General features: G+C 38.3%; 4 protein-coding genes across 5 annotated transcripts in view; 2 read left to right on the top strand and 2 right to left on the bottom strand.

Annotated features, from left to right (window-relative positions):
* The first annotated feature begins 3,207 nt into the window (after window positions 1-3,207).
* LOC140238361 (leucine-rich repeat serine/threonine-protein kinase 2-like) lies at window positions 3,208-79,581 on the top strand. Its single transcript, XM_072318297.1, has 25 exons — window positions 3,208-3,332; window positions 7,876-7,947; window positions 8,155-8,237; window positions 8,845-8,972; window positions 9,598-9,707; window positions 10,775-10,848; window positions 11,911-11,974; window positions 12,377-12,445; window positions 53,409-53,576; window positions 54,611-54,709; window positions 55,293-55,421; window positions 56,519-56,626; window positions 57,280-57,384; window positions 58,093-58,194; window positions 59,206-59,322; window positions 59,901-60,079; window positions 61,657-61,735; window positions 62,365-62,552; window positions 63,405-63,539; window positions 64,311-64,498; window positions 64,996-65,073; window positions 66,515-66,636; window positions 74,413-74,508; window positions 78,440-78,463; window positions 79,509-79,581. Exons 1-23 carry the CDS (start codon window positions 3,255-3,257, stop codon window positions 74,503-74,505), a joined length of 2,568 nt encoding a protein of 855 aa, XP_072174398.1. The 5' UTR covers window positions 3,208-3,254; the 3' UTR covers window positions 74,506-74,508; window positions 78,440-78,463; window positions 79,509-79,581.
* LOC140246169 (uncharacterized) lies at window positions 13,075-34,651 on the top strand. 2 transcript variants are annotated; one of them, XM_072325608.1, is made up of 18 exons: window positions 13,075-13,277; window positions 15,376-15,429; window positions 15,892-15,948; window positions 17,834-17,881; window positions 18,160-18,195; window positions 20,248-20,304; window positions 20,713-20,751; window positions 21,315-21,371; window positions 22,362-22,466; window positions 22,900-23,194; window positions 23,914-24,190; window positions 24,844-25,080; window positions 26,418-26,494; window positions 26,875-26,982; window positions 29,430-29,638; window positions 30,134-30,202; window positions 31,585-31,680; window positions 34,402-34,651. In XM_072325608.1, exons 1-18 carry the CDS (start codon window positions 13,075-13,077, stop codon window positions 34,649-34,651), a joined length of 2,274 nt encoding a protein of 757 aa, XP_072181709.1. The 2 variants fall into 2 exon arrangements, with proteins under 2 accessions (XP_072181709.1, XP_072181708.1); XM_072325607.1 differs by lacking the exon at window positions 13,075-13,277 and adding an exon at window positions 14,287-14,711.
* On the bottom strand, window positions 33,551-40,863 carry LOC140246170 (uncharacterized). Its single transcript, XM_072325609.1, has 5 exons — window positions 40,575-40,863; window positions 39,038-39,463; window positions 38,206-38,436; window positions 36,986-37,253; window positions 33,551-34,621 (listed from the first exon to the last, which is right to left on the bottom strand). Coding segments are annotated over exons 1-5 (1,023 nt in total). The 5' UTR covers window positions 40,671-40,863; the 3' UTR covers window positions 33,551-34,619.
* Window positions 79,582-116,111: 36,530 nt separating the features above from the next.
* LOC140246168 (DNA replication licensing factor mcm2-like) overlaps window positions 116,112-121,896 on the bottom strand; it is a 15,613-nt gene continuing 9,828 nt past the window's right edge. The window contains exons 12-17 of the mRNA XM_072325606.1: window positions 121,529-121,693; window positions 120,623-120,781; window positions 119,864-120,016; window positions 119,220-119,402; window positions 118,565-118,720; window positions 116,112-118,235 (exon numbers count right to left, since the gene is read on the bottom strand). Coding sequence (XP_072181707.1) covers window positions 118,125-118,235; window positions 118,565-118,720; window positions 119,220-119,402; window positions 119,864-120,016; window positions 120,623-120,781; window positions 121,529-121,693 — 927 coding nt within the window. The 3' untranslated portion in view covers window positions 116,112-118,124. The remainder of the gene's footprint in view (window positions 118,236-118,564; window positions 118,721-119,219; window positions 119,403-119,863; window positions 120,017-120,622; window positions 120,782-121,528; window positions 121,694-121,896) is intronic.

Here is a 121,896-nt window from a genome sequence, read left to right as displayed (position 1 = left end):
TATGTGATTACATGGAAACTGCTTTTAGGAATGAAAAGTCCTTTATATTCAAGTCAAAATACATCTAGAAAATGGATGATCAGAATACATGTACATTTATATGTATGTGATATGCAAGGTGCGCACAACAACCTGCTAGTGTATGCAATTCATTACGCACTTGTTAATGGCTGCACAAATATAGATGCCAGCAAATATTTTCAATCATTTTCTGTTGCTCTACAATGCTGAAGTTCTACAACAGGTGATGTAAGAAATGATAGGGCTTCAAAATTAAGTGAGCATAAATTATTTTTTCATGCCAAAGATTATGGGGGAAAAAATATTACTGACATGGAATTGATGAATTCGAGAGTTGACCTGTTGAGAAAGCGGCAAATAAATCAAGGACAAAGCTTTGCATTTCTTTTCCTGTTCAGAAAACTGTCATGTGACACACTTAATATGCACTTACAAGTAAAGACTAGAGATTGTAATTTGTCATCACTGACAAATTAAGGTGATCCGATTTCTTTTTTAATCAATGATTCGAGTCCTGATAGTGCAAAGTCTCAGCTACAACATACTAAAATCTGAGAGAAATTCACCGAAGCATAAGTAAGATAGTGCTCGATAAAGAGAGTCATGTCAATTTTCACATCTAAAAAATTCCCTCCCATAGAGATAACACGTCATAGCGAAAATAGAAAAAGAAGTACATTTGAAGTTTGACCCCACTTTGCACAGACAAGATGGCATCTGAGCAAAAAGTGGCTTTTTTATGAAATGATCCCTGTAACATGGTCTTTACGTGTGCAAAATATGGGAAAGATAGGACATGTATTCACCAAGATACAGGATGAAACATCTATGACCTTTGACCCTAATTTACATACCCAAGATGGCGTCTGATCAAGTCGTTGTTATTTTATAAAATAATGTTCGTGACATGAACTAAACATGTGCAAAATATGGTGGTGATAGAGTATGTTTTTCTTGAGTTATTGCACATAACGTTGCAAAAAGAAAGAAATATTTCAATACATCGAAGATAAACTTTAATTTCAAGTAAGTTTTTTTACGTGATCCCGACATCGTATGAAAAGACAAAGGGCACACTTAAGATAGCCCAAAGTCTCAGCTACAACATATTAAAATCTGGGAAAAATTCACCAAAGCATAAGTGAGCTAGTGCTCGAAAAAGATAGTCATGTCAATTTTCACTTCCAGAAAAACTGCTCTCCCATAGAGATAACACGTAAACTGGTCAAATTTTACAAGGATACTTTCAATCCATTTTTACGAGGTGATGACGTCATCTAATCAAAACTTTGTAATTATAAATGTGAAAGAACATTAAATAAGCTACAACATACTGAAAGTTAGGTGAAAATCGGCGAAGGATAAGAGAGATACGCTCGAGTGAACTTGAATTTTGATGACGTCATTTTGAAAATTTACTTTTTTTACTTTTTAAAGAAATTTGATATCTTTTAATCATTTTTTCAGTATCGCCAACCCATGAAATGATATGTACAACTTATCAGCTTTCAAAATATGTCAAGAAAATGGGGGGTCACCGTCCATCCTGACGAGTAAAATCGGATTTAAATTTGGCGGTTTTTTGGCATTGTTGCATTGTATATCGCCATTGACGCGCGCGCGGAATTTCAACTTTGACGGGCCCGTATGACGTCATATTGAGTCGGATTGACTCGAAACTTGGTAGAAACATTCCTTGACATTTCAGACATCCGATACATGTGAAAAAACGGGAAATTTCTATTGCATATGAGCTGTGCGTGCGTATATGCGCGCGCGCGTACGCGTCCGTCGATTTTTTCTGAAATACTCCAAATGACCTGAAACGTGTGCAAAACAATTTTGAGCTCGATTGGAGCATGTTAAAATTTCAACGCGCGCGTACGCGCTCGTTTGCTATAAACGTGACTAAATTTTATGAAATATATCAATAGAGCTTGACTTGAACTATATGATATGTATATTTCATTGAGAAATTCCATTCCATTAATGAGATACGAATGTGAACGTGATTTCAGATAATGACGTCATAGTGACGTCATGGTTGACTGATCACAGTGATACATTAGATCTGTCGTCCTTATGACGTGATACATATATGGTATCAGTTTAGAAGTGATAGGTGAATGACTTTTTGAGTTAACCGCTGCACAACATTTGAGGAGAAAGAAATAAGAAGAAGAAAGAATCCGTACAGATACAATAGGTGATCCGAGAGGATACTCGGATCACCTAATAAAGAATAAAGATGTCCAACTACATGTACTGGTATATATGTGGATTGAGGGAATGCGGCAGTATTAGTACAACACATCAGTGAAGTTTGAGGAAACTAGGACAATCCTTGCAGAAGTTGTGAAATCGACAATTTTTGTGCCACCATCGCTGGCTGTGAAGACTACAACATTTTGTGACATCATGCATGGACATCGATATGAAGAAAATATAAAGAAAATTCAACATTCTATTTTTACTTTTCTAGCATAATGAAGGGCACTTGACTCAACTCATTCAGAAAGCAAGGGGAAAATTTTACCCTATTTATTTATTATATGTCATTGCCTTTGTTGAGTATATGCAGACATCTGGGTTCTATATGCTTCATCTATGATATTTGATATTCTGATGTGGTATCTGCATGAAACATAATGTATTCTTTGATTCATTCTCTGTATAAAGTGATGTGGGGATTTGTGTAATTTATGTCCATATGTTTTATGAATTTTGATGGTGTATTTGGCCAACCCTGCAGCATAATGTAAAGAAAACAAACAAATTAATTCATCGATTAACAGATCTTCCTATACAGTTTACAACAAATAATTGGTATTCCATGTATGTATGCATTATATGCCGTATAATTATAATGTATTTTTATTTGGGCCTTGCTGCAGTTGGATCATCTAATGATATTTGTACAGTTTCATGCAGAGTTAATCCTTGTCATCAAATATGTTCAGGGGATGTGGAACGAGTGCTTTGGGGAAATATTGAAATGAATTATCAACATGTTGTGCAAGAAGGATTATATAACCTCTCATATAAGTCACATCTTCAGTTGTATACACCATCTCTGCAGGTATGATTGTGTTTTTCCTTAATATTATGTTAAAGGGCATATATCGCTCGATCTGTGTGTACCACAGGAGAGTTATTCTAACAGCCAATATACAATGTATTTCTCTTTACTAACTTGGTTCACGCAAACAGATGTCCTCCATCGTCTCTACGCGATGCTGTACATTCCCATCGGTCTGTGGTCGCGAATGATCCTCCGCCTCTTACTTTTCTCCAAACACATGATGAATGGAGTGAGGAAAAAACTTCTACTTTATCATTATTATTGGTTTGTTGTTGTGTTTTTTTTTTTTGTTTTTTTTTTTTGGGGGGGGGGAGGGTGTCCTCATTGTGTATTCACATCGATGGAAGCCCTCAATTGCAAAGCCCATGGAGAAAACACACAGTTAATGGGACATGTGAAACATTGAAACAGAACATTATACCTGTGAACTTTTTACTTGCAGTGAGGCTTGTTGTGCGAGTATTATCTATTTCATACAAGTCACTGTCATAATATTGTACTAGATGAGAAATGTAATGTCTATTGTCTCCATAGTTTATTACAGAATGAGACTCAGAAAAGCATTCAAGACATGTAATCACAAGCAGATATCAAGTGGATGTTGAGATGACATTGAAATTGAGCAGTGGAATTGTCACTGATATCAGACAAGAGAACTGAAAGGTGAAAGAAGTTATAAGATTGTAAAGTTGCACACACATTTTTCAGAAAGAGTGGCATTCGTAGCAAACACAAATGCGATTTAGATTTATGTGGTGTAGATGTGGTTTTTTGCAGATTTCCCAGTGCCTAACATGCAAAAATTCACTTTCAATCATTGTTTTTTTTTTCCTTCAGGGAAGTGATTCAACCACAAGATATTTTACACTTTTGCATTAAAGAAAATAGCTTTGTAACATTTGTGCTACGTTAAATTATTGACACATTAAAAAACAATATTTAGGTGTGATGTGGTGATAGAATTGCTATATGGTGGCATTACATTATCTGATTTGCATACTGAAGTGAAAGTTGTGACTAATTGTTGAAGATATTTCAAAGGCAAGAATTTCTCTTGTCTCATTCCTTGTGTGATTTCAATGACCTCACTGCTCTGTTTAGCTTTTTATTAAAGTTAACTTAATTAAAGCTGAACATGGAGCGGACTTCCCCTCAATTAATCTAAACTCTATAAAGATCAGCATTTACAATTTGCAGTGTGAAAAACAAGTTATGGTTGTGATAACAATACCTTGGTTTGTTTTTCCTTATGAGTTACCACTGACAAAGTTGCATAACATACCCTGATGTTAACTGACTTATTCTATAACTCAGAAAAATATCTGTGCAGTGGCACCATATTGTAGGCAAGCCCTGGATATTTTTTTGAGCAGTTTAGAGCAGCATTCTTTGATGATGCACAGTAACATTCAAGAAAACATCCATCCATTAGCAGACAAATTCGTGACACATCTTTAAAACGTTGCTTGTTCCTACATGAACATAGCGTACATACATGTACTATAAAAGTGGAAATTTTGGCGGTGTTGAAATTCTTGTGCATTTTGTGCCGCCAGAAACTAGCATGAAAATGAAAGCACACAAATATTTTTGCCTGCAATATGTTCCAATAGTTCGTGTCTTGACTTCACAGAATTAAAAACACATGAAACTCATCTTATCCGGCCAAGAGTGAAAAATTACTCACACGAAAATATCCACTTTTACAGTACAAGTTGTGTGTGCCATCTGTCAGGATTAGAGACGTACAGCTGTATGTGCATAAAGATACATGTAATAGAGTAATTTTGTTTTTTTCCTGGTTGGATAAAGACATAACCACCCTGTGGGGTCCCTTACATATCATCCACCCCTAAGCTGAAGATTGGGCTTATGAATGCTTCTCTTTTTCTTCTTGGACATGGTTGTGAATTAATCCTTTAATGTGTCATTCTGGTGCAATCCTTCATGGTGTTATCTCTGGTGTAGCTTGATGCTCCTACTTTATCTGCTGACTTGTAACCAGCTGGTGTTACATGTACCTTATATTCACTGAGAGACACTGCCAATTCAGTTTTTGCTCTGTATAGTGTCGAGGAGTTAGTACACCATTCATACACCCCAACCATTTTTTTTTTAGAGAACTTTTTGTTCTTTTTTGGTTCTTTTAATTGGTACAAGTACATTCCCTCTTGTGCTTTAGTCACTTAGTGTGTGGACCTACATACACCAGACAGTATCCTGAAATACAATGTACTTCCCATGATTTGACCATCGGTATCTTGACCCTACTATTCAAAAGTGCTGGTGTAGGCAAAGTGTGACGAAAAAAAAATGTTAGTGTACAAGTCTCCTTACCCCCGCAGTATGTTTATACAGTACTTGATAATCCGAATGTGTGATCATATTAATTTCACTGTATTGCTCATAGGAACTCTTCTTACTAAACTCTGAGATGCTGAGCACTGACACCTAGCTCTAACACTAACCTTTACGCTAACACTAACACCAATGTTAACACTTGCTTAACCCCTTGTCTTGCTGCTAACCAGGAGGAGGATGATGCAGACACCATTCCCATGTGGCACATGCCTGTCCTAACCACGCAGTCATCCGTTTCCAACCAGGTCAGAGTTCAGCCCTTTGTAGGTTTAGTCTCGTGGTACAGACCTTAATGTGCTCCGGGACGGAAACCCAACTCCCAAAAAGGGATTTTTATTAAATGAAAAAAGAGATAAATAGATAAAAACATAAAGAAGTTAGGTGTTGTTTTCGACATGAAGGGATGATCTTGAGACAGAGACCATCACACAGGAAAGTTGTGGTCATCAGTCGTCCAGTTATGAGGTTGACTAGGTGTCTCCAGTCAAGGTAAACTTCAGATCACTCTCCTGAATTGATAATTTTTTAGGAGCCAGGTGATATTATCTCACTGATCTAATGATGTTGTACATGTACGCCCTGAGAAAAATGTGCTGTGAATCAGACTTTCAGTCTTGATTGCAGTTCCAGTGAATATTCAATTCAATCCAGTTCATAACAAGTGGGCCTCTGTTCATCCATATAGTAGAGGAGAGATGGAGATAAAAAAAAAAATAGAAAGTCACCACTTCATGTCTTATGTAGACAATTGTGAGTGACCAATTAAGAGGTGAATAATCTAGATGGTTTACTAAATAATATAAAAGAAAAACAGCTGTGAAGGTAATTCTCTGCATGTAGCTCAAGCTTTCAGTCTCTCATCAGTTTCCAGTGTGTTTTCACGTCAGATTTCTAAAGACAGCTAGATAGGAGAAAACAGTTTACATGTTCCAAGTTAGATGAGCAGGAAAATTGGAGGTACACGTATAGACTAGTATAGTCTGTCTTCATGAAAATGAAGAATCTCACAATGAAGCGATGGTTAAATTGCGGGCGAGACACAATTGTAATCACATTCTGTGTCATAAATCAAATCTTTCTTTACTTCATAGTGTTAACTGCAGGTTAATACGCAGTGTATTAAGAACTTTTGTGCTTTGACAGTATTACTTGTCCACACAGGAACATTTGTGTGTATATGCGTTAATCAGCGATATATCCAGTTTTTTCCTGCTGTGCATACAAAGTGTAGTTCATTTATGTGTGTGCATTTTAATACCCAAATAATATCAGCATTATTCTTTTCACAGTAACTAATAACCACTTCAAAATCTGACCCCGTCTGTCCTATCAAAAATACAGCATTATGGGGTTGTTTTTTTTTTTGTCTTAATCTTGCAGCAGATGCATAAAGTCAATACATGCACTAATAGGAAATGTTTTATGTAATGCAGTTATGATATTGCGTGGGTATGCTGACTTACAAATGCATATGATATCTGAATAATTAACCTTGGTTTCAAGAATGTAAACAACTAATTGTTTTGATCTGGTATTGTATGGCTTCTTATTAACATGTACTTGGGAGCATGTTGTGCTGTAACTGAATATGAAACATGGTGCAACTAATACTAACTTTAACAAAGCTGTGTTTGAGTGTGAGATTAAAGCAACAAGTCATAGTTTCTAGAAATCATTTACATTGCCTCTGTAGTGATTATAGCATATGTGTAATAAGAGTTTCTAAATGACAAGTAATGGTAGTGTGGATCAAATGGGAAGAGAACTTACCTATGTAAAATCACATTTATGAATATTAGGCAACTGTAAACATTCTGTATGTTGATGGGAGCATGTAAGATGAGATGGATCACATTTATGAGGCAAATCATTTTACTTGACTAGATGCTGTTGAGTATTTCAATCTATGAAAGTTGGAATGTAATATAAACCCGTCAATACATAAGCATACCATAATTGATTGGCAGCCTCAACATGGTATTTTGGAAGAGGCTTTACCGAAAATTCAACAATAAGTGTGACTTGTGTTTGTTCATGTACAGTGTTACTGATACTCCTGATAGGATTGTAGAAACAGTGAATTGTTTAAAATCCACTTTTGGGACATACAGTAGAATGAGGGACCAAAATAATAGAGATGAACTTTGAAAAGGCATGGAAAATGTATTTTCTTTAATGCAAGGAACCATGTTGGATCTAATCGTCAAATGTATTTGTTTATCCAATCTATGAGAAAATAAAATGAAAGTAGGTTTACCTGGAATATTGATCTACATGTATTCATTCTGTACTGGAACATACAGTTACCTGTAGTAGCTGGTAAAGAATTTCTTGATTTGTTTATCAGAGTTCAGTGGAGTAAAGAGTAACAATTTCATCTGAGTAATCTCTTGTGGTTCTCATGTTTTCAGTTTCAGGTGCGACACGGGGGAGAACCACACACACAGTTTTGGAGAGAAGGGATCTATGTCAGTTGGTCAGAGGTGATAACATCCATTTTGTTTTCTTCATCTTTCACTCTATGCTATGTTACATATTATGCTCTGGCATTGTTTGACAAAGCATAATACATTTCAAAGCTACTTACATCGTATTGTAACTCCACAGCCTGCTGGGAATCTTTCTCATTTGTATATGATTATTTATTTTGAATGATTGGGAATGCATGGTCCTCTGTTTACCATTTTCAGGAAGCTTTCTTCTTGATTGAACCACTGGAAAAAGAGCAAGATACTCTGAAGATTACAGTCCCAAAGACAAGACTCGGCTACAGGTAAACACGTAGATGCCAACTCTAGCAACAAGTTGGTTTTCTGTATGTGTCTCATGGAAGTTCTGTCACCAGAAGCAACACATGAAGATTTTTCTAGATTTAAACCAGAGAAGTTTAGTCCAGCGCAAATGAATAAGGAAATGAAGAAATGATGATGATGATGATGATGATAATCGTGGTGGTGGTGGTGTTGGTGGTGGTGGTGGTGATGGTGATGATGATGATGATGATGGTGGTGGTAATGGTGGTTGTGGTGGAAATAGTGTTGATGATGATGATGGTGATGATGATAATCAAGAGGATGATAATGATGATGATGTTAAAGATTATAATGATTACCAAGATGATGGTACATGTGACAATGATATTGATATTTACTTAGATGATTTTGTTGGAGGAGATGATAAAGATGATGGAGATGATGCTAATGACAGTTCATACTTGCCAGTAATTGCCAAAGTCAGAGTGTATATATAAAGGTAGTGTTAATGGTGACCATGAGGATGTCAATGAAAAGGATGACATAGACATTGATGATTATGGTGATGTGTATAATGATTATCAAGTTATAGTTTCCAGTGATTCCTCATTCCAATAATCTGTGCAGGTTACTTGGCTTGGTGTGTGATCACCTTGACGACCTCATTGAGGAATGGTTTCCTGGTCTCTGTGAGTTTGACCCGATGGACGGACGGACACTGCTCCAAAAACTGGTGCCCTGCATCTTGTGCAATGGTAAGAGCTTGATACCACTTAAAGAGGCAGCGGAACCATGGGGACTGGGGGCTGCAGGGGGGTAACATTGACCCCTGACTCCCACAGCCCCCCTCCAACCCTGAAAAACCCTTCGCGGCTCGTGACATTCCATCATCCAATTACCTATTTTTTGCTTTGTTTGCCGATATGGCAGGCATGCCTGAGTGCTTTCTTCGCAAATTCGCACAGGTGTTTGAAAACTTGTTGGCAACGAGATCCAGCACTGGAAAGGACTTGTGGCTTTATTTTTTTTTATAGTTTATTTCATGTTTGAGCATTAATCAATTAATACGGATTCAATACAAGATATACAAAGAAATCATAAACTAAGAGGAAAATTACAGTAGCTGTTCATGGAATTACTCGTGTAATCCATCTTTGAGAGTAAAATTTGTACTCTTTCATGGTGAGATAAATGCAGTTGCTAGGATGAGACTGCACAAGCAGCAAGGTATGTGTGTATTTTAATTACTTACTTGATGGTGTGTTGTGCATGTAGGCCTATGCATATGTGTATAGCGTGACAGCAGATCTGTTGCCCATGCACAAACATTTGTAGCTTCATTGGGCATCACAATACATGGTACACTTGTTTGTTTCCTAGTTGACCCACCATATCGCCATTCCATCGACGATCTAATGAAGCAGTCAGAAGTGAGCGACACTGCCACCTGCCCCAACCACCCTGCCAAGAAGGTCCCAATCCACATCCTGGTGAGTTTCTCATCATACTGTATACGCCATTTGTTTTAATAGTGAGTGTAAATTTTCGCGCATCAGCACTTCCCAACGACTTTGCGAGTGGTTCAATTTGCGATTGTGGAGCATTGTGCTGAACGGAGAAATGTATGATTACATTAATAATAAATATCATTTATAAAGCGCTTATTACTAAAGTTTCTAAGCATATACATGCATGTCCACATTCATATCCGGATCAGAGTCAATATTTTTGCCTGTCTTTAAATTCACGAATAGCACCTGACTCTCGAAGTTTGTGAAATAATAACCTCACGAAATATTCGGGTTATACAGTATTCCTCTCCAGGATGGAAGTTGTTTTTCTACACTTGCTTCATGTTTGGTCTTGAATTCAGTGCAATACAATTTTTGTCCCTTCTCCTCTGCGGTCTTCTGTTGAAAATGCATGGAAATCTGATATACATCCTTCAGCCGTCCTTTGCGGTCTGCATATACTGTGTACATTGAAATATTCACGACATTTCGCAAGTCGGGTGCTATTCGCGAATTTAAAAACACACGAAAATATTAACTCTTATTGACATGAATGTGATGTGCACGCATACATTTCTGTGATCAGTACTGTACTCTACAATCGCAAATTTAATCACTTGCCATATTGACGGGAAGGCCCGATTCATGAAAATTTAGGCTGGCTAAATATTTGACATATACAGTACCAGTAGTCTCCTTGATTTCCCGTAAAATCTGAACACACACACACACACACACACACACACACACACACATTGATTTGTAGGGAACTGTATTGGTTTCTCCTATTGTATTTGCACCCCATGACCATGGATGGGATAAAAACTATCATTGTATTCATCAGTTTTCTGTACGCCACAAATGAATCTAATGTGAGTACACACAAGTACACATATACGCTGTACACAAACAAGCATGCAAATTGTGTTACTTGTACATGGTTACATCATTTACATGGCTACATGCTAAATTTGACAAACAAGTATGACATGTGTGAATCAAAAGTATTGAGAATCAAATCAAATTTTTGAACATGTATACAACAGGCTCCTGATGTGATGCTAGCGGATCTCGAGGATAAGTTCCTGATCGACCCAGTGAAGCTGAATTTCCGCCAAAGGTAAATGTGCTTTAGCTTAACCAATAAAATCGTGCAATTTCCACTTACATCTGAATCATCTGAAGTTTACATTGTATATTACAAATATCCATGGACCAAGCAATAAGGTACTGTAAAAGTGGATATTTTCGCGCGACTAATTTTTCGCGCTTGGCCGGGTCAGAAGAGTTTCGCGTGTTTTTAATTCCGCAGAATCTAGACATCACGCACAGGAACATATGGCAAGCGAAAATATTCGCGGGATTTTATTTTCGCGCTAGTTTCTGGTTGCGCGAAATGCGCGAAAATTTCAACACCGCGAAAATTTCCACTTTTACAGTACTTAACACTATGTTATCCTTAATATTAAAGAGAGTTAGGCTTTCATTGCAGTTATCTGTACAAGTAGATATTTTCATGTGATTAAGTTTTTGTGCTCGCCCAGGTAAGATGAATTTTGTGTGCTTTTAAGTCCATGGAATCAGGACATTAATCACTGGAACGTATAGCATGGAAAAATATTCACATACTTTTATTTTTCATGCTAGCTTCTGGTTGAGCGAAATGCGTGAAAATTTTCACATCACAAAAAGTGCCACTTTTGCAGTATATTTCAAGTGTAGCTGTTGGAGAAACAAAAGAGATTATAAAGCACTGTGAGCAGCAATTGTCACGTGACTCTGTTGATGAGGCCTCAGACTCTCAATTGTGAGGCCCCCTGGTTCAAAGTCCCCCTTACATCAGCAGATGTGCCCCGAGGCAAGATACTTTATCCTCATTATCTCGTAGTCTTTCAGTGGGGACTTGGAAACCATTAGTCTCATGGCATTCTGGTCATAAGCGTTGAGCTGCTTCGCTAGTGACCACGTAAAATAAGTCCAAACACAAACATCACTAGGCTCTGATTATATGGTATACATTGTCCATTGATTATGCATATTTTTAACCCGTTTGGGACAAACTGATTTTGCTATAATACGCATTTTCCCTAGACACCTGCCCAGGTATACTCGGGACCAGTCTTCAACATGTTATGGAAATGTAAATGCAAAATACACATTGTATGTCTGCCTTGTTCCACAGGCAGGAAATGGTGCTTGGAGAAGGAAGCTTTGGATCTGTGTACAGGGCAACGTACCGTGACAAGGTAACATTCAAAACTTTTCTTCAGTGTTGAGATTAATCCCACCAAGCTTTGTTACTTTGGTTATTATATACATGTTGTATCTAGTAGCAATGGACTATAATGTAATTTGTGGGGTTTTGTGGCAACATTAGTTTATATGGCTTCATATTCTATGGAGCAGATGGCCTTCTGTGGTAATATGCATGATTGAGTTTTCTTCTTAAGACATTGTTCAACAATACAATAATTCTTTCATTTGAGTAATTTTCACTGGAATTAACGTCTGTAAAGTCAATGTTGCCATTCATTTCCTGACTGTAGCTCTGGGCACAACGGTGTTCACATCCAGCGAATTATCATGAAAGCCTCATAACTTGTTTCCTTCCTTCCCCACTCCACTCTGCTCCTATCTCACTGGACCAGGCTGTTGCTGTTAAGGTCTTCAGTCATGCCGGAGGAGACAGCCATCCTCATAGACTTCTGCGACAGGAGGTTTGTATAAATTCACCGTTAGTTCATCATCTGCTCACAGGAGGATTACCTATTTTCAGTTAAAGTGCCAGTTTACCTTTGGGGACGATGATTCAATCACGATTTGAATTACGACATCTGATGTGCATGTATTGTATCATTATGTCACAAAACACACTATCATGCAAAAATTGCGCCGTAAAACCATCAAAATTTGAAATAATCACGATGTTTCTGGTCGATCAGGCTGTCGCGTAACGGTACACGGTTTTCGAGCCCGACGCATGAATATTTCCATCGGCCGTTGCTCTGTTGCGCAGTGGGCTACGCTCGGCGAGATGCGAGGGTGATCAGCCGCCGTGAGTTCCTAACCCACGGTTCCACACGAACGTTCCCGTTGATCTCGTGATGAGTGCAACTCATCCCTCCCCGCACGGTCATTCCTGACCAGTACGTACACTGTATGTAATGTACAGTGTACGTACTATGCATAGCGCGTACGGACTGCTGTGGTGTTTCACTGATCGCTACCTAGCTAGCTGTCCGTTTCGCGACTGCTGAGCTGCTGCGTCGATGGTTTCACCGGATGTTTTGATCGCGCGGTTTTTCCCTACAACATAACAGCTGCTGGACACGCACTGTACTCAAATATGGACGGAAAAAAGACGACGACGAAGAGACCTCGTGTCTCCTCGTTAGAAAAAAAAAGAAAGTCTAAAGAAAGGCAAAGAAGGTATAGACAACACAGCAATGTCATATCAGTTTCATCAAACACTGCCAACACGCTACGGGCGATCGGAAAAGAGAATGCAGTACGGAGCCTGCACGGGGTCATATCCCTTCTTATTTTGAGGTGAGTAACCTTTACTAGTAATAAGCCCGGGCCCTAATTAGTGTCTGTGATCTACCCCGTCTGGTGACGTGACTGGTAGTGGTATCAGTGCAGTAGTAATTTTTACGTAGGCTCTACTAGAGCCTCTAGTATCTAGTAGACTAGCTGGATCATGGATGGACACTGTCACGTAAAGTTTACACTAAAAACTCTAACATTCTCACAGTACTGTATTTGTCAAGTCATTATTTATTGCACACTAATGACATGTATGATTTGATGATGTAGCTTACTGTAAGTACTACAAGACATCGATGCCATGCATCGCATCGCTAATTTCTATCATGTTTCTCTAACGTTAGACACCTATATGAACCATGCTAACTATTATAAACAACAACCAACTTTTAGAGAACTGTGAAAGTAACAAGGTTATAGATCCACTGTGCAAATACAGCTCCGACCCTCTGTAGATTAGATACACAAGTTATAAAGGTTACAGGCAGGCGGATATTTGCAGTCATTTTTGTTCTCAGTGACGGTGTGCAGTAAAATTTACTATCTATTGTCATTTTGATTCTAACGTTAGAAAATCTAACAGTTTAGTATCCAGTCCTACAGTAGCATAGAATCTAACATTGTTACTAGTGTTACTGTTAGTTGGTATGTACCTACCTGCCTAAAAAGCCATAACTAACTTTTCCATATTACTTGGGGCCTACCATTAATCTAATAAATTTTACATAATATTTCAGCCTGTAGTGTATGATAGGCCGAGATTGCTACCATAATACCAGGCCGGGCCTATATCGCTTGTGTAGGCGTGGCAGTATTGCATCCAAATCCGACCAAGACCCCATATTTTGGTAAATGAAACATAGAAATTGCAGTCGGGCCAGGCAGGTTGACAGCTAACATTAGATATCTAACTCTGTTACACCCATAGCCCTACATATTTTTTTAGAGGTTCTACATTTGGATTCTACGTAAATCTGACAACAAATTGACAACTGGGCCAATGTACCGTACCTGCTGCGCTACGCTGTTGAGTGTAGCACTGTTACTTGGTGAAAAAGTCTGTGACATCATTCACAAAAATAGCAACGTATAAACTACTACGTAGGCCTACAGTAGATTGTACTTCCACTTGGGTTTGAACCGGAGCAGCTACAGATGGACGTTAAAACAAATATATGTTTATTGAGCAAGATCTGTTTAAATCTTGCTGGATCAGTTTATGTGATTACGTAGGGGTGAGTTTCTTTCCATGCTTTGATTGTACAAGGAAAGAATTAATTTCTGTGGACTTCTAGTCTGGATGATGGTAGATTGAACTGAAGATAGGAATGTCCATCTGCCTCTACAATTTGTATGCTTCTCGTCTTGCTCTTTATAGTCTTATAGTGCCTTCTATCCAAGAAAGTTCAGAAGTTGAGTGATGCTACATTCTCTACGGTAGGTAATGGTAACAAAACGTGCAGCTGGTCTTTTTATAAGAATAGATCTAGACCTAGCTGTAGTTTTATAAAAATCAAATTTACAGAGGTTATGTAACGCTATAATCTAATGTCCTCATGAATTCACATGACATGACTTGTCATACACAAGACATTCAACTTTCAAGGTAAGCTGGACTCTACACAGAGAATCTGCATTTAGACCTATAACTGTAATTGTTTTGTTTTAATTTCCCCGGCAAAGAAAGAGGTAATATTTCTTCAGTGCTTGTTTGTTTCTGTGTGAGCATAACTCACAATATTTTGGATAGATTGAGATGAAGCTTTCAGGAAAAATGGATAATGACACACAGACCAGATGATTCAGTTTTGCTTGTGATGCAGGACTTTTTATGGATATTTGAAGGCTTGCAGTATACAGTCAATGAATACTTACACGAGCGCACTATTTGTGCTGTGCTCGGGCAATGCACCATATGGCTGGAAGCTGATGATGCAAACAGTTGACCCTATAATGGGAAATTGCAAGCATGCATGTGGGTGGAAACTAGCTGCTGCTTTGGCAGAGGTCTGTGCTCTTTGAGTGCTTTTCTAGTTTACTATGCCATTTTTAGAATGTCATGGATCCATTAGGACACATCTTATTTTTCTTTTCATTTTAGATACCAACAAATGTCATCCTCACCAGGCCCAGGAGAGGCACAGTACCAGAATAAGTGAGCACTACTTCATTGTCACATGTTATATAGAAAGGCTAAAAGGTGTTTTTCAAGTTGTTGTACATGTAGTTTCTCTTACAGATACTGTATGTTTCTCTTTTTCTTCTGTTTACATACTATTTGCAAGACTTCCTGATGTTCCCCACCCCAACACACACACACACATAATTGCAAACTTTAAAATGTCATAACTTCATGATTTTTCATCTGATTACACTTACAGTTAAAATTTTTACCATTGATCTTGTAAGATGAAACTTTTTTTTTTTTAATCAGACTAACTTATAATTGGACTGGATTTTTCCTTTAACTTGTCAAACATTGATTCCTACAATTCATGAAGAGTAAACTCGCACAAAATGGGGTCATGCAGAGTGTTTGTGGATATTCTCACCATCATTCAATGAAGCTCCTTGCCTTTCTGAAAAGGTCTTGAAATTGCAAACATGTTTCTTGCAGGTATCCTCAGACATCTACTCCAAAAGGAGCTAAGGGCACTCCATCATCTGCCAAGAGGTGGGTTTGCATGTTCAACTCCATTACTGAATATGTTGTAATTTTCGCGTACAGATTTTTTTGGGAGGTCACATACTTTTTTGCGAGATGTTGTTTCGCGAATTGCTACCTACGGCAATTTAAAAATACTATTACTCTAGCTTCTGGCGACATTTTTGCATGTTGTTAAATCCGTGATCCAACTGTGATTCGCGAAAATCTTGAAAATGAAACCCTTCCAAAAATAACAGCTTATACAGTATTTCTTTCTGCAAACAAGATTTTGACTGAAACAAAGAGCAAAGGAACCATAGGGCCATCTTCACAAAAATGATTAACTTTTGACCTATTTTATGTGCATATCAACAGCTGGATGTCTGTTGGCACATACAATCTGTAAATCATATTTATGCAAAAGAAATTTGCATTTCTAGCCACAGTTTAAATTTAAACCACCTCTGTAAACATGAGCCTATGGAACGTTGCAGACAGTTATGTGTTGTGTGAGTAATGCAGCAGCACAATTTATTTCCAGATAAAGGCCTGTCCTTGAATACATGATACCATTTGTCTCTTTTCCATGTGCAAAAAATGCCTTGAAAGGTATAGATTGATTAGCCTCTTTTCAAGTGAATTTGTGTTTACGTGTGTTTGTGTGTGTATTGTTTGTATGGATTTGAAAATTCACACTTGGGGAAGAAACAGTTTTTGCCCCCGTAAACGTGAAGGCTCACATGGATTTTAGAAGGGCAACAGTAGAATAATTACTTTTGTGAGCCCTAGCCCATGTACTTTTTCCTTGTTCCCTGTGTTGCATGTCAATTTTGTCATTTTGTGTGATTGCATGTTGTACTGTACAAAATTGTATGTTACTGTTATTGCCATTTTCATTTGGCTGAATTGATAATAATAATGATTTGTGGTATGTTTGCTACCTCACTGGTTTCATGTGGGGTAATTGACACATTACTGATAATTCTTTCAGTCATGTCACCAATAAATCAGACTTATGCTGGAGAAAATTATGTCATCAAGAACGTAAATCAGAACATTTCTTATTATGTATATACTTTTTCTTTCGCGTACAGATATTTTCGCAAATGAGGAGGTCACAGACATTTTCACAAGATGTTTTTGCAAATTGGCACAGAGGCCCACAAATACGCACTACTATGGTGTCATTTTTGCGTTTTATTAAATTTGCAGTCCACCTGAGATTCGCGAAAATTCAACCCTTGCAAAAAATAACAGCTCAGTATTTAGAATGGAAATCAGATTTGTAATAGGGAACATGTGTGAGCTTTATTGTGTGTCAAGTCTGCATCACAGATGTAGATGGTAATCTCATGAGTCAGACCCATGTAACAATCACACATCATTCAACTTACTGTTTCAGGTCAATTTTGGTGATGTACAATTCTTGTTATCATGGAAACACATGACTTGTCTGCATGCAAAGTGTATTTGTAGATTGAATACATGGGTAGCAATTTTAATTCTAAACAGTACTCTGGTATGCCCAATATGAAATCACACTTAGGTAGCAATGGGTTTGCATTTCCCTCCTTTAAATGCAATCTGTGGTAGGGTTTAGTGGTTCCGTAGCTTTGAAGGGGGAGTGGGGGGGGGGGGGGGAGGGCGCTCTGAGAGCTGTAGACTTGGAAGAAGGGGCAAAAGGCTCATAGTACATTTTGTGAAGTGCATGGTATTCAGATCTGTGAATAACTGCAGTTTTAATCATGCCACGAGTATGGATATTCTGTTCCTGTCAGAGAGTTTTTTTTTTTTTCAATATTATTTTGATTTGATATGTGTAGTTTGCAAACATGAATTTCTTGTGACAAACATTTCATATGGCTGAAGTCAGTAATTTCCCATGTATGTTCTATTTTGTTTCCATTAACAGCTTGCCCTTTTTCAGTTCTCCCTTCGTGCCCGGCATCAAGCGTTTCAGGTAAGTGCCTTTATAGAAAAGATTGCTGTGTATTATCATGCCATAAGGTGTTCAGTTAGGCCAGTTTGCAATACGGTACATCATTTTCTTTGTTTTGTTCTTTCGATACCTGCTCCTGATGTAATTTGCAATGATGGTTGGGCATTTACTGTGCTACATGTTCTTCTACATTCATATTACTGACATTTGAAAAATTTGTTGATGCTACAGATCTATGGCAATGTATGTATGGTACATGTATGTTGAGGGTTTATTTTTTCCCCTTTCCCCCACTCTAGTAAACTACCTGACACTGAAGAGCCAGACTGGGACAGGTAATGTATTTTCTTTTTAATATATTGTCATATCATTAGTGCATGGAACACATTGTAAAAAATTTGAATAATTCTTTGTCATCAATGTCAGGTTTTTATCAAATACTTGATAACAGGCTGCTAAGATGTACATATGTGAAAATACCAACATAAATGAAAATACAGCTCCTTTTTTGTTTGAAATAGAGCAAAGTGAATTTCTGAATTTGAATAATCAGGATGATAAACAAATTGGAGACTTTTGTGAAAATGAAATGGAATAAATGAATGAATAGATAAAAACGCATCATGCACACACATAACCACGTACAGTGGACTCCTGTTATAACAAAGTCCTTGGTACCAAATTTTTTCTTTCATTATATTGAAATTTTGTTATAAGCGGACAAATGAACAGTAAGGAACAAAGAGCTGATAATTTTGCGACCTGGAGTTACTTTGTTGTAACCAGAATGTCGTCGTGATTGTGTCCGTTATAACAGCAGTGCACTTTTAGAGCATATTTATCATTTTCATGAACAGATACTCATTATCGTCTCATTTTCTTCCCCTTTCTTTTCTTTTAACTTGACATACTTTCCAATTTCGATGTTACAGTTTTTAGAAAGGAACTGTTGGCCATAGGATTTATTTTTCTACCTCCACTAAAAGTGGTGCCGGAGGCATTTTGTTTTTGGGTTGTCCGTCCCCATTCATTTATGCGATAACTTGAGTAATGTTTCAATGGAATTTTACCAAACTTGGTCCAAGTATAAAGTATGATGGGGCAATTAGTTAAGTATTTTTTAGTGAAAATGGCAGAGGTCAAAAGGTCAAGGTCAAATGCTAAAAATGTTGTTTAAAATTACTATTCCTCCAGCTTCTGGTGACATATTTGCATGTTGTTAAATCTGTGATCCAACTGTGATTTGCGAAAATCGCGAAAATGAAATCCTTGCAAAAATAACAGCTTATACAGTATTTCTTTCTGCAAACAAGGATTTGACTGATACAAAGAGCAAAGGAACCCTATGGCCATATTCACAAAAATGATTTCGCAAACTTTCACAGAGGCCTACAAAATGCGCACTACAAATCTTGTACTACCTTAGCGTATGGTGACATTTTTGCATGTTGTTAAATTTGCAGTCCACCTGAGATTCACGAAAATAACAGCTTATATAGTATTTTGCATGGAAATCAGATTTGTAATAGGGAACATGTGTGAGCTTTGGTGTGTTCCAAATCTACATCGCAGATGTAGCTGATATCATCATCAATCAGACACATGTAACAATCACACATCTTTGAACTTACTGCTTCAGGTCGATTTTGGTGCTGTTTCTCCATATCTACACTGTATGCAATGCCCAAAGGTATATTCTTGAAACGTAGTGTAGACATGTACAAGTGTACTACTGTGTAAAGATTCTCCAGAGAGTTTCCTGTCATAAGGTCAAAGGTCAGGTCAGGTCAGGTGAAAATGTTAATATTTCACTTTTCTTGCTAATGGTTCAATGTGTCTTCATTGAACGTGGTACACATGCATGCACTGACTGGTAGGTATTATCTATGGAATTTAGGGGTCATGGGTCAATAATCAGGGGGTCAAAGGTCAAGGTCAACTCCTCAAAATTTCAATATTTATTTTGTAATGTAAGTATACTTTTTCATCATGCCTTAGAAATTACTTGGTGCATAAACTCTATATAAGGGTCAGTCAAAAGTCAAGTAAAAATCCTCAATTCCCCAAATACAAATAGGAGTGTACATGCATTCTAAGAAAATTATAGCAAACCTAGTTCAAGGAAAGTGAACATTCAAGACATTTCTGACAAACCTGCCATTTCATTATTTTGCCAGCTATGTGAAACTGTCGTCACACATTGTGAAGACATTGTACTGCAACTGTATACACTGTTTGGGAGAATTAATTATTATGACGGAGGCATACCATTGTTTATTTCTTACTTCTTCCAATGAATTAGTATTTTAATGTAACATATATATGTCATCTTCCCCATCACCCATAACTATGGCATTACTCTAATTATGATCTAATTGTGGTTGTAGCATGTCTGGAGTGGAGGAATTGACTGGCATGGACATTGAACCCGAGACTGCAAATAGGTAAGTACAGGTAGTCAAAATTTACACTTGTCACTGCACACTTACGGTTGTATTTATACAAATCATATTTATAACAAAAAGAAAATGGACATAATAAATGTGAAAATGCGACACCAGTCTCAAACATTTCAACAAGAAGTTCTTGAAAGAATTATATAATTTTATATTATGGTATAATTTCAGTGCTTTTGGTATGGTACCCACAGTTTAGACTAAATAATGGTATAATCTAGCATCCATAGCAACATAACTGCCTCGCAATGTAGTCCTCTTGTGGAAGATAGTATAATAATAACATATGATACTAGTAACTGAATGTTAATTACATCCAATAAGCTTAGTACATTCAGTCATTTCAGCCAGGTACCTACAACTTACCCGCCCTTTTGTCTTTTTTTTTGTGAGCAGCACGACACCACCAACACAGTCATTGGAACCTGACATTGGGTATGTACATCTATTTTATGTTGCAGACATCACCGTAACGGCTATGTTTACACTGAATGAAAGTGCCTTCACATGTTGATTTCAAAAATACTTGTTCTCCAATGAAGTGACCTTGCTGGTGACTACTTTTGCAATCATTTGAAAAGTATTTCTTCAAATACCAGTAGTGTTATCATCAGTATTTTATATTGTTTGAGAATTTAAGTTTGTTCAGTTGTTTAATTGCTGTCTACTAGTACCTAGTATATGTACCTCAGCTTCGCTTCAGGCAGGGTTACGGTTTTCACGTCACTTGGGGCCCATGATTTTAACTGTGCCCCTCATAGCAGTCATTATTTGTATACTGTGACATTTCATCTGTGACATAGATGAGATAATACACATAATGAATTCAAATACAATTAAATTTTGTAATTTTGCCGTTTTGACTGATCTCCTTGATCTCTTCAAGCCATTGATTTATTCACTATCGACGCATTCAAACATGTTCTCAGTTTAAATCACCTGTTATTTTGTGATATCTTTTAATTTCTCTCTCTTCATTACATCGTTTACACTATCAGCTCAGAGAACCGTGATTTAACACAATCAACTGGAAAGGAAGCTCAAGAACAAGCCAAGTAAGGTTTTGGATGTACTGTTTGAATGTATCGTTCTTTATTTTTCCTTCTTTGTTTGATGGCACATTTTTACCATTGAAGGCGGAAGCTCGTACTCTGATTTATCAGACTATCTTTTATTTGGACTAATTCATCTTTAATCATCCAAACACAAAGTGACAATCCAGTTAAATGTCACACTCGAGCTCACCTATTTTTGTTTTCAGTTTTTGTTTCTGTTTTAGCAAAAAAAAAAAAAAAAAGAGCCCAAAGAAATGTCCATTCTTCCTCAAGTATATTTGTAATAGATTGCACAAGAACATGAATGCCCTTTCCGTTATATGGTAACCTGGATAATTCTTTGCATACCACTTCTTGAACAAAGTATATTCCATTCTCAATAGACACATATTTCTTTAACAACAACAACAACCAAAAAAAAAAAATGTGGAAATTTATGTAGGGTCAGGAGACAAATGGAAGGTGGTCTTATGATCTCACAAAATGTTAGACTTGTTATTATCATATTTATTTTTAGATTGGAATTTGTTTATTTTTTTCCTGTTATGTTCAGAAACACTTTTAAAAAAGGATACCTCCCCTTGAAATTTCATGCAATGAACAATGTACCACCATACAATGTATTACATCATTAATCGAACAGGCCTTATTACATATTTGAAGACGACTATGTTTATGCACATAATAAACTTTAATTTGCTGATTTGACATATTCAGTCTCATTCCTGGCCTCAAAATCCATTTGTCAACCTGAAATTTCTTCTCAGATGTCCTGGCAGGCCACTTGAAAAACAAACAACAAAAGAGGCAAGCCCTGGCATGATCTAATAAATTGGTGCATGAAAGTATTTGTGATATTTTGTGATACAGAGTCAAGTCAAGTCAATTATTGCAAGTGGTTTTGTAAGTTGACTAAAAGTTTGAATTGATTTGAAATTTACCATACTATATGCGGAATCAACTATTTATTTTTTTCTCTTTTTTTCATAGCATAAGTGTGGAAGCACTGGAAATTGGGGACTACTTATATCCCCAAGAACAGATCTCGGACCATGACAGCACATCTTCATGGCTTCCAGAAGACTTTCATGACATGTAATTCTATTTCAAATATTTCTCTAATAGCTCACATAAGTCTTATTCAGAAGTTGTGTGTTCATCTGCCAGTTTTATATGTCTGTCTGTGTAAACACTGAAGATGTATTTAGCCATTATAAACCCTACTTTTGGTGCACATCACTCAAGGTGTAATGCACAAACTGTAGGGACAGTTTACAGTGGACAATATTCAGCAAGTGGATGTTCATCTTACAAGCAAAGATGCAAGGTTGCTTTTTCATCATAAACCAAGACATGTCTTCATAAAACAGTTCAAATGTTACAAAGTGTTATAATCGACTGTTTAACAGCATGCAGTATGTATTAAAGTGTCTTGTGTTGATAATTGGAGATTGCAGAATACTCACTTTATTAAGAATGGATGTTATCATGAGAATTGGTATATTTGGCTTTCACATCATTCTACTAGACCACCAGCCCAAGCAGACTGCATGGGCATTGTGGAAGAAGTCTTTGGCGATGCAGATGATGGGGGAGAAGATGAGGAAGATGAGGAAGAGGAGGAAAAAGAAGCGGAGGCAACAAGATCTGGAATGCACAAAAAGTTGGATTCCGCTGAGGAAGCGCAGCAATGTCAGATGTACTTGGTGACAGCCTCCATCATCAAAGAGCTGGCAGCTGCAGCAAGGCCAGCGTGCAAAGTCTGCGGTGGCAGAACAGATGTCACAGTTCATCCTGTCGGCACATCGGGTCATATCGAATGGGTATATTGTGCAAAACAAAAACTCATTTTTTTTTATACAAGTACTTTTATTAGTTTAAAGTTCAACCTAACAGCACCTTCTCTTGACACATTTTTAAAAAAGGGCTTCATAAAAAAACTATGATATCACGTAGTGTCAAGACCAGACTGTACATCAAGATCAACACCCTAGATAAATATTGAAGGTATCAGTGTGCTGTGGTCATATGGTGAAATCCCTTCATTTTAGCCATGTCAGGCATTTGCAAAGAATTTATCAGTGTATATGCTACCACATTTGTATATGAGCACTGAAGGAATGTTGTCATAATGTGCATTAAATGAATGCATATTGCAAAACAATAAAGAAAATGGGGGTAATGACCTTTGTCACTTCCGGGAATAAATTGTGCAGTTGGTTGCCTTTTAAAAATTGCAGATAGGTGATAATTATTCATATATGTAAAAATGATAAGTATGTTCATGTATGTGATATACAGACACAGACACACACTCACACACAAATAGATATTGGAGAACTATTCTAAAGCATCAGACTGTCTAACACCACGTTGACTTCCTTTGGTGGCAATTGTAGACAGATTTTACTGTTGGCATTATAGTATCCTTAAACACATTTAATGTCTATATATGAGAATAGCAAAAGAAAAAAAAATATTTATATTTTTTTGATACTGTGTGTGTGAATAAATGTTTGGTCTTTAATTCTACTTGATGCAGGCTTGTAGACATGGCCACATCGACAAATATTGTCTACAAGAGACATTAAATAGAACTCACGTCGGAGACCTGAAGTTGGGGGCTGCCATCCTGCTTTCTGGAAATAACTACCAGAAAGTTAAATTCATGGCCGACATCCTGGGATGGCACATCCTTAGCCGAAGAGTGTTCTATGCCATCCAGCATCACTACATATGCCCTGAAGTTGAGTCCACTTTTGGGGGGATGTTGCAGAAGAATATTCATGATGTGCAAGGCCAGGAAGTTGTGGTGTGCGGTAAGGATATGCATGATGTTATTGCTGGTGCACTTTTCACAAATGCTTTTCAATTATCAGATGATAGCTTTTATGTGAACTGATTCACATCGATGTTGATAAAGTAACATAAGCCAGTATGTGTGTCATAATAAAATGGGTCAAAGGTGGAGAGAAAAAGGCTCCGAGCCCAAGAGCATGTACTTGCTCTCAGAACAATTTAACCATCCACAATGAAAACTGGTTAAAGGAATAAAAGCACTTCATACATTTGTGGTTATGTTAAACTTTCAATCATGCCTGGTGTCATTTTTGTAATTTTTGTAATTTTTAAATTTTTCTGCCATTCATGTGAAACTGTTGTCTCACATTATCTGTTGACCCGGTAGGAGAGCCATGTAGTATAGCTGAGGCATATTAGCCACTTTAGTGACATTTCTAGTTTGTTTTCAATAGTGTTTTTGCATGTGTAACACTGGTAAATGAAATATAATCTTTATTTCACTTCCTTGTATATGAGGCCCTTGAAATATAAACATGCATGTAGGTTTAGGTCGCTTTAGTGAATACTATGAAAAGGCACCTGGCAAAGTTTAACAGCAAAATTCAAATATCTCACACAGTCCAGCTAAACCTCAAGACCTTCTTTGCTTAATATACTCTTTTGACTGCAGGTGATGCGAGGAATGACTCGCCGGGATTCAGTGCCCAGTACTGCACTTACACTACTCTCGACCATTCTACGAAAAGCATCCTAGATGTCCAGTTTGTGGATAAACGGGAAACAGGGGATAAATCCCCCAACATGGAAACTCTGGCCCTTGTTCGAGCAATCGAAACAGTATCCGGCAAGGGCGTGAAGATCGCAGAAGTGATCACTGACGCCCATCCAGTGATCACAGCACTGCTTAGTAAGCATATTCTGTTTAAAAATGAAGTAAAGCTGGCTTTTGAAGTTTTCAGAAGCAGCCTTGCATTACCTTATTTAAATGTTACAACATGGAATGCATAGATAGTGCATATTTGCATACAGTCAACCCTGCCTAGTTGTAAGTTGATTGGAGTGGAGAAATAGCTTTGACTTAGAGAAAAATAAATTTGTGCAATGTTAATTTAATCAATACAATACATGAGAATGGGACTTGAAAAGATGATGTACATAGCCAATTATTTTATGTTTGTGTGTTTTGGTTATGAAAGTTTTTAACTTACCTGGGCTATTTAGCGAGCTTGAATTCCTGGGGGGGGGGGGCCTTCAGATCTCGGCCGTTGAATCCGTGATCGCCGCAAAATTTTGCATGAACATAAAGCCAGATGTAATCTACAAGACTGCTTAGTTAAATTTTCAAAAAAATGTGCATTTTTTATTTTAAATCAATTAATTTATGCAAATATATGCAAAAAAACTAATTTCGTCTGTAATTGGCTTATAAAAGCTTATGGAATGCTGATTTTTGGGGTAAATATTTTTAGTGACATTCCAAACTTTGTGAGAAAAAGAATTTCAGTATCATAATTAATTTCTTACGTTTTTTATTGTTTTGTCAAGTTTTTAATGTATTTCTTTGTTTTTAAAAACTTTTATTTGTGTTATTTTTTCAGCAGAAAATGTCACACACATTTTTTGAAGCATAATTATTCTAAAATAAATTGATTTCAGCCATTAGAATTAAAACATGAATCTTTATATGAATTAATTGAAAAAACAATTTGTATTGACTTTGTATACAAAATCACGTTTTCGAGCAAGTTTGGGGTTGACGAAAATTTTTTAAAGGGGTGTGGCTTCGGAACGGTATGCCTGGGCGCAACAAATTTGGTCTCAAAAGTTGCGCGAAACTTGAAAGTAAAAAGTCAGTGAACGGCGCGGTCAAAAACATTTTGCGCCGGAATGGTTGCAGAATTCATTGACCCCCCCCCCCCCCAAGTAATGTAGAATGAGGGGAAAAGACAAACATGATGTATGTGATGCCTTTGACTGCATTTTACATTAGAAATCAATTTTGGAGCAAAAGTTATTACTTTACATGTAATTGAAGGAAGAAAATTAATTTACAGGTTGAAAAGTGGATTCTGCCTGGATGTTGCATGCATCCGACTTTGTGTCCCAGTGTTTGCCTTGTAATGTAATAATGTTCTGCACATTTGTGTCCGTAGAAAAAAGACACAGTTGATCAGCAGGACAATTCTATCACAAGACTTCACAGATTTCAATTGTTGTTTTCATCTCACCTTTTTTTCTTGACAGAGAGGGAATACCCAGAGATCCTTCACAGCTGGGATGTTTGGCACGGGGCCAAAAACATCGGGAAGAAAGTGGCCAAGGTATCTGATCAACATTTTTTTTGGCAGTTTAGTATAATCACTGTTACAGATTTTGGTATTGAAGTCTGCATTGCCGGGCCTCAAAATCTGTATATTTATCTGTATATTGCTGCATGAAAAGTTGAAAATTGAAAGAAGAAAGATGAATAACATGGTTTGTTTGTGTTTCCAAATCTTTCCTTAGCACACAGTCTTTTTTTATTGTAGTCTTGATCCATCCAAATGTATGTCTTCCAGTTATGTTCACAAATTTCTACCAGTGATGCTTATTATGATATCAGTTTTGAAGTATAAATTCATGTTTCTGCATTATAGTTGTAGATTTGAAATATTTGTGATTTTTTGTTCCTTTTTTTTTTTCTTTCTTTTATTTTCATCAGGCATCTAGCACTGTGAGAAATCAAGCTTTGAAGTACTGGGTGAAGCACATCACCAATCATTTCTGGTTTTGTGCAGAGACATGTGGCGGCGACATTGACCTCTTTTTTGTATGTATGGAATATTTATCTATGAATTTATTAATCATTAGTTTATTAATTATCATTATTTCATGTATTATTATCTATTCATGTATTTGACTTCACATTATGTATTTACAGTACATTTTAAAGACGATAGTCTGCAAAAGTCAGTGATACTTACCTTTTGATTAATTTCATCTTTCACTACACTACTGAATGCCAAACACCATTTTGATCTTGAAAATGTTAATTTTTAGAGGGAAAAGGTGAAATTAAACTTTTATTCCTTTTTTTTTTCAGTTAGGTCAAGTGATATCTTAGGTAACCATGACATTAAATTTTGTGTGTATAAATCTTTGTTCGCTGCTGATATATTAGCTTTGCTGTGAATCATGTCATCAATGTATCATATTTATGTGCAAGCAAGGAGATGTTACAGAGATGGGGTGGCAACTCTTCGTAGTTCATGCAAACATATGTATGGGTTCAAGGCGTTACAATGGGATGTCTAGCATTCATTCCACTACACTTTGAAGTCATGCGCTGCACTGCTCTAGTTGCAAGGCAAAGTTTGGAGATGAAGAGTGCATTTCACCTTTTGTTGAATTACAAGCTTTATTTCAACCTAAAATTTTAAATGAAATATGCGAATTGATGTAGACTACTTCAAGAAAGAGTTCAATATAATTAATATGTATTTCTAGTATCTTTGGAATGCGCAAATTGAAATGAAATGATAGGCCCTCTTTAAAACCAAATATTTTTTTATGCCTCCGCCACGAAGTGGTGCCGGAGGCATTATGTTTTCGGGTTGTCGGCCGTCCGCCCTTCTGTCCGTCCGTAATGAGTTTTGTGGACGAGGTAACTATCAGCACATTTTGAGGTATCCTGATGAAACTTGGCATGTATGTGTATTAGGGATTGAAGTTGTGCCTACCAACTTTTTGGTGGGCATGCACATGCTCAAGGTCAAAGGTCAAGGTCAAATACATAAAATTTCACTATTTCTATCATATCTGTGCAATGCCTGAGGATAATTGCTTGAAACTTAGTGTATACATGTATTACCCGATTAAGATTCTCTGGTGAAAGTTTGGGTCATGAGGTCAAAAGGTCTGAAGGTCAAGTAAAGATATTAAAACTTCACCTTTTTTCTGTGTACCTTTGAAATCGTTCAAGGTATCTTCATGGAGCATAGTATATATATGATACATGTACTGACTGTTAGTGATTATCTAGAGAATTTAGGGTTCATGGGGTCAAAGGTCAGGGGTCAAATGTCAAGGGCAACACTTCATACTTTTACTATTTCCCTCATGTTTATGCAATGCCAGCAGGATTATTATTTTTTTCACTTTATGTATGCATGTATAACCTAATAGAGATTCACTGGAAAGTTTTTTTCTGTGTCTTTTGTTTTTGCCTCGAAGGTCAAAACGTCAAAGATCGAAAGTGCTGAACTAACTTTTTCCTCCATATCTTGGAAATTTCTCAAGTTATCTTGAAACGTACTTCATATTTATGCATGTTCTTACTGATAGTAATTATCTTATGAATTTCAGATGGTAACAATGTACTTTTCAATACAGAAATTGCGCTTTTTCTCTATACCTTAAAAATTACTCAGTGCATAAACGTATGAATGGGTCAAAGTCAAGATGAAGTCCTTAAATCCTGAATACATGCTCTCCTATTCATCCAATTAAACCTAGGTCAAGGAAGGTGAACATTCAACACATTTGTGACAAACTTGTCATTTTAATATGTTGCCAATTTTGTGAAAATGTAATCACACATTGTCCACATGTATTATCTAGACCTATTACAAGAATCATGCATTATGGCGGAGGCATACCAGTCGCCATAGCGACATTTCTAGTCTATAATGCACTTATTTCTGCATGTTAGGTTTCTTCCATTTAATTCGGTATATTTTGATCTTTCAAATAAAGTACTTCGCTAAAGCATGTTCCAGCCTGCTTTTAAACTTGTTGCTGTTAGAATTATCAGTTTTACACTGCATTTTGATTTGCTGCTCTAATTGATGGTACACAAATTCATTGTAGACATCACATTTAAAGAGAGCGAATTCCAGTAGGGGCAAGTATTTCTTGATGTAAGAGCGCTATAGTCCCGATTATTTGCAGTAGTTGTCTCTCCTTCTTTAGCACCTCCCTGGTGCAACCCCACATAATGATCTTCCAGTGGTACTTTTTGCCAAAAAAAAAAAAAAAAAACATATTTAGAAATTATTTGTAACTGTGAAACTATTTTTTTCCTCCCTGCATCAGTTCGATTAATTGAAATTTGTCTGAATTAAATTGCATACATGTATGTTTTTACCTCGTTACATGTTCACAGTAATGTGAAGACACAAAATGTAGCTTTGGGACATACGACAAGTCCTTGGCACTTTCTTGGTTACATTTATAAAGTAAGAGCTTCTTTTGTGTGTCTTATAATGTGATTTCCAGAACAAGTGGAGAGGAATTGTGCATCATGTGTGCAACACGCATGAATGGTTGCTGACAGGGGGATACGGGGGCCAGCCACGGTGTGAACACGGGGATTTGCCGGAGAGGCAGGAATGGCTGTCACCTGGGACGCCACCCCACGATGCACTTGTTCGCATTGTGTTAGACAAAAAGTTCATCAACACCCTCGTGAAGTTTGTGAACTTCAGGTAAATGTTCCCTCTTCATAATATAGCCATCCTTCGTTTAGTCTACCGAATATGATGCATAGTTCCAATGGCTTCCCTTCTTTTGATGGTGGTCTGGGAAGAGTCATTGAGATATTTAGTTATCCTGCATGTATTTTGTCATTTTCATGTAGACATTTGTGCATGCCTTCACGTCTTGTATTTATGTTCCATTGTTAGTAAGTGCATGTACATAGATATGTAAATAAACAGAGAGGTTGTTGTGTGCTTTCTTTCTATTCACCTTTATGAAATGATGTGTCTCAGTTGTAAGGCACACTCAACGACAGCATCTGGCACAAAACAGCAATTGTAGAAGAGATTCAGATGGTCGTACTGAGTAAAAAATAAAAATGATAAGTACCTCCTGCATAACCTAGTATTAGCATAATGCTGTTTAGTGCCAAGGAAATGTCAATTTATCTGGCATTTTTTGACTTTTGGTTTGTTTGTTTTTTTACCTCTCGTGCATTTCAGGCACACTGGTGAACTGGAATCACTGCATAACCACATATTGATGTACTGTGCGAAGAGGTACTCCTTTGGGTAAGGATAATTTGCCAGCATTTACAAACGAGTTTTATGTTTGTTTGTATGTTTTATTTTGGTTTTGTTGTTGTTTTATCTTTGGATAGATGAAAAAAATGCTTTGTAACAAAACTCTACTCTATAGCTCTTAAAACTGATTTCTCCGTAATAAAGCAAAATTTGGCTCAATTAGCTTTACAGTTGTATGTCATTATTTTCATGTTAATGATTATGAAGAATTAGACACATAATCAATGCTGAGAAATATTCAAAATGAAAGTTTTCTCAATTGCAGGCCACAATCTGTGTGAGGAAATATGTTGAATTATCCTCAATTTATTGATGATAGCCATTATGTAAAGTTTTGATGTATATTTATTCATGAAATTAGACTATGGAGCAATGTAATTAACCCTATTTCCACTTGGGGGGAGGGGGGGGGGGCAATTTGCCCCCAACCCCGACATTTCGCATGATTATTTCGCAACGAGCAATGGTCTTGCCACCACATTTTAGGACTTTATTCTTTCAAGTATCACGGAACCTTTGAGACCAAATTTGTTGCTCCCGGCCATACCGTTTTGAAGCCACGCCCCTTTGAAAAAAATTTGTTGACCCCCAAAATTGCTCAAAAACATGATTTTGTGGACAAATCCAATGTAAATTTTGTTTTTTCAATCAATTCATGTAAAAATAGATACATTTACTTTCAATGGCTGATGATTTATTTTAGCTTGATAATGTTCTATAAAGTTTCTGCGGCAAATTTTGACGCTAAAAAACAAAGCGAAATACATAAGAAATTCAATACACATTACAATACATTAAAAAAGTATGAAGCCGAAATTTTTGTTCAATATTATTGTTGAGGAAATTGAAAAAAAAAAAATATGTTTACCAAAAATTAGAAGTCTTGGAGCTGTAGTGTTAGACTTCTAGGCGAACAATTATTCTTGTATAAATTAGCATGAATCAAGTAATATAAAATACATGGATTAGAATTTGAAAAATATAACTATATAATCTGTTAGATGACATTGACCTCTACCTCACGCGATCCACGACAGAGATCCGAAGAAGGGGGGCCAAAAAGCCCCCGATGGTTTCAAGTCCCAAGAAAAACCTTGTGGGATTAGGGTTTATGAATATTGATTTGACTACCGGTATATTAATATGAATCAAAATTGATATCAAGATATCACTACATCAACATGAGGCATGCACATTTGCCCAAGGGGTCATGACCTCCTAATCATTTTCTGCTCATGCACTTCTTTGTGCTTGTTTGCATGAAGGTGGATGGCAGCTGTGCGGAAAAAAAAAATAGCACTCACTAAATATCCAGGAGTAAGTACACTTGTGTAAAACATTTAGATGTTAAACATTTCATTGATGTGCAGGTACGCTGCTTACAGAGCCCGTAATCTGTTGGCCATGATTGATTATCAAGAACACAAGGACAGACCTATGGCTCTTGACAAGGAGGGAGCGCCAAAGTAAGCTACTTCGTATTTCCACAATTAAAGGGTATTACAGTGTATTCCATGATGTTGCTTTTTTTACATTTTTGATATTGTTTCCAAGATGTATTGCTACATGAGAACATGTGTAACAATCATCAGATTTATATGTGTTTACTGTTAACATAAGTATAAAGGTCAAGTATGAAATGTAAATAGAAAATTTGTTATTCAACTGAAACTCTTATATTCATTTGAAAAGGTAATGATAGTCCCTAAATAAGATTGAACACTGCACTCCTGCATAAAACATGAAATGTATAAGGGGTATAGTATTTAGGAATCGGCATGTGGTAGAATGGGTGGTCTGTTGCAAATCTTGCATCACAACCTCCTACAGTTTTGAAGCAATTTAAGGGTAACTTGGGGGTACATGATGACATTGAAGTGTACATGTAGATGTTTAAGACATTTTTGTGTGTGTGTGTGTGTGTGTGTGTGTGTGTTTATAGCATGAAGCCTTGCTATAGTATCTGCAATTTTCCCAAAACATCGTGGAGAGAAGTGCTTCTTCAGTATTTAAGCAATTTATTTCAAATTAGGTATGTATACTCAACTATTGTTCAGTTATGCAAGACACCCTCCCTGTTCGTACCCGACAAGGCCTTACCATGGTACCTGCATATTTATTGTGGAATGAACTACTTCAACAATTGAACATTTGAAAAATTAAACAAATTAAACAATTACATGCATGCATGCATACACATACTCACATACACACAGGCACTGATTAAATATTTTTTCATAGAAGCCGACCATCTGGAGTGAGGGTATTAAAGGGACTGTACAGTACTGGCTGAGGTTAGGATTCAGCTTATGTTTTGTGAGATATTCAGAAACATCTTTGAACTGTTAAAGAGCATACAATTCAAAGGGATTCAAAACATCATTTGATGAAAATCAGTTTTGATATAATTGAGATGTCTAAAAAATGATGTGGCATGGCAATTTTATTAGGAATTGTCTTTTTTATATATATATCAGCCATTTAAAGGCCGATTTTTATCAACCAAATGTTGAATGCTTCTTGAAATGACATGCTCTTTTACAGTTTGTAAGATATTTCTCATTATATCGTCCCCCCCCCCCCCAAAAAAAAAAAAAACAGTGATGAACCTGAATCGTCAGCTCAACCAGTACTGTACAGTCGCATTAATCACCTTCAGTGATAGTTATAGGTAGACTTGAGTATGCTACAAATGTTGGCAATTAAGAATAGCATACGTCTACTGCAAGCCTAAATATGATTTTAAGCAGATTGATTAATCAAATTCTGGGACTATGATTTTATGTTCTGGTAAATATCAGGCTATTCTTTTGATAAACAAACAAAATATCATTGATATTTCATTATTTGGCCTTTAGGGTGTACATAAACATAAAGATATAAGTCCAGCGTCATATGCATGAATTCTCATAGAGTGTATATAGAAACTGTGAAGCAAAGTTATCACTTATTGAAATGTTATAATTGGTCGTATTGTGGTAAAGCCCAGTTGAAGCCGAAAATCAACCCACCATCATTACAGTATCCTCTCTCTCACTGTGCACATGCCGTATTGTGTTAAAATCAAAGATCTTGATATTTGGTATCTGTATAAGTATCGAAGATAATATGATATGTTGGAATATCCATTGCAGATTGTATCAAATGGACACTGTGTAAAAATGGAGACATCAATTTAAATATCCCACAAGGTTTGCTCTGCAGTGTCTCAGGTTTACACCTACTTGGTTATGTTATCCACAGGTCTGACATCACATAAACAGGAAACTCAAAAAAATTTGATTATATCATAAATAAACAAAATGTAAACACATTCTATAGTCAGTTCTGTCCTTTTTAAAACAAGTCTGACAGCGACATCTTTTATTGTTTCACTTTTCTCTGGAAAATAGGCTCACAACTCACAAAAGTTAACCAAAATGAATTTTAACATATGTTTTAAAATGATATATAGCTTTCGTTAATAACCAGAAACTTTCTAGAACCCATTCAAATATTGATTAAAATAAAAGAGAGTTATATGAGCAGTTTCATAAGCGTGAAAAAAAGTATATGGTCACTCACATGTTGTGTGTAGAATTGGCAATCAGAATTACAGCCAAAGAAGAATTTGTCAAAAGAAAATACCTAGAAAACACTGCTCATTTGTCAGTGTTGATCATTTTTATAAGCCACCTAATTTCTGTCTGCAGATTTACTGTCACAGATGGGACAAACATTGACAATCTGAGTCTGTCTGCCAAAATGACTAATTTGGTCCAATACACAAAATCCTAATCTACAATTTTCTGTTGATTTTTATGCTGGGTGGTCACAAATCATACCTCAAGGAGACAAGTTTGCTTATAGTTTTGTAAACATAGCCAGTATGCTTGTTTAAATGGTTATGTTATGTACCTGAAATGCAGTTCAAAAATGTTTTCAATAGCAAGCTTTGATATCAGCATGGTAAACTCATGGAACATTTTACATGGTTGGTGTCTGGATTTACTTTCTGTTTTGTGCACTGGCAATGGAAAATGGTGTTGAAGAAAACATTTTGCATTCAAAACTGAAGTATAAAGAAAAAAACAACACCATACAGAAAAGTAATTGTCAAATACTATGCCAATCTGCTTGGATTTACATCTACAACTCTACCATTTGTCAACTTACTACTTGTTTATGTTTTTTATTAAAACAAAAAGGGTGAGGGCCAAATGGTCAAAACATGCTGGAGACTGGGTGCTCTTCAAAGTTCGGGCTCCGAAGAATTACAACTACCTTCCAGGTCTCATGACCCGAATTCTGCAGAGAAGACTAAGTGACAGCAAGCCAGTTCACCGTGCTGCAGATCCTCTCCCAACAGATCCGCGGAAAATCAGGGAGAGTCTTGCCAGGCATCCACAACCATCTATGGAAGAACTCCTGCAGAAAAGAAAAAGTCGGTTTACGTGAAGAATCTTGTCTGTCAGCAGGATGCTCAATAACAGAGTTTCAACAGGCATTACACTTTGTGTTGTCCGTCCAATTTGTCCTTCTGTCCATATGTCTGTCTATCTCTCCGTTCATAATCGATTTTATGAACAGAGTAACTTTAGAACCATCTGAGGTATCTACGTGAAAATTAGCATTTGTACAATGTACAGTATGTATGAATGGACAGAGTTGTGCCTGTCAAATTTTGGTTGCTCATACTCGGGATCAGGGTCCAATCCTCAAAAGGTCACTATTTCCCACATCTATGCAGTGTGTGTATATTTTCTTGAATCTTTACTAAATAAAGATTCCCATGGGAAGTTCTGGGGCATATTCTGTCTGATAGTAATGCTCTTAGAAATGTTGGGGTCATGGAGTCAAAGGTCTACAATTCTACAACTCATTGCTGATAATGAACCTTTTTTCTCCACAGCAGGTATTACTCAATGCATGAATTGAGTGATAAACAGTAATTATAACTTATAATACCAATATATGAATAGCATGATACAGGTTCAAAGCATTTCAACTATTTCAAGACAATACAGAGAAGCAAAAATATTACCTGAACAAAACAATTAAAGGGAAAAGAGCAAAACGAACAAACAACAGTGACTTCAAACTTTCCATGTCATCAACTAGCTGCGCAGTAGAAATAAGGTCTTACTTTGGAACAAAGAGGTTTCAAACTTTTTTTTTGTTCTGTTTTGTTTCATTTCACATGGGTTGTTTGTTTTTAAATTGATCTGTTTTATCTGCTGACGGTAATGAATTTAGATATATATGCATTCCAACACATTGATTCTGTAAGGAAAGATTGTGGTCATGGGGTCAAAGATAAAGGAAAAATGTTGAAATGGCACAATTTTCCCATATTGACAAAGAAACCTCAAAATATTGCAATGACTATTGATGTTCCTAGTTGAAGGTGATTTGAAGAAATGCAGGTCATGCAATCAGAGGGCAAGGGTCAATGATCAAGTGAAAATGGTCAGATACCTCAATGACTTCTCTCTTTACCAATGTAGCCATCCATCCTATTCACACCTAGTTGAAGGAAAGTAAGCCTTCAACTTATTTGTGGCAAACATGTTATCTTTTTTTATTTGTGTTGTTTTTGCCAGTTAGGTGTTGTGTCACATTGTCAAGTCATACTCCAAACCTACTGGGATAAACCATGTTTTATTGTGGAGGCATACCCGCTGACAGACAGCTGTAGTTGCATTTCTAGCTACCACTCGCCTAGTCAGGAGTGTACATTGTCATAATTTGTTGCCAGTGTTGTGAAACTGCTGTTTCACATTGCCAAGACATATACTCTAGACCTATTGAGAGAAACGATGCACTGCACTGGGGTAATACCAGTTGACACAATGACATTTCTTGTCACCGTTTACCTAGTCAGGCATCTAGATTGTCAAATTGTTGCTCAAAACTTGCTTGATCATTAATTTTACTTGTTATTGCACCTGACTGAAACATTGCCCTACATCAAAATAAATAAGCACTAAATTGATAAGTATTGTAGTTGTAGCCATCACGGACAGAATAGAACGACATAGAATTCGAAGCTACGATATCTCTAAACAGCCATCTTATCCAGTAGACCATTGATCGATGAGCTGCCTCCTAGCAGTCAGAGTTGATTCTGATCCTCGTAGCATGCAGCATATTATTCAAATTCATGAATATTTTGCCTCAAACTGTTTTTGTTGCAACAGGTTGACAAAACGCCCAACATTGACTTCTCATTTTCTCCAAAACCATTGCCCCAGGGCCATAGGCAAGAGCTTGTGTAGCACCCTGCTTTCAGTGATTTGAATGGACGTAAGAAACTACAATTGTACTTCCATGGTTCCTACATGGTAGAGTACTGAAGGTATTATTATGCTGTGGTACACACGTGAATAGAGTCTGGAATTTCATTTAAATATATTGTTTTGTAAGTGGAAGTAATGTTGCACCAATGGCAACTGTTTTTTTTTTTTCTTGCTAGAGCATTGTGTATCTAATCTAGTACCATAATTCATGAAGAAAATCAATTGATTTTAATTGATCTGTTGCAAATTGTAAAAATGTAAGAAATATTTTTCTGAAGCTCAGCACCTCTAATGATGCCCAGAGTTACAACAGTATGTATGTACTATTTATGCACTATGCATGAATATTTTGCGTAGAATACCAGGTACCAAAAGTATTGGAATTTTACAACAACCATGAAATATAAACAGTCACCAGATCATGTTAAAATTGTCAATATATTGGAGTACCATTTGTATTATTTCATGCAAGTAAGGAAGGTCATATGCTTACACAAGAATGCCTCAAGAAATCCAATGTAGTGGCTGTTTGGGTCGGGGTATCGTTGTCGTGTTTTCGTCACTACGCAACTGGGAATCACTACCCTGTTTTTGGCGCCAAGGTGGCCATGCTGCCATAAAACATAGGCTCTGTATGCTGTCCACCTCATGCGGTTGTGTTCCGCCCCTGGAGCCTGATTGTCATCCTCCCTGTTGCGCACGTCCCTCCAGAGGCGGCGCATGAGGTGGAGCAGAAACGGATCTAAAATGGCTCGGAAGTGCTGAAAAACAACAAGATGAGATGATCATGATAAGATTAGAAACATTGCTGCGATTGCAATGTTGTCAATATTTGTCTGATTGATTGAGAATTCATAGATAATGCAACAAGTGTTTGTGTAGTGTTAATCTTTCTTTGTTATTTCCTTGCTTTAGTTTGTCATATGTGAGTGGAAAGTTGCAGAATGTACATTTCTACTAGCTCAGTTTTATGTTGCAATTTTACTGGATGAAATGTCTGTTGATGGTATGACTTTTCAAATATTATATAATACTGGGCAGTAATGTCTTCGGTATTTTGTACACCAAGAAATACAGTGGTTCTTCTAAAGTCACACCTTGTGTAGTGTGTCATCAGAGAAAAGGTGAATCGTCTACATGGTAGTTTACTATTGCATGTTTACATTTCTCTGCTTTCTGCAAAACCATAAACTACTACGTATTCTGTTTTATGAAGTGCTTTAAAAAGAAATAGTACAACACAAAGTCCCATGCTGATCGATGAAGGAACTGCGCAGTATTAAAGCATACAAAAATGTTCTTTATTTTTCCAAACAGTTCATGTACTTAGTTGATGTACACTCGTTGTATTACTTCTTTGAATATGAAAAAACAAGTGAATCCCATAGATTTTCATTCAGTTACAATGAAGCATTTTTCATCAGAAAATTTAGTACATTTCGACCTGATTTTGCATCAAACATTATGTGCTAATGGCCAGAAAACATTGGTGCACAAGGTGAAGTTATTTTTTGATTAGCAGTGCATGTCATTGCTTTACTTTGTCGATGGTTGATATTATGAATTAAAAAGAGTATCAAAAGTTCATTGGAATAAAAAGTGTACATATATGTGATTTTTCATCAAAACAATCAATTGTATTGTAATCTTGTGCTGTTGGGAGATAACTTCTTGTGTAGAAATCCCAGATACTTGTATTAATTTATGACTCACCTCACTTCTGGAAATACACTTGTTAGGTGGTAGCCCACAACACACCATTTCAATGTCCCTGGGCATGGGTCGACAGTGATGGCATATGCACCATGCAGGCGACTGGTTGTCTGGCTCTGGGTCAGGCTGAGGAGGAGCTTTCAAGAGGTCCAGCAGCATACCACTGTGCCTCTCAGCTACACTCAGAAGTAGCTGCTGGACTTCCTGAAGATCCATACCGAGAATGAGCTCCTGCAGAAGTAAAGGAAGCAATGCTAGCTCAAATACACCTACATGTACCATACACACACACTGTACATGTATTTGTTTTCCATGTAGAAGGCTGCATAAGTATGCTAATTACTTCTAGACTGTTTCTTACAAGATAAGATTCATAAAAATTCAGTCATGCAATTATTTCCCATAACACGTTTGCACAACTGCTTACAACTTGTAGCATGTACACAATTTGAAGACTGTACAGTTGGTGGATATGAGAAGGTATAAGAACAGATAGATATTGATAACTACAAACAAGTAGAATTTTGTAGCAGTTTGAGGCCGTAGAGTACATTTCCTGGCTTTAGAAATCTACACCTTGTATAGTACAAAGAATGATTTCAAAATTATTTCACTTCTCTTCATCTGTTTATTATACCTATTTTACATGGAGATGAATACTGCATTTCATGTGTAAACAGAAAAAAAAAAACAGGAAAAAGGAAACATATTTGAGAACAAAACGAGAAGTTTAGTGATGTAAGCTTGCTTCAAATTAGTATGTGTGTCAGGATAACAATAAATCCAGATTGCAAACTCTGAGAAAAACATCTACAGTGTGTAGCGCTCTCACCCGAAGCTCCTCCAGTCGCTCTTCACGGCGTTCTGCGACGTGTGTTTGCAGTTGCCGCCCTAAGATGCCTCCCTCCCGGGCAGTTGGTCGCGTCCTTTTACGTGGACCGCCTCCAGCTTCCTCCGTTGCTGCTCGCTTCGAGCCTCGCTTCGAGTCTTGCTTAGAGCCTCGCTTAGAGCCTTTCTTCGAGCCTTGTTTCGAGCCTTTCTTCGAGCCTTGTTTCGAGCCTTTCTTCGAGCCTTGTTTCGAGCCTTGTTTCGAGCCTTTCTTCGAGCCTTTCTTCGAGCCTTGTTTCGAGCCTGTCTTCGAGCCTCGTTTCGAGCCTGACTTTGAATCTGGCTTTGAGCCCTTCTTTGAGCCCCTCTTTGAGCCCGGCTTCGAGGCCGCATCCCCTGTACACGTACTCGTCGACGGAATGTCTTGAGGCTAAACATAATGATGGGAAAGGGGCACAACATTCAATTTGTTGCGTTACGCTTGAAGTAACAGCAGGTACATCGTATCACTTTTTATTGCTGCAGGTTTACCCACATTGTTTGTTGTTTTTTGGCTGATCAAAGAATTTTCGAACTATCGAAGTTGTCTTTCAGTAAAAAGTCATACAATTACTGTACGCCTTTGTCAAAAGACGTAGTGTAGATGCGAGTTGATATAATTATTCATTAATATTTTTTTTGAATTTTTTTCACTTTGCTTAGTGCTTTTTTTTCTGATGTTGTTCATCAAATAATAAGATATTTGTCGGAAGCATTATTTGACAATAATACTAATAGATGCAATCGTGATTAGATCTTAAACGTTAGGTACTAGTATCCTTATGTCGAGTCAACATATACTCTTCAAGATCAAATGGTAGCCAACTAGAAAAGCTGAGAATGCACTGGAGAGTGCAAACCTCTGCCAAGCCCAAGCAGTTACTTTCCACCCATGATCTTGCTCTTCCCAAAGAGATTTTTCTCCTCTCTACCACCACTGGGGAAAAGCTCTTTGGGCTCTTCCATAGAGATCAGTGATTTCCATCGATAAGTCTACATGCTGAAAAATTGCCCGATTTCCTAATATAGAAGCTTTTTTTTTTCTTTTTTTTTTTTTGCGTCATAAACGCTCAGAGGTACAGGTACTACTACTAGGGCTAGAGAACACCACTTATAGTGCGCGCGTGCAAACCTCAACCCAAATACGCTCAGCCTGAACTCCCAAGTTCATTGGCCTAACGTTATAGGCTAGACTACCACTAACCAGTCAAAATATCAAAAATCCTTCATGAATCCCCCCCCCCCCCCATTCTTGGATCACTACCAAAAGTTAATAATTTGTTACACTGTACTTGTTTGCTTTCCTGCAAGTTTCATTCCAATCCGTTAACTACTTTTTGAGTTATTTTGCATACGGACAAACTGACAAACAAACCAACGGTAGCGAAAATAACCTCCTCCCTTGGCGGAGGCAAAAGTGCAATAAGCATTGTGCTCACAAATTGATCGAGTAATCACGCATCCTAGATAGTATCGTATGTACAAAGCGGATTGTTACCTACCGATTGATGTTCATCTCCTTCATCACGAAGGTAATACGGCAGCACGGGTATTTCGTCGTCACTGGAGCTGTCCATAAATGACGGATGTTGAAACATTATGTGATGATGATTGTAGAAAAAAAAAAAACAATTAGAATCTACGAAGCACTAAAGGAATTTCAAGCTTTCCGTCCTTCAAAAATCTTCGTCAGGAGAAAATGGTCTTAGCTGTTGGCGTGCACAGAATCTTTTGAACCTTTGCTTTTCCACACACGTCCTGGATTAGTTTACTGAAGAAGGCCCTATTGTTTTTTTGGTGATGCGCTCCTAATCCAATTAGTGTTTCGTTGTGGAAAGCAGTTTCAGTTGACGCACGCATCCCGTAAAGACAAGACTTGAAGGTCAATGTCACGCATTATTTACAGTATTTGTATGCAATCCAGGGTGTTCCACACTAGGGTTTTTTCCATGTCGCTGCGAAATGCTAAGTTTTTGCACGGCATCCTTCAAAACGTGCGACATTCCTCTCAATCACCCTCATGAACACGAGACACATTAGCACTCCTTTTTTTTTTTTCCTCATTTTCCTTTTCTTATTTTCTTTTTCTTATTTTCTTTTTTTTTTTTACCACACCATTCACCATTCACCACACCATTCACCCCATCATAATACTCGCTGAACACAACCAGGGCCCTGTTTCATAAAGCTGTTCGAAAAGTGTTTTTTTTTTAAATCATAGTCGGAATAACGGGGGTGTCCGGAGAAATTTATGACTGAGAGTGACCACCACGGCCCTGTTTCATAAAGTTGTTCGTAAAGTTACAACAACTTACGAGCGACTGGTGATCAGTTCTTGTGCTGAATTATTGAAATTCTGATAAATATACTGTACTAGTAAAAAGTTGTAACAGAACTGATCACCAGTCGCTCGTAAGTTGTTGTAACTTTACGAACAACTTTATGAAACAGGGCCGTGGTGGTCACTCTCAGTCATAAATTTCTCCGGACACCCCCGTTATTCCGACTATGATTTAAAAAAAAAAGAAAACAGGGAGACGGGTGGCATTGGATGTTAAAATATGGCTTATTCTGGACAGCAGAATGAGGTTTAAAAAACAGCAGGGCTGCCAACATCGGAAACTAGTTGAGAATGAGACTCCCATCGGCCAATTCTGTAAATTAGGAGTCAAAATGAGTGACGGATCAATAGAAATAATGTACATGCAAATGAAATAAAATTTTAGAGTGAGAAAGGACCAAAATGAGTGAGTCTCACTTTCAATGAGTGAGAGTTTGCAGCCCTGAAACAGTCAGTGTACTGTCCTAAGAAATATTGCAAGTTCAAGATGCCCTTGTCATTTCTCCTAGCATCTCCTTGAGGAGTTTTATTATCATATTAAAAATAATAATATTCAAAAGCCTTAGGAGTAAGGACGATTTATATTAACATTTCAAGAACAATTTAAAATCATATGCCATCATCAAACATAATATATTTTTTTCAAATACATTAATGATTTTTATCCTGGCATTGCAGAGTGATCATGGTGATCAAAGTGTTCAAAATAAGGCTTAGATAGCACCAGAGAGCATCTCGAACCCTAGAGCTGGACCCCGGCCGCCAGGGACTTCGCGCACACATACTTTCACGCGCAAGATCACCTTTTTTCTTTTTTCTTTTTTCTCTGCAACATGCTAGAATGTCAAGTTGTGGACCACCCTGATGCATGTTTAGATCCATAAGAGGTCTACATATTCAAATATTGCAATTATACATGAATGTTGATTTATACATGCATTTTTTTTTTGTTCCTTCTCATCGTATATTCTATGCCCCTCTCATTCCATGTATTGTATAAGGGGAACTTTTCCTGCACTGATTGCTTCAAATTCAGCTCGATATTTGTGAAATTTTCTTGTTGCCCACTGTCATTTATTTCCTTTGTCATCATCGCTCAAAACTTGAGAGTAGTTGACACTGTGCAGCCGTGTACATCCTGAAAATATTTTTCAAATAAAGTAAAATTCTAAGAAATCATTACAAATGTCCTTTGCGATATGTGTTGAGTCATGGCCATAAAATTCCACAGTGTAAGATATAAAATACTGTATATAATTTGGGGGTATTGTTTTGAGGAAATTTGACTGCAGCTGCAATATGCGCAGCAACAGCAAAGTATGTGTATTACATACCTACAAGATATGGACCTCAGCATACATCGCTGGCTGAACTGTAGGTCTAACGCCCAAGCTTTAGCAATGAAAATAGTAATCATACACACACACACACACACACACACACACACACACACACACACACACACACACACACACACACACACAATAAAAATAACTTGTACATGTATTGGTGTATGTTGGTCATGACGTATGAAAATATCTTCGGGTCCTTTACTAATACTTGAAAAATTATAATGCATTTATTTCTGCAGGCAATATGATTGCCATTGAATGGTACGACAGATGAGCATGCATTTTATTTATTTTTTGGGCGGATGTGTTGTATAGGGACTCAGCCTACTAATTCCCTTGCTGGGAAATGCTTTAAAAAAAAAAAGAAAAAAGAAGAAGAAAAAAAAAAAACGAGGAATGACGTGTTAGCTTGTACGCTGTACAACATTCACAGGTCATGTTCAGGGTCGGCCATCTCCAGTATCGCTTGCCCGTGCTAATCGACTACTCTCGACCAATCAATCGGTCATCTCCTAACCCCTTTTCTCCCCTCCCCCAATTCGGGTTCTGGATTCAGCAAGGTTTGATTTTTCTTAGCTCTCTCCATAACTTCGTATGCACAAAACCTGGGCCCGATTTCATGAAAGATGTTAGGATGACAACTCTTGCTGGAATGACAACTTTCAATAGCAAATACAGCCAATCAGCGACGCTGTATTCTTATCGTTACCATGACAATAGTAATTCCAGCAAAGAGTTGTCATCAAACAAACTCTTTATGAAATGGGGCAATGGTGCAATTTGTAAACTGATTTATGCCCGTAATAATGTTGCTTGTATTATGTATATGCATAGGCCCTAAAAAAGGTTGACTTTTTGTGCGTGTCGGTGGAAATAAACGAATATTCATTCTAGTAACCAGGAAAGTAGTTTCTTTTGTTACCGTGGCTTGTGAAACTGGAATTTATGTGCATATTTATAGCTTTCCTCCTCCTTGACACCACAATTCTCGAGGGATCGAGGCCTGTTCAGCAGTCAGTGCAGATACCAGGGTCTCTCCTAAAAAGATCTTGAAAATACTGCATGCAGCACGTACGTACGCGTATTAGTACCTGCGCTGCAGGAACGTGGCAGGTCAATGAACTTCTGTCTTTGCGATAACGCCTCCATTCACTCTCGTTGCGCTCGTGTTTGTGGCTTGTGTGTGTGTGTGTATACTTAGTACGTACGTGTGTTCTAATAGCGAGGTGGTCGTGAAAGTCCATCATCGGCGTGTAGCGAGGCGCACAAAACGATTTCGGTGGTTGGGCTGTCTGTGCCTTCTCGTATCGTGTGTGTATGTGTGTGTGTGTGTGCGGTCACCCCGTCTCCTGTAGCGCCGGGGAGCAAGGTCCATGCCACCTCCCTGGTATATATTTTGTAGTGCATAGCACGCAAGATGGATGGATAGTTTTGACAAAATGAGTGTCATGTCCAAACCAGGCGGCCCGCCCATGCGGGTTCGCCGACTGTATACTAACACAGAAATTAGGTCCATGATACTACCAGGGGTCTCACCTCCCTGACTAGTACATTGTACTCTACAAAAAATTTACCTCCTTGGCATTATCAGCACATGAGCAAGGAAGAACAGCTTTACACGTATACTAAACAGACATTTGCTTCTAGGTCATGTGCAATTATGAATGAAGAAAGAAAGGACAGAGTTCACATGGAGTAGGGAGACGGGAGACGGGTATAGATGTAGGCTATTCTCTGCCAACCGCTGAAATTGGGCTTGTTTCATGTACAAATGTACTTGACTAGGCTGTATTTCTATGACTAGAGTTATCAAGATCTTGATATGTGTGTGTGTGTGTGTGTGTGTGTACCTGTAATTCGCTCAAATGGGTGAGAAAATTTCTTCAAAGCCCGGTAGGGTCTTCCCTTTCTTTTTCTCTTTTGAATTATGCAAAGATAGCCCAGATGATCATCCGTCATTAAAAAAAAAAAAAAAAAAAAAAAAAAAAAAAAAAAGAGGAAAGTACCCACAAAACAATGTTAATAATTATTATGGCAATGGCATGCTTGGTCATTTCCACAGGGGATACGCAAAAACTAGATGACACACTGATACCATCCATACTGATCCTCTAGCTATGTCGCGAAAAATGTATTCTTTATTTTACTTTCTGAATGACAATGTTCATGACAACATTCTCCAAGAGCATGTGCGCCATAATCTTGAATTTTGGTAGGGGGCCTACTAAATGCAAAAGCTCCTTTTGCACTTTGTACGAGAGCCGTCACTGCACTGACCCCCTTGTGTACATCTCTATTGCATCTTGGACCTATAGAGCGTAATGGCTGTGAAGACGCAGACGAAAAAAAAGATAAACACACACACACACAAAAAAAAACCGAGATGATCACAACCTTGAAAACTTCTATTCCGATTAACAATTTTTTTTCCAAAACTGAAATGTCCATGCACCTTTGAAAAAAGATCGTACAATCACGCATAATTTATTATGCACGATTCCAAATATATTCGATGAAAATGCACTTAGTCCACCACTTGTCCATTGACCTCATCTTGAGCCCCCCCCCCCCCCATATCTCCTATGGTCGGGGAGGGGGTGGGGTCCGCTCACCCATTCCATGATTTTTTACAGTCTAGTTAATGTTCTTGTTTTCTCATTTTCCCTTGCATCTTTATAAGTATTTCATATCAGCTAACATCAAAATTTTAGATATGAATAACGAAAATGTAATAACATCCTGTGGCTATTTGTTTTACAGCGCACAGTTCCGGATTTCTGCGCTCTTGGCGCTCAAAAATGTGATTAAAAATATGATGACACTGTAACGTTCCTATTCCTCTTTGATACAACGTCTAAAAGATGAGAAAAATAACAAATAGCAAACACCAGATTAAAAGTTAAAAAGACTATTTTTATGAACATTATGGATTGCGCTCATAATTATTATAATCCTCAGTTTTCAAAAGCCCGCGCATTGCTGAGTTGATATCAGGGAGGTGGGCTTCGATCCCACCTTCCTGGGTATATTCTGAAAAACAGAAGCTTCCTCGCGTACGAGGATGTAGTCTTCTTCTTATTTCCATCACTGCATGTGCGATCAAGCTCTGACATATACCTTGATGTTTTTTTTGTTTTTTTTTGCATGAAAACATTTATTTTTCCACATGAAAATTCCACATTTTCCACATAAGTAATTTCGATTCTCAAGACGTATAAATAATTCTTCGCATGGGAGGGATGTTCCCCCAGTCCCCTCCCCATAGGTCAACCTCCATAAAGTTACAGTCCCTTTTATTGAAAGGACGCATAGAGAGAGAGATAGAGCAAAGGCTGATCAAATGCCAAATATCATGAGCACCATTTACCAGTCAGATTATTTTGAAGAAGTATAAATGCATTTTTCTTATTTTTAGGACTGGTAAATTTGCATATCCCACAAAATTGTGCACTACACTAAATCGCTTGATTTCAACTCAGTAAATGCCGAAGCTCTTTTGATATGCAAACCCGCTGGACATCCACTCCATTCGGTCCATTTCCATCATGCGTACACGGATCGAGATGTGAAAATGCCATTTGTTGTAGTCATTCACGTTGTCTCTGATTATGCCGTTGTGATTAATTTTTATTGACAACACTAGCAGATATTTCCCCAGAGTGCGTCAGTGCATTTCAGTTGTAAAAATGATAAAACAAACAAACAAACAAACAAACAGCAAAAACAAACAAACAAACAAACAAAATCCACAGTATAGGCCTACTGTTGGAGGGGGGTATAACCTTCGTGCATGCCTTGCAACATGACATGATTATATCGGGTATATAGCTTGAACGTGCATACATGCTCGAATATTGAAAGGTACAGTTACTGTATTGAATTACATTGTTGGGTATGCTATTATGAGTCCTATCTGCATGCAAGTGCGTATCGCTTCGTCTATAGATTCCGACCTTTATCATGTATTATCATAATTATTACAGTTTAGTTGTGTCGTCGACGACCAGTTCGTCTAATGACCGCAGCGCTCTTGAAATCTCCCACTTTACCAGTTCGTCTTCTTTTACCGGATGCCGACCACAGAACTCTAGTTCTACATGCCGACATGTCCATTTCTAAGTACTTCGTATCATAAGGAGGGCCGAGAGATGGACTGAGTTACAACTGGCTATAATTATTCAATCTGCTGTCAGTTTTCTATGGATGCTCAAAAGAATTCCACAGGTGCATTTGTGCCTTTGATGTTCGATGCTCGAAGCCGCTACCTTTCTGATCAATCTGAAGATTCATTTTTAACGCTAACATAATATCGGGTATAATGCTGCTCGTTTATACATCAAATGCAATGAAATTTCACCTAATGATAAAGTATATAAAACAAAAGTTAATTCCGTTCGAAAATAATTTTATGTGCAAAAGTGTAAATCTGAGCTGTATTTTGTGAAAGTGTTTAAAATTTTACCCTCATGGAAAGCCGGTTTTATCACTTTTCTCCATATTTCCACAAAATGAAACTACAGAATATGATACCATCTTCAAGTATAGTTCTTCATACATTAATATGTCAGATTAGCGTACAATCACGGACATTCGAGTAATTTTGATATACCATAGATTATCTATTTCAGCAATATTTGAGCAATTTCTATTCACGCACCCCCGTGCCTTTACCATAATATTGTCTACCGCCCATCGTTTGTAACCTAGTAGGGACAGCGAAAAGTAATTACCATCACAAAGACATAATCTTCCTTTGAAAGTGTGGCTGGTGATTATGCAATGAGACACGAGTCAATTTTCTTCGCATCTGAGCGGCAGATCCAGTTTGACACAATATAGTCCATGGGCCAGGACCTGAAAAATGGGTTATTGGTACCACCTGAGGTGGCAAAAACTTTTTGGTGTTATTTTGTTTGTCGGATATATATGCTTATCAAGCTATAAATGATGGCATTTCCAAATGAGTACAACTTAGTCATATTAAATGAATTTTTAACCAATTTGGTCTCGATTTTATATCCCTACTCCTGAATCGAAACTAACCACTATACAAAGAAGAGCACTGTCTTCTGTATGTTCACATAATGTGTTTTGTTGTAAACGCGGTCTTTAGTCTTTATTCGAGGCAGCGAAGAGAATATCCAAAGGCTTATGATGTCCACATTCTTTATCTAGAACAATGTACCGTTATCATATCTAAAGTTTCTAATAAAAGGGATTATCTACACCGTTTTTATATATACTACCTTCTCAACAAATACATCAGTTAAAAAAAGAAAATCACTCTGTTCATTTACAATATTATTTATTAAAATGTATTGTAGTGTACCGGTACATTGTTGTTGCACTATCTTTCATTGTTGGATGCATGGAAATAAAGCGACATTGGAGTGGTATTAGTGTTTTCACCGTAGCGTTTTCACTGGAAAATGATAAATGATTTAAATATACGGTAAAATTCACGAGGAATAGATTTATTGTTGTTGCTGTTTTTAGATAAAGGGATATACACTGTATTATAAGCTTTGGATATTCCCTTCGCCGTCTTGAATAAAGACAAAGCGCTGTGGACATCATAACCTTTGGATATTACCTTCGCTGCCTTGAATAAAGACTAAGCGCATCACGTTTACAACAGAACACCTGTGAACATACAGAAGACAGTGCTCTTCTTTGTATAGCGGTTGGTCTCGATTCAGAAGTATAGGGATATAACAACGAGACCAAATTGGTTAAAAATTCATTTATTATGACTAAGCTACTCATTTGGAAATATTATCATAGCTTGATAAGCATATCTATGCCCGACAAACAAAATGACACCAACAAGGTTTTGCCACCTCACGTGGTACCAATATCTGGCCTGGCCCATGGACTAAATACTTCAAGTATTTTTGAGTGGCGGCTTCGAGCATGGTTTCAAAGCGAATAAGACTGTTGTGACTCCATTTTTCGAACCCTCTTGATCACACTGCCGGATGTGTGTGTGTGTGGGAAAGTGGGGGGGGGGAGGTACCCTTCTTTTATTGTTGTTATTGTTGTTTTTGTTGTTGTTGAGATCAGAGAAAATAAAAGAAAGAAACGGGAGCGGCCCTTTCTCAATGCATCCATCCCCCTCCCCCTCTTTCCAGAATTCAAGGATCTATCATTCCTAGATTTGTATGTTTGTAATTTACGATATTTATGTGTAAGCATGATGAAAAATAATCTTTTAAATTTATTTGAAACAATGTTTCGAAGAAATCATTCCATTTGCTATCATTTGAGAACTTTGCTGACTCGGAACACCATCATTTACAAGGCCAAAAATATTGAAACTCGATCCCAAACAATGGTAACAGCTGAGACTTTGAATTCTTCTAAGAATAAATGAAAATTATTCCTATTGAGATCTTACAACCGAATTATATTCGTTTCATCATAGGCCTAAATCATTTTTTAGATAAAATGATATGTCGAATAGAAGTCCTTAGATCTTTAAATGTTCCTTTTATTGTATCGCAAGGGTTCGACACTAACGATGACCCGGGGACATCCAAAACGCCCGCAGGGCCACAAAAAAAAAAAAAATTGAAAAAGATAAAAAAAAAAAAATAAAATAAAAAAATCGGATGTTTGCCTTTACTTTTGGAAATGAACAGCGGTAACAATCGATGCTAAAATAAATGTCAATTTGCTTGAAATTTTGGAAATGAATGACTATATATCATTCGACTCCGTGATACTAAAATGAATGTCGGATCTTCGCTCATACTTTGGAAATGAATAATGATAATGATATTCATCCGTATAATTGACGACAAAATAAATGCCGGGTGTTTGCTTCTACGTTCGAAAGTACATAAAAGTAACATTTAGCTCCGGAAGATGCTAAAGTAAAAGTCGAATGATCGCTTTGACGTTCGGAGATGAATAACAGCAACTCCGTACGATGATTATGTCGGATGCTTACTTTTACTTTCGATTGTAAATAGCAATAACATTCGGCTCTGGAAGATGCTGAAATAAATGTCAGACAATTGCTTTTATAAGTTTGGACGTGAATAGCAGTAATATTCTGCTCCATATGATGCTAAAATAACTGTCGAAAGTTTACTTTTAAATTTCGAAATGAATAATAGCTGTAGCATTTAGATGCGTTCGATGATAGGTTCGAAATGAATATTCAACTTCAATAAAAATTGATAAATGCCGGGTGTTGCTTTTGTTCTATACGTTTGAAAGTAAACATCAATACCACTCAGCTCCGGATATGCTAAAATATTTCATTTTCTTCCAAATTTGATCTCATGCCAGATGACATCTGTAGTTCATTATTCCGAAGTACATGAATGTATCGTATGAGGGTCCCATATCGTACAAGCTTGAATTGCTTTTTAGCGGGACCCTCCATTTCTATCCTCACATTCTGTGTACAGTCACAAGTACTTCGCATAACAAGATGCAGCATTATAGGCCTAGAATGTACATATCTTATAGCAATATCGCAAATCAAAATCAACTACTTCCTGTAAAACTGGATATTTTCGCGCGACTAACTTTTGCCGGGTCAGAAAAGTTCCGCGTGTTTTTATCCGCGCGGAATCAAGACATCACGCACAGGAACGTATAAATGGCAAGCAAAAATATTCGCGTGTCTTTTATATTCGCGCTAGGTCCTGGTTGCGCGAAATTCGCGAAAAAATGCACCGTGAAAATTTCCAGTTTTACAGCTGTAAAAGTGGATATTTCGCGCGATTAATTTTTCGCGCTTGGCCAGGTAAGAAGAGTTTTGCGTGGAGTTTTTAATTCCGCGGAATCGAGACATGACACACAAAAACATATGACAAGCAAAAATATTTGCGTTTTTTTTTTTTTTTTTTTTTTTTGCGCTAGTTTCTGGTTGCGCGAAATGCGCGAAAATTTCAACACCGCGGAAATTTCCACTTTTACAGAGTAACTTATCATAACACATACTTTCAACCTGTGATGTGGCCATCTGCGAGACATTGCGACGAACCATCCATCTTTTTGTGAAGATGATACCGTGCATATACAGTACTCATGTAATGTATAGTATGATAATAATTTACACGAAAAAAATCCAGCCATTTATTGAACTCACAAACACACGCACAATAACGCATACATTGTGATTTCACCCTACCAGTCTTTGGGCAACAGTGAAAAAGTTCGAAAGGAGACGTATTTTAAAAAAATGACTGCATGTACGTGAAAAAAAAAAGGACATGAATACTTGAACATTTTACATAGTGTATCACCAGTTTCGGATACCTAGACTGTACATAGTACACTCTGTATACTGTACAACAGATTTACTGTAGGGCCTTCGCAGTCAATGTCGTTCACTCACTCTCGTCAACAGCTTTCCAAGATGTAGGAGGCCCTGAAGATGTTTTTATTATTTTTTTTTATTATTATAATATAATTACTTCTTTTTTTCTTTTTTTCTTTTTTTTTTTTTTACATCAGGGATGGGAAAGTTATTTACACAGCCCTTAGTTCCCGATCCCATTTTGAAACAGTAGGTCATTTACAAACGGTCATATCACAGGTCAGATCCCACTGGCATCGCTCTGACGTTGGTACACGTATAATTGCACGCACGGGACTTCAGTATTTATTATTATTCACGATGATCAGTGCTGGGTAAGAAACCGATAATCTATTAAAAAATTGGTATAGTTTTAGCCCAAAAAATGGAAGCAAAGGAAGAAGAAGAAGAAAGAAAGATAGAATGAATGAATGACATGAACAGCACATCAACATTGTTTGATGCCGGAACATGCCAGCACATTACAGTACATGTACTTAGAAAACAAACACACCCATGTAAACACATACAGTACAATCTGTCACGCACTCTCTGTCTGTACTGTCGGCTGTGCAGCGCAGTATACTGCCTGCGTGCAATGTCACGATGGATAGACGAAACGCAAGCAACCAGCCGGCCAGGAACTACTCGCGTGCTCCAACTAGCCTGTAAACATGCCCATTCTACGCAGGCAGTGTATGCATCGTGATCGTGGTTAGATTAGTTTCACTGCTGATAAAAAGAACCAAGGAAGTAAGAAGAGAGACCCATCCTATTCCTACATCACTCCCAGTTGCAGCTACTGCTGCGATTGATGGTGGTGGCCGTGGTTGTGATATCACAGTAACAACAGAACCTGAACAGCGCTCTTTACCGCTGCGCATGCATTCATCGCATCATCGTGCATTGTTATTGGCTTCGCGATGGTCCGTGTACTCGTGTACATGGATGGTAGGCTTGCGCGCACGTGTGTGTTTCTGTGCTTCGTGTGGCCGTACACTGACTGTACTGTACACGTACTAGCCAGGGTGTGGGGAGGATGGGAGGGTGAAAAGCTGGTTCGGTGTGCGCCGTTAGGTTACGTTCTTCCGCGGTGGATTGTGCGGATGGCAGAGTGAGTGTAGCAGTAGCTGCCATACGATGGCGCTCTTCAGTATTTCAAAATGTGTGGATTGACCGTTAGATCGGTCATGGATCGGTCTAAAAAAACTCCTGAACTCGGTAAATGGTATGGCTACATTTTGCGTGTTTTAAATTACTTAACGTTAATTATACTGATTAAGACTTTCATATTGGTGATTTTAATCCTCAACACACACCCTGGAACTATCTTAAGCCCTAAAACGAAATCATACCAAAGGAGAACTGGCACTTTAACTGATTGTGTACTTTGAGTGCCAGTTGGCACTTACAACCACATAGCATTTTACATACTTTCCAAAATCCCTAACTCAGAAAGGGTTAATCAGTTATTATTATTATTATTATTATTATTATTTATTCGGCATTTGCAAAACAATACAAGTGATAACAGAGAAACAGAATAAACAAACAAAACACATGAAAACAAAGTGTCAGGCTTTCCCTGTTGAGCTTCCCGAAGGAGCCGGGTTGGAAAAAAGCAATCAAAATCACTATGACCCTTGGGCCTCTCCAACCAACTTAAGGAAGCACATCAGGGAGTTGTTGAACATAAAAGAAAGGAAATAATACAATTTGAATTAAGCGTGTACACCAGATGGATTTTTTTTTCTTCAAACAAGCTAAAAATATTTTGGCAAATGGGTATACATTCCACCCCCCGTAAAAAGTTAACAGCATCATTGAATTTCAAGATGAGGGATAGCAGTTTGCTCTTCTCTATTCTCTTTGCAGAATAAAAGCAGATTGTTTGATCTGCCTCTCAAATCGCCATCAACTTAAACTGTAAATTTCCTCATAGAACTGATGATTGAAGTTTCCAACCGCTGAGATGTGTGAAGTTTCGTTCTGTTCTTTTCCTCACATCGACTCATCAAGTGTGTAATGCTGATACCACCAGTGAGGAAGTTGCAATAATTTGACACCAATGTCAATCTTCACATACTCTGAGCAAACCACGACTTACATTGTACAATGTATATGAGTAACAAAAAAAAGAAAAAAAAGATAAACAAGAGGTCTGCTTCTTTACATTTAGATGGAGTTTTGACATCTGTATCAAGCATTTCAGTTTAAATCAAAATAGAGATAGATCACATTTATAGGAAGGTGTGATGTTTAACTTCACCATATCTTAAACCCCTTGATGAAAACCTTGTGATTTTCTTGTCCTCTTCAACTTCACCAGGTGACAGTCCTGAGACATCTCCAACATCCTAGTCTGGTCTCCATGGAGGGAGTGGGCATCAATCCCCGCATCCTGGTGATGGAGCTGGCCCCCCTCGGCTCCCTCAACACCCTCCTCAGCAACGGGCGCATCAAGAACCGCAGCCTCCAGCACCGCATCGCCATGCAGGTGAGCTTGAGTGGATTCGTGCCATGGTGATAACTTTGATACTGTAAAAGTGGAGATTTTCGCAGTGTTGAAATTTTCATCCGTTTCGCACCACCAGAAACTAGCACAAAAATAAAAGCAAGCAAATATTTTTGCTTGCCATATGTTCCTGTAGATGATGTCTTGATTCCGCAGAATTAAAAGCACACGAAATTCATCTTAGCTGGCCAAGTGCGAAAAATTACTTGTGTGAAAATATCCACTTTTACGTAGATGGATAATAGTCATTGGGGACATTGCCATTTTGCTTTTAGGAGATACAATGATGATGGTGATGATGGTGATGATGGTGATGGTGATGATGGTGATGATGGTGATGATGATGATGATGATGATGGTGATGATGGTGGTGATGGTGGTGGTGGTGGTGGTGGTGGTGGTGGTGGTGGTGGTGATGGTGGTGATGGTGGTGATGGTGGTGATGGTGGTGATGGTGGTGATGGTGGTGATGGTGGTGATGGTGGTGATGGTGATGATGGTGATGATGGTGATGATGATGATGATGATGATGATGATGATGATGATGATGGTGATGATGGTGGTGATGGTGGTGATGGTGATGATGGTGGTGATGGTGGTGATGATGGTGATGATGGTGATGATGATGATGATGATGTTGGCAATTGTGGTGATGATGATGATGATATTAATAATAATGATTATGATTATTATAGTGGGCATCAACATACATGTTGATACAAGGTTGCATTTTGTGCTACTTAAATACTAATTGCTTCTTGGACCCCATTTCATTTATTAAAAAAAAAATGCTTTGAGAGCAACTCCTACTGCAATGTTACAATGTGTACATGTAGGTGTCATGGTAATGACAAGAATACTGCTTCTTGATTGGCTAGTGCTACACTATGAGAAGCTGCCATTCTAGCAAGAATTGCCATCATAACATGTCTCATGAAATAAGACCCATAATGTGAAAAATGTTAGAAACTTGTGGTGTTTTGATGTTTTACTTCCATTTGTTTGCATTTGACCAGGTGGCAGAGGGACTAGCCTTTCTGCACAAGAACAGGATAGTGTACCGAGACCTGAAGCCTGACAATGTCCTCATCTTCTCTCTAGCTCTTGGAATGCTGGTAAGAGAATCTTGATTCTTCAGAAACTCTGCTAATGCAGTTACTTTGGGAGTTCATTGGCTCTTGAATAAATCATTGTTTCCCAAATTAGCATTGGGAAGTGTTCTTCAAATCTATTTTTTTCCCAGATGCACATTAAAATCTAACCCCCTGTAAAACAATGAAGACTTTATAATGCAAATAATTGCACAATGATAAAAATCATAGTTGAAGGAAAAAAAAAACCAGAAAACTTCCAAATACAAAATGAATTTATGAAAATTTTAGATATGTTCTCTGTTGCATTAAGTATGCAGGTCGTGCTATTTTCCTTGTGTCTTCTAGATTTAACAAAATAATGCCTAAATTTGTATTATCTTGTAAGCTAGACAAGCACTGTGATAAGATCTGATGCCAATGAATGTGATGAGTGAACCACATACACATGTACATACATGTATGCCTGCGATGAAAATACAAAATATTCCTGTATCTGATGCTGTATTTTCATACAAATCGCTGCTCATCCGCCATCTGTAGTATCATTAGGATATCTGTAGTGATATCTCCATTTTATTGTTCTTTCAATTTTCACTTTTTGCAGCAAAATGCCAAGATTTCAGACTATGGCATCTCCAGGTTTGCCACTCCCTATGGTCTGAAGTCATCCGAGGGCACGCCTGGTTACAGGGCACCGGAGGTCATCCGCGGCAACAGCAATTATAACACAGAGGTCAGCAAACTTTTTGAAGAATGATGTGTGACTTTGCACAACAACATTTCATGTTTTTCACATTTGCTGATTAACTTTAAAAAAAAATATTGAACTTAAAGGACAAGTTCACCTTCATAGACATGTGGGTTGAGTGAATGCAGCAATATTAGTGGAACACATACGTGAGAGTTTAAGGAAAATCGGACAATCCGTTCAAAAGTTATGAATTTTTGAAGTTTGTGCTCACTCGAGGCTGGATGAGAAGACTACTATAGCTTGTGATGTCACATGTGTACAACGATATAAAGAAAGAATGAAGAAAATTCAACATATTTTCACTTTTCTCGCATAACAAAAGAACACTTGACTTCTCTCTTTCAGAAGGCAGGAGGAATAATATTACCCTTAACATATGTCAGTAACAAGTCGAAGAAATGTGCACTTTCTTCAAAAAGTGAAGATTTGTGAAATTCTCTTTTTATTTTCTTTATATCGCTGTACGCATATGACATCATGCACTGTAGTAGTCTTCTCATCCAGCAGTGAATGCACAGATATTTTAAAAATTCATAACTTTTGAACGGATTGTCCGATTTCCCCAAATTTTCACTGATGTGTTCTACTAATATTGTTGCATTCACTCAATCCACATGTCTATGAAGGTGGACTTGTCCTTTAATATAACTTTTAAGCTGTTTATACATGAAAACATCCAAATGCTTATTCCACTCGTAGGTTTCTTTCTCATCTGTTTCTCACACTACATTGTGTATTTTCTTTTTTCTTGCATATCCGTTTCTCCGTTTCTCCATTGCTGTTTCTGCAGTTCAATATCTCTACTGTACTTTGCTTTTACCAACTCTGTTCTCATCTAATTTGCACAAGTCCATTGTACTATAGAGGTTAGTTTGTTTTGTTTTCTTGTCTGTCTTTAATTTCCCTTATCTGCTTGGCATTTACTGTTTGCTCTACATTTTGTTTCAAAGAGGAAAGTGGCAGAAAGATGGCAATACTGCCCTGCAAAGCATCCACACCTGATTTAGGCATTGCTTTGAATTAAGTTTTCTGTGAAAACACTCACTAGATCTTGATTCTTGCATTTTGTCTCCTGCCAGGTGGATATCTATTCCTTTGGCATTCTGCTCTATGAGTTGGTCATGGAGGGACACAAGCCATTTGAGGAGCTGGAATTTAGGACCGAGATCGACGAAGCAGTCATCAAGGTGAGACTTATCCTGTTTTGTCCTGATTTGTTTTGTCTCGTGTACGTCTTTGTTTCCTAGATCATTTGTGTGCATATGTGTGTGTGTGTGTGTGTGTATGTGTGCTTCTTTGTGCCCCTATTGCTCTAGTATCTTTTTTCTTTCATACATGTACATGTACTTTGAATTAATTGAGTGGCCCACATTTCTACAAGCTTGTCTTTTATGTTGGCCTCTCTTTTCCTATAACAAGATGGTTTTGAACCAATAGTGTAAAACAGGTTATGCATTTGCTCATTTTTCTCTTTCGCTTTCAAATATACGTTCATTTATTTTGTACTATATTGACTTTTTGTGATTGCTGTATGTAAAAGAATTTTGTGATACTGGAAATAAAATTTGATATTAATTTGATTTAATTTAATTGGGCTTTGCATGCATTGCAACTTGTTCTGTCAAAATTCAGGTGATTGTGGTTCTCCAAACTCTTTTATACTTTGTCGAGTGCTGTTGATGATGGCATTAGACTTGCTCCGTGCCATTGTCGGTCATTGTCCACCTTAAGCAATTTTAGTCAAACTTGAAGAAAGTGTGCAAGATTTAAGTGGTGAAGTGACTGTTAGATTGAAATGATGAATGGAAGTTTTGTTGATTGGTTTGTCTGTGCTGCATAGGGCCAACACCTACCTCCTATCTGTGGGAAGGGAGTTCCCCCCTGGCCCGACCTCCAAGAACTCATTGACCACTGCACTGAGCATGTCCCAGAGAGCAGGCCAACGGTGAGTCCTATGATCTTCGGAAAATCTTGGCTGTCCACAAGACTGTGAGAAGAAATTTGCTGATCCTTTGAACTTATTGCTATGCTAAAAGTATTTAGAAAATGTTATGACAACATATGATATACTGTACATACTGTGTACACGCTGTATATCACATGCAAAAATAAGTCACCAGGATTTCACTAGAAAGAGTGTAACATACAAAGTGTATTTATTATAGTGTCATATTTGTTTGCAATTCTGGAATTGAAATACATTATCAAGTCTCTGTAGTTCTGAAACAAAACATAACTTTCTCTGAAAAAAAAATGGTATAAAATATTTATGATAGCAAGAACAAGTCATTCATATTTGTAGCATCCTATTGTTTACTGCTTCAAAGATAATAAAATCGTTTGTTATGATTCAGTTTGATGTTTCTCATATATGTAACTTGAAATGTGTGCTGTGTGAATAAAGTCTTTGTGTTTTTAATAAAACCTTCACTTTCTCTTCACAAAAGATAGCTTTTAATATTTCCAAGAAAAATAATGAGTTACAGCCTCTATGTACCTGTACATGTACATGTACATACTTACAGTTGTTTTGCAAAGATTCAGTTCAATATATTTGACTTGACCTATGTACTTGTCGAGTGACAATGAATTTGAATGATCACATATGAAGGCTGTGATCTTTTTTTAACCCCTCCCCCCATATCCCCTGCAGTCTCAGGAGGCCTTTGAGAGACTGAGTTCAGCTGAGATGTTATGTCTCAAACATGTCTTTCCACTCCTCAACGGCATCAACGTTGAGTGCCAGGCAGTCAGGGTGGGTCATCATATCATTGTTTAGTCTCTGTAAACTCCAGATCCCATGATTATTTTCATTATCATCATCGTCGTCGTCATTATCATGACGACGACAATGATGACGATGATGATGAAGATAATGATGATGGTGACAATGATGATGACAATGGCAATGACGATGGTGACGATAATGATGACGATGGCGATGATGGTGACGATATTGACGATGTTGATGATGATAACAATGATGAGGATGATGATGATGACAACGATGGCGATGATGATGATAATGATGATGATGCTGATTGTCACTTTTTCCATAATCGTAGTGCACTTTTGTGCTTGATCATTTAATGAAATTGTCGTAGATTACACTTCTCTGCGTGCTGCTAAAAATCCAGTGATTTCAAGAGTTGGTTATGGATAAAACAATAATAATGAGCCTGTATTCATATACATCGGATTGTATTAGAGGAGATTATGTAGTTTTAAATATTGACAACAATGTAAGTGTGGAACACTGTTTTCAGCACAAATATCAAATGAATAGTGTCATGTGAACAAGAATCTACCCAAGACTTGGCTCCAAAGATAAGAGAGAGCTAGAAAGTATACAGAAAACTTTCATCAGTTGGGAAAATATACTGTAAAGCAAGATATTTTTGTGACATGAAATTTTTGCGAATTGGAGACGACAGCCTTTTCCACGGCATGAAGTTTTCGCGAATTGCTACTAGCATCCAATGTATATAGTGTAGACAAGAACTTTCACGTACATTTTAATTTCACAAATCCTGGCTCTCGCGAAAAATCACGAATTTAAAATGTGCACAAACATTTCCAGTTTTACAGTATATCACAACAAAATTCTGTACAAAATTTTGTTTACAAGCTGATGCATCAATGTTTGAAGTTCTGACCAGAAGGTATCTTGATTTGTTGCTGTTGTTGTTTGCACAGTAAATCAGTATTGTTTGTGCCTGTGATGTTATTCACATTTTGTGTGTCTCTTTTCGATCCGGGTCCTCAGTACTGTCAGAAGGATGATGAGGAGAGAACTGAGATCTGGCTGGCGGGAGGTGAGAAGAATTCCACCATGTTTTCCTGGTTCCTCCTCAATGGCATTGAGCAGGATGCTGCTGTGCAGGTAGGTGAAGATAGAAGCACAGTCTCTCTTACCAATGCAGCAACCACTCTTGATTGCTAATTCTGCACATACATGTACATGTGTACGTACATATGCAAGACCATACACAAGAAACTTTCTGCAGGGGGCCAGAATTATGTCCCGTGTGCCCTACAAACAAAATTGTTGCAATTCTAAGATAATATGTTTATTTCAAGTATAGAATTGTTTGATTTGTGAAAGATAATCTTTTGTCGGATAGATATTCATATACATGTAATCACTCTGTTTTCACATTTCTGTTACATCTTTAAAAATGTACATGTGGTATTTGTCCCACAAAAAGGCATGCTTCAACCAACTGACCCTGCTTCCCATGTGTACAGCCCTGTATTTATGCAATACTGTGTAGTTGGTAAAAGTGAACTCTTCCTATGCAATTGCTGCAAGAGGGCAGTTGTAGTTTATACAAGTAACTCTTTGTTTAGGAGACCCGACATGGGATAACAAATTGCTCTCAAGAACCCCATCATCAGTGTAAAAGTTTCAACACCATTATTTCCTTTTCCCTCCATACATGTATCTTGTCTCTCTCCCAGGGCATGGTGATTCAGAAGGGGCGGGCCCTCTGCATGGTTGCCGTGGGACCCAACACCATGATCGTGGGCACCCAATCATGTGAGCTGTGTGTGATTGATGTCACATCCTGCCCCTACCAGGTCAGGCACTCCATACCGCAGCTAGCAGATGCAGTGCTCTGCCTGTCATGGCAAGCCAAGTAAGTACAGTGATCAGTGTCAATGTGTTAAGTGTTTAAAAGTAGATTACTGTTTGTTTGTTTTTTTCATTAGCTTGATGACAATACATATTTTTTTTCCTTCTTTTATTTAGCATGTCATGCTGTGCTTTGCATGTGATGGTAAGCCTCGGACATCGATCAATAAAATGTGTAAGAAGTTCCTGAAAATGTGCTTTGCCTTTCAAGCAAGGCTAAGGGGTGCAACAAGTGTAATTTGTAGAGTGTTCAAAACCAAGCTTTACCTATCATGGCAAGCCAAGTGATTACACAGCTGAGTGCGATTGTTACATGTTAGAAATCATGCTTTGTCTATAATGCCAGCTGAATGAGTGTAGTAGTGTAATGTGTAAAGTGTTAGAAACCAAGCTTTGCTCATCAAGGCAAGCCAAGTGAGTATATTGCTGAGTGTAATTTGTAAGATGTCGCAAACCTTGCTTTGTCTTCCACAGCAATCAAAGTAGATTTGTTGACATGAGTGTACTCTGCAAAGTACTAGAACCTGTTCAGGTAAAGGATGCATATTTATCCAGATCTCAAGATTGCTATTAATCACAGTAAAGTGTATGCTTTATACCTAGTGACATTAGGAATATGTAAGAGATTTAGTCATAATTTAATTGTGATGCTCAAAGCAGTGTTAGTATATTATGTTATCTCCATCAGTGAAACCAAGACCATGTACATTGTAAACCTGTACTGCACTCACTCTTCTATCAAACTAGCTAGCACTCAAGCGTCGCTACCTCTGAATGGTTCACACATGCTCTATCCCACATCAGTTAACATTTAGATCTCTACTGTGTGTCACCCTGGTCCATAAGGATATTTTGGATGTAGGGTTTCATCAGAGAAACCAGCCATGTCAGGATTTGATCCAAAGACGCTTTAATAAGACACGAAAGTGCACGCTAGTCCTGTACAAAACAAATGTACAGCGCGCGGTCCTCATGCGTATTATGCACATCACCTGAGACGCGCTGCCTTGACGCTTGATAAACAGCAGCAGCAGCTTCAGGGACAGCGCGTCTCAGGTGATGTGTGTCTTTGCCTGAGACTGTCTTTGAAGATGTTGTTGTTGTTTATCAAGCGTTTTGATTGTGAGATCATGTTGTTGCCAAATTTTTACCTCCACGAAATAATCCTTATTACTCTAAAGTCTCGTTCTTCAAAATAATCCACCTAATCGAAAAAAAGCTACAACTATAATTTTTAAATCTTTTTAAGATAATAAGAATAACACTACCTTTGGGAATGAATGATGTTCCTAGGTGTACTGAGTTTGTACTTAGCTCTCTTTTGTATCGTCATGTAGGGTAGCCATTTTGTGTCCATTTCTATCGCGCGCCTTCGTATCTTGTTATTTATTATCTTTGATTTGATCCCTGGACTCTGATTGGTAGGATGGTTGATGATCCTTAACCCTTTGTGTGCTTTGAGTGCTGATTGGCCCAGTAAATCCCAAAGCATTGCACACACTGTCCAAAGTCCCTGACATAAAAAAGGTTAAGTCCTCAACAAATCCACACACATTCTTTGTGTTTCATCTTCATCCACAGGAGGAGGGACGAGGGTAAGGTGTTTGCTGGACTGGCAAACGGGACGATTGCCGTCTTTCCTGCCAAGAAACTCAGAACGGTGAGTGTCACCGAACGACCTGCTGGAAGAAATTTCAGAAACATCAATATATAACTCCTTACAAACCCTTTGTCTTTTACAGTCATACACGGTTGTACATGATATACATGTACATTGTGCCACATTATCATTTCTGAGCAACGACCGACCAATTTGATATAGTAGTTTGCTACTATTGGCTAGTGCCCAGCTGTTGTCATGGGAAGTGCTACTATTGCTTTTGATAATTTGAAGTCTCAGAGACCCTTGTTACTTTCTATAGGTGTAGCACCAAAAATATTCAAGATGTCTCTGCATTTAAGAATGTCAGAGTGATGATTTGCTTTTGTAAATAAAAATACATGTTGTTGAAGGACATGCAGATGAAACGATTAATTTTCATGTATTATACAGCTATAGGAATTTAGCATGTCATCATCTAGAAGTTATTATAAAATTTTGCATATTATGTTGTTGATTAGCCGGCATGCATATAACACGCTCAAATGCACAAATGAGAAAGAAAATCTAGACTTACGAAAGAGTATAAAGCAGAGAGATAGAGTATGTTATAATTGTTGCAAATATAATTATATTTTGTTCAATGTTTGTTTGTTTTTTTAAATTCTTGCTGTTTGTTTGTGTGTCAGGACAAGGACTGCCGGCCAGAGCAGATCATTGATGTCGGGACACCCCACGAACCGGTCAAGTGCTCGTACCTGACCAACAGCCGGCTGTGGGTTGGCGTGGGGGACAGGGTCATGTCCCTGACCCTTAAACAGCTCAAGAAAGACACCCAGCTTGCGCACAGCCAGCCCGAGACAACCAAGGACCCACGGTAACCAAGCGAAAAAAGGGTCAAAATAATTTGTAACTGACAGTTGCACATGAACGTATGGTATGGCATTGCCAATACAAATTGGCAGGAGAGATGCTGTGTTTTGCAGTTAATGTGTTGCAGTTCATAATATTATCATTATCATTATTGATTTTGCTGTTTTTGGTGTCGTTACTATTATTATTACTACTACTACACTCCTACTATTATTACTCTTATCTTTTCATGCTTATTGTGAGAATCTTTTGGCTGTCATCTGACAGAATTGCATCTGTATCAGGTGAAAAAAATAATCAAAAAGAAAAGAATACTAGATGATGGTTCAATTTGTGAATTCCATAATTTTTTTAACTTTGTCATTAAAATTTTAGGAAGTATTGGTCATCAGACTTGTAGAGTTTTTGTCTTAATGGCTCTACTTCAGAATTCACTTCAAGATATTCCAACTCGATTCTAGCTCACTGTCCTTTGCAGTTTTTCAAAATGATGGCTTAGAAAAGATACCCTTGTCGTTGGACAGTATTGTCAAAGGGATTTAGGGAGGGACAGTGAGTGAGATTGGTGTGTCCAGTCTTTTTTTTTTCTGTGTGGATCATGATGTGTCCAGTTGAATGACCATGAATTGTATGAGAAAAGTTGACCAATGATTTACAGTCAAATGCAATTGTACGACTGTTCATGTACTAGCATTAACACTTAGGTGAATTGTTTGAATTCATAGATACTGCATAATGATGATATTAATCATAAACTTCTAATGGAGATGGATTTCATACACGTGAAAGTCCAGGTTAGATTGTATTTCTTTCCAATTATCTTTCTTGTCGTGCTGTACAATGGAATGACCAACAGGAGGCTTGGTTTGGTGAAGAGCGTCGCCCTGGACAAGTTCCTTTGGCTGTGTCGCCGCAACAGCAGCGAGATTGAGGTGTGGGACACTGGCAAACAGAAGCTGCGCTCCACCATTGACATCAAGCAGCTACTTTCGTGAGTCCAGTTTTATTCAGTTTGTCTCTTTGTTTGTTTGTTTGTTTGTTTGTTTGTTTGTTTGGGGGGTGCAGGATATTTCAAGCACTTATCTGGATACTTGTTCTGCTAGTTATGGAGCAGTGCCATGTAAAGTTTGATCCACTCAGCAATCCACCCCATGGGTACCAATGACAGAGCTGTGCAACAGTGCTGCAACAGTGTTGGAACACACATTGTTGGAAAGCCATGGCTGTTGGCCTTTTATTTTGACAAGATGAAAGATTTAAAGCATCAGAAAAAAAGAGAAGGTGTGCCCATCTTTGGTATGACATGTAAACATATCTTGCAATTCTAAACTGCAGTTTTGATGGAAATATTATCTGTGTTATGTGAAGGGTGACACCATTGCGAAGAATGTTGTTTGATTTTTTTTTTAATTGTGATGTGATACATCTATACAAGTTAAATCTAACTTTATGTCTATCTGTTCCTCTGTCGTCCCTTCAATTTGTCAATGGGTCTATTAATAATATTATTTTCAGAAGGGCTTTGTTATCATGGCTGCTCATACAGTACCAAAGGAAGCTTGTTCATCTTCAAGTACAGTTCACTATCTAGTGTATTATTGTGCTCGTACTGATTGACTGGTCTGGTGCATTTTTCTGTCTTTATATGGTGATGAGTACCAGTATGCCAATGGAGCAAGTGTCATTCTATCTTCCAACATTCCCCATCATGGATAATCTTACTCCCTTGCACTTCCTCTTCTGCCCCATTCACCCCCAACAGAGACCAGTACCCCAATGCACGGAACTCGGACTTTGACATCAAGTCCATGCTGCTCCAATCTCGCACGGCATTGTGGGTAGGCACCGCGGCCGGTCTGCTGGTCCTCATTGACGTCAACTCCAACCAGCTGATTACCGTCATCAGTCGACATGTGTCTGACCTGCGCACCATTGCAGCTGTTCACAAGGGTACGGGCAGGTTGTCACTGAATAAGTTGCTGGAATATTTGCCACCAAATATGAGCATTAAAAGCTTGTATATTCAGAGGAAAATATGTTTTTGTGATGTCATACAGTAGCTCTCTTCTGGCAGTTTATATCAGAAAAAAAGGCCCTCTTTCAAAACACAGGGTGTGGATTGCACATTGAGAGTTGTAGATTGATGTACATGTACTTCCCTACTTTTATTTTAGTGATGTTGATAGGTGCCTTTAAGAATTCTGAACTAGTTAAAGGATCTTCAGATAATGCTTGTGAATCCCATATATGGGTATTTACAACTACCATACAAACAATAGGGTATGATGTAGATGTAGATGTAGATGTAGGCAAATTTTCCAATGAGATACTTCTTTCACATCACAACCTCACTATTTACATTGAATTCACTGCATTGCTTGCCAGGTTGATTGTAGTGCATTGTATGGTTCTCTCACTTGGTTTCTCATTTATTTCTCATCCACCAGGTGTAGGAAAGACTGAGTCAGTGATGGTGACAGCGGGAATGGGCTTCGTTCCAAGGCCCGGCGTCTCGCATCACACAGGTAAGGGAGCTGGGGGTGGTTCTCTAACTCTTACTCTTTCTGTTTGACATAACTTACCATTGTTTTGTGAGTGATGCTGTGAAAGCTATGCATATCTCTATCAGAATAGCCGTGGTCACACTGGCAAATGATTGCGAAGTTTAAGATGGTCATTCGTCCACACTGGCAGCTAAACTTCTCAATCTTTAAGTTCTCAAAGTTTGGGTCACTGGTGCACGTGCACACACACAAAAAAGAAGAAAGTATGTGCCATCTGACAGCTGGTAATTGTGATGTAACAATGCACACCCGTACATCACAATGACTGCATGCTTCAGAGGCACCACCCTCAAACAGATGATAAACTTTGTGAAGTTTCATTTCTTAGCATTCACACTGCACAAGGATGGAGAAGGTTTGCGGTGGGTTTTGGAAATGTCCCTATAGTTTGAGTGAGAAGTTTCGCGAGAAGTTTGGAGTCACACTACAGAACTTTTAAGACCTTTAAGATCATGATCTTTAACTTTGCAATCTTTGGCCAGTGTTACTGCGGCTTATTAGTGAGAAAGAATCTCACTATTCATGACCTGCCACCAATTGGAGGTTTGATAATCTGCGTGGATTACCCCCTGGCCATAGAAGGAACCAAGAGAGTAGGTATTCCTGACCTTCCAAACAATTTAAGGATTGATGGATTCTTGTATTTAAAGTCAAAGGGGATAATCTTTTAGAGGATAGAAGAGGGATGTTTGACATGCAAAACCTCTACAAGTGCATCATACATTTCACATTCCCATCTGACAGACATTGTAGTATTATGCCTCTTAAATATAGATGAGAAAGCAGGCTCACACACCCAAAGATCACATGTTAAATCGGACTTTGTTTGGACACATTACATCTGAATGAGATGCCAAATCCACTGAGCCAAGTCGCTCTCCTTTTGGACACGCACTAGTAAGTCTCAGATCCTGTAATGCCCAGCCTCTACATTGTATCTACATAGTATCTATTTGTCTGTCTATCTACCTTTATGCAGGTCTCAACATTAGCAGCAGCCAAGTGGCCACTAAAAATTTCTGTCAGGCCGCCAGTTTTCAAAAAGAATGTCTTTTGGAATACCCTAACAGGCAGCTAAAACTCATAATGAAATTTTGTACTTCCTTTTACTTCAGCCCCTACATTTCTTTTTCAAACCTCCAAAATGCCGAATTCTAAGATTTAATGACCCAAACAGACCGCCAGAGAAAAATGTTAGTGTTGAGCCCTGCAATTATTGTCTCCCTGTCTGTCTATCTGTCTATATCTTTCTATCTATCTGCATATCTAAGTCTCTCTGTCTATCTATCTCTCCATCTATCTCTCTGTTTCTGTATATATTTATCTATTAGTGTACCCATTTGACCATCTATCTATCTATCTGTCTTTCTATCCATCTATCTATCCTTCTTCTGTTCTCCAGAACATCAGTATAGCTATGCCCTGGTGTGGGATGCAGAGCTGAAGAACCAGGTGCGATACCTGCAGTCAGACGCCGAGCGGCGGAAGAGGACCACGAACGGGAGCAGCAATGGCTGGCACAAGGTGCAGGTCGCTTTGCATGCAATCAGAGCCATCTCGAAACTGAAAGTTTGAGGCGCTTTTGAACCGGTCAATCATATATTATGCAGTCAAGCCTCGCTTTATAAAAGGCATCCAGAAAATTGCACCAATACCTCACAGCTTTGTCCATCTCCACCAGTAATGTTTGATGCCGAAAATCTGACCTTACTCTTAATTTCTTATGAGCAGGCATTGTTTAACAGACTTTGAGTGTTTTGACAATCACTCTGCAAGATTCTCAGCATGGTATTGATGTTTTCCTGGTCACAAGTTTTAGAAATTCTCTTTAAAATTTGTGAAATGGATAAAAATATATTTAAACCCACATGAAAACTAGCTCTCCCCATATTTGACAAATTGATAAGTACAATGTAGCTGTGAAAAAAAAAAATGAAGTCAAATTTGATAAGAAAACAATGAAGGAAGATGAAATTCTATTTACATTCATAAAATCAGTCTTTCACTTAGCTTTCTTTTTATTGAAGGCTGCTGCAGGCACTCTGTACTTTATGTGAAATTTGAAATCAGTGAATGTCATATGCAAATCATTTACTTTAAACAAAGATCTTACCCGAATCTCACCTTTTTACATGCAATTTTCCTGAACAACTTACCAGTTGTATGAAAAGTATTCGTTATTGGGGGCTGATGTTGGTAATTTTGAGATGGAAATCTGAGCTTTAGATTAAAAAAAAAACAAAAAGCATGGAACTCTTTTCGGCATACTGGTTCCACAGTCTCAACCTTTTTGCTCAGTAAAATTTAAAGCAACAAATGTAATGTCTGATCTGATGTGCGGTTCATCGTTATCATTCTGCTGAAAAGATCCACCGATGTCATGCTATGTACATTTATTTAGTCTATTCACCATCATGTCCCATCACACTTCCCCCCATAGTTCTTAACCCATTGAGGACGAGTCCTGAGAATACTCAGGCAGGTGTCAATGGGAAATGCCTGCTATAGCAAAATCAGTCCCTCCTCAATGGGTTAAATGTTTGATGCAGTATTTCTTGATTTGCTGCAAGATCTTCCCCCTCCCCCCACCTAATAAAAAAATAAAAAATAAAAAATAAAAAATAAAAAATAAAAAATGATGGAACTGTCTTCAAACTTGCATTATCATAAGTGTGAGACACAAGCAAACACTGAACAAGTGAACATGCATCACCATTTCTGCTCTGAAGTAAATCACCTGAAAATATGCACCAGAAATCACCTGCCAAACTTTGGCCAATGCTTTGCTGTGGTACTACATGCAAAAAAAAAAAAAAAAAAAGTAGTCATAATAACAACGCAGACACGTATATCTTCATCCAGAAACTTTGCTCCCTTGTAGGGTTACCCCTTGGTTGGCATCCAGGCACTAACACCTACTCTATACGTCGTATATTTTGCGAGGTTTCTATTTTCATGAATTCCACGAATCCAGTACTATAAGCAAATTTAAAAGCGTGAAATTATTAACTGTGAACTTCACGTGAATGTGGCTTGCATGCGTGTTTGTCTCCTTTCCGTGCTGCACTCCACGAAAGTGAATTTAACCGCTTGCTAAATTCAAATGTCGGGAAGTTCCGATTTGTGAAATATATGGTGTATACAGTACATGATCAGGTACCAGCCTGTTCTTGTTAAACACTTATATTACATAAGAGTATACCAGAAGCAGTTTTGTCAGCAAAACATGTTATGACGTCAAACATTGTTCAGGAAAAAAATTGGTGATCACATGTTGAGTCATTCTAATTGTTTGGGGATTTTGTATTGTGTGTGTTGTTGAAAAAGCGTGAATGGATCAAGTGTGTTGCTAGGAGAATGATAACTCTTTAGAATTACTGAATATCAGTTTTGGTTTCTCAACATACTGGATGGATTGACTTCATGTCATGCTTTATAGTCCGTCACTCACTTCAGTAAATCATTTCCAGAAAACATTTTGATTGTTCATCAGTCTGCTTCAAAGCATTTAGGAGTCTCTCGTCGCAGAAGTATTTTCAACATTTTCAGATAGGTAGTGCATCAATGATGATGGATATGCAACTGTCAAACCAAAGAACGTTTAGTATATGATATAGATGTCATATCACTTTGGTGAATGTTGTGTGTCAGCTATTTTTTTTTTTCAAATACTATTTTGTTTAGTAATCACTGTAGCAATATATTTATTACAGAAAAAAAAAATCTTAAACAGATATTATATTACTGATCACAGTACACATAATACTCTATATCTATATGAAGCCCCTAAGCCAGTGTGACCATTTTTAAAATTCAGGTGAAATTTGGGTCTGTGTCCTTCAAAAATCATCAAATCTTGATTTACAGTGTATGCAATCTGTATTTTTGGAAATATACTCGGCACTGTCTCCTCAATGTGTGTGTGTAAAAAAACCTTTTACCCAGTATTCACAAATGTGGTTTAGATTAAATCTGTTTGTAATAAGGCATAACATGGACGTACATGTAATATGTACACATCAGACATGTGATTGGCGGCATGCATTCATGATATTGATATCTGTTGTAATACACAACTGAAATTTGCAAAAACCATGGACTAAATCTACCCTACGGGGATTCTGACCTTTATGTTTACAAATCACGTTCATGTAGAAATATTTCAGTTCTTCCTGCATTATGTTTGATATTTGTTTCCTAAACTTGATAGATGCATGGGCGTTTTGTGTATGCACTTTTGTACGTCATCTTCAATCAAGCAGTACCAATGTGATTTATTTACTGATGAAAGTGTAGCGCACCCCACCATGTTCTTTCCTCCGTTTGCTTCTTGCAAGATCACTTCTTTTATGTTTAGAACTGTGATTTGACATTGGTATGTTGTAAACTGCAAATTTACACTGTATGTGTACTGGTACTTTATTGATCTGAAATGATAAGTTCTCAGGGTCAAAGGTCAGGTATAGGTCGAAACTGGGTCAGGGCCCTCCACTGATACATTGTGGTATGTGGGGAGGACCTTTGCACCCATGCAACCCAAGTTTTTCATATCCTCTTTTACAGGGTGATAAGACAGAATTTTGCCATGAAAGCATACCCGTGATTCATGGCATAAATCTTTGGGACTGTTGGTAATTGTCCGTTCAATTTCTGTTGAATTTTTTAGAAGATGGCCTGGGCTGTACATATATGTGCGTGTAATTATTCAGGTCTTCATCATGATTCCTGAAACATTTTATCTAACAGGATTCGTTATAGAAATTGTGATGCAGACTGCCCAGATTTTGAATGAGTTATTTCTTATATCTTTGAGAATTTCTGTAGCATTTTGTGTGTTGGGGGTGGGGGTTGGGGAAGGAGACCTGTAGATCACAAGCTTTTATAATGCTTGGTGACAAATATAAAATGGTTCTGTTGTTTCATACCAAGTAAGTGCATTTACTTAGTCAACTCACGAATCTTTGGAATATATTAGCCGGAATATTACTTTGTGACAGGACTACATGTATTACCTGCCCTCAAGCACTGAAAATGTTCTGAAGTTTGTTAGACATTGGTAGTCTTGCTTCATTTAGATTGTTTTCAAGTTATCATGACAGTATGACTGAAAAGCGTGTTTGTAGTTTCTTCAGAACTTTCTAACAAATTGTTTGATTCTTTTGGTTACGAAAAAACAGCGAGGGATGTATCTCGCCTGAAATAGGATTTCTTTAACGTGACTGCAGTTGTTTCCTTAATCTGATTAGTCATGTTAGGTCTGTTTTGCAAGCTTCTTGTGCAATCTACTCACTTTCAAGTCTCTTGTGAATGCATTGTTTCCTTTCCTCTGCACAAACCAATGTGTGTCTAGTATTATATATATTTATATGTGCCTGGGCATGAGATACAAGTAAGCTGTGTAAATGTGACAAATTTGACATTGGAATCTTACGCCCCCCCCCCCCCCCCTTTCTTGGCATAACCTTACGTCTGCCCTGTTATTCTGCACACAAGAACAGCACGCAGGATCCAGAGTTCCTGGTTTTGAAGTTCAAGGATTAACAGTAATCAGCTGCCGTACTAATGTATTCAAATTAAATGGATCCTTTCCCTAATGGCTTTTTTTTTCTTTTTTTTTTTTGGAGGAGCTATTAAATTCACTCGTTCATGTGACATATATTTCATGATATAGAATCCAGTTTGCAGACATCAGTTGCCAGGGAAACCCTTGGCAAGCTTCTCTATTGAGTAGAACAACCTTAGGGATATGCAAAAGTTTGCTCTGTAAGATACCACATGTCATTAAGTTAATAATGATAGTGAGTTTTTGAACAGATGCTCAAACTATCCCTATTAGAACTTTTCACATATTTTAAAGCTGTCAGGTAGCTGTTAATGAAATGATAAGGAATCAGTGTGGTACGTGTTCCTGAATTTAGAGTGTATATTTTTGCATGTACTATTTCACCTTGTACATACTGCGATGTATATATATTTCAGTTTTAATATTTGAAATGGTAATCTATTCCGATATTCTGCCTGTTTTTAATGTGCAATTTATGAATCTTTTTTACTCATATTAATCATTCATATGTTGATCATGTAAACATGGAAAAGCTATGCAATATTGCAAGTGCTACATGCAAATTCCAAGCAAGAGACCAGAATGAAATTCATGTTGACAGGGTTGCGTGTACTTAAATGATTGATGTAATCTTGCACGGGAGTGGGATTGACTGAAATATCTTCTTCTTAATCCTAACTATTATACAAATGATGCACAGGATAGAGTGCGTTAGTGGAGGCGTAGCACACTCGAGGGTATTTACAATTGTGAAACATGCACTAGGCAAAGCTGAGTGCATGTTGCACTACATTGTAAATACCCGAGAGTGAGCTGCATCTCCACTAACGCCACGAAATAATCCTGTGCATCATTTGTTTTATAAAATGGGTCGAAAACTAACACTAGTAACAGCATTTTTCATGTACATTTGTGGGTCAAGTCAGCTACATGTAGCACTCGCTCGAGAGAGTAAAGTAGTCGCATTCGGAAATCCCGCACATGGTAGCTGTACGAAAGAGTACTGTATGTACGTACGCCACATAATATGTTATGCACACAAGAAAGGCCGGCCGGCAGCCCGAACTAGAAGTTGTTGTACTACAGGATTGACAGCGCGTATAGTAGCGCGCGACGCACTTGTAACAACTGATTGAGTGCGCACTGGTACTGCAGTGCAATGGTACTAAAGTAAACAACGCCCACGTGACTCATTTCAGCGCTTCCTATTGGCTACATTCTTGAACCCATTTTATAAAAAGGCATATTACATGCAGTATTTCTTACCCTGGTGAAATACACTACAAGGTTTGATGTTGCTGTGGGTGCAAAATGATTACTTATTTTATGTCAGTAGTTCATTCCAAATTTAAACAAGAAAAAAAGTTGCAAACATGGTGAGAGTCATCCAATGCAACACTCTTCGTTCATAAAGACATTTTTTATGTAAAAGGATTATCACTTAGCAAAGGAACCTTAAATCAAAAGTTTAAGCGGGCAATAGTAAAGATTTTTTTTTATTATTATTATTTTTAAAAAAGAGAGAGAGAAGATCCCAAAATGACTGCAGTAAACACTAAATGGGAAAAAAAATAAGATGGAAATCTGGGGTACAGATTCTCAACTGAAGACCAGTGTGACATCCATGTGTGCCTTGAGTCTTACATCAATGCATATTATAATCCAATATTTACCATTACCCAGATCATGTCAGTTTGTCAGTTCATCCGTATCCCATGTCGCTCCAGGACTCAGATATTAATTTGTATAGATTGTTGTATTTCTAGCTGCCCACTACCAAAATCATTCTTGTATGAGTGAACCAGCATACACAAGATATTACAAAACTGTACTTCATTCTTGAACAATCACAAAAATTGAAACAAAATGAAACAAATATATGTATATATTTCATGATAGTTTACTATCATCTTTCAAGGTTCACCATTTCACATTAAGTGAAGTGTCACACTTTAGTCTGCCTATTCTAGTGTTTTATATCCACATCAAAATATGCATCACCTCTATGTTACCTATTTCATGCAAGGTTGCACGTCACGTGCTACTTAATTATGTAATGTCACACCAAAGTCATTCAATTTATATTTTTATACGCAATTAAATGGAAGTTGTAGAACTTGATGTCAATTGTGTTGTCTGCCTGTCTTTTGTGTTTTTTGTGTCTTTGTTTAGTTTGTATGGCATGATGTGTGTTGATTTTCTACACACTGTTGTGATTATTCAGTGTTTACTGCTATTAAATTTTGTGTTGCTTTTGCGTATTTGTGTTTAAACAAATCATCGCCTTGTTTTGCATTGTCACGATTATACAACACCCTGTCGCTGGTCTGTGTGGAATTTAATCTGCCTTCCCTGTCATTGGTTGCTTGTGATATATCTGAGTGCAAAATTTCATTCAAACTATAATTCTGTAATGTACTCCCATGTCAATGTTTGATTCATGTATTCGTGTATTGTGTATTTATGTCCCAGAGTATTCTATATACATGTATTATAATGATTATTTGCTGTGTATCTTGAGTGGCTTTGATTAATCCCACATGAAGCTTGTAATCCGTCCATATGCTAACCTCCTCATATCTGTACAAGGGTGCTTTTGCATAGTAATTTGTGTGACCAGGGCACAAACTGAATGGTGTATTAGCCATTCATCGAAAGCGTGTGGCTTCTGCTATAGAGTGTGAAAAAAAAAGAAAAAGTGTATACTTCAGTTGCATTCAGTCGCTAATTCATTGATAGTGGGCTTTTCTGTTTTAATTTACACTCCAAGCTGTACAGTCGGTATGCCAAGTAGTTTGCAATAATTATAGAAGTCTGTATACTGTAATGGGTGTTTCATCAAAATATTATTACTGGTGTGCAAAGTTCATTTGGCTGTATTGAAAGGAGCAAAATTATTAAAGATAATTAAAGGGAGTGCTGTACATACTTAATAATGTGATTAGTTATGCTAATTTGATAAATTCCACAAATATGAAAGAAAAATTACCTCTGAAGTGTCAGTGTATGATTTAAAATCTCATCCTCTTGGCTATGTAAAATATTGAATTTGGTCACGTGACAATGCGTTTCGAGCATTATACTCTTAGGACGTTACTGATTTGACACTTATTTGTTAGCAACAATCGTTCCTTTTCATTTCTTTCCTAATATTCTGCGTCAAGGCTGAAACATGTCTACGACTTTCGAAGCAAAGAATATTGTTTTTGCCACAAATTCGATTATACTTTAACATCTCTGGAATGCCACAGTGAGTTACCCAATTTGGACAATGTGTTACTGGAGTTACGTCAGTTCATACATAGCTCGTTATATTTTCCTTGTGATTTTCATATTGACCTCTTGTTACGAGTGTTGATATCGTGAGTCAAAACACCTCGCGTGAAGGGATCTTCTGTTTTCTCGGAATACGTGATGTCATCTACGATATTGTTAGCTCCATTTTCTGCTCCACCATATTCTTCCATATACTCCTTTTCTTATCTTTTTTCTAGCTGTACTCTATCAGCGTATACTACCCCTATCTTCTCCCTTTTGGGGAGGGGCAGGAAGTATCTTTGTATTATGAATCTTTTAACATTCTCGTTCTATCTTTTTCGAAATCGTAAGTCATTGTTAACATTTTAATGCATGTTTCATGATCTCTCAAGCTCTAACACCATGCATACCTTTCTCTGATCTACCGTGTCCCCCGCCCCTTTTTTCTGCATCTGTTGCTATGGCAACCGTCTTACCAGGTTGTTCAGAAGGTTGCATCTCCAACGCATGTGGAGCCCACAAGTCCGATCATAGGTTACGATATGCTGCAAGAGCTCGATTCTCGAGCGTGAATCGTGAGTATCGGTGCTGAGAGTGAACTGATGACCGATTGACTGTATCGTGTGTATCGATTGCTGTCTTGCAGTCTTTTTACCCACTTCTATTTTCTTTCTTTCCATTCCTTTAGTTCACTCTATTATAGAAGTGAATGCGTGTATGTGTAAGTGCATGTGTGTATTTCTTCTGTGTCGCGTTCATCCGAGATGATCACTCATGTCTTGCTGGAATATTTGAATATGTCGTACCTGCTCTCAATTTCTGTGACACTCTTAATTAGCTCGAATTCCTCTTTGCTTGCCTCCATGGCATTTTACCTCACAAGATCACAAGGACTTGTTTTCAGAGCAAACTCTACACAAATTAGTATTTTCTCCTCGTTTTCCCGCTGGCTTTCAGAGTAACATGTCGCGATAGTAGAAAAGATACTCCATACAAACACGTACATCATCGTCATAGTATTTTTTCTTCTTTTTCTTTTTAATTTCAATTTATTTTTTTATTCCTCAAGAAAATGCCATACAAAAAATACAATTACACAACACAAAAATTACGTAAGTGCAAATCAATAAGCTGATGTATCAAATTAATGATAAACATAATAGTCTGCGATGGTATTATTGGAGTATAATCTTACAAAGTAGAGAGATATGATGTTAAAGATCGGGCTGATGACACAACATTAAGTTTGCTCCTCCGACAAATCGCTTCGGTCTTATTTTCCCCAAAAACTTAGGGTTTTCCCCCAAGAGTTAGGGTTAGGGTTGTGATAAGGTTGTATTTTTGGTTTGATGCCAGGATCAGAGTTAGGGATCAGAGTTATGTTTGTGAGTAGAATTATGTTTGGCTAGAATTGGGAGCAATTGTCGCAGAAGCAAGTGTCATGGAACCATAGGTAGTCATCTAAGCTAAATGTGTCTGTACCCCGAGTTCACAGACTGGTCAGCTCCTCCCCAACTCTCTCCTCCGGAAAAGTGGTGGGCGGGAGAGGGAAGCATTGGTAGTGAGGGGGGACGCAATTGAATGTTATCCGCTAGAAGGTCGCAACTTTGTGTGGCGCAATGTGTTCCCTTTTTAGCAGTTGAAAGGCGTCTTTCTCCCTTCATTTGTCTTCTTGAAGGACACACAGTCGATCTTCCACCAAAGATTTTGGTGTTGAGTTTATAGGCCCTGCACGGATTTGCTGTTCTTCTCCTTAAGCGTTATGGCAATGAAAACAAAATGGCATTGTGTGATAATCAAGTAAACAAGTGATCAAAGCCGAGTTGGTTTCGGGGTGTTGATGATTTCTTTTTTCAATAAGCTGGCGCCGTTTCCTCCAAACCAAAATGAGAGAAACAAAAGAAAAAATACGGAATAGAACCTCGGGCGCGTTGCAGAAGCTGGTTCACGCAAACAGCGGACAAAGGAGACATGACATGAATGAAACATACCATGTGTGACATATCTTCTTTACACAGATTTATCCGCGTAATCCTGTGGTAGCTTCAGAAGACATCATCTAACGTCGAGTCAGACTGGTTTAAATATCGATCTTGTCTGTATTTTGTGCATCTTCCGTATATATATTATTAGACACTGTCGTCATTACAGGTATACAGTGCAGTGAAATCACTTTACCAGCGGCTGCACGATCAGATTTGTTCTTGTTGTTGCTAATATTGATTCAGATAACTGACCATTCACGCTGCGGACAAATCATATTTATAGTTGGTAGATAATTCCCCCCCCCCCAAAAAAAAAAAAGAAAAAAAAAGATAATTTTCCAAAACGACTCGTGCAACGCAAGTCGAACCAAAAGTAACTAGTTAGCGCTATATACACTCAGCAAAAAAAGAAAGTAAACACTTTTCAAGTTTATCTTTCTCATAAACTATCTGGCTAAAAATGGTGTTTTATATAACATGTTAAAGGTAATTCAATTAGCTATCAACCTATTAGGTCAATGAAAATGTTAACTTTACGCATGAGTGAACACATTCTTTTTTCTCTTCCAAGGCACAAAAGTAAAAGTTGCACAAATGGACAATTTGTTATTCAAGCGTATTTGCTCTTCCATATAATAATGAGAACAAAATAATGACAAATTCAACACAATAGAAATGCAAATTGATTTGCAAAAATCAACCTATGATCTCAATAATGTCTCTGTAACCCTCCAAAGATAAAGAAAGGCAAAAAATAATGGAGGAAAATTAAGAATCTGCTGTCAAATCCGCAATAAAAAGACATAAGAGAAAAATCATGGTAACAAAGAAAGTTAAATTTGAAACGTTATTCTAAATCAAGAAAATTTGAAATGACATTTGGTTCTTGAATTCGTCTCGTGCATTTTTAAGTTCCTTAATTAAAAGGTAAAATGGAGAAATTCTGTCGAATTTATCACTTTTAAGGTTTACTCCCTATGTCATTTAAAGTTTGAATTGATGGAAAATGCTTATGTTCCACCTTCAGTTTCCCCACTATGTTTTTGTTTTGAATATAAAGGGAAACAAGGGAACGGAAACTCATTTCTGCTGTTTCATTCTTGTCTCTCATTGCGTTATATTGGTCTTTTGTTATCTTGTAGGGCATTTGCAAATGAATTTCAATATGTCCAATTCTGCAATTTTTACTTTTCTGTCGTGAAGGACAAAAACGAATGTGTTCACTCATGCGTAAAATATCCCTTTGTATAAACCTACCAGGTTGACAGCCAATTAAATAATCTTTGATATGGTATATGACACATTGATTTTTATCAAAATCTTCTATGAAAATGTTAACTGGAAAAAGTGTTTACTTTCTTTTTTTTTTTTTTTTTGCTGAGTGTATATATATGCAAGGTTACACAGAGGGCAAATATCTCACATTTTCAGACTGGAGAATGGGCCTATCGCGGACAAGGCATTTTCTTTTTTCGGAAAACTCTGAGCCGATGTTCTTCAACATGAAAACAACAACAAATTCATCTAAACAAAATCGGTTACACAAGCACCATAACAAAGAGATATCAAATTCAGACAAAACACTGCAATGTGGGCGGAAAGAGTGTATATCATAGCTGCTGGCTTATTTTGTGGCAATCCAGCTTGGTTACAAACTAACAAATCTGGTCTGTTTACGCAGCGTAAATAATCTCCACGTGCGTGAAAAGCATTTCAAACCACGTGATGAATTCAGATACATTTGATACAAGTAGAAGATGAATAAACTTTGAAAGGGGCGTGTCGCTCTCCGCTGAGAACTTGGAGAGATCACTATCCGTTCTCGTCGTTGGTAAGGTTACAAAGTATCGGGTTGACGTTTGATGTAATTACGAAACTGCTATAGGATGAATCAAGTAGAGTGGACAGCTATTTTGCCTAAGTATTTTTTTTTTTCAGGTTTAAGATGCACGATGGACGTAGGCGTATACTAATGATCTTCTCATATTGAGATATACTTATGTTTTTATTTTGCATGATACCTGATGAATTCAAGTGATTGACTGCTAATCGTACGAATTACTTTTTTTTTCAATTACAATGATGTTTGCCGAACACACACAATCACAATACATGTAACAGACGCACTTACGGTAGGAATATATTAATTATGTATGTATACATAGTAGATATACATTCACACACACACACACACACACATATATATATATATATATATATATATATATATATATATATATATATATATATATATATGTGTGTGTATATATATATATATGTGTATTATATATATACATATATATATATGTATATATATATATATGTGTGTATTATATATATATATATATATAATATAGACAGAGAGAGAGATTACCTTGTTAGCTTTTATTTTTAAAAGATATTTATTTGCCACTTAAAGCACAAACGAACACTCAACAGAAGGAAATAACAAATTGCTAAACTTATCTATCTTATTCCTTTTTCATCTTTTGCTCTCACGCTGCCCTCTGATTCTGAAAAGGTTGCTGTCTACGACCCGCCGCAGGTAAGTGAACACGCTTATGAGCCCATTCCCGCAATTTCATTAATTTCAGTATATAAGACTAATTAGGCCTTACAATGCAAATAAATTATTCTCTATCATCAATATCGTCCGTATTATAGTTCAATATGCTTACCGTCATTGAAACAGTTTAAAAATCTTTAGAGGGATGATATAGTATTGGTTCAGGTGAGAATTCAGTTTTTAACTTTTTGTGAGATATTTAGAAACCACTTTATGAAATACAGTTACAATTCTAAAAGCAATTCAAAGTTTATTCGACGAAAATCGTTTTTGAAATGGTTGAGATGTCAAAAAAAAAGTAAAACAAAGCGTTTGTTACGGCACATTTTGGTAAATCGGCACATTTTGGTAAATTACCATTTTACAATTGTCATTATCTTGGCCGCTGACCGCATACGGGGACTGAGAAGTACCTGCGTGGGAGTTGCCTGCGAAGTGCTGCTCAAAATTTGGCTGCGGGTAAATCGGACTTGCGTGCGCAGCTCCGGGCAACTACGGGCGAGATAATTTTCCTGCGTGCTGGGAAAACCTTACTCGCAACAAGACCGCGTAGCTTGCCCGGAAAGGTGTGACACGGCCTTTAGGCTGCCGAACTCATTCGGTGGGGACAAAAAACCAACTGCACTTACAATTTGTTTTTGTGATGATTGTGGAGAAAGTTACCAAAATGTGCTGTCAATGTCCTGCACATTTTGGTAACTACACATTTTGGTAATTTACCAAAATGTGCAATTTACCAAAATGTGCCGTAACAGCGTTCCTTAAAAAAGGGAAAAAAGGTGGGTCCACCTTTTATTAGGATCGCTTTATTTTGGATATCTCTGCCATTTCAAAACCAATTTTCATCAAATAAACTTGAACTCCTCTCATATATATGCTCTTTAATATTTCATGAGAGGTTTGTCATTAAATCAAAAAAAAAAATAAATCATCGTAGAAAAACATTGGAAACCTCAAACGCCATCTCAACCGAAACTGTACCATCCCTGTAAGCAATTGTTTTCTGTTATTCCTTGTCGACCAGGTACTCAAAGCCGTCGTCGTCGAGCAGAAAACCATCTGTCATCGTTCATGAAGAGAAAACATTGATCCACCCCAGTCAGTCCGCAGCACCCGATAATTCGCTCGTATTTATTCAACTCGTATGCAAGCCCGCTCTAGGCTTGCATACGTAATGAGCTGCGTAAGGGGATTTTGTTCTTGGGCTTTCGGCAACAAAAATACACCTTATGTTCACAAATTTGGTATCAAATTCAAGGAAAATGTGTAAACTATCGTCACATGTTACTCAAATTATTGTAAATGAAAAATATCATCGCGTAATTTGAGCTTGAAAAATGATGAAAAAAGTTATTCGTGCAGTACACGTTCAAGACGTCAAAAAAATATCAAATTCACCTTGCGTCTCAATGAAAATGCTTTATTTGGTAGTCCATCTCCTAATATTTGTATCCATGTAAATATCTTCACAATTTGTTGCTTAATCCGGTCAGGAACCAGTAAAATATACATCGATGTCAGTGCTGATCAGCTTGAAACCGTGTAATCTCAAGAGTAAGCTCTCTCACTGGACAGCGCTTGCATTCAGCGCTTGCATTACGTCATTACGCTGCTACATAACGGTTTCATGCCACTTGCGGTTTCTTGGCACGCGTGTAGTTCAAGCGCTGAATGCAAGCACTGTCCAATGAGAGAGCGCTTTCGCACCACTGTACACTTTGTGTGGAGCATACTTCCGGCTTAGGAGTGAATTTTACAGACATTTCAAAACGGAAAAATTAGTATAAATCATGCTTGCGTCTCCTTGACTCCAATATATGATGAGCATCTAAGTTTCCTTTCTACGAAAAAGCCAAAATCAGACACAACAGTTTCTTAATCCGGTCAGGAACCAAAAAAGAACTTTAGACGACAAAAACTTCCGTGAAAAGCAGGTAAAATTTACGCAAATTCAACTGATTATATAGTCATGATAAGATCCGATGTTATTTGCAAATTTAGTATCAAAATAAAGATCAAAGTCTGGAGAACAATTTACCGTGACTTGTAGCCATGACAAATGTATGTACAAGTCGCTACACTGTGAAAACCATAGCCCTATCAAAGTCTCGCAAAATCTCGCACGACGAGACACCTTTCGAACGCAAAGATCGTCAACGAGAGTGCTGAATAAATCTTGCCGGATCGGCTCATTAGCATACGTGCTGCGGACTGACTGACCCCCTCCTCACCATCTACAGTAATCCCACGCAGTCCCATGAGGATGGTCCGATTGTGCGGTATCGGATCGTGATCAAGTGAATTCTATCGTCGATCGCATTTGATGACATCTTATCGTCAATATTATGGTGTATTCACCGCCCTTGTGCTTGTTCTTAAACCAGTTGTGTGTGAGTCAGTATATGCAAAAAGCATCATGCATAGATTACTGTCTCAATAACGAAGTTTGTGTGTGTGTGTGTCTGTGTATCGTGATCTGGTAATTAATCTTAAGTAGACAAAACGAGGAAGAAGCTCATATCACCATTAGCCTTAAAATATCCCTTTTGACGCAAGGGATCCACCAGCGTGACTCTGTTGTTTTCAATAAAAAGTATCCCTCCGGTGCGTCTCATATATACTTGTGTAATCAAGAAGGTTATCTTGAAACATTCATATAATTTGGTCTAGGGAGAAGCACAAATACTCAGATTCTGAAATCACCAGCATCATAATCATGTTTTCGTGTCTCCAAAGCTCATAGCTAGCCCTCTCTTGCGCATGCGCTGGCAGGGTGTATGTGTCTCTGTGCGGGTGTAACGTGTGTTTGTGTGAATTAGTGGTTCTCCTATGTAACAAAATCAAGAAAACTGTACATGAAGGTACACGACGACTCTCGAAATATACTTTGTTACAAAACTTTTTTTATGAGGATTCAATGCACAAATAACCACTGGGTGATTAATTTCTATAATGATAAACCAGATCAATTATATCATGTCTGAGAATGATTCATGTTGTATTTAAGCTTGTTATTGTATCGACAGAGGTTCGTCACTCAAAACAGCTTAGTTGAGCGAATGTCGATGATGTAGTAAAAAAAAAAAAAAAAAAAAAAAAAAACAATACAGTAAAAAGCATCACTGCAACTATATGCTTCCGTTATTGTGCTCTTAAAGTGTTCCTCTGAAAATATTGTATTTATATACTTTGTATAGCCGGTATCTGTAAAACAGCTATGTGCAGAGATTAAAAACTGTGACCAATGTGAATATTATATACAGTATGATATGTTTATATTTTTCATATTACTCGTTTGCATAACAATCTTTATGAAATTGCCAAAGAAATACAGCAACGACCGGACACGGTGTGCAGTCATATAGATTTATCATATCACTGCTGTGCATAGTATGTTCACATAGTATTCCAGAGAATTGACTATTAGATGCTTTAATTTGTACTCAGAATTGTGCTGTATGAATAGTTATTGTACAAAATCTCAGAGTTGCGAATATATTGAATTTGTAATAGTGCTAAAGCAATTTGGTATATGATTACAATATAAACTTTGGGGGTAAAGAACTGCAATACAGTAAATAGAATAAATAAGTTTTAGAAAGACTTTCGCTTTTACCAATTTCGCGCTTTTCTCTCTGTTGTCTTCCAATTATCATAAATAGACTTACTGTTAACCCTTTGTTATGGAACATCGTTTGTTGGTTGGGTTTTTTTTTTTTCCAGACCTCGTAAGATTAAATGCGAAATTATCGAAGTCCGATAGTTTGGAATTCAGTTCAATCTAACCATAAATGATCTTTACAAATCACCCCACTTAATCGACCTGTCTCTGTAATTCATTGGAAATTAATAATAATAATAATAATAATTATTATTATTATTATTGCTATTATTATTATTATTATTATTATTATTATTATTATTATTATTATTATTATTATTATTATCATTATCATTATTATCATCATCATCATCATAACTATTATCAATGTTATCATTTGGTTCAGGAATGAGGCGCCATTATCATCGTACGCGTGTTATGAGTCGATGTATAGGCCTCCCTACTTCATTATCGTACTTGAGAAACGAAGAGTGATATCCAAATTGCATATCGTCAGGTAGCGATGAATTTTACACCTTCGTGTCCATATGAGGAGCAGACATAGTTTAATTCTCTCTGTGTTACAATACTAAGGATTCAATGCGGCGATATAACGGTCACGTGACCAAGACGCCAGTTCCATGATTATGATGAGAGTTACAGTGACTTTGTTACTGTCGTAGCTCGCTTTGCTACTTGTCCTTTTCACCTCGCCAGTCTCATTCAAATCTATTTTCCCCTCTCTTTGAGGTAAACGCATCCCCCGATGACTCACAGACATTCTTACTGTCATTATTCTCCCAAAAGAAGTCACACCAAGTTCAGAGCTGTGTTTCATGTGTTGCGTTGGTTTCATCGATATTTTCCCTGTTATAAAAAGATTAAAAAAAAAACTTTTAGTACAATCTACGTGGTAACTAGCGTTCTAGTCGTGACTGTGTGCTTCTCAGTTACATTTGAAATATTATCAGAAGCGATGTTACATCGTCTGATGTTATAATGCCTATGCGGTAGGAGCTAATGAACAGGTAAACCACCACCAAAGTTTATTTCAACTGTAATCACATGTTGAAATGGCTCTTTACCATGGCAACTAAAATGCAACCAGCGTCGTAACGTTCACCCACATAATATATTATTCATCGACTTTGATACATGATATTGCTGATTTGTATCTAAAGCAGATATACGACGTCATTGTTGAATTTGTCTTCTACAAGGCGTTGTCCAGTATCCTTACCCAGTTCTGCATGCTTTTACGAATAAATCACGAGACACCATCGAAATAGTGTGTGGAACCAAGACTAATATTATGTACATTGTATCATCAATTTGGTGTTAGACGTGACTTCACTAAGCAACAAGAAGCATTACTTCGGGTCCCGCGTGTGTGTGGAGGCAAACGTGTATTGTGTACAATAACCATTATACCATGGTCTGAAAGGCTGAAGTTGAAATTAATGGATTACAAAGTGACAAGAATAGCACTGTTTTCTAATGGACGCATGCAGCCCTGAAGAAAATAGTGCCATTTCTGTCACCAAGGAATCTATTAATAATTTCCCTAGGGTGGCTTGAAATAGTACATGGTATTTTCTTTTTATATTCCTCCAGAGAATGTTTAAAGAATACTATTTTTTTATCTTCAAATAAATCAGTTTATAATGATATTGCTGACAGTGTGATGAGTGTGCAGGTTTGGACGCTATTTACACAGTGGTCTTTATGCTGATCCAGATACCGATAGCACTTTACACACCCTGTCGATTAAATAATAATGATAATACTAATACTAATACTAATAATAATAATAATAATAATAATAATAATAATAATAATAATAATAATAATAATAATAATAATAATAATAATAATAATAATAATAATAATAATCCCTAGCCATGTATAATGCACTATACCATGAATGACGTCATATCATAGCTCATTTTGCTCCATCGGCATATTCTTTTCATCATCATCGTCATCAACATCCTAGCAATGTTATATCTGGTCGCATATGACGGTATGTAAACCAATCGCTGAACAGGATTTCAAATTATTGTGGAAGGAATATACAAATACGAATGAAAAACAATTACTCGTTGTACTGTCATGCGTTGGAGAGGAATGATTATCTTATTCATTATCATGTGGTATTTTGCGGCAGTCTCGATCTTTTTCTAAGTCCCACCAAGAAGCTATCTCCCTCATCCATGATCACACCAAGAAGGTGTTAACTTAGTACCTCTTTCGTCGCACATGCACATGACACATCACGTGTAGAAAATCAGTAACTGAATTGGACTCGTGTATTTTAGCTCTACACATTGTATCAACATTTTTTGCCGACGAAATATTGCATGACAGATAGAAATAAAAGTGAGACAATTACAAGAGATGGGTAAACGGATAGAAAGACGGTTCTACTTCTTTCTTTTGAAGAACTGTGTTGCCACAGTTTGCATGGCAGATAAAAATATACAAGAGACAGATACAAGAGATGAGAAAACGAATATAGAAAGACTGTCTGAAAGAGTGATAATAGACAAATGCAGACAGACGGAGACACAGAAAGAGACTGAAACAGAGAAAAGAGAGAGAGAGATAGATAGAAATGAGCAAAATACATGATAAAGGAGAGAGGAAGACTAGAGAAAATGCTTCTGAGCATTAAAACTAAAGCAACGCTCTATGAAAGCATGGACAGTTGATGTAAACAACCCGAATGGCAGGGAGACATCAAAGAATGCAAATAACAAGAAAACACAATGCGAGGGGCTTCTTAAGGCCAAAAACAATACACGTGAACATTATTTTGCCTCACGGTCAGAGGATGAAGTCTTTGTTCAAAGCCAATAATCCTCCGTCTGTTTTTCTTTCCGCGCGTCTCATGTATTTCTATTTTTCTTGATCTTCACATTCTTCTCTTCCTTCCTTCTCTTTCTCTTATATTTTCCTTCTCTATGTCTCCCGTCCACCTCACACACACACACACACACACACACACACACACACACACACACACAGAGGCACAGACAAGCAGGCACACATACACACAATGAGAAACTGCGATCGATGAAATGACGTTCAGTTTGACCCTGATCTCATTTGGCTCGCGCTATGATATGGGGCTGGCACGGCGTGAGGTCAGTTCCCTGGACATCCCTCCCCCTCCAGCCCCGCTGGCCTGTCTGATTAACCACAAGCAGTGGTTAGGAAGCAAATACTGAGAAAATTCAAAATCTCGGCTTTTCTTTCCATACAGATTAACATTAAAAAAAAAACAACAACAACACGTCGATATAGATTCTCATCCCATGGCACAAACATTTTCAACGTCTTCTTCGTCGATACCCCGAAAGCCGATTTCCAAAGATTGTGTTGTCAAAGAACAGCAGATGACATGGGGATGATACACAAGCTGCTCTAGGGACTTAGTTGTCATGGTTACCACATTGTGTTTAGTATGCCTGTTGCACGCTCTGCTTGTACATCGCATTAGCTTTCTCACGGTTTACTTGTATATCGTTATCTTGTTCGCACAAAACATTTTGATGATATCTTACACACAAGATCAACTGCCAAAGATATGTTTTGTTTTAGGTTTAGCAACCTTCCATAATTATCGTATCATGAGAGATTTGTGTGCTCTCAACAGCCAAAGTAGTCTTAGTTGAAGGCCCTCTCGCTGTATTACTTGTATAGTTGTAAGAAAAATAAGCACAGGATCGTCACGCGAGGAGCCGAAGAACCAGCTAGAGGCCAGCTCCTTGCGCCCAAGCGCTCGGTTTCGGCTCGCCTCGCTAGCGTTGTCGGTGCTGAAAGAGCAACGTTGGAGCACAGTTTTTTGGTTGGAACCTTTACCAAAGGCTAAGTCTGAAGTGGTGCTGCTTTAATAGATTTTGATTGTTGCATGAACTATACCCACCTCCGAGATATTCATCGAAAACGACATCTTAGGGCCAGCGATGCCATAATATAGCAAGGCTGGTGACAAATTGGTGGGCAATTACCAACATAGATTACCCCCCGTTGCCACAAACGCAGTCACGTTACGTGAATTCAAAGAAATGTCTATGAAATGAATATACTCGTTATCAAAGCAAATTTCTCCATCCACACATCCAATTCTCATACATCGGACTCTTAAAGGAAATTGCAACACTGCTGACACTAAGGTAGTATTTACTTCTTCTACTCATTTAAACTTAAAACTAAATTTTAACTATGATTCAATCAACTTGCTCGATCATAAACATAAAATTGGAATGGCAGATATATAGTTAGTTGCATTATAATTGAGGCGTAAAAAGAAAGAAGTGAAACAAAAACATCTGCATTACTTCCCTCTGATGACAAACTAGGGTCAGCTGTTTTAATTAGACGTAATATTGACATGCATTCTGTTTTGATTAAGAGCATAATATCGCAGAAATTATTAAGCAATGAATAAGTTATGCGAAATTACCCCAGGCCATCTGCCGCAGGTGAATATGGCAAGGTGTGAACTTCGCATCATATCTGATCACAGTATTCGAATCAAGATCAGATTAGCATGTCTGTTACCATGGTTACGTTGCATTCAGAGACCAAACTCGCTCGAATCTCTGGAAGCTTGCCATCTTTCGTCATCCCTCAGAATCAAATTACGACGGTGTCGCTTTCCCTCGCAATTTGCATGCAAACATGGCGAAACTCATAATCGAGCTGTGATTGTGATTATAGGTGTGGGAAGATCGATTTAAATTGCGCCGCTTCATCAATGTCATTTCCGGCATCCGGTCGTACATCGTCGTGCGTTGTCGCTTATTGGATTTTCATTATGAATATACAAGCGTAATTCATTGCAGAAATGACTTGCCCTCATTTTCAGCGATGATTCTAATATGAGCGTAGCATTGGTGCAAAGCCCACCTGCCAGCTTTCAAATTATAAACGTGATATATCATATCATAGAGTTTATTGATATCCAGCAAGATCCGGGAATCTGTCACAATGTTAACGCAATCGACCACGATCTCAAATAGCATCAATTTAACTTTATGAGCGTGAGAACCAAATCTAAATTACATGTTCATTAAATGTGTACTCGTTTGTGGTACATTTCAGTACTGGTATGACATAGTGATCGATCAACAACAATATCAAAGCAGGGTATGTTTAAAACTCTGGCCTCCCCTTCGCCATCACCCCCCCCCCCCCCCCCCTCCAAACGGCCTCGCAAAGTCAGTAACCGGGAAATGCACTTTTCGGGAAAGGCAAAACCCTGCTCGGGCGTGTGCAGAGAGTTATATGTTCATGGGGAGTGAAGGGAATGATTTCATTTCAACCTAGTTATCGCTCTAATCAAACTCATTTTGTGTTGGAAGGAAGCGAATAATTTAAGTCATTGTGTTTGGCAAAACTTGGAAACAAAACTTGCGATATGATAACATGATTTTCAATGGTTTTATACAGCTAAACATACATAATACATAATCAGAGTAAAATGAACAATGCTGCTATGTGAACATCCTTGAAAACATTCTCTCTTTTTTTTTTCCTTTTGATTCCACAAACGCGGCGAGCGTGAACAACGATACTATATACATGAAATGAAAAATTATCCTGTAAAACACGTGATGATACACTGCAATTTGTTTGGAGAAAGACCTGTATATACCGTACATACGATGATATGTGATATGTGTAATGATGTGCTTACTAAACCGAGAAGTATAAGAATATCATTGTAAACATTTTATTTTTTCTCTTCCGATTCGACAGGCAGGCTCACCCCCCCCCCCCCATAATTCATACTTTAAAAAAAACACACAAAAAAAACCAAAAACCAAACAAAAACGAAACAAAGTTACAGGAGTGCAATCTGAAAACACGCCTGAATCATTGTATGATGGCAGAAAGAACTTTTATTTTGTAAGCGCATTCCTCAACTCCAAGGGTGGTCATAACTTTAGCCCGTTGACGTCACATCCCATTTATAAAAGTCAGCTAATTTCGGATAGTATACCTCGGTTCTGGGATGCCCAACAAAGTGAATCCAAAAAAGGTCTACGCATGACACCACTTCAACACCATAACGGCATCGAACTCCTACAGACTGTTTCTATTTCATCTTATTCGACAGAGTATGAGAATCAGAGCGGAGAATATATACCAACAAACCATGAACATGATTACAAAAAGATTGAGTTGGGATTCTTATAAATAGTGGTCATTCATGTGGAGGAAATAAAACTTTGATGAAAAAAAAAAGCTTTAAAAAGTACGCAATAGAGTAGGATGCGACCTTAGAGTAAAGGTCAGAGGTCATCTTGGAAAGTTTCTATAGAGTTGCATGTCAGCCTTTAATATTGAGGATCAAATTCTTGACGGGAGGTTATCGAGTTTTGGATCAGCAAATAATGTTTGTTGTCCATCTATTGTGATAGATATTTGGTAGAAAATGTATTCAGCAATGATACGCAATACTGTACTTGATGTAGTTCCTGCAGTAAAGGGGTGGGAGAGAGAGAAGAGAGCATTGCCAGGCTGTTTACAGAAGCCAGAAAAGTGTACAATAGCGTTCAGTGGTTCAGGGAAAGGGGACGCCATGATACAACGGAATTTGTTTTTCTACTAGTGTGTACGTTGCACAAATATGATTTTGACAATCTCGTATTCGACCTCGCGGACGTGCGAATGACTCGGGTGTTTCCGTTGTTTACCTGTACGTTCAATGATAAGCATCTACTTGAGATGCACAACCGATAGACACAGAACAAGATTACTGAATCTTTTGGCCAGTGACCGTCACGGCTGTGCAATTTGATGCAAATCTACAATGAAGCAAGATTGTGTGTGCGCGCTTGGGGGGGGGGGGGAGCAATCATTATAATCATATATATATATATATATATATATATATATATATATATACATATATATATATATACATATATATATATACATATATATATACATATATATATATATATACATATATATATACATATATATATATATATATATATATATACCTATATCAACATAATAATTGCAAGCGGAGAAGCAATTAGAGTAGCAATTTAAGGTTTTTATATTGGAAACGAATTAAGTGAACATCTGTCATAAGACTACAGAAATATTAATTATGTATTATATTAATTACAGTATATATTAAAATAAAAATCATAATCCTCTTCGTGTCACTTTGGCTAAATATAAATGCAAGTGCTGTTACACACCTGCTATATTTCCTTGCAGCTGAGTTTGTATGACAATTCGCTATAGGGTCTACATGTACTGTATAATTATTCAAATGACATCTAGATTATGGCAAACACCTTTCGCTGAAGCTAAAGAGGAATGACGGTTTATTGAAGGGTTATAGGAAGGCGCCGATTGGAGTTGGAAAACAGCCCTTATTGCTCTGAAGGGAAGGTGTTTCAATATTAATCCCCACCCCCTTGCGAGTTGTTTTCTTCCCTTCTTTCTAAATTGTCCCCTTATTCTTCCGAAAGATGCTTATGCCAGGCATTTGTTTGTTTAGTTGTTCATTTCAAATTTTTGCCCCATATACTTTCAAGCCAACATCCACAATCCCCCCCCCCCCTTGGCATACAGGGTCAATGTGTGGAAAACGGAGCGATCGACGTTCTGAACTGTGTAGGAAGACGTATATAAATAACTTTTTTAACTTCAAGATTTTGTAATGATTTTTTTTTCTAATGTAGGCACTTCGCGTTAAAAAGAAAAAAAAAACATTTTGAAGTAGGACATGTTTCACTGGTTGCTTATTACATTTAAAGGGGAATGAAACCCAAATATACACGTGGATCAAGTGAGTGCGGCGATATTAGAAGACACATCAGCGAAGTTTAAAGAAACACAATCCGTTCAAAAATTATGCATTTTTAAAGTTTCGGTGCAGAACACTGCTACAGTTCGTGACGTCACGAACGGAAACCATATAAAGAAAATTAGAAAAAACAAATCAACAAAACGTATTTGTTTTAATGAAAAGTACACATTCCCTTGAACCTATGTTTAAATAACTGACATTTATCAAGGGTAATATTATTCCCCTAATCTCTATTTAAAAAATATGAGTCAAGCGTTCTTTCGTTATGGTAGAAAAGTGAAAATATGTTGAATTTTCTTTATTTCTTATATTGTTTTCCGTACGTTACGTCACAGTGTGTTGAAATCTTCTCATCCAACTTTAAAATTTCGTAACTTTTTTTTAACGAACTGTCCGAAATTCCTCCAACATTTTTGATGTCAGTGTTTTACTAATAATGCTGCATCCTTCAGTTCACGTGATATATTTTAGGTTTCATTCCCCCCTTTAAAATGTGAGAGGGAGAGAGTTCATAGCTTGAAATGGGATTGTAATAGGTTTGGTGGGAGACGAGATCGGATGGGAGAGGTCGAGTCGAGATCGCAGCTATCGTTATCGTCCTTTGTATCGTAATCGAACAGTAAGGTTTATGCTCTTTTTGTGAAAAAGAAGAAGAAACATACAAACACTTATTTTATATTTGTGAGCATGTGAAATTACTCTGGGAATCATGTGAAGAAATGATAGAGAATGTTGAATTTAAAAATTGTACTTGGGAAGAAATTTTGTTTGGGTGGAAGGAGGATAATAGGGGAAAACATCAGTTGTTAAATCACATTTTAATTTTGGTTAAATACTTGATTTTTAAAAGTAGAGAATATGGAAAGCCGCCTACATATCGTGAAATAAAAAATAATATTTTAGAGGATAGATTTGAGGAAAAGAAATTAGCATCAATGAAGGGAACTTTAACCATTCATTTTAGTAAATGGGAAAATTTGAAAATAAGTATGGAAGGACCCGGAGCCAGATGTCCACGGGGAAGGGGGGAAGGGAGGGGAAGGGTAGAGGGGAGAGGGAGGGGGGAGGGGGAGGGGGGTGATTAATGGGAATATCGATTCCATTTGGTTGTATATCGATTTTATTTGGGTGCATATTGATGTGTTAAATATTTCTTTGTATGAAGCACCGTTACGCTGAAAGTACAGCTCCATTTAATATAAATATATATATATTTTTTTTTTTTGAATGCGCTGTCATGTTAAAAGGACAGATCCATTTGATTTTAATGAAAGCAAGTAAGCAGTGTATGTTGTTTTTGTTTTTTTCTCGGTGAATTGTATTTCCTTTGCTAATGCACTGTTCCTGCTGAAAGTACAGCTTGGTTTTGATTTCATTATAATTGTGTTTTGTTAAATCGTGAATTTTGTAATATATATGATTCGATTTATCATGAAATTGTATTGAATATGGAATCAATAAAAGATTATGGAAAAAAAAAAAAAGGTTGTTCATGTTGTTCTTATTCTGTTCTGTTTCATTTTTTTTTTCTCGTTTATATGCAGACTCTTATAATTAGAGATATAGAATTGCTTTTTTAACATTTGTATTCATACAATGACCAAAGATACCATATCTTCGTGGTTTGCGCGTATCAAGGGGGTAATATTTAGACGAGCCTGCATCTCCTTGGTCGCCACAGGGAGGTTTCCATCTCAGATCCCTTGGTCGTGAATATAGGTTTCTCTTTAAAAAAAAAAAAAAAAAAATCGGAACATGAGTGCCTTCTCAACTCCTACCTGAGAGGAAGCCACTATTGAAACGGCATGTGAGAAGCCGCGTGACGTGTTACTCGATGTAATACCAACCCCCATGCCATGGCTTCCACGCACGGGGTTTGAAAGACGCCTGTGAGGTTCTTTGTCTTTTGCAAAGAAAGCAACAAACTGGCTTAGTCCTAAGACTTTTCCACCACAATGGAGCATAGTACAAAGTCTCCACAGTGGAGAAACCTTTAAGATACACGCCCAGACAACGATTTGTGGCAATTCATCTACACTTTACAGATATGAACGAACTGGTCTGGAACCAAGGCTATTCTATTTTTCATGAGATGCTCATGTACGAGCAGACGGAAAAGTACAACTGATCATTCTGCTCGCGCTCCTCGCCAGACGATTAAAGCCTGCTGGTGTGACGGTAATGTGTCTTTGAATAGGTTTCGATTATCGATTGATTTAGCCTTGCAGAACGCGCCAGACAATGATGAAATAAATTCTTGTGCCGCAGTGCGGTCACGAAGACATGAATATGCATGACGGTTGTTGTTGTCGTCGTTGGTTGGTGTGTTGGGGTGAATGGCGCTATCATTTTTGTATCATTTACGCCAACTTTTTAACATTTGTGGCAAAATGTTTACTAGTTTCACTCTAAAGTGAGAGGGTATCATTGTATCTTTGACGATGCCACAATAGAGTGGAGAAAATGGAAAGAATATGGGAACAGGGATGTTGTTATAATTACATGTAGTTCAATCTGAGCATGCACACACACACACACACACACACACACACATACACACACACATACCTGCACACACATGTATATCATACATATATACGTATATATGATTTTTTTTTGTAATTATTGTGCATGTTTGTGTGTGAGGATATACGATATAACAGCGCTCACAACCATGTTTAATTCAATTTATTTTTGAAAGTGAAAAGAAAAATGTAGGCCTATTTAATTAAATTGGTATGCGTATAAAGTAATGATGATAGTAATAATATTTATAATGGTAGTATATTGTAGTATTAATGATGTTATTATCATTATCAGTGATATAGGCCTATACAGAAATGAATGACGTTGATGATAATAAAAACGGCATCAATGAAAGTAATGATACAAATAATGATAAGAAAGGCAAAACAATGCTGCTAGAGGGCCCTGCAAATGTCACAACTCCGTCATTACCATGTGATGAATAAAATACACGTGTAATAAACGCGTGTGAATAATGACATTTAAAAAAAAACTGATTAAAAAAACGTTTGGGTTTCATTCCTGAGATAAGTGATACAACTGATTTGCATTCTCACGTTGATTGCTACAAAATGACATACAGCTTGTACTCTAAACTGCTGATTCATTTTAAGCCATCGAAATTAGGAAGAATTGCGGAGCAAATCTACCTAAATCGAGACAGGTGCACAAGCTTAATACGTCAGTTATCCTATAATAGTCTCATTGCTGAGCCCCCCCCCCCCCTCCACGTAATTGGCAGGCACTTATACGTACTCCACATGACAGCTATTCTGACATTTCAAGTAGCTGTGAAGACTCCTGTGAAGTCCCCCCCCCCCTCCTTATTTTGATCATAAGAGCACTTGTGTGGGTAGATTCTTCTTCAGACACATGAGTAGGTTCTTGTTATTGTGTCGTCAGCTGTAATTTCCCTCCAGCATGCTTTTCAGAGAGCCAAATGCATGAAATGAAAAAGATGTCCTTGTGTATCGGATGTGCTACTCGGTTGCGTTACGCATGCGTTCCCAATATAGGTCTCTGTCCGTGACGCGCCGTCACGGATGACAGCGCGTGACGGATATGGGTTTGGATTCCATCGACTTTTAACGGACCGACAAGGGGCTTGTATTATTATACCGATCGACTTAAACGTTTTGTCTTTCATTGGTTTGACTGATAAATGCACATCTAGGCAGATCTCACACCCTACTTGGTGTGGAAATTACCAATACTAAGATGAATGCATTTCTTCTAATGATTTGTGCTATTTGTTTTTGTTTTGTTTTGTTTTTTGTTTTTTGGGAGGTATTCGGATCCAGATTTAATACAAAGCAAAGAGCAAACCAACCAAAAACAAACAAACAAACAAACAAACAAACAAACAAACAAACAAACAAACAAACAAACTCGGACTTGTCTGATCCCAAACTTGGTTATCTCAGTATATGAGTATGAGTCATGTTATATACTGGTATCGACGAGGTGAACTCCTCATTTTTTGCATCACACAAAGGATATAACATCATTTATTTCAAGCAGAAGAAAATTCTGAAGTACAAAATTGAAAAGTGAAATAGATTTTAAAAAAAAGGCGAACGTGACTTTGTGTGCAATCCAACAATCGTACAGCAGTGCAAACGCAAGCTGTTGTTTGCAGATCGATTTGCGGTAACTGTTATACATCTTTAATTTCCGTCGATACAAACATCTTTTCATCGCCTAATTGTCTCGACACTGGGACACTTCATGGCGGCGCCGTGGCGGTGGCATTGACGAAGAATCCTAGGTCCTTTTTAAGAATTCATGATGAAGTTATTGGGGGGAAGAAGTGTCACTGTGCGTCTGTGTTTACTGATTAACGTCATAAGTATAACGGTCACCAATTCTAACGAACACGTGTTGCTAGCTTCTTTTTTTCTATTTATGTATTTTTTATAGCTGCAAAGGTACATAGAACGTGAACATTGTTATCGTTATGTTTGTACTGTGTGTGTGTATGTGTGTGTCAAATTATCATGTATTTGTAAAGTATACCCAGCTGAGTCAAAATAATGTATATACCCAGTGAAAACTGTTTTTCTAGAAGGTTAGATAAAATATGATATGAGGCCACCTACTATAATACTTATGTTTAACAATGCTTAACTTGATTCCAAACAGTGGGTAGGACGATGAAAAGAAAAACAAACACAAAATTACAACCTCAGCCGAGCATTTCAGCAATTGAAAATGTCATTTAATCACATTTCAATACATTTCAAAATGTCGTTACTTCAATCGAAGGCATTGGACACTAAAGACTGTTAGATCTTCCAAAAACAGATTTCCCGCATGACACAAAATACAGTACCAATATCGAGTTGCCAATATATAAATACACTGTAGAAATTGTATTAGTAGTGAGCTCAAGCTTCAATAAGTGGATCAACTTTCTCAGTGATATGAAAGTTATACACGACTCCAAGTGGTTTCAAAAGCAGTAATTTAGTCAAGCCGTATAATATAATACTCCTATATAGCTCGCTCGTAACTCATGTTCCTGGAGTCTCGGAAGGTATTTCGATGAATGTTGAGTCTTTTACACCGTATAGTCCCAAGTGAGTGTATGGAGCTATAGAAACCCAATTATTTAAGTTAAGATTAATATGGGTCTTGAATCATTCCTTTGAAAATGAAATTTAAATCCGACGGAGCTTTTTGATCGAATTCACGTTGACGACTCGGGCGTTTCAGTATTTGGTATATTGTTAAAAATGTTAAGACTATATTATGTACCACGAATGCCAGCATCTCGCTCTGCTGTGTTGCTCAACAGCTGAATGGTTTGTTTGTTTGTTTATTTGTTTGTTTGTTATTTGTTTATTATGACCACATTTTGTTTCTTTGATTGGCAATACCCATATCATATTTAGGGTCTTTTCATCGAAATTACATATTGAACAAATACGTGGTATTTATAACATCGTTAACATCTTAACTTTTGTGTTTTCTTTTCGGCTCCTGCGATGTTACAAGACGATATAAAAGGTAATTCATAATTTGTTTGGGGAATTTCGTTGGGTTGTTGTTGTTATGTTTTTTTTTTTACGGCGAATAACACACTTATGTAAATGAGCCACAGAGTGAAGATGTTCTCGTAGACAAGAATGCTAAAACGACAAAACAGCGTCCATATTGACGTACAATTATGATAACTGTCGGCAATTCTACACCAACTGATTGATTTCTCCATATAGCGTATATCCTGAACAGCTCGTGATATTAATACACTAATCTTTAAGAAACTCCACGAAGTCAAGGGGGAATTCTGGACCAAACAAAGTAACAGTCTGAAAAAAGAGCAAAATATTCTAAGCACAACAGTGAAATTTTGATCAATATTGGATTAAAGGTAAGGAAGTCATAATGAAGATTTAAAGATTTGCTAATCTATGAAAAAAAAAAATCTTGAACAATTATTCATATGAGTTTATTTATTTATATATTGAGTGCAGTAACAATAAAATCATTTCATCATTTAACAACTGTGGACATAAAATGAATGAAAATGCAATTCTCCTGCCATGAAAGTGAAAACATGTTATTCCTGGATGAATACATACAAAATAATAATCAGTAAGATACATAAGGATTTGAGACTATGTACGCTTGAACCCAAAACTGGGAATTCCAATTTTAATGTACAAACAAGTGGACTGTTGCGAGGCGATGGTAGCATCGACTCATTAATTTTGCATGTTAATTGTATTCATATTGACTTTTCAAGAACTGTTTGATGGAAATCAGTAAAACTTTACAATTTCATAACTTCCCTAATTTCAATTCGATTTCAATCCTTTTTTTTTCACGGTTGGGCTTGTAAAATTCTATTCTTTCATATCAGACTAACTTGTAACTGGTCCGGCGTTCCGCTTTAACGCCGTGAAGGTGGAGAAATCGAACAGAAATATAGTATACTCTCTCTGTACACATTCCTTAGTACGCATGTGAATGAAGCTTAAGTACAAGATCCCCAAACTCCGTCGCTGAGTTAAATGATACATTGTACAATAATATTGATAGACGAGAACGTGTTACAAATTATGTATTTAGTGATTCAGCTAGAAACAAAAATCAAATTTAAACCAAGATAATTATATACAAAGAATTTGGCAAATCGGGCTATCTAAACTTTCTACAGCATTGACAAGGCGCCCACATGGCACCTGCATGGAGCAAAAAACTACTGATATAATACCCCTATTTGAGATGAATTCTATTTGAGAATTATCAACCTCCGGTAATATGCCTCTATCATAGTATGTATTTTCGAATTTCCAAATATTTCAGAGTTATTGTTAGTAACGTCCTAAGATGACACAACCATCACTATGTCTTCTTATTGCATGTATACAAAGCGATGATATTTTTCTGATGCACTTTGGCGCGTATTGTTGCGATGATATCTTTTGTTAGCAATCATTACCAAAACATAAGTTTCCCCCAGAAAATGCTCCTTCCCCCCTCCCCCCCCCCAAAAAAAAAATAATAATAATAATTACTAAGGTCTATGACTGTATGATAATTTATTAAACACACGGTCTGATCTGAAATGGAAATTACATGGGTTTAACCAGTGTATGCGGAGGTGCTCACATACACATGATAGATTATAAAATAGACTGATATCCCACCATGAGACAGTATTAACTGTTTTATCTTTATCAAATTTGACATTAACTTTGGTACGGTACGTACTTGAGTCCTTCTGTCAGTCAAATTACAAAGAATGGGGGTTTGGCTAAAAATGACGATGTCAATGAGCAGTACAGAACGATTGTAAACGTCGAAAAATGGATCATGAAAACACATAGCCGTATATAGTGAAGCTTTCCACCCAAAGCCAAAATGGTACATGGTAAAAATCAACTACCCACTTCTGCTCCGGTAACGTCCTTTGAACCGCCGGAAACTTCGTCCCCATGTTCTTTCAGGTTAATCAGCCATTTCACTACATGCATGCCCTTGTTTTTCAGTTCGTCCTTTTCGCGACTCAGGAGCAGACGTTCAGTCGGAGAACAAAATTTATCGTTCGCGCCATCAACATTCGTCATGTTGTTATTGCCGTCGCCTTTTCCTGTTTTGTCCCCGAACTCCGACGTTTCTAAACATTTCTCGAGCGCGTCTTCGGTGAGTTCGTACTGCAGAAGGACGGGGACCTCGACATTGAGGTTCTCTGGCGCACTCACCGGTTTGCTTGTCTTTGCGTCCTCGTCGTAGACGAACACGAACGTGCGACTCTCGCTCCTCGTCAGCGGTTTCGGTCTGACCGACTGCTCCGTGACCGGTCGCGCCGGTTTGGGATTCGAAACCCGTTCACTTTGCGTATTCGATAGGGTGGGAGTCTTGGGTTTGCTGGTCGTGGGATTCGGCTTGGGATTTGACTTGCTCGTGGTGGGACTGGATACGGGATCCTTCATTTCTCTTTCCTTAGTCTGTTTGGGGGATATGATAGAGGGAGTCGTAGGAGGGGGTGGGTTTCCGGACGAGTACCCTTCGTCGGTCGCGTTGTCGACTTGGATGGCTTTTAGTCCTGCTGCCTTTTTGTTTCCCTGCGAAACCTTCAGCCGATTCGAACGCGCTTTCCTCGGCCGCTGCATATTTGCGAAATTATCCAGTCAGCAGTCTGAGAGCTGCATTTTGACATGAATTTCTTATGGTTGTTCCTGATACGTCTGCTTAAAGACTGCACTAAACCAACGTCTTTTGCTTTCGTTCCGCGGCAAGGCGGGAACTCCACCCAAATGTTCTCTCAGTTTCCATGACAACGTAAAGGTGAGCTCCGTTTCACCTGCTTGCAGCGCGGGCGTCACGAACGTGAAAATTTGGCTCCTCGGACACCAGTAAACGCTCGATCGACCTAAAAAAACAAGACAAATCGAATAATTTCGTTACATGAACATAAGAAAGTACACGTGTATGTATACTGGCATCCACTCAAGTCACGAATATAAGCTGTACTTGTAGATTTATAGTTGTTGTATGCGGATCATTATCATTTAATGATAATGATCCGCATACAACAACTATAAATCTATTATCTTCATCATTATTATCTAATTCTTTGCCAAAGATTATGGACTACCGCAGATTAATGAGTAAGGAGGGTATATAACTGCTCAACAAACAATTTGCTCATTATATATATATATATATATATATATATATATATGTATATACATATACATATACATATACATATTATATCGTTAAAGTTAATGCTCTTATACTCTCGGTGAATATATTAATTTACAGACGACAATGAAGTGAATGCATTTGTGCATCATTAAACTTTGAACATTAAGACGTGCTGCACTGGCACTACCCATGTAGGCCTACATTGGAAAACAATATGCTTTGATCTCATCGAGGGGAGATTGCTACATGTCCTGGATATTACTGACGATAAAAAAATAAATAAATAAATAAAACATTAATGGAAGAGGTGCAGGATTTCATTATTAGCCTTCAGGATCGAGTTATGATGTTGTCAACACAAGTCAAAGGAGAATACTAATGTTTTATGCCCAAGATTAAACAAATATAAGGTATAAGCCAGTGATGTTTGTTAGAAATGATAACCATAACAATGACGAAAGGGGCAGAAGATGGGAATAGGGGTCAACTATGATAGCTCTGGATCCCTACAATTAAATTGTGCCCTCTCTCAGGCTTTCGGGCAAATAGTGCCGATAAAGTTTAACAATAATAAGACTGGAGTCCATGTAACTGAATTCCATATTCCTCAGGTGTAGACATGGAACACAGAATGAGATCAGTATCTGGATATAACTTTCAACTTTATTTTTCATTTCCACGGAACAAAAACAGGGAAATTTATATACAATGCATTAACAGAACATATTTGTAACAATTTCTCAAAAAAAAAACCAACAAAAAACACGTACATTACGAGCATAACACTTGTCATTAATCAACTGCAAGCGCTAATTACCATATCTATGGAATGCGAAGCTACACTGATATGTCACTTGCAAAGTTAAGTATCGGTCAAAGAAAATGTTAACAAAAAACAAACAAACAAACAAACAAACAAACAAACAAACAAAACAAGCAGAAAGGAATGAGAGGAAACCCAAAGCCGGTGGAAATGAATGATTTTCATGTTTTCACACAATATACTGAATAACTGAATAGAATATGAATTTAAAGATGTGTGAGCATATTGTGTAGGAACTGTAGCAGCGCTGTACTGCGTTACCATGGTGACCACAATGCACTGCTCTGTGCAGAAAGTGAAAAATGTGCAAAACCTTCTTGCATCTTGTATTTACATTGATTTAGAAAAAGAGAAGGAAAGTCTGTTTAAAACTAGGACGGGTGCCTGATATTGTATTTGAACAGTTTCTTATTATGATATAGGCAGTAGAAGTGGGCACTGCAAAATGTCACACTGCAGCACAGCACCACAGCTGACAGTTGACCGCTTTGCCTGACCTTTTGATAAAGTACCCCTTGGCCCAAAGCCTCATTATCACTGACCATAACAAATCACCACCTCTTAGGGAAGAAAACCACCACTGACCCCTCACTCTTTAGTGTTTCCGTGGTCGTTTTTCTCCCAAGTTCAGGGCAAATAGATCTCATTGTGTGCATGAATAAGATGACAGGGAAATATACCAGTTGCTGTCTGATTGGCGCGTCCTAATGCCAGGCAGCTAAAAACAAAATCTGACCTCAGACTGGACGGAGACTTCGTGTGCATCTTTGACCCCTGAAGAGGAAGTGAGTTTGACCACGACCTCCACTTCGCTGTCATGATCGAGCCATATAAAAACCCTGAAAACTCGGAATTAGTAGGGACTTTGAAATTGCCATTGACTGCTGATTATGCTGCCCGAGATCAGCTCGTCTAGCTGATTTTTCTCCACACTTATGACTTTTGGCTGAAAACTGTGAGAGGACTTTGTTTCGTCAGGCAGTCCTTATTTCTCCACAATACTTGGCTGAAAAGGTTGAGAGGACTTTGTTTCGCCTGGCAGTCCTTGCTTTTCTGCCTCTGCCTCGACAGCCTGGAAATAAGCATCTTTCCCCGGGAGGAGAACAGCACCGCAGCCCACAATCAGTCTATTACAAACGGCAATTAGAAACTGTTGACTCTGCATACACGTCTATAAGAGGATAATGTCCGCTCAATCTCTGCCGATGACTGTCACAATGCGGCATCTACGTCATTTCAGGCAAATCTGACTCTTTGCTCATTGCCTCATTCATGCCGAGCTTCCAGTCAACCGTCATCCCGTTCCCGTTTCATCTCGCTTTGGACCCGTCGTGTTCGAGTTTTTCGCCCCGATCTTGTCCTTCGCGCTCATCTTCGACGACGCCGTCCTCGCGAAGTGACGCACGCCATTCAGTGGATTTTCGCGGAACATTCCTGGACTTAACATAAACTGGAGATTTCGCTCCCTGATACACCGTGTTAGATTATTAGTGGTGAATGTTTATATCAATATTTGGAATTTCCTAATTCGGATAATATCTGTGGATCCACATTATTGAGCTTGATGTTGAACAAGTCAAGAGGGGTAATGTACATCTGTTCAATTTATACCTAGTTGTAAGCATTATTCTGAACGCCAGAATAATATAAGATTTTTGTCTGTCACTACAACGCTATAAATGACAGCGTGTCGATACAGGTATGATCCTGATCGATTGTAAATAAAGTCCGTTCAATTGAGAAGGCCATTGCAAAGGTAAACTGAACTGTCTCACATGTGTTTGCTTTAACCTCGTTGTCTCGTAAACAATAACAAAAAAAATAGGGGAATTGGTTACTGACCCTTGCGCGTGCAACTTAAGCAAAACCATAACAAGCACTGCCACACAATTACAACAATACCAGTTCTTCCTAAAGTGGTGACCCCGACGTGATCACGAACCCGACGTGATTCGAAATCGACATGATTTGAAGTGATCCGAGACAGCGATGTTCGAGTATACACATCTTGCTTAAGTTGATAACTGTTGACACCAAATTGTGGCCAATGTTGATATGTTTCTCAAAGTATAATGTCTTCTGATGAGTTGTAAATCGATCAGTTTTTCAGTTACCTAATGGTTAACTTGTCGGATGAGTGGAGTGTATGCATAGACACATTAATTAGACAACTGAGTCAAGGTTTTAGTGTTCAATTTTGTGAGTCTCATATCCTAGTTCTGTAACTTCTCAGATAATCATGGCCGAGCCTAACGTTGAGACTCAGTCTAACGTCGAGACTACTCGTGGTTCACCTAGTTCAGATTCAGGTGCTAGCTCTAGCCCGGCAGTCAATGCCGCGGGAACCATCAAATTACCTCCATTTTGGAGGGCTGACCCACAGGTTTGGTTTGCGCAGGCGGAGGCACAGTTCACGACCAAGGGTATCACGAGGGAGGAAACCAAGTACTCCCACGTGATAGCCACGCTAACGCCGGATGTTGCTATGGAGGTGCGCGACATTATCATTAACACTCCAAAAGACACCCCATATACCGTCTTAAAGAGGCAATTGACAGAGCGCATGTCAGAGTCTGAACAACGCAGAGTTCAGAAATTATTGACGGAGGAGGAGCTTGGCGACCGCAAGCCCTCCCAGCTGCTTCGTCGAATGAATCAGCTGGTCGGCGAGCAGCAGCTAGAGAAATGCATAATGCGACAGTTGTTTTTACAACGATTGCCGAATAGCGTGCGTCTAATCTTGGCATCCACTAAAGAAACCCTGCCACTGACCGAGCTCGCCGAACTCGCAGACAGAATCCTCGACGCGCATATTCCGACCGTGAACATGGTAGACCCTCCCGTCGTCGCGAGCGCAGCGGTGGCACCCTCTACCGCACAGCTTGACGAACTCGTAGGTCTGCTCCAAGGCATTGAAACCCGACTCAAGCGGCTAGAAATAGGCGCGAAGGCAGCCGAAAATCGAAGTCGTAGTCGCAGCCGTAGCCGTGGTCGCGCCCGAAAGAAAGAGGAGGCCAACGCAGGCAATGCACCAGCTGAAACGGAGCAACAGCCAGCCGATTTGTGTTGGTACCACCACAAATATGGTGACAAAGCAGAGCGATGCAAGGCGGGATGCAAGCATTTCCCAGCGGGAAACTAGCGAGCCGGAGGGTAGCCGCGACACACCACTCTGGCAATCAAACCAACCCCAGTCGCTTATTTTACGTCACGGATCGAAACTCTAATAGACAGTTTCTCATCGACACTGGCGCCGCTGTGTCAGTTTTTCCTAGGACGAAACAAGATTGCTGTAAGCTAAGTGCAATGTTTCTGCGTGCAGCGAATGAAACTAGGATTAAAACATTTGGCCAGCGCTCGCTCACCCTTGATTTCGGTTTACGCCGTGTATGCCGTTGGGTCTTCGTCATTGCCGATGTGTCAATGCCTATTATAAGTGCCGATTTTCTGTATCATTTCAATTTCTTGGTTGACGTAAATAAGCACCGCCTCATCGACCCGCTAACCAGCATTACCATTACCGGCCAACCTGCTAGTTGTCAGGCTATCAGCCCAGTGATTGACAATATCGCAGCTGACAATCGGTATACTAGGATGCTTTGCGAAGAATTTGTCGAAATAACCAAACCGGTGTATCGGCCGCAAGATATCAAGCACGATGTTTTGCACCACATCGAGACCCGTGGTCAACCGGTGCATGCAAGACCACGTCGACTAGCTCCTGACCGGCTTAAGATCGCCCGCGCCGAATTTGAGCACATGATGGATCTCGGCATTATCCAGCCCTCCAACAGTCAATGGTCGTCACCATTACACATGGTGCCAAAGAAGACTGAGGGGGACTGGCGCCCGTGCGGAGACTATCGTGGGCTCAACAGATCCACCATACCAGATAGGTACCCAATACCTCACATTCAGGATTTTGCATCGAATTTGCATGGTAAGCAGGTCTTTTCTAAAATAGACCTGGTACGTGCTTACCACCAAATTCCGGTGGCACCTGAAGACGTGTGTAAGACGGCGATATGCACGCCCTTTGGTTTGTTTGAATTTTTGCGTATGCCCTTCGGCTTGCGTAACGCCGCGCAGACTTTTCAGCGTTTCATCGATCGCGTGCTTCGTGGGTTACCATTTGTGTACGCTTACATTGACGACTTGCTTGTAGCCAGTGACAACGAAGAGGAGCACGAACACCATCTTCGTTTGTTGTTCACTAGGCTACAAGAATTCGGCGTTGTCGTCAATCCTAACAAGTGCGAATTTGGACGGGACACGATCGACTTCTTGGGTCATCGCATTAACTGCGAAGGCGTGTGCCCCTTGCCCGACAAAGTTGATGCGATACGCCGGTGCGCCACGCCCACCTCAGCCAAACAACTTCGCGCTTTCCTCGGCCTCGTGAACTTCTACCGTCGATTTCTGCCGAATTGTGCCGAGACTCTGCTACCTCTGACAGACCTACTCCGCAATCGTCCACCTCGCTCACGCAAACCACTGCCGTGGTCACCAGCGTGCGCAGCGGCATTCAGCGAGATTAAAGCGAAAATCTCCGAAGTCACGCTGCTGTCTTACCCTAATACCCAGTTCCCCCTTAGCGTCGCCGTTGATGCATCCGACAGGGCGGTAGGAGGTGTAGTGCAGCAGCTTACTAACGGACAGTGGCAGCCGATCGCTTTCTTTTCGCGTAAGCTCAACCAAGCAGAGACACGCTATAGCACCTTTGGGCGGGAGCTCCTAGCTATATATCTCGCGATCAAACACTTCAGATACATGCTAGATGGTCGAGACTTCTGCGTTTTCACCGATCACAAGCCCATCATCCATGCTTTCAATGCAAAGCCAGATCGCCACAGCCCGCGCGAGATTAGACATTTGGATTACATCTCCCAATTCACAACAGACATACGACACATTCGAGGGACGGACAACGTCGTGGCCGACCTACTTTCGCGTCCCCAGGTCAGCCTGATTCAGGCAGGCGAGACTGTCAATTATGAGGTCATGGCACAAGCCCAGGCACTAGATGCCGAGCTACAAGCAGAATTGCGTAACCCCCAAACTAGCTTGCGGTTAGAGCGCGTGCCCCTTATCGACACCAACAGTGCTCTAGTCTGTGACATGTCCACCGGCAAACCACGCCCATTTGTCCCCCAGTCACACAGAAAAGCGATATTTGATGCTATACATGGCCTATCACATCCAGGCATTAAAGCCAGTCAGATAGCTGTATCATCTCGATTTGTGTGGCCCTCTGTAAATAAAGATGTTCGAACATGGGCTCGCCAATGCATTGCATGTCAGAAAGCCAAAGTGCATCGGCATGTCAAATCACCCCTTGGGACATTCGCAATCCCTGATGCGCGATTCGCACATGTTCACATAGATATAGTAGGTCCTCTCCCTCCATCCCGAGGATATACATATTTGTTGACATGCATTGATCGTTACTCTCGCTGGCCAGAGGCTATTCCTCTGCCTGATATAACAGCGGAGACGGTTGCTAGAGCATTCATTGAACGTTGGGTTGCTGTTTACGGAGCGCCCGAGACAGTAACTACTGACCGAGGAACTCAGTTCGAGTCCCAGCTGTTTACCAACTTAACACGCATGCTCGGCACTTCGCGAATTCGCACTACAGCCTACCATCCGGCGGCAAATGGCATGATAGAGCGTTTTCATCGCCAGATGAAAGCGGCGATGAAAACTAAACCAGACCCTACACGCTGGTGTGAACACCTCCCCGTCATCTTGTTGGGCATTCGCTCAACTGTCAAAGATGACCTTTCATGTTCCCCAGCGGAGTTAGTCTTCGGGACTACGCTGCGATTACCGGCACAGTTCGTTGACCCCAAGCGTGCTGATGTTGACCCTAGCGACTATGTCTCCCGATTGCGCGACCACATGAGTCAAATCCATCCCACATCTCCCCGTGCTCAGAGCACAACGACCCACCTGCCGAAGGATTTATGTACATGTTCACATGTGTTCGTGCGCGTAGATAGGGTACGTAAACCGCTAGAACAGCCTTACTCCGGCCCTTACAAAGTGCTAAAACGCACTGACAAATATTACACCCTCGACATCAACGGCAAACGAGAACAAGTTAGTATCGATCGACTTAAAGTTGCTTATATCGAACCGAGCAGTGTGCAGGACGACCTGCAGCACGGTCATGACGACGAATCACGACTTTCCCCACCTAATGCAGAAAAGGCGAATGAAGTTAACTCTCCCGCCACTCCGACGCAACCCGCAACTAGGCAAACCAAATCTGGGCGTCACGTCAAATGGCCAAAACATTTGTTGGATTATGAAGTTTAAGCTCTTCTTCAAAGATTCCAATACCCTTTACCATTTATCATATACTGTGAAGATATTGTAATTATGTTTCAAAATGATTTTTCTGACAGGAGAAATCCAGTCGTTTGAATTTGTGCTGTCCGAGCGTGCGTTTACACGTCGCTTCACTATATGGATAAGATGAACCACGAAAGTCGAGGTTATGTAAGAGTGAATGCTCCCGCATGGGAGCCTTTTCATACATTGTAAATAATGTTGTGTACAGTTTACGTTTAAGATTCTTACTGTTGAGCATGTGTGCATGCTTTTATGTTATATATCTCTCTCCTTCTCTCTCTTCTCTGTATCTTTCTATATCTTTCTTGGCAAGGTTTATTCCATGAACTGGATTTAATGTCGATAGTGGAGTGAATACTCTGTCGGACACGTTGAGAAAGTCTGCAGTGGCTTTACTATTATTGGTAGAATCAAGTCAATTGACTCATGGTTGTTGTATAGAGTTTTTTTGAGGATTTTTACCACACGTCTCAGTAGAGCGTATTGTTGTGTCTGCTCCATCCATTCGACTATAGTACTTACTATAGGATAGGACAAAATGTCTGTTGGCCAAATCAAATTTTGTTAGAATAAGACAAGGTTTTCCGGGACATCTAATTAATAACATGAACATTGTATTTTTTTTTTGTGTTCAATTGTGGAAATTTGCCACATTCCATACAGCTCTCCTGATTGGAATACATGCTCCATTGTCTTGAACGTATTGTTGAGGCTGAAAATATGTAACTATAATATTTTACACTGCCAGTGTTGTGGTCTTAGTCCTGGGAAGCTTAGTTTTGTTCCAGTCGCTCTGATAGAGCATTTCATGTAAATAGTGCATGTATTCAACTTTATATTGGCAAACCATCTATGTTTAACCTACATTTCTGTACTTGCATTGTTTGCTAGAGATCTGTACATTGTATATAGTGCGTTTCTTGTTTGTCGTAAGCAAGTGCTTTGGCAAGGACTTCCTTACTAGGGGGGGATTGAATGTAGCAGCGCTGTACTGCGTTACCATGGTGACCACAATGCACTGCTCTGTGCAGAAAGTGAAAAATGTGCAAAACCTTCTTGCATCTTGTATTTACATTGATTTAGAAAAAGAGAAGGAAAGTCTGTTTAAAACTAGGACGGGTGCCTGATATTGTATTTGAACAGTTTCTTATTATGATATAGGCAGTAGAAGTGGGCACTGCAAAATGTCACACTGCAGCACAGCACCACAGCTGACAGTTGACCGCTTTGCCTGACCTTTTGATAAAGTACCCCTTGGCCCAAAGCCTCATTATCACTGACCATAACAAATCACCACCTCTTAGGGAAGAAAACCACCACTGACCCCTCACTCTTTAGTGTTTCCGTGGTCGTTTTTCTCCCAAGTTCAGGGCAAATAGATCTCATTGTGTGCATGAATAAGATGACAGGGAAATATACCAGTTGCTGTCTGATTGGCGCGTCCTAATGCCAGGCAGCTAAAAACAAAATCTGACCTCAGACTGGACGGAGACTTCGTGTGCATCTTTGACCCCTGAAGAGGAAGTGAGTTTGACCACGACCTCCACTTCGCTGTCATGATCGAGCCATATAAAAACCCTGAAAACTCGGAATTAGTAGGGACTTTGAAATTGCCATTGACTGCTGATTATGCTGCCCGAGATCAGCTCGTCTAGCTGATTTTTCTCCACACTTATGACTTTTGGCTGAAAACTGTGAGAGGACTTTGTTTCGTCAGGCAGTCCTTATTTCTCCACAATACTTGGCTGAAAAGGTTGAGAGGACTTTGTTTCGCCTGGCAGTCCTTGCTTTTCTGCCTCTGCCTCGACAGCCTGGAAATAAGCATCTTTCCCCGGGAGGAGAACAGCACCGCAGCCCACAATCAGTCTATTACAAACGGCAATTAGAAACTGTTGACTCTGCATACACGTCTATAAGAGGATAATGTCCGCTCAATCTCTGCCGATGACTGTCACAATGCGGCATCTACGTCATTTCAGGCAAATCTGACTCTTTGCTCATTGCCTCATTCATGCCGAGCTTCCAGTCAACCGTCATCCCGTTCCCGTTTCATCTCGCTTTGGACCCGTCGTGTTCGAGTTTTTCGCCCCGATCTTGTCCTTCGCGCTCATCTTCGACGACGCCGTCCTCGCGAAGTGACGCACGCCATTCAGTGGATTTTTGCGGAACATTCCTGGACTTAACATAAACTGGAGATTTCGCTCCCTGATACACCGTGTTAGATTATTAGTGGTGAATGTTTATATCAATATTTGGAATTTCCTAATTCGGATAATATCTGTGGATCCACATTATTGAGCTTGATGTTGAACAAGTCAAGAGGGGTAATGTACATCTGTTCAATTTATACCTAGTTGTAAGCATTATTCTGAACGCCAGAATAATATAAGATTTTTGTCTGTCACTACAACGCTATAAATGACAGCGTGTCGATACAGGTATGATCCTGATCGATTGTAAATAAAGTCCGTTCAATTGAGAAGGCCATTGCAAATGTAAACTGAACTGTCTCACATGTGTTTGCTTTAACCTCGTTGTCTCGTAAACAATAACAAAAAAAATAGGGGAATTGGTTACTGACCCTTGCGCGTGCAACTTAAGCAAAACCATAACAAGCACTGCCACACAATTACAACAATACCAGTTCTTCCTAAAGAACCAATTATGCATATATTAATATATGCATTTATAACAATCATGACACCAAATGTACAATGTCACATTTACTAAATAGGCCTACTTGCTGTCAATGTATCGACATTATTAAACATTAAGGGGAAAAAAGACTGTTCTTTTTGTGCTCTGTACACGTATTTTCTGTATATTAATACACTGACGTTCTGTATAAGAACGTCCGGTAGTATCAACCTGTGCAGAAATGATCTGTGTCATGTACACACAGAAACGCAAGACCAGTGGAATGTTAAGTGGGCATGCATTATATTATCTCTACGTGAAACCGATTTTAGTGGTCCTTGCATATAACATTATTATAACATTCATTCTCAGCCGCCAGTGACAAGAATATGAAGTTGTGTGTACGAGAACGGTCATATCGATAAATACCGAATACTTACTTTAACCGGATCGGCTTGATGGCTCTCAAATCCATTGCACGCGACGCAGAAATCGTGGGAGTACTCCCAATGCGACCCACTTTTGAGAATCTCTGAAACTGATAAAAACTTGTCCAATTTCAAGCTCACAGCGACAAACACCGAATAGTGTTCGGATCGATCCAATTTCCCCCACACCCGCCGGCAAATGTAAGAACGGCGGTGCCGTCTCTGAGTTCGATCGCACGCTCCGCAATGCTGATGGAAGAATTAATTTCCAACAAAAGAGAAATGACATCTCTCACCGTTCGATAGCAGAGCCCTCCCCGTGGATCTAGGCTATTATTATGGAGATTAGTGGACTGCTTTCAGGAGTTTATTTGTCGCCTCCTCCGTGCGCGAGGTGGCCCTTCAGATCGTTCAATACAATGAGCAAGAGGATTTGAAGAACTGCGCGCGGCATTCCGTGTGTGCGTGATGGTATACAGTATTATTGTGTGCGTATATGTGCGTGTGCGAGCATGTATTGTGTTTGTGTGGATGGTGAGGGTGGGGTGGTGCACTGGGGAGAAAAAAAAAATTGGGTCAGAGCTAGGTCAAAACGATCGATGCTTCGACAAGTGGAATCGGATGGAGAATAAAAGGAGCAGGGGGTCGAGAAGAAGATCTTACGAAACCACTGCCCGTCTCAAATCCCTCCAAGGTCCCCTCTTCCTTGTGTCCTACCAAGCTGCCTTTCTCCGATGAGGCACGTGATCAATCCATGATAACTGATTACGTCCCATCCATCTAACATGCGAATCAATCATCCGTCAACTCTTAAGCCCAACTTTATTTAAACATAGTTTGCATTATTAACTCGTACGGACTGCTAATTAGGGACGATGTGTTGTATATACTGCGCAGCAGAGACGTCGAGAAAGCGCTAGATCTGTCTCTTTCATTATCACCTTTTAATCGTTAGTCCTGGAAACCTTCGTGGTGTTCTTAGGAACTTTTGGGGATTTATCTCCATTATATATACAGACAGCTAGAAGTGCTTGGTACCTCGATGGCAAGATGGCACCTCGATGGCAAGATGACACGAACAGATACGTGAATTTTGTTTACGGAGTTCCGCACCCACATTTCCTCACCCTTTTCTATACCAGTGTTTAGAAAAGATGGGGAAGAGGAAGTTCATAAGCTAAAGAAATGGCGTACAATGAACCCCCTGGATAATGAACCTGATTTTATATTCATACGTCTCGTGTGATGATTTATTAATAGTCATATCGACAACACACGCATTGACGAGTTTTTCTACCGAAAGTCAGTTTCGGGAGTCCATTTAATTATAGTTTAAAAGATATGTCAATAAATTGATTTAAGTTCTGAATCATGCAAGTAACGTTCATAAAATAATCACTGCATCTGGACGTATGTTTTAATTCTGAGAACGGTTTCACGTCCGATCCTGGACCCTTCGTCATTGGACGTCAGGTTGTCGGAATTATAAGGCAGTGTAATCAGATCAAGATGCAGTGATGTTATTTTGTGCCATTGTCAAAAATTTGTCAAAAAACATATTTTTGTGTTGCTCTGAGTACTGAAACAAAATTGAATTGTGCTTGTTGAGGAAGTTTGTAAGCTAGGGAAAAGGGGTACAGTTTACGAAGTATTCCTATACGCCTCGTGTTGTGTTGGTTTACCTAGGGTACGTGAATAATCTTATCGACATTATACACGCCTGATACTGACAGTGACAGTGAGTTTCGGGAGTCCATAGTTCATAAATCTGTCATAAAACATAGCCTTAGTGTGTGGCTCCGAGTACTGGGAAAAACTTAATCGTGCTTGTGTGTGGTTATTTATCATTGGACCTGAACTCGCATTCCGCTAGCACCACGAACCGACCACGTGCACCGGCACTACCGGCGCACCGGCTTCATGTTGCCATGCCAACGGCAAGTTCAAGGGTTTCGCGCCGTGTTTTGGACCGAATAAACAGACGATCACGATATGGTTGTGTTTGTGCGACTGCCGCTGTATAATGTCGTGTGACCCGAACTTCGTTCCTCTAAGTCTTTCTAATAGTCACTCAGCAGGACCAAAACATCGACACACTGATTTCGCTGCTTCTACACAGCAGAATTCTGGGAATGAGTCTGCACTTATTTTGACTCCGTTCATATTCGTTCAAGGGCATCACTCTGTCAACTATAGAGTGCAGTGGCTCTTGGAGCGTTGCCGAGTAACTTCCTGAGAACAGTACTTTATGGTTCAGTTCGGAGAGTAATATGAACCGGTACTAAAATTTTAACATTAGTTGCACATAACAGGGTCCTGTGCAGGTGTGTTTTATATGTATATGCTCTCACAAATGAAAACAAAGTGAAAGATCAAGAAAGTAATGTTGTGGCTTTAGTACACCACCTAATTATATGAAGTTACCTCCTTTGGTCTAAAAACATTCGTTGTTGGGATGTCACATGGCTATAATAATTTGTTGCGAGTGTTTGTACTTCACTCATATTCTTAAAGACTTTATTAAAGTCTTTATATTCATAAAGACTTCAACAACAATACAACAAGAATTCTCGTGACTTTTACAGGTGACCCATCACCTCGAGAAATTACCCTGTTTATGTAGTTAGCGATAGAGTATCACTTTGGGGAACAGAAGGTTTCAACATTCGAGAACATTCATGATTTCGGTCAAATTTTTATGAAACTTCTACCATTATATATGTTCGTTCTATTTCACTCTGTATATCAAACTGAAGCCAACTTTAAGAGGATAGTGTGGAATCGCTCTTAAATGGCAGCAGTTTATGAGCAGACATATAAGAAGTCATTCGGCATACTACAAAGAGACAAAATTAAACGTATTCTAGTCATGTATATAATTATTTTATAATCATTATTGAAATTCGTATAAGTTATAATGTTTCTCAATGTTCTTACATGTAATTCTCCGTGGATAAAAAGCAGATAGTTGCAATGCTGAAAACATTGATCGATATTGATAGCGTGATTGATTGATGATTATTTGATCGTAGTTCCCTTTTCGTATTATCTATGATCAAACAAGGTCAAAGATGCATAAAAAGAAAGTAGGCCTATTTCATAATATGCACGGACATTAATGATGAGCATAAACACATAATATATTCATACTAAAAATATATACAATTTATCAAAATGTGACAGGAAAATTAAACAGTTTGAAGAGCCTGAAGGAGAGATATAATAGCACAAGCAAGATGTTGGATATGAAAATAATGATGTCAAACATGGGTATAGGGTCCATGTGTATACTGTGGTGAATAATGACAAGTTTTGTTATTGTCTACCCAGTCATATAAATACACAATAATTTTTTTTCAGACTGCAAAGGAAAGAAACGAAAACGACACGATTGCTATCGGCGTACCAAGTTATTAATGCATGTGTTGTTTCAAGAGGCATTAGCATTTCGTAGGCTAGATATATATCGAACACGTTAATTAAGAACAAACAAAAATGCTTAAACAAAGTGAACGCTACATTATTCATCACTGTAAGGTTACAAAGGGTGCAAACGAACTTGCTGAAAGATGTATGGCGATGTCAATCTTAGATGCAATTTTCAGGGAGGAATATCTACGTCCTTCAAGTCAAAAAGGCATATAGACTGCCTCCTTGTCGATTTTTAACAGCCTGCGATCGATACATCAGATGGTCTAGTGAGGACAAAGATAGCCTGTTTGGGGGGATTGAAGTACATCCACTTTCCCTACTTTGTATTCCTACAGTAATCCCGTAAAGCGTGAACCTGAAGTTGGGTCGATGTTAACGTGAATACGAAGAGTCTTCACCGCTAATTGCAGCCTGAACAGATCTTCGGGGGGTTAATCTCTCCGCTAAGCGCTGATCGATGCGGATTACTGACGAATTTAGAATATAACGGTCACATTTTGTCTGACGGGCTCTTTTGTTTATTCTTACCGCGTTCGTCCCATGCACAGAACTCTGGTTTGTTCCACTTAATTATTCTTACCACTGCCAGTGTCTCACTCTATAAATGCATTTTTGTTTCTAATATTTTATACATAATAAAAAACGAATCTAACCTGAAATTACAGGGTCCAACTTGAACATTGAGGGTAACATTATGAAAAGTGGTTTTCCTCAAATTGTGAAGCTTTAAAGAATGAGACGGGGCACGATAAAAATAAAGTACGCATTTGTTTCTTGAAAGTAAGTTATTTTCAGTATTAATTCAGTTACAATTATTAACTCTTCATATTAAACTATGTAGCAGCCCAGAACACTGTCGTTGTGTCATACTATAGGTGTGACTGAGAGGTGTACTAAACAACTCACTTTGACATGTATTGTTTGTTCAAAGAGTTGTATGTTGTATGATCGTTATAATTCCTCTGGATGTAGAAGCAAACGTTATGACATGTGTTTGTACTCTACAACATCTCTGCAAGGTGAACAATGATTCTGTCCATCCAAGTTTGAGAGGTCTTTGGTTATATAGGCGGTTGACGGGAGCCGACATGTGTAGAAGTGCAATCGGAAGATGAGATAAGTCATCGCCTTCCCGATCATTAGCGAGCTGATCTGTGGCGACGCAGCCTCCCGGATTAAACAATGGAAACGGCTGTCTCGCAAATGTACAGAACACCATTTTTAGCCCACTAGCGGAGTCATTAGCGCTCGCGTCACAGATCTAAAGCTCGTTTTATAGGGTCCGAGAAGACGAGAAGACGAGATCTGAGATCCGAGACCTTGTTTTCTTAACATCTTGGGTCCGAAAAGGCGAGCTATGAGATGTCTTCTTCTCACCTTTTGTGGTCTGAGAAAGCGAAGTGTGAAATGACTGTGAGATATCGTCTTCTTGCCTTCTTATCTATTTTACTTTTCTCTTTCATACAGTAGTAAAAAACCAACAACAACAATCTGACAACAGCTTTGAAGTACAAGCCAAATACACGTCATCTGTTAGAATTAATATCAACAGTCATATACCTTGTCACTTATTAACATTTCTTAAGATACATTTCTATTTCTCCTGATTGCTCTACTCTCTATAAATCATCCACTACACGCACATCCCAAACCTTCAAACTGTCTCTATAGCACATTCAAGACTTTTAAACTGTCTCTATTTGACCAGGGAGGTGGTCTTCTACCTCCCTGATTTGACTTTTCCCCTTCGAACAGTTACCGTACAAAACTTGACAACAGCTTTGGAGTACAAGCCAAGCGCAAGTCATCTGTTAGAATTATAAAGCTAACAGTCCTACAGATAAGTGACCAATCCGAATTTGCAGCAGGTAAGCCAGTTGACGGACTGTAGAGGGCGTTAGCCTACGATGAAGACGATAGCATTTTTGATTAAGGGTGATATCGACGGAAACGTTGACGACTGAAAATCCATAAGTAATAATGCATCAGTTATCAGCGTACACAATAGCATACTTACGTGAGAACCGTTGCTGAGTATTTCACGCTCCGATTATGTTTTGCTTCCTTTCGTTGATTGGGTTGATTGTATGGGATAAATCAATGACAGAATGGAATGATGTGCCTGTCTCAAAATAAAGTGGAAATGTCAATTGTTTCTTCTCCTAGTCTCATCACTCCCGCCCCCCCCCCCATAAGCTGCCTTGCCAGCATTCCGATTATCACCTGAAATGTCTTTGAACCGATTTAACTCTTTAATACAAACAAAATTTCTCCCCTCAAAATGATTCAAAAGTTGCAGATTTTCCATCAGAATTGCTCAATACTGTTTTAACTTCGTCTTCTACAGCAACTTTTGCCAAGGCTCACCTGATCATGATTATAGGAGAAGGTACTTCTGCCCTGATAACCTTAGTACTACACTGTATTTTGTTCAGCCTGCTAAAATCTGATTTTTTTTTTTTTTTTTTTTTTTTTTTTTTTTACGCCAGTTTGCATAGACAAATTCATTTCTATTATGGGAGAACTCCTCTGTCAAGTCTCGAGTTTGTAATGGGTGGGAAATATTGCTCATAGATATGTATAAGATTCTTGTAACACTCTGGAAATGCTTTTGAGTCGATATCTATTGATTACATCAACACGTGGTCTCCCCAGAGTAAAATGGGAAAAATATAATAAAGCTGAATTGAATTTTAGTGATACTACAGTGATTGGTTCAATGTGGGCTGCTAAGTGAGCAAGGAATGTTATTCAACAACCAAGGGATGAGAGAAGTTCAGGGGTATTTATCCAAAGAGAATGTAACAAATTTCTAGTATTTCCTTAAATATTCTGTCTAGTATTATGGATATAGAGCATTTGGCTTCCATCTTTCAGAGAGCAGGGGTAATAATTTATGTCAGGAATAATTTCAAGTCAATGGAATTACTGTAGTATTTTTTTTTTTTTTTAGGTGCAATTTGTAGGAACTTGTGATTTTTGGACAAATTTCGTGACTTTCGCGAGCGGCAACATTCGCGAAATCGAAATGCATGCAAAAGTTCTTGCCTACACAATATGCATTGGATGCCAGTGGCAAGTCACAAAAATTTCATGCTGCGAGAAAGGCTGTCGGCTCCAATTCGCGAAATTTTCATGCCGTGAAAATATCGTGCTTTACAGTACATAATAACTAGCATTTGTGATTCATTTGTGTGAATTTGCTGGGGATCGTTCATTTAGTGCAACTACATCCAAAAAATGAAAAAACATCCCCTCTTTCATTAAAGCGGTGAACTCTACTGATCAATTAAAAACAAAATCCTGAAAACATATCACTTCCTCAAATAACTATTCACACGTAGTTATCTTTCTGTATCTCTTCTATGCTATTTGACATAATTTTTGTTTGACTATTTTGTGTAAATGCTGTGATATAGTTCACACTATGAGGAGCATACCAAATACTTATTATAAATTTGATGCTCCAATCATTTTATGGATAAACCTCATGATATGCATCATCATTAAATCATGTCTATAGCAACATTTTCAGTATATTCATGATATCTTGTGATATGCTGTATGATACTTTAGGTTCCCCTCTGGTTTCTGGTGTGAGCACAGAGACTTGATCCTAATCCCATTGAGGATTTCCACCAATTTTTTATTTGTTTAAAAAAATAACAGTGAATAGAAAAAAAAGCAAATAGTGAAAAATATGAATGTACACTAACTAATAGATTCACGGATTAACACATACATCCTAAGACACATCAATTCAAACATTTTCATTCAATGGCTATGCACTAGTGAAAGAAGAGATTGAGACAATCAGTTGGTACAGTACATGTAATGGACTTTAATAGCAATATATAACACACACTGTACAGTATTGTATGATCTTTATTCTACATTAATCATCACTTGTGCTAAAGATGAATAAATTTTACACACAAAGGCAACCATCAAGTCTAAATACCTGCGAAGGTACATCCCTATCACCTGTCAATGTGCATTACGAATGGAAACAAGGTCGATATGTACATATCTTACAAAAGGCTGCCCCACGGCGCCTTAATAGCTCAGTTGAATGATCGTGACGATATTGACGAAATATTGATTCCTGGTGTAATGCTGGCTAGTGGCCAGAATGATAACAGCATCCCCGATAGAGGGGTTGAAGGTCGCGAAGTCTGGGGCGATACAAATTAAACGATCCGGCTCGTGCAATATTTATGATTGCGCACCGAACAAAGACCCCCATTCTTTCGTGTGCCTGAGTCACAATGTCAAAACCTCGATATTCCCGGAAATTGGCAAGCCACATATTCAACTTCAAGGCTTCGCTCATTTTCATGGCTGGTATCATTTAATCATTTAAATGCCAGTGCCTGGAAATTGCATATAAACATTCAAGAACTGCGTCACAGGCAAAGAGTTAACAGATCGTAGTATACTGATAATGCTACACAACCTTTTTTCCAGAAAGAATGTATAAAAGAAATTGGAATGCTTAAAGCTCTTGTAAACTACCCCTGAAGAGCAGATAAAACTGTACCTTTCATATCTGCACACAATTTAACATGATGTATGCCCCATCTGTACTTACTGGGTAAAATTCCTTGAAATTAAGGATTTGACACACGTCAAAACAAATCTGCAGTTCCAATGTTGCTACACCCCAAGGCAAAAGCATTTACCCATTTATGGTCCGAACTGGAAACCTGTTGATCACTACCATTAGACAAACACTACTATACGAACGCAGCTCCTGTACGACATGAGAGTAAATGTCTATGACAGAGCAACGTGTAGCCTAATCCATTGTTTTGCCTAATGTAATGTCATATCCATCCATCGCCATGGAAACTGGTTGTAAACAACCTCACCTGGCCCATGTGTTTATGTGCGCACCTGGTTCCAACCCAAGTTATAACAAAAGACTGTGACATCACAACTTCAGTACTCTATTACATCCCCTTGACAAAGTCGAGCTCCTGAGTCATCAAATACAGACACACAGACACACATGCACACACAGACACACACAAACACAAAGTGACTTCATATCCACAAAGACCACCTGTCTTCAAAGAACAGTCACTTGTCATTGATTTAAGTGGGGTCACTGCACATCAAGTTGGACTTGCTTATTAAAACCAGCTATAGAGAAGGTCTTCTTGTAATGTTTTTTTTTTTTTTTTTTTTTTTTTTTGGTGGATCTGACAGACTGCCTTGATTTCTGACAACCAAAGCTAATACACATACATCCTCTGGCAATAAATATATCAATAAACTGTCAAGAACTTGTATACAAGCTGTTGATCAACTGACTTCTTGAAGCTTAATTCTGAATGTTAATTAGCTATCTTTTCACTACAAAAAGACAAGATACATAACAGATTCACAGAAGAAAAGCCACACTGATCCACTATTCAAATACACAAAATCCCACTGTATTTCTTGTCGAGACTAACTGGACAAGCTACTGTGAATCAACTGCTATTATCAACATGACAGATGTCTTTTCCCCCTTTCTTTAATGAAGACAATGCAAGATCATCAAACTGTTCTGGATATGTGAAGAATCATTGGACAGCCATCTGTACATCCTCACCAAAAAAGAACACCATTAAAGGGTAAAATTCTCTTGTACAAATTCAAATTTGTATGTGATCCATCTCCAATAGAAGCACCCCAGTAGCTCAGGGTCTTGGAAAAAGTCTTGGTCCCTGCTCCGGCACATTCCAACAAAACTGTTATCTCCACAAGGCACAAAATCTCTTGAGCAGTTCAATAGTCTTTCTGTTCTCTGTACCAATGTGAGCATCTGCCCTGCACAGTATGTGATCCTAGAAAGACTGGACGATGATCTTTCTCCTTGAGTCATGGGTGAACTTGTGGACCTTGAAGATCTCGCTCTCGAAGAAAGCCGAGAGGTTGTGGATGTGGATCTGCCGGGCCTGGTGGGCAAAGGGACACATCAAGAAGATAAGGGTTAATGTAAGTTCAAAGGTCAGCAGCATGGGCAGCAGGCATTACCATGTGAGAGAAGATCATGATCATATTACTTTTGTAAAAGCATCAGATGCAGATTTTACTTTTCCCTCTTCTTCTTTCTTTCTACTTTGACAATACTGCTTTGCACAAGTTAGTTTTGAAACTGAAGTAGCTGTTAACAAGAACTACTGTCTGCATCACACAGAAATAAGAAAACATGTAGTCATGTGAGTCATGTAATGTTTGGCCTTCACTGTAACAAGACATGACAATTAAAACTTCTCCAACTCACCTTATCTGCCAAGTCTTTCTCCGAGATCTCCACGATGTCCTGGTCGGTTCCATACCTAGTCCGGTGGAACGACATCTGCTCCTGGACCAACTGCTTGAGGACGAAGAGAAGGAGCTCGTTGTTGTCACGACGGAACGTCAGGTAGCGGGAGAAGTTCTGTTCGATTGGGAGAAGAGAACAGGAGAAGATACCATATCACATTCACTGATGCTGATAAGTGGCTGGACAATACAATTGTGTTTTCAAGTTTGACATTTTGATTGTTACACAGCACAAAAAATCATCCTGCATTTATTCAATCATACCTAATTTTGTAATCTTCTTTCACATTAGTATTCAGGAATGCTCAACAGCTTTAAAACTATTCTCGCATGCAAATGCATATAAATTTACCAAATTTCTTTCTTCTTTTTTTTTTGAGAAAAAAAAAATCAGACCTTTTCTTGGTATAATTAGTTATACAGCATGTTTTTGGAGTGTTTTTTCCTGCCCGTAAGTTCTGTCTGTGCCTAAATATTTGAGAAAAATCAAAATTGAGTAGTGAACTCTGTGTATATAACAAATGGAGATCTGCTGGAGGTAGCTGTAGGTAGAGGAGCAAAATCAAGATGAACCACCACTGGCAGTAATCAACAAGGAGGGAGGGGCGCCTCACCTTCCGCATGCTCCTCATTATGCTGTATTTCTGGGTGTCGATGAAGCTCTCGAGCATGACGCGTATCGCCATGTTGACGTCGTCTTCGTTCACGTACTCCCTGAGGTGCATGCGGGCGTTGGCCTCAGCCATACGGATGACAGACTCAATGTGACGCACTGTGATCGGAATGCTTCCCGTAGCCTGGTGTAGTGAAAGATTGAGAAATAAGTACTGAAGCGTTAAAATAGTTACTCAAAACTAAGTACAGATATCTCTTCTACAAGAAAAACAACTTTCCTTGAGTGATGAAACTACTACGCTGATGAAACAAATGTCATTTGGACAGTTCATATAGAATTGAGCTGGAATGAGTACAGTAATTCAAACAATATGACATTCATTACCACTGGCATCTAAGCTACCAGATGTCAATGACATTTTATAGGACAGGTCCTGAATAAATTAATCTGCTTAGTAAAAATAAAATTAGATAGCCTTGAGCAAACAAGCATTCACTGATGTACACACATCACTACATTATTCAAATCACAAGATGGGTTTAATGTCAAATACAATGCAATGCACATGTTACACTTTCAGATTTAATGCCTCAACACCACTACATGGTTACAACAATGAAGCAAAGAGAAGCCACGCCTTACCATGGACTCCCTGCGGAGGTCAGAGTACATCTTGGCCACCTTCTCTTGGTCCATGTGGTGAAGCTTGGGGTGGACCTTGTCCTTGGCATAGATGATGTACTTCTTCAGGATGTCCTGGGGAATCTTCTCCAACCCTGATGTTGTCGGCAGCTCCTGAAATGGGTTATTGTTGAAGAAATTAATTAAAATCAAATTCTCATACATGGAGCTAAGACAGATCTAAGCAGGTCAGAACCTCTATCATGGTCTCCTCAAGAGTGTTGATAAAATGACAGAAATAAATTACATTTACTGACATCACAAAAGCTTCAGACAAAAACTGAACTCTCTTTACACTCAAAGTGTAATTGAAAACAGCTTTTTTACTTCCACAGGGATATTTCTCAACACTTGTAAATGTCCGTGCATCAGTGAATAATATGCCATTAAATTACCAACCATCTTGTCCCAGAGAGCAATGACAGCACTTGAAATAGTCTGGAATATCATGGTTATGAAAGTGAGCAAAACTGGACTGTGAGTGAGTACAGGGGGGCATTTCATGAAGCGTTTTTGTCCGACAATTTGTCTGACAAATTTGCTCTCAGCCAATCAGATGAAAGGATTTCAGTAGCTTATAACAGTTTGTCAAGATAAAATATCTCACAAAATGCTTCACGAAATACCCCCTGATTGTCTTTCAGTGATAACAAGCATACATATGCTCTTGTACTTGACATCCTTGAGGGAGTTTGTTTGACAGTTTGTGTCCAAACTTACCGGTAGATCGTCCATGGATGAGTCAGCGTGCGACGGATGATGTCTGATGTGACTGTCCACCACAAACCTGGCCAGGAGTTCGTCCTGCACGGGATCCACTGTGTCACGGACAACGCAGAGGATGTCAAAACGGGAGAGGATGGGCTCCGTCAGATCAACCTGGGGGTAAAGAAAAGCATGTGGCAGGGGTCAAAGCGTTGAACTGCTGAGTACTGTGAAACTAGAAACTTTCACCATACAATTGTATGAAGCTTTCGAAAATTTGATTTGACAGCCATTTCTCCATGGCATGAAACTTTTGCAAACTACCGAACATGGAAAACTTAATATGATAATACATGAACTAGTAATACAAGGATTTGTTGAACTTTTGCATTCATTTGATTTTTGGCAAATCAAGCTCCTTGCGAAATTCAAGTTTTGTGCATGCAAAACTTTGTGGTTTTACAGTAAACTACAAAGAGAGACTTCTTCTGTTGGTGTCTGTGCTTTTTCACATTACTCATATACTCTCTCCTGGCCGACAAGTGAATTTGGCAATTTCTGACACGTTTGATGATGCAACACAAGATCACGTATGCCTCTTCACTGCAAATAAATTCTATCACAAGCTGATAGATACTCAAGTAGAGTAGACTGTATTTGTGTTATGCCACTTTGCCATCGTCTCTCTTGAACAAAACTTTCACACCTAAAATACTGATACCATTTTTATCATAATAAATTACTGGAGCACAGTTTCAAAGATGATGAATGATCGAATCTAACTCCACTGACATCAAACTTTCTCATAAATGAAATTGAGGTCTTTGGAAACTTTGAATTGTGTGTTCTCTTTCTTTGTTCATAAGTATTTAGCAACAAGGAAACTGCAATCTTGATAGCCTAGATTCACAAGACACTCACATTTTCTGAGAAAGTGAGGGAGGGGTTGTATCGTCCTCCAATGGGGTTGGCCGCGGCGATGATACTGCAGCGAGCCTGTAGCGAGGTGACGATGCCCGCCTTGGAGATGGAGATGCTCTGCTGCTCCATGGCTTCATGGATGCTGGTTCGGTCTGCATCATTCATCTATGCAAATTAGAGGGAGAATTGAAATATTAGAAAGAGATGGCACTGGAGAGCCATGGTAATCTTCATATCATCTAAGAAATAAAGGCTGGATTAACTTCAAATATACAGTAATCGGATTACCAATCTGTCTGAAGTCAAGTTGATTTTTCTAAATGTGTGAAGATAAGACTCAAAGAAAATGAGCAGTTACAAACAAACTT

The sequence above is a fragment of the Diadema setosum genome, chromosome 2, assembly GCF_964275005.1.
Source record: "Diadema setosum chromosome 2, eeDiaSeto1, whole genome shotgun sequence".
In the NCBI taxonomy this organism is placed as follows: Eukaryota; Metazoa; Echinodermata; class Echinoidea; order Diadematoida; family Diadematidae; genus Diadema; species Diadema setosum.
The sequence above is the reverse complement of the archived record's forward strand: the minus strand, read 5'-3'. Positions and strand labels throughout refer to the sequence as shown.

Coding starts and splice junctions, on each gene's coding strand:
- LOC140238361 (XM_072318297.1), top strand. CDS start 3,255: ATGCTGTACATTCCCATCGGTCTGTGGTCGCGAATGATCCTCCGCCTC. Junction 8,973..9,597: donor GCCCTGCATCTTGTGCAATG/GTAAGAGCTTGA, acceptor TTTGTTTCCTAG/TTGACCCACCATATCGCCAT. Junction 56,627..57,279: donor TCGACGAAGCAGTCATCAAG/GTGAGACTTATC, acceptor TGTGCTGCATAG/GGCCAACACCTACCTCCTAT.
- LOC140246170 (XM_072325609.1), bottom strand. CDS start 40,670: ATGTTTCAACATCCGTCATTTATGGACAGCTCCAGTGACGACGAAATA. Junction 39,464..40,574: donor AAGGAGATGAACATCAATCG/GTAGGTAACAAT, acceptor CATTATGTTTAG/CCTCAAGACATTCCGTCGAC. Junction 37,254..38,205: donor AGTGTATTTCCAGAAGTGAG/GTGAGTCATAAA, acceptor GTTGTTTTTCAG/CACTTCCGAGCCATTTTAGA.
- LOC140246169 (XM_072325608.1), top strand. CDS start 13,075: ATGGACGGAAAAAAGACGACGACGAAGAGACCTCGTGTCTCCTCGTTA. Junction 13,278..15,375: donor ATATCCCTTCTTATTTTGAG/GTGAGTAACCTT, acceptor TTTTCATTTTAG/ATACCAACAAATGTCATCCT. Junction 22,467..22,899: donor CCAGAAGACTTTCATGACAT/GTAATTCTATTT, acceptor TCATTCTACTAG/ACCACCAGCCCAAGCAGACT.